A 139,524-nucleotide genomic window follows, 5' to 3' on the forward strand; every position below is an offset into this window, starting at 1 on the left:
GTGTGAGGGGAAGCGCCCGCACCTGGCTTTTCCTGCGGCTGGAGCCGAGCCTGGCCGCTTTCTGGAGCGCCGCCGCCACTGTGGTTGGCCGAGCTGCCGGGGCCGCTTTTGCCTGCCTGTGCGGGTTCTGGATGCTCTGACTCTCTTGTACTTCTCCGCTGCTGCTTCAATTTCCTATACACTCACTTTTTAGTAAAAGTGTGTATTTTGCTGAGTTTTTTTGGTCTTTTCCCCCCTAGGCTGCTTTGGTGTGGTACCTATGCCGCCATCTTAACCAGAAGCCCACCTCATATTTTCTTATTTTTATTTTTTTGACAGAGGAAGGAGAGAGAGAGAATGGGTGCACCAGGGCCTTCAGCCACTGCAAAAGAACTCCAGATGTGTGTGCCCCCTTGTGCATCTGGCTTATGTGGGTCCTGGGGAATTCAACCTGGGTCCTTTGGCTTTGCAGGCAAATGACTTAACTGCTAAGCCATCCCTCCAGGCCCTCTTCATACTTTTGATTTTGAGACAGGGTCTTGCTAACTTGTGTACTCTGGCCTTGAACTCACACTGTAGCCTAAGCAGGCCTTGAACATAGAATACTCCTGCCTCAGTCTTCTATGTGTCTGCAACTACAGGCCAGTATCATTTAAAATTTAACTTGTTCATTCTCTGGAACAAAATCTGCAGTTAAGCAGCACCCATTTGGGTAGATTCTGGGGCATTACGTGGGAAAGACTCTTCAAGAGAAATATTTCCTGCTAGTTCTCCTTCCCAGTTGTCAGTTACAAAGCTCCGGGTTTCATCTGCAGTCCCTCTGGGAACGACCCCTGTCTTTCCAGGGCTGTTTTTGCAATACCCAGAGTTCCCTTCTCTGGCCCCTCCTGGCCCCTGTTCCTGAAGCCCACAGCCTGATTCTAACTTGTTTCTCTATTTCCTTACGTATTTAGCGTGCCTGCGTGCACACATGCACTTGTGATCACGTGTGTGGGTGTGGCGCATGTGTGGAGGTCAGAGGGCAACCTCAGGTGTCAGTCCTCACTCTGCACCTTGCTTGAGGCAGGATCTCCCTGGGAGATCCTTCTGTCTCTGCCTCACAGCTTGTGGAGGCAGAGAGGAAAGACGCTCGCTACTGCATCCGGCCATTTGTGGTTCTGGGGATCTGAACTAGGGTCTTCACACTTGTGCAGCAGGGACTTTAGCTACTGAGCCGTCTCTCCAGGCCTTGTTCTTTTTTGTTTGTTTGTTTTGTTGTTTTTCGAGGTAGAATCTTGCTCTAGCCCAGGTTGACCTGGAATTCACTATGTAGTCTCTTGTCTTAGGGTGGTCTTGAACTCACAGTGATCCTCCTACCTTTGCCTCCCGAGTACTGGGATTAAATGCATGTGCCACCATGTCCGGCTAAGGCCTTGGTTTTAACTTTCATTTTATGATTTATTTATTTGAGAAAGAAGCAGATAAAGAATGGGCATGCCAGGTCCTCCAGCCACTGCAGATGAACTCCAGATGTGTGTACCACCTTGTACATCAGGCTCACATGGATCCTGGGGAATCAAACCCGGTTCCTTTGGCTTTGCAGGCAAGCACCTTAACCGCTAAGCCATCTCTGCAGGCCTTGCTTTTATTTTTAATACTAAACATGACCTATATCCATCACAAACTCACCAAAAAAAAAAAAAAAAAAACCAAAAAAAAACCAAAGCTGGAAATCAGGTCCTGATTCCTTCCTCCCACTTACCCACTCTTCCAGGGACTCCATGGACACTGGGGTGACTTTGGGAAAGCGAGGAAATGCTAATCAGCTGCTAAGCCATCCTTCAGTGGAGGCCAGAAGAGCCAGCCCAAGCTCCCAGGGAGAAGTAGCTCAGTTCCGCTGGGTGTGGAGGCGGTGCAGGGCAAGTGGGAGGCAGGAAGGAAAGGTGGCTAGGCAGGGAGGGAGAGCGAGCTGCTTGACCTCCCCCATCGCCCCCACAGCTGGGCTTTCTTCTTATCTGCCCCCAGACTCAGTGGCAGTTGACAGATAAAAGACCTTGGTCTTATCTAGGCCATGGGCTTGCAGGGCTAGGCCAACCATGGGGGTGGGGGGCTTAGGGAGCCAGGACCCATTGCCCCAGCCAGGGCCAGTGCCCAGGTGGTTAGGCCACTGCAGATAGACATAGCCCTAAGTTTCTGGTTCTTCTGAGGTCTGAGCTATAGGAGACTCTGGTAGTGTGTGTGTGTGTTCATTGAGGTCTGCCGCAAACTTTCCAATAGACATGACCGACATCTATTGGAAACCCTTCTGAGGGTGTGGGGGGCACCACCAAGGCCAGACTACCCCTCCCCTGCTTGCCTGCCAGGGGAGGACAGAAGCTGCCCATCATGGCTGCAATTTCTTCCTGCATGGCAGCATTGAGGGTGTCAAGATCTCCACACATGCAGGAAGGAAGACACTGAGGGCAAATGGAGGTGGGACCAGTGAGGGCTCTTCTGGGGGAGCGAGGGATGGCTCCAGGGATCAGGAATGAAAGAATCTGGATGGATCAAGGTTCCCTCCCTTTCTCACTGGATGGCATCAGTTCAGGCTCCTGAGGAGTGGGGTGGCCTGGCGGGGACGCTAGCCTCCTAGCCACCTGCTTGTGCTGAGCTGGCCTGGCTCCACTTTGTCAGCAGCTCCTCCCAGCTGTGTGCCACCTTGAGGGAGTCGGGATGGGCCCTGCCCATCGCACAAGGTGGGCTGATGGCACCTTCTTAGTCACCAGGTCAAAAGGTTTAGTGTGCAGTTTCAGCTGCAGGACAAGGGCTGGCATGCATGCCCCGTGATGCCACATCCAAGAGGAGGATCATATAACTTTCCCTGCCTTGGATTCCTCACACCTAAGAAGGGATCTCTGCCCTAGAGAACTCAGTGGGGCCTTCTGACCCTGGCCTGAGATTGGAGGTGAGCAAAGTCCCAGGCTCTGGCCCTGCCCCCCAGTCAGCTGGTCACCAGACTCCATGTGATAGGAAGGCCTCAGACTTAGCTCCTCTGACCTGTGGTAGAGTCAGAGGACCTCGGGGTGGTGGTGAAGACAGGGCCATCCAGGAGGATAAGGTCACAGAGACTTGGGCTATCCCCCCAGCCTCGGGCAGGGCCTCCATGTGGGCCCCCAAAGACTGGGGTACCAGAGGCCAGGCTTGTGGATGATTGAGGGGTGTCCTTGAGCCATTCATCTGCTGCCTGGGCCACAACCACCCCATGTGGGCAGTGAGACGAGGTGTGGCCGTCAGTGGAGCACCTCCTCCTCCCATCCTCGTGCAGCAGCTGGGAGGCCAATCCCCACCCTCCTCATGCCAGCAGCAGGCCCAGGTGCCGTCCCTGCTGTGGGCAGACACCATGGCTCTGCAGCCCAGTGGCCTCCTGCTGTTGCTGGCTGTTCCTGGTTGGTGAGCTGGCCTGGGGTGGTGAGGTGGTCTCTAGTTCTTGCCCTGGGCTGGGGTAGCCGTGATGTGTCTCTGGGCCTAACCCTCGGTTCCAATGTCTTTTCTACCAACCACAGAGTTGGAACTCTGGGGGACACACCCAGCCCCTAGGGTCCAGGAGTGGGGTGCCTTGGGATCTGGGCTAAGGGGAGAAATGCCCCATCTCCCGATGGCGGACCTTATGATGTGCTGCATAGGTAGGTGGCCCAGCAGCTGGTGCTCAGGAGAGAGGCATATAATGGGTGTGTGTGTGTGAGGTTAACTGTAGCCCCAGATCCTGGACCCAGGTGAAACCATCCTCTAAGGGCACCTGGAGATTGTCCGAGGCTGAGGCTGAAGTCAAGCTCAGTGCCTCCCAGCTGCTGTTTATGGCTGCTAGTTTCTGGTTCCACCCAGTTCTGGGCTTGGCATGACAGCTGTTCATCCCCACCCACCTGGCTAGGTTCTGGCTTCAGCTGTTCAGGATAGGTGGTGGGGTGTCACTCCCTGGGACCTGGTGGACATTGCTTAGGCTTTTGGGGCCAAAGTCCTCCCCTGTGCAGTGTCCCCTCATTCTAAGCCACGCTTCTGTTTCCACCCCTCAGGTGTCTTCCGTGAGGCTCTGCAGCCGGGTATGTCCCTACAGAAGACCCAGGGTTAGAAAGAAGGCCTGGCAGGAGGACCCCATAAGGGTTGGTGTCCATTGCGGTGGGGCGTGACCTAGAGGTTCAGGGAAACCACCGGCTCATCACAGAAGCCTCCTCTTGGGAATCCCAGCGGAAGGGGCCCAGGCCAGCCTCCCTTGGCAAGCTGTGCCTGTCTACCAGTTGTTTGCACCTCTGGGAGCTACTTAGAAGTCTCCCAAGTACCCTATTAACCCTCATGAGCACATCCCTTCCTTCCACTAAAGGGTCTTGTCCGAACCAAGCGCCACCGTGCTCCCGCCCTAGGGACACCCGCAGCATCCCGCTGCTCTCGCCCTAGAGACACCCACAGCATCCTGCTGCTCTTGCCCTAGGGACACCCGCAGCATCCCGCTGCCCTCGCCCTAGGGACAGCCGCAGCATCCTGCTGCCCTCGCCCTAGGGACACCCACAGCATCCCTCCTTAGGACTTAGCTGGTGTTCTGTGGCGAGGGGATGGATGCCCTTGCCTAGTTTGATCTCTTTTATTAGTGTGGACTCAATTCCCTGTTTCATTCTGGTGTGTGTGTATATATATATATATGTGTGTGTGTGTGTATATATATATATATATATATATATTAATGACATCGAGCGTGAGAATTGGTGTTCCAGGGCCTCCAGCCACTGTAATCAAATTGTCTGTAAACAGACACAGGCGCCAACTTGTGCACGTGTGACCTTGCATGCCTGCATCACCATGTGCATCTGGCTTATGGGGGACCTGGAGAGTCGAACAGGGGTCCTTAGGCTTGGCAGGCGAGCGCCTTACCTGTATCTTTGTTTAGAAATAAATTTATTGAGGTTAAAATTTACATGATAGAATGGAGCAGGTGGCATTTAATACATTTGCAGTGTTGTATGACGCCACTTCCACCTAGTTCCAAACGTTCATCACCCTGAAACAAAGCCTTGCTCCTACAAAGCCGTCACTTCCCACACATCACTTGGAGCCCCTTCCTCACCCAACTCCTTGGAGACGAGGAGCCTTGCTGCATCCTGCGGGGCATGGTGTGGACACTAAGGCCCACCAGCTCGTTCCTGGGGTGTCTTTTTTTTTTCCTGCCCTCACAGTGCTTCCGGCGAGGGTCCAGCAAGTGGGAGGCTGATACAGGGAACTCCCCAGAGAATCTGGGACAGGGCTTCCTCGAGGGATACTGAGCAGAAATCCAGCCTCTGAAATCCCCAGCTAACTGCCATTCCTCTGGCTCAGTGTGTGGCTGGCCCCAGATTCCATACACAGGGGGCCGAATTGTGGGAGGTCACGCTGCCCTAGCTGGTGCATGGCCGTGGCAGGCAAGCATCCGCTTGCGGAAGGTGCACGTGTGTGGAGGCTCCCTGCTCAACCCGGAATGGGTGCTCACAGCTGCTCACTGCTTCTCCGGGTGAGTGACCAGGTAAGGCCTGACTGCCAGGCCTGTGGGGCAGTGGAAACCAGCAGCACTGTGCTGGGCGTTCACTTGGGAACCCTTTGGTGAAAAGGGAAGATGATGTTAGTCTGCCCACTTGTGGCCAGCTGCAGCTTCAAGGGCAGCTTGGGTCCTCCTCCAGCCAGCACAGGACTGGACACTCTAAGGTCACCTGGGCCTGAAGGTGTTCCCGGCCACCAGACCACCCCATACTGGGAGTTCCCTAAGCTCAGCCAGTCCAAAGCTGCCACCCGGTGTCCTGGACACCTGATCAGTCCCTCTGAGTGCCCGGATGGTGCTAGGTTAGTGTCAGACAGCATGCCGTTCCTGGGCCCTGGAGTGGGGTGCTACCAGGTTCAGGCTCCAGGTGTACAGCTGTTACTCTGATACCTGAAGCTGAGGAGTGTCGTTGGGTGTTGGAACCCAGCAAAGGTGGAGGCTGGGTGGGCCAGATTTGGTCTGAGTGCTAACCCTCACACACCATACCCTGCCTTCCCAGGTCCCTAAACTCCTCTGACTACGAGGTACACCTGGGAGCATTGACAATCACCCTGTCCCCCCATTTCTCCACGGTGAGGCACATTGTCCTGTACGCTAGCTCCCCGGGACCCCCGGGGTCCAGCGGCGACATAGCTCTGGTGCAGCTGGGTGCCCCAGTGTCCTTCTCCAGACAGGTCCAACCCGTGTGCCTCCCCGAGGCCTCAGCTGACTTCCACGCTGGAACGCGGTGCTGGGTGACAGGCTGGGGCTACACGCGGGAGGGAGGTGAGAAGCCCCTTCCCTTGTAACTACCCTATGGGGAGAAAAAGCAAGGACCATTGGGAAAGACGGGGCCCTCTGGTGCCACCACAGGCTCCTAGTGGCCATTACAGCTGGTCTCCACAAAGGTCCACATTTGTCCTGCAGACTGGGGGATTGCACTAAGCTACTGTGGTGGGTGACTTGTACCTGTGAAGGGACATCCCTGTCCCCCCCCACCAGGGCAGGGCTGGTATCTCGAGTTCCCCTGAGCCCGACCCTTCCCCAGAGCCCCTGCGGCCCCCATACAAGCTACAAGAGGCAGAAGTCTCTGTGGTGGATACGCAGACGTGCAGCCAGGCTTACGCCAGCCCCAACGGCAGCAGAATTCAGCCAGACATGCTGTGTGCCCAAGGCCCTGGGGACGCCTGTCAGGTGAGCCGGCTAGGCACAAGGGGGCATGGCAGATGCTAGAGCCCAGCAAGGGGCTGCCCAAGTACTTGGGTGTCCTCTGCTCTCTGATCTGCCCTTAGGATGATTCCGGGGGACCACTGGTCTGCCAGGTGGCTGGGACCTGGCTTCAGGCTGGTGTGGTAAGCTGGGGCGAGGGCTGTGGCCGCCCTGATCGGCCCGGGGTGTACACACGAGTCCCTGCCTACGTAAACTGGATCCGCCACCATGTCCCGGAACTAACAGGACCAGGAATGAGGGCGCTCCACTGGCTCCTGCTGCTGGCTAGCCTCTTCCTGCCAGTCCTCCTCCTGCTGCTTGTCTCGGCGGTGCTGGTGGCCAAGTGCTGGCTGGGACCTCCCTCCCCCAGGACCACAGACCCCTGACTCTGATATGCAAAGTGCACTCCTTAAATATTTGCTCTGCTCTGTCCGCCCCCCCCCCCCAACCTTGACTTCGGAAGCCGAGTTTTCTACATCAAATTATTGCAACATTTAACCTGAATTTATAAAACAAACAAAATGAAACAAACATGTCAAGTGAATCTTGAGGCCAACAGGCGGAGGATGGACGGGAGGCCCCATGAGGGTGGGACCTGGACATCTTATTGCGCTGCTCCCAACTCCTTGGTGAGGTGGCCATTCCCAGCGTCACTGGGATGTTTCTTAAACATCCAAGCGGATGGACTGGGGCGAGGTGAGTGCTGTGGGCAGAGGGGATGCTGGGGGTGACAGACAAAAAACTCAAGACTGTGAGTGAAGGGACCGTTGGTCGTGGTGGCTGTGGGGACCAAGCATCTGCTGAGGAGGGCACAAGAGGCCTAAGCGTGTGCTCCCTATAAAAATACGTGGACTGTGTGGACAGGGTGGCAGTGCCCTCCCACTCGGGAGATGCAGCCTCTCATTCTGGGACTGCTGACTTGGTCCTGGCATGACTTCAGGTGGCGGTGGTAAAACCCAGGAAAACCCAAACCTGAACCACCACGGAGGCTCGCGGGGCCAGAGGCCACTCCTGCGTTGTGGCATGAGCACCAAACGCCTTGCTGCCTCGCCCCAGGCTGACATCTTCCCTGGGCCCCTTTGCTTTTTCAGTGGGGGGCCTGAGTGAGGTGTCCACTCATGGCCTTGCCCAGGGCTAGTACCCTGCCAGGAGCCACCAACCCCAGTGCCAAAGCCCTGTGAACATAGAGCCCAGCCCTAGCTACACGGGCTCATCTGCACTGTCACCTGGAGTAGGGGTGGCCAGGGGGGATCCAGGTTTCTTCAAGTGGGTCTGGGGCACTGTGAGATACAGTCCCCGCCCCTTCTCTGGGGGTTCACCAGAGGGTACGGAAGGTTCTGTTTCATGGTGTCCCAGAGGCACTATGGCCCCCAAGGAGGAAGCTCTGGGTTCTGGGGTCACACTGTGGCCACCGTCCATGAAAATATCTCCACTAGGGTCCCCCACATCCAGTGGCTCAAAGGCAAAGTTGGGAACAGTCAGGTGCTCTGCCCGGCAGGAGGCCTGGCCCCAACGCTCACCCTTGGCTACAGGGTCCCCTCCTGTGCCAAGGCCCTCTGCTGGCTCTGGGCAGTCCCTGTGTGGGGCAGCCTCACAAGACGGGGTTCGACGCCGAAGGGTGGTGTTGCTGCCCTCCACTGTGGGGGGCCGAGCCGAGCCCTCCTCCTCAGCGGGGGGTTCCACAGAGATGCAGGGGGGACTCATCTTCTTCTTCCTGCGTGCCCCGAGGGCTGGCTCAAGCTCCGAAACCCGAGCCCGCGCCTCCCCAGACTCTGAGTGGCTGTCCCCACCATCCAGTTCCGAGGACCACCTCTGTGCATCCACCCGACCTGGCATGTCTAGGAAGCCCTGGGCGTCCACACTGCAGAACCTGCGCGGATCCCGCCCACTGCCCAGTGTCCCTCCTCGCACTGCCGGGGATGGCGTGGGGGGAGTCTCGGGGCCACAGGGCTCGGTAGCTGGCCAGGAGTGCGCTGAGCTCGTGATGTGGCTGACCTCTTCATCTGCCAGGTCGGCTGCTTCGGCCTCATCTCCACCAAGGGCAGGAGGGCGGCCAGAGGCGCAGTGCTGCCCAGAAGTGTGCCTGCGAGTGCGGACACTAGCCGGTCGTGGAGAGCGGGCAGGGGACCGCAGGGTGCCCAGGGACACCTGTCTCCCGGGGGGCTCCTCGGCAGGCGCTGCAGGGTCTGGGATGTTGTCTCCAGGGCCATCAACCTGCCCTTCCAGGGACTCGGGGTGCACGGCCTCCTGCAAGCACACAGGAGGAACAAAGGCTCTGTCCAGTACCCAGCAGCCTAGGTACTTCTGCCCATCTGGTTCTGGGGAACTCAGAGTGGGCAGCACTCTGGGGTGGTTCCTCACCCTTCAGTCTGGGGACCCAGGATAAGACAGGGCCAGGAGCTGTTGGTGTGGACGTCCCGGACCCTGGCCTCCCCTGCTGACTTATGAGGTCCCACTGGCACTTAAGTCCCACACTGCGGGTACATAGAAGGGAGGTCGCTGGGTGTGTGTGGGTGTGTCTGAGTTCCTGTGGGTAGAGCCTGCTGAGGATGCAAGAGACGTCAAGGGGCCCAGGCCGCCTCATTTCTCCGGTGTCACAGCCCAGCTTGGTACTCAGAGGTTAGGGTGTTGCCACATGGTGAGGGGCTGTGGGGAGGAGGGACATGCAGAGGCTGTGGGCCGGGACAGGTGCTCTAGGTTCAGGAAGGGCCCAAGAACGGGTGTGCTGGCTACTGTGGGATTGATGCTGCTGTTCAAGAAAGGAACTTGGTGCTCTGTGGGGAGCTGGTCTGCTGAGCATCCTGGTCGAGGACCAAAGATGCACAAGGTGGAGGATGGCAAACTCTGAGCCCCAAGGATGCAGCTCGTCCTTATCAAGCTGCATCTTGCTCTCCCTCCAAATGGGGAGAAGAAACCCTGTGTGGCCTCCCCAGGCCTGTGGAGAGGGGGCTTCCCTTACCTGTCTGCACAGCATCCGAGCGAGGCTTGGGGAGTGGGGTGCACCCTGCAGGGACAGGGTGTGTAGGGGGTCGCTGCCCCTGGACGGGGAGGATGCGGTCGACGGGACCTGGAGGGAGGCACAGGGCTCCAGGGGTGGCGAGTGAGCAGAAGTGGCCGGGCCTGGGGCAGGGAGGCGTCTGAACTGTGTGGCCTGCAGCCTGGCCCTGGTCCTCCCTCCCACCCTTTTGTGCCCAACCCCGACTCTGACCACTTTCCTGCCCGCCCGGCCTCCCTCCTGCCCGGTCTTATTTTCCTGCTACTCCCACCAGGGTCCATACCCGAGTGGGGGCCACTCATGTAGGCCTCCATCTCCACCTCCTGAAGCAGGTTAGGGTGGGGGGCCACAGCGGGGGCCACAGGCCGGAACATGTAGCTGTCATTAGGCAGTGAGAGCATCCTGGACACGGACACTTTGCGCGCTGCCGGGAGGTCTGGAGTGCCTGGCCCGGTGCCGGGGCTCTCCTGCAGGGAGAGGAGGCCACTGGTGTTAGCTCAGGGGCGGTGAGGAACGCCCAGGACCCTTCCCATGACTCCCGGCAGGCCTCACCCGTGCTGCGTGGGGAGACTGGGCCGGGGGCCCCTGCGCCATCTCCAGCTCGAGCTCGGCGTCCATCTCGGCATCTTCGCGGGCCTCCTTGTTGCTCTCCTCCAGGTGCTTCATGAGCACGGCCACTACCACGTTGACCAGCACAAACTGGGCCACCAGCACAAAGGTGACGAAGTAGACGGGAGAGAGGGCTGGCAGGTAGCTGAGGCAGTTTTTGTCCTCGCGGGAGCACTCGCGCAGCGTGTCCTGGGGCAGGGGGCAGGGTTACGGCTCGGCCCCCCTCCCAGCCAGGGCCCAGGGGAGCAGCCCTGCGGGTACCTTCATGATTCCATTCCAGTTGTCCCCAGTGGACACACGGAAGAGCGTGAGGAAGGCCATTCCAAAGTTGGTAAAGGTGGCATGCCTGCTCAGGCCCTCACAAGGATTGTCCTCGCTGCATTCTGCATTGGGAGACCCCGCTCAGTCAGCAACACCCCTGCCTCCACTGCCACCAAGCAGCCAGACCCCCAGACCCAGCCTTGGCTGGGGGCGGGTGGCTCCCCGAAGCTGCATGCTCAGACCGATGGATGCATGTTTGGTCGCCTGTACCCCCAGCATCCATGAGGCCTCCGTGAGGTACAAGGTGCCCTGGCTGCTAAATGTGGTTCAGGAGTCATCAGACCTAACTTGGGGGACTTGAGAGGTCAGGAAGGAGGCCGAAGCCTCTGTCCTCCGTGACTGTGTGCAATGACCAAGTGGGAGCCGCAGCAGTGGGAGCCCTCTTGGTGGGAATACAACAGGCATGAAAACTAACATGGCCACCTTCCAGCTAGCAGGTGGGCAAGCTACTTGCCTGAGGAGAATCCCCAGCTGTCCTGACTTAGACAGGGGAGGGTCTCTGATTAGGATCTTAAATGACAACCCGGAAGGACATGCTGGGGACAATCTATCTCCAGAGATGATGTGAAGCTTCAGGGTGAGGCAAAGGCAGGGCCAGCGTGCGCTAATGTGTGAACACCCAGTCATCCTGCAATGCGGCCCTGCCTCCGCTTGGCTTGGGTGGGCATGTGTGCAAGTGTGTCTGAGCATCACAATCTGGTGTGTGCCTCTGTGTGCACATGTGTGTGCACACACAGGGGTGTGCTGGTCTGATGAGATGAAGGGGGATGGAGGCAAGCTGGGGACACACACCGGAGGCTCAGAGCCTGCCTGGGACAGGCCAGTGCCCTGTACTGCCCATGGGCCTGTGTGTACGGGTAGCCATGGGGGCTGCTTTCCCGGGGTTAAGTGCCAACTTGTGGAAAGGGGACAGTGTGGTCACACTCACCTAGCCTCCCAAACAGCTCCACTCCCAGGGCAGCGTAGATAAAAAACAGGAGCATGAAAAGAAGACCAAGGTTCCCTACCTACACGAGAGAAGCGGGACGAGTCAGGCCTGCTGTGCCCCTGTGAGGCCAGGCCCAGCTCTACCGTGTTCAGGTACTCCCCACCCAGGGAAGGGAGACATCGCCCCAGAAACCTACTGCTCCACTTTAAAGCCTGTGTCCCTCCTAGCCCTGGAACTTCCTGGCCTGGCCTGCAGTTCAGGGCCCCTCTCCAGCTTGCCTGAGGCAGCTTCACGCTTCTAAGTCCATCTTCTGCCCCTCCATGGTGCATCACACCCACCCTGTTCATCTGACACCCTTGAAAGCTTGATCCCAAAGCCTGAAGGGACTCCCTGGGGCTTAAGCCCACCCTGTGCAGGGACACCTTAACCCCAGAGTCCCCACAGTGGGGACAGGTGCACGGGTAGGGCCATTATTCAGCCTGCCCCGAGAATCTGCACACACCATTCCCTCCAGCCTACTCCAACCTCCAAGGGCATCACCCAGGCCTCCCTCTCTTTCCCTCTGGATAGCTGAGCAAGGTGCCCAGAGCATGTGTCAGGCCCGACAGAGGTGGGCAGGTGCAGAGGGCTGGTGGATGGGCATACATTAGACAGAGGAAGTGGACGGGTGCTGGGCTGGGGACCTATCAGCTGGAGCAGGAGCATGGGTGCCAGGGAGGACAGCCGGCAGGCTGGGCTGTGGACAGTGCTGTACAGGAGCTACAAACTGTGTAGATAGGGAAACCCAACACATATTCCACAGTTTAGGATTAAAAAAAAAAAAAAAGATCAAGGCAGGGCTGGACGCACAGGAAGTCAGGGTTGGTGTGTGTTGGCTCCAAGGCCATCACTGGAGTCCTCTGCCCACAAGCAAGCCCACCTGGGCTCTGCTGGCCTTGGTGATTCCCACCCCTGATTTGCTGTGTCTCCTTGCCTCCCAAGGGCATCACTGGGCAGGCACCAGTCACCGCTCTTGCCCGGAGCCTGAAGCCAAGACAGGCTGCTGTTTCCACCTCCTCCAGATCAGCCGGGCTGCACACAGAGCGGGACCCCGGGCCACGAAGACAGAGTGGGTGAGCAGGTGAGGGACGTGCGCCTCGCCCTCCCTGCAGCCTGTCCCCTGAGGGCTTGTGGTGTCCCTCAGGGGTGCTGGGCCCCGACCTACCTGGGGCAGGGCTTGAACCACCGTGTCCAGCAGGGCCCGCATGCCTGTGGCCATCTTCAGTAGCTTCAGCACTAGGGTAGGACTTGAGTGTTAGCAGCGCCATGCTGCCCTGGGCATACGGGACCCTAGACTCCTGTCTCCTCCACTTCTTGTCTAGATACCATAGCCCCTCTGGTTGCAGACATTCGAGTCCAACCCACCCACCTGGGCATGGGGTCTCCTACTCTCGGCCTGCGTGGCGGGGGGGGGACTGCGTGAGGCACATGGGCACTGCCTACCGCGGGCGATGCGAAGCACACGCATGATCCGGATGATGGTGGGGTTGATGGGCAGGGCGGCGTTCATCTCAATCTCCTCCAGTGCGATGCCCATGATGGACAGGAGGACGATGGCCAAGTCCAGCTGGTTCCACCTGGCCAGGTGCAGACAGGGCTCAGCACAGCCACAGCTAGGGGTGGCCATGACTCAGCCAGAGCCCACCACACAGCCCCATGGCATGTCCTAGGCACCTCTTGCCCCCTGCCCTGTCTCTGACACCTCGCACCTGTCCTTGAAGAACCTCCGGAACCCAAAGGCCACCAGCTTCAGGACAGCTTCGAAGACGAAGACGGCAGTGAAGACGTAGTTGCAGTACTTGAGGGCCTCGTCCAGTGACTGGGGACAGAGGGGAGCTGAGGTTGGCTGAGGGGCCTTGGGGCTCCCAGCTGCCCTCCTGCCTCCTCATGCCCGGTGACCCCACAGCACACCAAGGACAACCCTGTTCCCAACTTTGCCCAAATGGCTTTTTCTGAGATCAAACTCATTTCCAGTAAAAGACCCTGCTTTTCTTAAGTCCCACACTTCCACTGGGAGTAGAAACAGCAGCTCTTCAGCACACACGTGGAAGGGAATGAAAGGGACAAGGGCCCCTCAGGCCCGCCAGTCTCTGACCGGCCTGCTTTTGGGCATCTGCACCCACAGCCCCATCTCTGGTAAGCTTCAGCCCTTTTAAAGGCCTCACTTGAACGAAGGTAGCCCATTCCCCATAACCCTGCAGGAGCATTCAGCTGTCTGGGTGGGTGCCCCACTCCTGGCCACCTTGGGCTGGTTGTAGTGCTCCATGGACATGGTGATGACGTTGAGGCAGATGATGAAGGTGATGAAGAGGTCCAGGTAGTGGCTGGTGCACAGCGAGTGGATGGAGCGGCGTGCGTGCGAATAGTCTGCGTAGTAGGGCCGGCGCTGGGCCTCTGTGGGGAGGAGGACCACTGAGTCGCCTGGGGGCGGGGTGGGGTGGGCTGACTGTACCCTTCCCAGCAGGATCCTGGAAGTTCCAACCTTCCAAGAGGCCCAGCAACGAGGGGGCAGCTCAGGAAGAGCCCTAGCTCAATGTAGGGGAGGGAGATTGTTCCTGGATGAGCCCCAGTTCTTCCCAGAAAGGGGTTTTCTGGGAGTCTGTGGTGCCCCACAGAGCATACGGAAGTGGCCATGGCCTCGGTGCCATCTACTTGAGTCCCTGCCTGGACCCCATTTCCTGGGACTGAGAATGGGATGCAGAAAGGCTTGGCTGCTTGTACCCCCCGTGCCCCCTCCTCCCCTGGCCCTGGGCCGATGAGGCTGGGAGACCATTCTCCCATCTCCCAGCCAGGTCCCTACAAACCTCACTTGGGTAGTCCACCTGAGGCACCCAAGCTAAGTCCCCCCTGTCTCTGGGGGCCTGTGTGGCCTAGGCTGACTGATGGGAAGACAGAAGCCCTCCTTGGCTGTCCCACCCTGTGTGGTTTGTCTGCGCTGAACACTGTGCCTGTAGCAGCCCCATATGGGACCCCAATTAAGGGTTAAGCAGTCTCATGGGTCAGGGAATGGGCCACCCTGTACCTCAGGACCAACAGTGACCACAGAACCACACTCAAGGGCTAAAGACCAGGGCCTGAGAGAGCAGGGGCTGAGGGCGACCACCCCACCCGGACGCGCATGCTCCTCAATCCGGCATGCGGCCACTAGCAAACTCAGCTCAACCCAGGCGGCCAAAGGGACTGGCAGCCAGCAGAGACAACGGGGAGCAGCCACAGACAACTGGAGCCAGGGTAGGGTGGCTTTTTGTCCCCTGGAGCACGGTAGAAGCGCGCATACATGCCAGCCATGAGGGGGGACTTGCAGGGGTGGGGAAAACAGCAGCCTGGACATCGAGAGACAAGCCACAGCCCTGTCTCCCACCCACTCGGGCCTGTCACCCCAACGAGGCCCCCAGGAAGCCTGTGACACCCGCCTCCCCCTGCAGCAGCAGCAACAGCAGCAGCAGAAGCAGGCCAAGCATGCGGGGCAGGGCAGGTACCTGGGTTGGGGAAAGTGCCTGGAAAAACAAGGACACGTCTGAGCAGCTGCAGTGGGACCCTGGGACCTGTGCAGGAAGCCCTCCCTGCCCCAAGCCGGCTGGCCTGTGCCTTTAGCTCAGACGGGTGGCCCATCTACCTCCTGCCGTGGGGGGGACCCCTGCTGCCTGTTCCTGTTGGCCGCGCCTCTGAGGACCCGTCCCCATGCAAGGCGGCCGGCGCATGCATGCAGGGCCATCCAGGCTGGGGGCCGCAGGCTGGGGAGCGGGCACCGCGGGGTGCTCGCAGGTACCGACCCGCCACCACGGGGGCCTCCTTACTCCTGCGTCTCCTCTCCAGGCGCCGCAGCCGCTTCTCCTCGCGCCGCCGCGCCTCCTCGGCCTCTTGGTGCTGCCGACACTTGTGGAAGTTCTCCACCACCACCCCCACAAACATGTTGAGCACGAAGAAGCTGACGATGAGCAGGAAGGAGATGAAGTAGAGCAGCATCCAGGGGTTGTGGTTCTGCACAGGCTGCGGCACACAAGGCAGCGGGGGTCCCTGACTGTCCACCTTCCCGGCTGGGGCACCCAGGAGCAGCCACGCAGCGGTGGCGAGATGTGCTGAGGAGGTTCCTGATGTGACCCGCCTGAGCCCCAGGGGCAAACGCTGGGTTTCATTGGGGTCGCCCGCGGCACCCGCTCCAGCCCCGCTCACCTGCTGGTCGATGCCCACTGCATCGAGACCATCGTACATGATGTTCACCCAGCCGTCCTTGGACGACAGCACAAACAGGGACATCAGCGCCTGTGTAGTGAGGTAAGGGTCGGTGGCAGAGTGGGGCTGGGGCCGCGCCCATCATGTCCCTAAGTCAGCCACACAGCCAACCGACACACGGCTCTGCACCCACCTGACCCAGGTTGTCGAAGTTGTACTTGCGTCGCACCCAGCGGTAGTGGGCGGCCCGGCACTCAGCCTTGGTGGAGATGTTCCTGGTGTCCGCACCGTCACAGTAGTAGAACTTGCCCTTGAAGAGCTGGCCAGGAGGAGCCATCACCCCAGGTTGCCTGGACCAGTCACTAGCCCACAGACCTTCCCACTCCAGGCCTCTTGGCCAACCCCCCCCAAGCCTGGCCTGGGCTGGCACTTTCAGCCCGGCTGCGTGTCAGCTCACAGCCTACCCGGGAAGACAGGCGCCAGGTCACTGTGAGGGACTCACGGCCGGGGTGGGATGCAGGATGGGTCCCTGGTGAGCAGGGCTCACGCACCTGCACCCCGAGAATGCCAAAGATGATGAAGAAGGCACAGCAGATGAGGACGATGTTCCCGATGGGTCTCAGCGAGGAGATCAGGGTCTCTACCACCAGCTTGAGGCCCGGAGCTCGACTGATGACCCTGGGCCCAGGCACAGGGGACAAGGCATTAGACTCACCCACAACCGCAACCGCAACCACCACCAGGTGGAAGACCCAGCCTGGGCTAAGGCCCGGGGTGAAGCGCACAGGTAGTCTGGGCCACTCAAGTGGGCAGAGGCTGGCCCGGGCTTTTGGGTCCTTTCTAGAGGTGTACGGCGGGGTGGGGGGCGGCTTCCTCCCCCTTCTGCTCCCACCTCAGAGGCCGCAGGGTCCTTAGTAGGCGCAGCACACGCAGGACGCCCAGGATCTTGGCACCACCAGCTGAGGCCATGGCCACAACGATGTCGACCAAGGACACTAGGACAAGCAGCCCGTCCAGGACGTTCCAGCTGCTCTGCAGGTAGGCATGCTCGCCCCACAGCAGGCCCAAGGCCACTACCTGGACGGGGGTTGGGAGAGAGCACAGGCTTGGCAGAGGGTCTGGGAAGGGGCAGGGCAGTGTGGCTGAGGACCTGAGGGCGAGGGGCCACAAGGCTACCTTCACTGTCATCTCGACCACGAAGATGGCTGTGAAGATGTAGTTGGAAACACTGAGGAAGGCCCGCTCCTGCAGGGAGAGACTGCTGGGAGGGCATGTCCACCCCATTCTGCCCCACCCTGGGTGTCCACCACCTGGGACTCACGGTGCTGCCTGGGTCGATGTCCGGCCTCTCCAGGGCGATGGTGATGCAGTTGAGGAAGATGAATACAAGAACCACGTGGTCGAACATCTTGTGTGCAATCACCTTCTGGCAGGAGACGCGCAGCCTGGCAAGGTGGCCGGGGTGAGCGTGGCCCAGAGACCCCGCGGCCTCCAAGGCAAAGCGCTTCCCATGATCCGAGCTCACGCTGCCCTCCCAGGGGGGCGACAGGCGCGTGCTCCCTTACCTGCTCTGTGGCGGGAAGAGGTAGAGCGCCCAGGACTCGCGGCTGCGGCACCACTGAGGGGTGTAGGGCTCCAGGACCTTGTGCAGGCGGAAGCAGCAGCTCTGGGGACACAAGGAAGCGTTTTGTAAGCCTTTGTGCCTCCCCCCGCCACCTCCCACCTTAGCCTGGCCTCTTCCTTGCGCCACTCCCGGACCCTTTCACCTTACCTTCCCTATCTGGGCAACAGGAGGGTGGCCTTGCTGGGAGGCCACAGGGACAAGTAAATGGATCAGGTATGGGGAACTGTCTTCTTGCCAATAGGAGCTTCCCTACATAGTGACTGCCTCCCTTCCTCACCCACACAAGCAGCTCCTAGCAGGTGGCTGACCACAAGGACCCAGCACCCAGGGCCGCTGGGTCTGCTCTCTCCCTCTCTCTTGAGTCCCCTTGGACAATGCACTGAGTCCCTGCCTCTGGCTCTGCTTTGGGGAAGCAGCTCTGAGGCAGAGGGGAGGAGTATGGTTGGGGAGTGGGGGTGCTACCTCACATCGCCCCACTCACATCCTCCACATCGTCGTCAAACTCCGTCGAGTCCTCCTTGTGGCTGTCGATCCGCAAGAAGAACTCACTGGGCAGGGCCACCATCTGCCCGTTGCAATCGTGGAACCTGGCAGGCAGGAGGGCCGCAGGTCTCGGGGGCCGCAGGTCCAGCGTGCTGCGATGGTCCAGCGACTCAGCCCGCCGCAGTGGGGTGGTGCGGGGCCCAGGTGAGGCCTCTGGCCGCGTCCCTGCGCCTGGCCTGCTGTCCTCAGCCTCGTCGTCCGTGCTGCCCTTGCCCTCGCCAGACAGCAGGGACTCCCGCTCCCCGCACTGGGTGCGGCGCTTGAGGCTGGGTGCGCGGCCCAGGCTGTTCCAGCTCGAGCGCCTGCTGCTCCCGGCGCTGTTAGGGCCCCATGGGGTGCAGGGAGAGCTGCGGAGGCTGGTCTAGGGTGTAAGAGGCAGGGAGCAGGTTGGAGCCGGTCCGGGGCTCCCAATACACCTCAGGCTCCCCACACAGCTGAGGGGCCTTTCCCAGGGTACAGCTGTCAATGGCCATTATGTACATCTACGGCATACCTGCTGTATGTCTGGCCATGTTTGGTCATCCCACCTGCAAAGACCCTACCCAGCGACACTACAAATACTGCATCTTCAACACCTAACTTGGCTGGATGTGGGTCACAGCAAGAACTAAGGCCCAGCCATGGCCACAGTGACATCCTCCAGTCAGCCTTCAGATTCGCAGAGAGGCCTGGTTGCTGTCATATGTGGGCATAAAATGGGCCCAGGCCCGGGGCTTCTCTGGTGCCCTGCACTGCTCAGGCACTCTGTATAGCGTCATCATCCTTGCCTCTGGAGGCTCACAGGAGTGGAGATTTATTTTCTGCTAGCCCATTCCTGTGCACCTCTCAGGGACACCTGGAGCTTGGCTGTGACATGCTGTGCCAACGATGTGGTCTGGCCCTGGGGCCTCCTTGGCTCCTTCATGTAGATGTAATCTCTCATCCCCACTCTCCCCTCACTGGCTCCCTGCCCTTGATCTTTTCTGGTGTCCCTCTGTGCACGTTGGCCACCATCTCTACCCACCCTTCCCTGGGCCTTTCTCAGGGTCTCAGGAGCCATGGGTGGCCACATGCATGAGGAGTGGCTTTTCCTGAACACAAGATATCTGGCTGTGAACAAAACTGAGCTACAGGGCTGGAGGGATGGCTCAGCAGTTAAGGCATTTGCCTGTGAAGCCGGAGGACCAGGGTTCAATTCCCCAGAGCCCATGTAAGGCCAGATGCATGAGATGGCACATGCGTCTGGAGTTTGTCTACGGTGGCTGAAGGCCCTGGTGTGCTCGTTGTATCAATCTGCCTTTCTCTCAAATAAAAACAAAATGAAAATCTGAAGTGTAATTGTTATTCTTTGAAATACAAAAACAAGACAAAAAAAAAAAAAAAAAAACCTGACCCGCCTTGTTCGTGCGACCCACAGGCCCTCGGCCTGCCCTGTCACCGCTTTCCCAAGCTGCTCTGAAGTGTCTTAGGCAACCCGTTTCCCGCTGATGCCTGGCCAGCTCCTGTCACACTTGGGAAGGTCCAGGGCTGCGGCCAGCAAGGGTCAGTCACAGGGTCATACACGTGCTCCTATGTGCACAACCGTGCCTCCTCGGGGTCTCAGATGGGGTTGGGGGCTATCATGTTAGAGCCAGGGACGGCACCTACCACAGACTTCTGGTCTCCCAGCTGGGGGTCCACAGAGCTGCTGCTACTGCGCCTCGAGTCCAGGAGGGCATGGGCCGTGTCCAGGTGTGGCGAGCTCTTGGGGGTGGGCATGGGTGTGGCTGCTGTGTGTGTGATAAGGGGAGGAGGCAGGCTGCCTCTGCCCTCCAGGTGTCCATTGGGAGTCATGGCCAGTGAGTACATCTTCATCTCTGGGGGGAGGGTGAGGGGGTGACCTGAGGCTCTAGGGACCCGATCCACCAGGCCTCTGTCTCACCATCCCTGTGCACACCTGTGGCTCGCAGGTCTCTGAGCTTGTCAAAATCCTCCTCCAAGCGGGCAGATGTCTTGTCCTCATCAGTGTCGGATCTGTTGGCATCACCCTGTACCCGTGTGGCACAAGGCAGGAGGTGACTGCAGTGTGACCCTCCACGCCCAGCATGCGAAGGCTGCCACTTGGATGCAGGGTACATGGATGGGCCCAGAGGGTGCTGCTCGAGGCAGGGATGGGGTGTGGGGTGTCTGCCAGTCCGGGACTCTGCCCCCCCTCCGCCCAGGCTCTGTTCTCCCCACTCCTTACCTCTGCCTGGAAGCCCTCCACCAGGATGGCCACCAGCAGGTTGAAGAGAACGTAGTTCCCGAAGGTCATCAGAGCCACGAAGTACAGGGCGGCCCAGGAGGAGGTGGAGGCCATGCCGTTGTAGAGGACCACATTCCAATCCTCCTGGGTCAGGATCTGCGGAGGCATGCCACTGCGGCTGGAGGTGGCTCTCACACAAAGAGACCCTCTCCCGTCTGCGGATGAATCCAGGTGTCCTCCTCGCCCCTGGCCCCTCAGGGCTCTAGCTTCGGCTGCCATGGAGGACCTCATTTAGCACACAGATCCCCCCAACACCAGAAGGAAGCCATACCTGAAACACAGTGACGATGGCCCACAGCAGGGAGTCGAAGTTCTTCCGGTCGGGGACGGTGTCTCCCGTGTCTGTCTTCAGGCTGAACTTGCAGCCAAAGAGGTGCATGCCCAGGATGCTGAGGGGAGTGGGCACTGAGCAGAAGGGGCACAGCAACCCCTCCAGCCAAGTTGAGCATGTTTGCTGGCCCCTCCCCAGCCCGGGGTGGTTTTTTCAGGCTCAGTTCTACAGTTGAAAAGGAGACTACTCTAGCTCTGTGGATCCAGGACACTTGTCTAAGCCCCACTGGTCAAGAAGTGACCTTTGTGGGTTGCTTGCCCTCCCAGTCCCTCACCAGGTGGCCCAGGCTGGCACGTAGTAGGCACTCAGCAAACCCCACCGTGCACTATCTCCAAGTGCCCGCCTCATTTGCCTGGAGAGGGGCCTCATCCCTCCATCTCCCCACCTGTGAGCCCCACAGGGAAGAACTGGGACAGTAGGCAGCAGGTGCCCAGTCCGCACTGTCTGAGGGGTGGTTGGACACGTAGGCGTCTGCTCTGGGCCGGGCCCCGCTCACCTGAAGATGAAGATGAAGAGCATGAGCAGCATGCAGAAGGTGGCCACGTTGTCCATGGTCCTCATGAGCACCACGAGCTGCCGCCGCAGCGCCGGCAGGAAGCGCACGAGCTTCAGCACGCGTAGCAGCCGGAACGTGCGCAGCACGGACAGACCGCCGTCCGCCTGGCCCACGATCTCCCAGACGCTGTGGGTGAGGGTCCCAGGAGCAAGAATCAGCACACGGTGTCTCTGGACACTGGGCCTTCCATGTCTGGGAGGCGAGTCTGACAGTCTGGAGCCACAGTGGCCTCTACTCAATGCCATAGCTGGGATCGGGTCTGGCTGCAAGGAGGGTGCAGGAGGGGCCAAGGAGGCACCAGAGCAGTAGCCTCATTAGCCAGGACCCCCAGACTTCTGAGAAGCCCTGGCTTCAGCCAGTAGGCAAGCTTACTAACCCAAGGTTTCTCCTGCCCCAACCTACCGAAGGTGCTTTGTGCACGCCTTCAGCCCTCCTTGCCAGAAACAAGGGCGGGGTCACCTTAAGTTTCTCGCGTCATATTCTGTTCACATTCTGCCGACTCTGCTGCAGCAAATGCCACCCCCACCCCTGCCAGAGCAAACGCCTCTAAGCTCACCCTCAGGCTAAGCCATCATGTTCCCATAGGAGACAGATGGCCCCATCAGATTCCAGAAACACCTGTGACTGTGCTGCCGGAAGGGTGAGGCTGCAGGGTGTCCCCACCATCTCTCAGGCACCTGGCCAGAGTCCCCAACACCCCCTTACCCTGGCCCACCATGAATGCTGTTATCAGCCTTCCACCCATGGCTGGGCCTCGCTCTGTCCAGTGACTGCTGAGTGGGGCACTCCGGGCCCCTTGGCTAGACAGGGACGGTCCCCACCTGATGACCACAACAATGCCGTCAAAGATGTTGTAGGGGTTCCGGATGTAGCCCAGTGGGCCACAGGCCAGCAGCTTCAGCAGCATCTCCAGGACAAACATGCTGGTGAACACAACGTTGCTGATCTCCAGGGCACTGGTCAGCTCGTCGGGCTGTGGGGCCAGAGCGGGCTGTGAGACCTTGCTGCAGCTCCTGCCCCTGCAGGCACGGACCCGGCAGTGTGTTTACTGCGTCAGGGATGCAGGAGGCTGAGGACTGCCAGGCCCTCAGGAAGACAAGCAGCTGCCACCTCGAGGGGGACACTGGGACCCCAGGACCCCAGGACCTCCCCTCCAGACAGACGCTTGGCCTGCCTGGCCCTCCTCACCCCCATCATGCCAGTCTGATCTTTTACTGTCAGAGCTGGACAGAGGGACTGTCAAGAGCCACCAGGGATGCCCCTCTGTGGATCCTGAAGGACAGGGCTAAGGTGTGATGCTGAGGTAAGGGCCAGGGAGGGACCATGGGTAGTGCCTGCACAGCAGCTCTGACCACCCCTCCACAAGTTCATCCAGTTTCCTCTGCAGAGACCCTGAATAATCCTTCTCATGGACCTGCCTCTCCTCCTGCCTGTGTGGGAGTATGTGTGCACGTATGCTTGTCACATGAGAGTGACCTCCATTGTGCATTCCTGCATGTATGGGGCAGGGAGGGGTGTGTGTGTGTACTCCAGTGTGACCTGTATTGTGCATCCCTGCATGTATGAGGTAGGGGTGTGTGTGTGTGTGTGTGTGTGTGTGTGTGCGCACGCACTCCAGTGTGACCTGTAGTGTACATCCCTGCATGTATGAGGTAGGGGTGTGTGTGTGTGTGTGTGCGCGCGCACGCGCGCACTCCAGTGTGACCTGTATTGTACATCCCTGCATGTATGGGGTAGGGTTTTGTGTGTGTGTGTGTGTACTCCAGTGTGACCTGTATTGTGCATTCCTGAATGTATGAGGTGGGAGTGTGTGCACGTGTGTGTACTCCAGTGTGACCTGTACTGTACATCCCTGCATGTATGGGGTAGGGTTGTGTATGTGTGTGTGTACTCCAGTGTGACCTGTATTGTGCATTCCTGAATGTATGAGGTGGGAGTGTGTGCACGTGTGTGTACTCCAGTGTGACCTGTACTGTACATCCCTGCATGTATGGGGTAAGGGTGTGTGTGTCTACAGCACTGTACATCTGATGGGTACATAATTGGCCACAGATGTATGCTTGTGTCCATGTGTAGCTGTCTTGCATGTGTGTTATCTCATCCTTCCCTCCACAACATAACGTGTGCATGTGTACATGCCACATTTGCACACATGTATGTGCATGGAGAGGATCTTCCAAATGGTGGTGCCCTGCCCAGTTCTCTCTCTCAACAGACGGCCACCTTGTCCAGCTTCCTCGAGGCTCACAGCAGGTGGGTTCCTCTAACTTCCTTCAGGGTTAGAGAAAGCTGCTGGAAAAGCCCAGATTGAAGACAGGAAACCACACTGTTCACTCAAAGCAGATTTAGCATCGGGAGCCGCCTGGTTCCCAGAAGTGCCTGTTCTCCTGGGCTACCCTTGGCTGTCTCTGTGGGTACAGAATGACCTGCAGCATCCAGGCAAGTGAAGGGTGCCAGGCACCGCACCATGCCCCCTACCCAATTTATCTTCCTGGGCAGGAGTCCTCACAGGACCAGTCCATGATGCGGAGTGTTTCTAGCTTCCCTGGAACCCGTAGGGCATAGCCAGTTGACTGGGGAGTGGTGGGGGTCCTTCTCCAGGCAGTCCTTGGAAAAGCCTGCTCCGCAGGCTGAGGTAGTATGGTGTATGCCTGTATATTGTCCCCAGGTCCCCTCACTGGTGGTTGCATGACACCCCACACCCATCGCAGCCTGAGCGAACTGTTCAGTGGGATTGGAGATGCCTGTGTTCACTGATCAGCAGAGCACCTGCCCAAGGAATCCTATATAAAAGTGCCCACATCAGACCTCCCCGGCTCCGGTGCCTAGCCAGCCACCATGTGCCCTGGGGGTCCACAAAAGTTTGTGACTCTTGAGGAAGACACAGGGACCTGCTTCCTGCTGGTCACATGGTAGCTTGTCATCCCACAAGCTCTACCCTGCTTTCTCTGGGGGTGGGTGGGGGAGGACACCCACCTGTTCATGATACTCGACACCCATGCTCAGTGTGTTGACGAGGATGGCCGCCATGATGCCCCGGATGAAGTACTTGCTCTCCACGATGCGCCGCAGCTTGCTGCTGAAGGAGGCCCAGAGGCGGCCTAGGCCTCTTGGCTGGCCGGGGGCTGCCTGCCTTGGCGGCCCCCGCCGCCCGCTCCCCTGGCCTGGCACGTCTGCTGTCGGCGGTGGCTGCATGGGATCCCTGCAGTCGCCATGTTGCACGTCCTGCGTGAACTCATAGACCCCATGGACATCTGAGTCTCCGCTCTCCGAGCCACTGAATTCAAACTCGGGGTCCTCCAGGGCGCTAGCGCAATACGGGCAGCTCTTCAGCTCACAGGTCAGCGTGCCCGGCGGGGGGCTAGGCAGTGGGCAGGGCACACTCAGGCCCGACAGGTGGCTCGAGGCCCGGCCGAGTCCTGAGGAGAAAGGCAACGATCAGGTCCAGCATCCACAGTAGCATCTAGGACCTCACACCAGGACTCTGGGAGACTATGACCTTCACTTTCCCCTTTGTACCACCCCAGCCTCAGTTTCTCCACTGAGAAAGCAGAAGCCTCTGTGTGTCCACTAAGGGCTCTACAAGTCTACCAGGGATGTGGCCTACCCATAGACATGGACATATGGTCCCTCTTGAGGCCAGGCAGAGGACATGCAACATGAGACCAAGGACATTTAGGACCCAGGACACACTCTTGTCAGGTACCACCCACCTCCTGTGCAGGGTAAGGCTGGGTGTCCACTTCCTGAGTGGAATTTGGCTGGCCCCCCACATCCTGAAAAGGGTGTAGCAGGGTCCTCACCTCCTCCAGAGGGTGTGGCCAGGTCCTTACCCTGTTCCCCAACCACATGCTGAATCTTTTCGTAAGGGCTGGGGCCACCCAGGCTCAGAGGATTGTGTCCTGCAGACCCCGGGGTTCCAACTGTTCTCGTCCTCTTGGGCCGGGGGCTGGTACCACTTTTGCTATTGATGGTTCCTGAAGGCAGGATGGTGGGGTAGTTCATGGTACCCAGTCCCGAGGCCAGTTTGAGGCCTGCAGCGGTGGCGGCTGCAGCATGGGCCACCCGTGCCCTCTCCTGCGGCCCCTCCACGTGGCAGTCAGCATGGTAGATGCTATGAACAGACTCTGAGTCTGGCGGCCCGTGGTTTGGGGATGGTGGTGAGGGTGGCCGGCAGGCCCGGACCAGCCTGGTGTCGCCACCACCAGGCTCAGGGCTGGGCCTGTGTGGACTGCCATGGCTGAAGTGGTAATGGTGATGGTGGTGGTGATGGTGGTGGTAGACCAGGTGGTGCACAGAGGCTGTGCGTCTGCCCGCCCGCCGTGGCCGCTGCCCCAGGCTCTGGCCGTGCAGGGTGCTCCTGGGGTCCGCCTTCTTTTGCCAGCGACTTTGCCAGCGGGCATAGAGGCGCAGACTGCGGCGCTTGACTTTGCGGAAGATATGGCCCACGTACTTGAGCAGCTCCTCGTAACAGCTGCCGGGCTCCGAGAAGCTGGCCAGTGTGCTGTCGTTGGACAGATAGCGGGCCCGCTGCTCCCGCATCAGCTGGTTCTCTCGCTGCTTTGTCTCCGAGAACTGCGTGGCGATGACCACCAGGCACAAGTTGATCATGAAGAAGGAGCCCACCTGCAGCAGGGCGGGCGTGACCACGAGACATGCCACGTCTGGCCTGCCCTTGGGCCAGCAGCCAGCTATGGTGGCATGGGCGGCAATGTCCCATGGGATGGCACGCCACAGGTGCTTAGTTTTGTACCTGTGTGTGGGACAATGGGACAGGGACCTCCCTTGGGGTCCAGTGTGGCCGTCCCTCCTTGTCAGTTTCTTCCAAACACAACCACCCACTGTGGCCATGTTGTTCCCCTGTGGGGTGTCCCCACCCCCTGAAGCCAGTCTCTCCTGGAACAAGCTACTGTTGGTCCACCTGGGCATCTGTCATGTGGGCTTACTAAGGACATGGTAGAACAACATCCCTTTCCCTGCTGAGTCCCTTCAGGTAGCTGAACAAATACTGTCTCGATTGGGGACCAAACAGACATAGACCCAAGAGAGGACCAGCTCTAGGACATGCACCGTGTGTGGAGGGTGGTGCTACAGGGACATATATGTTGTGGGGGACTGTATAGTGTCAAGGATGTTGCAGAGGGGGTCAAGTGTACTGTGGAGGGGTTGTGGAGCTCAGGAACACTGTGGGGGCTGTGCAGGGGTTCCCGTTTGCTAGGGGGGTTGTACCAGCCTCTTCCATGCTATCCTACTGGAGGCTGGACAGAAATCCTTCCTACCCCACCCCGGCCTGCAGTCCAGTGGCCCCATCTCTGTGCCACAAGCATTGCCAAATTCATGGACTGCAGGAGGTCCAGAAAAAAAGTGTGAGGCTGCGACAGGACACAGTCCCCCTCCCGCCCACACACCACAGCCACACTCACGATGATGAGGAGGATGAAGTAGATGAAATTGTAGAACGAGTGGGCATCCATGACGTAGTACATGATGTCCACCCAGCCCTCCAGCGTGATGACCTGGGGAGGCAGGGGGCTGGACTCGGGCCCATACCTTCCAGCCCCGGGGCTGTGCATGGCAGCATGCGCCGTCCTCGGAGGCCACCTGCCCTGGCACACACCTGGAAGATGGCAATCCAGGCGTAGCCGATGTTGTCGAAGTTGATGGCCCCGTTGTGGGGGTTGGAGTCTCCCGAGCGGCACACGTTGTAGTACTGGTTCCAGTTGATGCAGGCGTTGCGGCCGGCGCCCCCGAGCTCGGCCTGCAGCTGTCCGTAGGCCTCCCAGCCCAGCGTGCACTGCACGCGCAGCTCCCGGCGGCTGGGAATGTGCGAGCATGTCTGCACGCCGCTGTCCCGGCGGGAGGAGCAGATGAAGGGGTTCTCCTCGCCCTCTTCTGTCTCGTAGTACGGCCTCAGGAAGGTCAGGTTGTTGTTCCTAGAGCGTGGACGGCCAGGGCATGGCCCAGGGTTCCCGGGCTGCACATGCTCCTCCCTCCGCTGCTGACCTCAGTGTGCCATGGTGCCTCCCAGGAAGGGACCTTGGAGAGTGACTGCTGATTCCTGTCCCCCACACCAGAGGCTCTAACGTGTCCCCACTTACTCTGACCCATATGGAGCAGGGCTGGGCATCCCAGGACCTTGGCAGAAGGCAGGACCCAGGTCTACAGGATGGCTATTCCAGGCAGGGGTGGGGAGGGGGCTTAGAAAATCCCTTAGGGGGTGTGGTTTCTAGACTGGGAGGGATTCACATCAGGAGTGGGAGTTGAAGGGCTGGGTCCTGGGAGGGGGAGCCCTGAAGAGGAGCCATGTGCCAGGTAGGTTAAGCCCTATGGGCATGGCTGGGCCTCCTAATGGGGCAGGCCCTGCTGAGTGGGAAAATCTTCAGAGTCTGAATGGGAGGGTCTTAAGGAGGAAGCAACCTCGCAGGGGAGATGGCTCAGGCATAAGTGTGCTGAGCTCCATCCTCAGCACACATGAAACAAAAGCAGGGCCACTCGGGCCGGCCACTCCAGCGTTGGCAGGGCGCGTGTGCGTGCGTGTGCGGAAGGACAGTTCTGTGAGGCTAAAGGGACTAAGGCAGGAGAAAGGACAGCTGACATGCTCCCTGGCCTCTGCATGTGCACACAGGGCACACATATCTGTACACCCAGGTGCGTGCAACATGCACACAAAGAAGGGAGTCCCCCGGGTGTGCGGCCTGCCCACCTGACGAAGGCGCTGTCGAGGAAGCAGCGGTTCCGCAGCAGGCCGGCCCAGAGCTGGACACCGACGATGCCGAAGATGAAGAAGACGAAGAAGCAGAGCAGGAGGACATTCCCCAGCATGGGCAGCGTGTCCAGCAGCAGGGTCACCAGGATCCGCATGCCTGGGGAAGGGCTGGTATTCAGCAGAGCTGCACTCTCCTGGAGGCTCCCTCTGGGAGTCCCCTGCCCACTGTTCACTAGCTGGCCCTCTGCGTGCTGAGGCAGGGACAGGTGAGGCCCAAGGGACTCCCAGAGGGGAGCCCGCTGCAGCCCGTCCCTGCTCTTCCTCTCATAGCATCTCCGGGCCTTGAGTTAACCAGCCAGAAGGCCAGACGCTGTTTGAAGCTGCACCAGGAAACAGCAGCCTTGAAGACCCCAGGCCCTTGAGCGCTGCCATGGGACTTTTTTTATTCCCAGAAGGCATCTTTGGGTCAGAGCTCCGGGGCCCGGTATGGAGGAGGAAGAGGAAGGGTACTGTGGGCTGTATAAGTGTGGAAAAAAATATCTAAGAAGTGGGTCAGCAGAGGCCCAGACATTCTTGTTTCATCCTGGGTCTGCCGGTCTCAGACCTCAGGAAAAATAATTCCATTCCTCAAGGCCTACACAGGGCCAGCCTAGGCTGCAGGCAGAGGCCTGGGCCAAAGAGCTGGGAAGGTGTTGCTAGGATCTTGAGCCCTGGGGGTGGTGACAGAAAGGGTCCCTGGATCATGAGGCAGGGGTCTAAATTGGGAGGGCCACCAAGAACTAAAATGGAGAGGAAGAGTCTCCACAGAGGGCAGACAGCTACAGACATGAGGGTCATGTGTGACAAGGGTCAGAGTAGACCCAAGTCAGACAGCAAGATGCAGTCTTGAAGGTGTGCCACAATTGTTATGAGGAGTATGTGATCCTGCTGGGGAGACGTAATTTGAACAGCAAGCACCAGAGGCATTGCTGAGCTCTGTTGCATGTCTGCTCCAACAGTAGGCCAGGCAGAGAGGCCACAGGCTTTCCTGTGTATTCTGAGCACAGAGGGGATGAGGCAGAGTGCCAAGAGCCACGGGTGCATCTGCATCCCCTCACTTCATGCCCACTGCCGCTCCTGATATTTGAGCCCCTTCTGACCCTGGAAGTTAGGGCCAGGCAGGGTGGTGGAAGTTTGGCTCAGGGTAACAAGGGCACAACGCTGACGGCCTACACTTGGGTAGAGCTGGTAAACCCACAGAAAGTACACGTGCCCTGGAGACTGCCGGGTAAGGCTGGGTGCTGAGGCCACGAATCCTAGGTTAGACATCTGAAAAAGTGGTGTGTATACTCATGTGGACCCCCAAGGCATATCTGTACATAGGTGTGTACACACCTTGCACAACCCCATGAGCACTGCACCTCTCACTACAAAACTGAGCCATACAATTGTCATCAAATAAAATCCCAAGCTGTCACCAGATGCAAGCAGATGACCAGATCACATTCCAAACCCAGAACCACGTGGTTTCCTGCAAGCTCTTTCTCCATATGCAAGCTCGGGTGGTTGGCGGGTCCCTCCTTACTCTCCAGCCCAAGCTTGGGGACCATCTGGGAGGAGCGGGAAGCAGGCTACGGAGTCCTCAGCAAAGCCCAGCCACTTCCGTGTGTCTCCACCTGCCTCAGGCCCTGCTGTGATGACGGGGACACTACTGGGGATCTTCTCAGCCCCCAGCCTCACCCAGATGAGGAGGCAAAGGTTCAGAGTGGCCCCCACCACTCACACTGGAAGCCCCGTCACTACCCAGCCTAGATCTCTGTAGAAAGACCGAGTCCTCTGGGATCCATGTGGCAGAGCCAGAAGAACACAGGTCTGTCTAGCCTGGCTGGGCGTGGCACTTACTGGGCACACGGTTGATGGCACGGAGGGGCCGCAGCACACGCACGGTGCGGATGGCTGAGAGGCTCACGTTGTGTCCGTCCAGTGAGTACTCCATCATGCTGGGAGGGAGGAGCAGGGCCACTCAGGAAGGAGAACTGCCCCAGAGCCCAGACCCAGAAGCGGCAGGCCCACCAAAGGCTCAGACCTCCAAGGTCATCTCTCCTGACCCTATTGCCCCACAGGGACCACCAGCACATGCATTCCACCGGCAAGGGTGGGATGCGCATGAACCCCTGCCTCTCCCAGGCCTGTGCTTCCCCTGGCTGCCCAGCCCCAGGGCTCCGAGTACAGGGGGCAAGGTCACCTACCCAGCCATGACAATGAAGAAGTCCAGTCTGTTCCAGGTGTCGCCCAGGTAGCACTTCTGCCCAAACAGCCCCAGAGCCACCATCTTGATGACCATCTCCACCGCGAAGAAGGCAAAGATGAAGTCGTCAAAGGCCTGGTGAGAGGGGAGGTCAGGATGGGGGAGTGAGGCCCCCAGGGTCCGCCCAGCCCTCCTCTCTGGCCTGTGGCGTCCACCTCCAGGATGCTGCAGCGCTCTGAGCGGCACTCGACGTCTTCACAGGGCCGGAACATGCCCAGGGTCACGCAGTTTAGCATGATGACCAGCATGCTGATGTGCTCGAACCACCTGCGGGCCTCGTGTTAAGGGCCACATGCAACAGACAGGTCCCCCCTCCCCAGGCCCTGCCCCACCAGGACCCCCCTTTCATGCCCAGTCAGTTGGTTTTGCCTTTCTCCCTGGGAATGGGAATGCCTATTGATTCAGAACATGACCACCAGGTGGCGGCGCTGTGGCACCATGCTGGCTCCCATTGCTGGCCCAAGACCAAGTTCTTCGAAGAAAGCCACTAGCCTCTGCGGGGGCCCCTGCCCTGTCTCACATCCTCAGATGGCCTAAGAAATCCTGCATTGAGACAGTGGATCACCTGAGTTCCAGCTGGGGGCATCTCAGAGGTATTCAGCATCCAGCAGCCTCAACAGGGACTAAACTTTGCCAAAGCTGCACACAGAGGTCTTGGTCACAGTGGGGAGGACTCAGGGGTGGGGACACTGTACGTCTGCAACACCAAGAATCCCCATTCCACCCTACCTGCAGGTCCGCCCACTAAGTCCTGGGGTGGTTTTTCATGGCTGGTCAACTCCTGCCCACACTGAGGGCACCAGTAGGGTGGGGGGGGGGGTGACGAACATAGGGATGTCCACCATCAGCAAGGTAGGCTTTGGATTCTAGTTTCCTGTCAGGGGCTGCAAAGATGGCTCAGCAGTTAAGGCACATGCCTGAAAAGCTTAAGGATCTGGGTTCATTTCCCCAGTACCCACGTAAAGCCTGATGCACAAGGTGGCACATGTGTCTAGAGTTCATTTGCAATGGCTAGAGGCCCTGGCACACACATGTGCTCTCTCTCTTTTGAACAAATAAATAATATATTTTAAATAATTTCACGGCAGATGGCGTTCAGCAGACCACTTGCCTCTGAGCCTCAGTGGGCCCTACGCACTAACAAAATGCCCTTGAAGACAAGAGCAGGGAGCCCTGTACACCACATGGCCACACCCCTAGCAGGAGAGCTCCTAGCCCATGGTGTGGGACACAAGTTGAGATCTGTGTGGCCTGGCAAAGACCATGGGTCCAACCCCTGGAGGCGGTACAAGCCAGAGCTGTATAGCAGGGACAGGATGAGCCTAGGAGGCCTCCTTAGGCGGGAGAAGGCTAGGCTGCCCTATTCGCAAGGCCTGGCTTGATACTGAGGCAGGGGGAAGGCTAGGTCACCCATCTGAGGGCCTGTCTGCACAGACCTGACCCTGACCTCTCTCCCTTCTACACAGCCAAGCCCCCATCCAATAGCAGCACCGTGCACCGTGGCTCCCAGCCACCAATGTAATTACATGCTCCCACCGAGAGCGTCATAATTACACTTAATGGGTTCAGCAGTAACAGGCGCCTCTGCTGTAATGGGGCTGTGGAAAACAGAAATCAGCCTCCCGCTAGCTAGCCCAGCATAGGCCTCAGCCGCTTCTGGAGTGCAGGCACTCCTGGGTCACAGGACTGCAGAGCCCCACCCCACCCTGGTGCCCATCCCCACCTGGCCAGGGCACAGTGGCCCCAAGTAGCTCCCACACACTCCACACACCCGCCAGTGCTCAGCTTCCTAAAAATCCTGCTCATCTGTACCATTCGTGCCCCTGGACACAGAGGTGGCAGGGCTGGGCTGGGCTCACAGAGAGCCCTGGGCACCTTGGCCTCCAGCCCTTGTAGTAACTCTGGCCCAGAGAGCTGTTCTACATTCCTCCCCGAGGCACCTTCAGCACTTAACTGCTACAGTCAGCAGCCAGTGGAGGGAGCCCCGGCAGGCAGCATCTGAGTGCATCCGTGTGGGGCTCTGTGGTATGCTGTACTTTCCATAGGTAGGGGTGCTCCTCTGGGTTAAAAAGAGGTGCACAAAGCTGTGGGGAGATAAGCCTTGCTAATTCACTGTGGAGGGCCACAAGGCAAGCTCCAACAGGGAAGATGGTCATACCAGGAAGAGGCAATGGCTCCCAGACCTGACTGGATCCTGTGTACAGGTGGAAGACCCTCTTTCCATGCCTGTCTGTCACCAGTGTGTGTGTGTGGGGGGGAATGTCCTGCCCTGCTACTCTGACCCACGCTTTGAGCCCTGTCCTGCCCACTTCCCAGCAGAGGCTGTGTCGGTGGAGGTGAACTTTCTACTTCACCTTGGCTGTCCTCAGCCCTCAGACATCAGGACCCAGGACTTGGGCCTGCCCAGGACTGAAGCCCCTTTTGATTCCTTCCCCTGTCGGCTGGTTTCCATTGGGCCTGCCCACATTCACCCACTCCCAGACTCCTTTGGAAACCCCTGGAAAAAGTCTATGGCGGAGTTGAGTGTCCTCCGCTGCTGTGCGGATGTCTTTGCAGCTGGCTTGCCACAGTGTCTATTACCCTGAGGGGCCTACTGCATACCTGGTGCTCTCTCCCCACACAGCCACCTCAAGGCTTATACTAACACTGGAGCACGAACTCCTGAGCCTCTGGACCCCAGTCAAGACCCTGAGGAAAAGCACCACGTCAGTGGAAGGGGAAGACACAGGTATCTCTGGAGTAAGGGAGGCTTATAGGGGTGGAATGAACTAGGTCCAGAGCCCAGGGCTGCTGCTCTGTGTCAGGCACAGACCTGGGCATTGTCTGGATAAGAGTCCCTCAGCCTACTACACCAGTGAAGACACCCCTCACATGTCACATGACCCCCCCATTATGTTCAGTGGGCAGGTGAGGGCAGGTGGAGAGAACCAGTCACACCATGTGGAGCCGGGTAACTTTCAGAGGCTTAATTACAACCATTGGATTTCCTGTGTTTAATTAAAATTCCTGTGGGCTTTGAAATGACTTCTACAAATTAGAATCAATTTCCGCAGGGGGTCAGAGGAAACCAGACAAAAGTGTAGACAAGAGTACAGCTTGGGCCTGGCCACTAAAGGAATCACCAGGGGACATGGCCAGACAGGGGCATAGACGGAGACCAGCCAGGTGGGCTAAACCAGTCTCTCCCAGGCAGTCTCACTCAGACAGCAAGGTTTACATCTGGCCCTGAGGCACACAAGCAGAAAAGAACTGAGAAGCCCAGAGGGAGGCTAGCCAAGGGGGAGGGAGCCTCTAGACAGCTGATTACTGTGGTCTGAGACCCTCAACCATAGGACCACTCTGCTAACCCCACCCTCCAAACTCCCACCCTCTCCCCGTCCACCTCTTCAGACCTATTCACCTTGGAGGGGCTTGGCTGCCTCCCGCACTTCACCATAAGGCCAGGACCCTTCCCCTAAGCCAGCACCAAGCAAAGGAAAGGTCCTGCTGGTGGGCTTCAGGACACTGGCCCTCTGACACTCTGGGGAAGCCTTCTCTCAGACTACCACGTTTCTTGCTATGGACCAGTGCCAAGGGAGGGCGTGGGCTCAAGTCCACAGGAGGGTTTTAAGGCCACAGCTGGGTGCTCTCCAAAGGGTCTGGCTTCGTTGCACCCTAAACAAATGACCCAAACACAACCCCACGTGAAGTAGGAGCAGGGTAACATTGGATGGAAGGCGACAACGGCCGCTATCCATGGTGCTGAAGCAGTCATCATTCCACCTAATGCTTTTCCAAGGCAAGCAAGTGGCTTGGCCAGTGGGGCTGGGGAAAGGGCACATGCAGGAGGGGCCGCTGGACCCCTCACTGGAGGAGCAGGGCAGCTCTCTGAGAAAGTGCTTCACAGATCTGCTCTTCCCCACTCATGCAGAGCCACGGGGAAGACACACAGTGACTGCTTCTCCCTGACCATCTGCTGAGCAAGGTGGCAATAGCTATGGTTCCTTGTCTTGGCCCAGGTATCCAGCTTGTGTGGAGGGGAGCGAAGTCACCCTTAACCCTATCCTCTTGCTGGGAGGAGTGACCACCGACACCTCCAGGAAGTCACTGAGGTCTGCAGTTGTTAACATACAGGTTTCCTAAAGCTGAGGTTCTGGCTGGGCCTCACAAGGCACCATATAGCAAAGGCAGGATGATGTGGCCTGAAGTGGTCTTGGGCACGAGGGCCTCAGTCTTCCTTAACATGCTGCTAGACATAGCCCTCAGGTTTCCTGGCTCATGGTCCCCAGGTTGAGTCTCCCTCAACTCTACCTCAAGTGACTGAACTAAAGTGGGGGGATGAGGGCATGCCCTGCCCCTCACCCTCCCTGGGCCTCAGTTTCCCCATCAGTTACAACATCTTGGTTCATGCAGATCCCTGATGGCAGAGACTTAAGTCCTTCTTGAGAATGGCTTGGGCACAGAAAGGCCCTCAACGTCACCTTTCCACTACACGGGTCTTCAGAAGGCAGACCAGGGCAGGACATTGCCACAGAAGCACAAAGCAGGGTGCTCAGATCCCCAAGCCAGCAAGGTGGCCCAGGCCACAGAGCCCCATGCTGGCCTCAGCTCTCCCTCATTCCCACGGGAGTGTGACCCTACTATCTGGGGTGGTCAGAGGTCTCCAGGTGTGGCTGCTGCCTATCCCCCATCACGGGCAAGAGTAGCCCCCAGGCAAGACACAGTTATGGCATCCCAGGCAGAGTTCCCTGTTGGGCAGGGCATGAGATCCGAGGATTAGAAGCTTTTAGCTGCCCCAGCCCCACCCGCCAGCCCCCAGAGCAATCTGCACAGCCAGCTAAGCTCCATTAGGCCAGATCCAGAACAGCTTGGCATGCGAGTGAGCCTGGTGGGAGGGAGGGGTAGGGATGGGGCAGGGTGGAGGTGGACGGCTCACAGCAGGAGGCCAGAGCCGCACTCATGGCATACCACCAGCCATGCTGCCTGTCTTGGGGGGGGGGGCTGGAATTCCTCTCTCTGCACAAACCCCTAGTCACACAAAGCCCTCTCTGCCTGGGAGGCCATTTCTCCTTGCTGTGTAGCAGCCCAGAGCTGGCGCATCATCCTTGCCACTGCCCCTACCTGCTGTGGCGTCCTCAGGAGCTGTCAACCTGACTTTCTCAATTTGCTCAAGGAGAAAAGCCCAGGTTTATTCATGACAAAGGCCCATCCTGCACGTGGGACAGCCTGGCCCAGTGAGGAGGTGCTGGTGAACCTGTGTGTGTTTCACAGGAGCCAGCTGCCTCTGCTGGAGGGATAACAAGGCTTTGGGCTATGCCCTGAATAACCCACTCATGGCAGGTGGTGAAGGAGACTCCAAGAAGCAACCCATCTCCCCAGCTGAGCTTTCCTGAGCCTCCACCCTCCTGGCCTCTCTATCACACTGGGACTAAGGTAGCCCAGTCACCCTGAAGACTGTCCATCGAAAGTCGTCAGGGAGGACTAATGGTGCTGGCCCAAGTGCCAAGGCCCACTGTGCTAAAGAAAGGTTCAAATGGTAAAAGCTATGATGGGTACACATGACCTGCCATGACATTGTGGTGCTGCCAGCCAAAGAAGGTGTGGCACTGTCTGAATTTTTTTGTTGTTGTTAAGGTCTCACTCTAGCCCAGGCTGACCTGCAATTCACTTTGTGGTCTCAGGGTGGCCTCAAACTCATGGCGATCCTCCTACCTCTGCCTCCTGAGTTCTGGGATTAAAGACATACACACCACACCTGGCTTTTACTGTCTGAGTTTTGATACTATGATATAGGGGATGGGGAGGGAGTAGGAACAGTGAGCTATGGAAGGCACACAATTCCATCTGGAAAATGCTGCAATCAAAATTGTTCCACAAGGGTGTGTTCCCCAAGACTTGGGTGTGGAACCCAAGACTAGAAGATCTGCACATCCGTGAGCATACGAGGAAGGCATGAGGTGGGGACAGAGGGATGTGTAAAGTCTTGAGTCACTCTTTTTGATTTCTGCTTCCTCACCCCACTACCATTCCATCTTTGGACTTTTTGAATGGTAGAAATTCCATGTTGGAAAGCCCAGGCCTGTGTGGCCAAGTGGTTGTCAGTTTCTAGCCCTTGGGGCTCTTGACCTCTGGCTTCCGGCTACTCACTTGTGTAAGGAAACCTCTTGGCTCAGCCCAGGAGAGCCCTGTAGGAGTTCTTGACTTCCCAGAGCACAGGCTGTGGGTCCCCAACTTTCTGCCCTTCACATGACACAGGTGACCTGTCCCACAAATCTGCCATGGCAACACACACACACAGCCTAGAATACCTTGGCTCTGGTTTATAAGTAGCCCAGTCATGACCCTCACAACACACTAGAAACAAAGTGTCCCCTCGACCAGCTTGAGGACCCTACACAGAGGCCCAAGTCCATGGCCCAGCCCAAGACCCACAATCCTTTGTTCCTGGCCCAGTCATATAGACTCCTCCTTCCTGAGTGCCTCCAGGGAGTCACCCAGGAAAGGTAGGTCAGGTCAGGCCCAAGATGCCCAGCAGGCCCCTGTGGCAATTTCATTTTCTCCAAACTAAAACAGGGGAGAGGCTCATAAGACTCTGGCAGTAAATGTAATTTACAAATCTCAGGAAGCAAATTGAACTTACAAGGCTCAGGATGCTGCTGAAGTAAGATCCACGAGGTCTCTCCTCACAGGATGAGCAGCAGCAACTGCTGGAGGAAGGAAACTCTCCCATGGGGCCAGCAGCTTCTTTCAGTCCCCAAGCTCGTGTAAGTAACCCCAATAAACTCACTGGCTCATAAGCTGGACTTGGGTGGACTTTGGTCTGCCATTGGTGCAAACAGACATTTGTTCCTGTCTGCCCAGAAAAAGAAAGTCATATAACAGGTGCAAAATGCCAGTACCTGGGCCTGGGGTGCTAGAAGGTTAGACACTGGCTGTGATTCTAGCATCCACTGCGGCAGGTCATCCTTGTTTAGAGTGGTGAGGAGATCGTAAGGGGGTGCCCATAGCCTGGCGGTTCCTCAAAGTCCCAGAGGTGTCCCATGTGACTCATTGATGACGCTCCTGGGCACACAGCAAAGCTGATGAGAAATCAGTCCTTCCCCAAGTACGCGTTCACATATCCAATCAGTCACAATACAAGAAAGGAGAAACAGCCTGGACGCCTCCCAGCAGATGAACGGATGCACAGCACGTGGCCTGCACACACGAGGAAATGTTACCCTGCTATAGAAAAGGGGGCAGCCTGACATGCGCACCGTTGCAGACAACCTGAGGACATGGAGCAAGAAAGAAGCGCATGCGTGACTCTACCTATGTGACGCGTCCAGGAGGGTTTGGGGAGAGATGACAGGGCCAGGGGCGGGAGTGCTGATGAGCACGGCTCAGCCTCCTGGGGCGCTGGAGATGGTTGGGGCTGGAGGGCACACGGCCCTGTGAATGCTCAAGACACTGCTGAAACTTGCTTTAATTTCATGGTCTGTGAACCACACTTCAGCGATCGCCATGTTAAGGCACTGAGCTTTTTCTTTTGAACTACAGCTCTGCCTTGCTGGAGCCAATCATCACCTCTCCCCTAGTGCCGTCTGGCCTGACAATTAGTGACCCAGCTCCTGGGCAGGCCCAGATGGTGTCTCCTTGCCATCTCCACGTGGCTTCCCCCTGGGGTACATTCAGCCCCCTGACTGTCACGCAAGTCACGTGTCAGGCCAATGTGCCCCTAAGTCCTCCCCACAGCCACTGTGTGCTGTAACAGCTGCCCAGTGACGCCACTGCTGATGTTGCTGATGGTGGGCCGGCTGGCAGATGGCTCCTTCCGAGAGCTCATGGACCAGGGGGAGGTGCTGAGATGAAATGTGCCTGGGCCTAAACCAGGGCAAGGAGGCGGTGGTCCCCTGAAACTGGGGCCCATGACTACCTTCAGAGGGAGGACAGTCACTACACAAGGGTGCAGAGGTACACCTTCCCTGAGCCAGTTAACCCAATTCATGAGGGGCTTTGCACCCAGGTGGAGTGAGGGGTCCCAGGTTCCAACCCCATGCTTAGCAAACTCCACAGGTCCTCACACCACCCCTGCCTCCAGTGGGGTCTGCTTTTGGTCTCATAGTTCTGGCCCCACCATCAGAGCACTCCAAGCACCTTGGGGTACACAGGGGGCAGGAATGGGAGGCCTGCGCGAGCTTGCCTGTGCTCTGTGGGAGTTTGTGTGCCGTCTCCCCATCAGTACCCTCCTTGTGGTCAATGGGGTCCATGGTGCCAGGCCCAGCCCAGGAAGCCCTGACTCTCCCGTGTTCGCCTATGCAGGAGTATGCAACACCACGGCCCAGAAGCCCCAGAAGCGGAGGTAATCAGCCAAAGCTGCTCAGTGGCAGTGGACCTAACTAGAGCAGGATGTCTGTGGCGGTTTGACTCAAGTGTACCCCGTTAACTTAGGTGTTCCCAGCTGATGGCGTTTTGGGGATTAATGCCTCCTGGAGGTGGTGTATTGTTAGGGGTGGGTTTATGGGTGTTATAGCCAGTTTCCCCATGCCAGTGTTTGGCACACTCTCCTGTTGCTATAGTCCACCTTATATTGGTCAGGAGGTGATGTCCACCCTCTGCTCATGTCGTTTTCCCTGCCATTGTGGAGCTTCCCCCTCAAGCCTGTAAGCCAAAACAAATCTTTTTGTCCCCACAAGCTGCTCTTGGTTGGGCGATTTCTACCAGCAATGTGAACCTGACTGCAACAATGTCTGTGGATTTTCGGGTCTCGAACAGAGACAGGAGACACCCACTGGGGATGGTACACCCCAGGACAACGTACACACACGTGCCCTGCTCAATACACTCACCCTGTCAACAACTACAACGCTGGAGGCTCAGACACTCCTGTCTCCTCCCTTCTCCTTCTTGGGCTATCCCTCGACCCCAGCAACTGCTCAGCTCACCCTCCGTGCCCCGGGAGCATGCTCATCCCCATGCCCTCTGCCTCTGCCCATTCCTCGGGACTCCGGCCCCAGCCCCAGGCTCTTGGGCAGAGACTGCCATCACAGTGCCATCATGTGCCAGAGATAACCCAGAAGTCCCAGCTCTGTTCTGGCTCCTGCCACGCCCCCCTTCAGGCATCTGAGCTGTTTCTGAAACAAAGCACTGCCCAAGGCCTGACCCGAAACACCCTGCAGGGAGCCGGGGAGATGGCTCATGGATACAGCGCTCAGCGCAGGCACAGGGACCTGGGCTTGGAACTCCAACGCCTGCACAGATGCTGGCGTGTGCGGTGTGCCCACCTCGGAGGCGGAGGCATGATGGGATCTGTGGAGCCAGCTGGATAGCTGAGACTTAGCTGAACTGGTGAGCTCTGGGTTCAGGTGAGAGGACTTGAGTCAGTGAATACGTTGGAGCTCAATGGAGAAAGACATCTGCTTCAACTTCCAGCCTCCACACACAGTGCACCCACGCATGCACACTCACACCCAGTCCCTCGTGCCCTGGACACACAACCCTGGACACACAATCCTAAGCAAGGCCTTGTGTGATCTGACCCCTCCCCAGCCCTGGCTGTTCGGGGACCTTCTGCTATTTCCTGCCTCCCCAGCCTGCGGGTTGCCCTCCCCCACAGGCCTGAGGTCATCATGGGCGGGCTGGAGCAAGTGAATGCAGAAACTGCCATGGGGTGTATAGGGTACACCATGCTGGGCACCTGGGGGGTCCCTAACAACCACTCAGGTCAGGGAGGCTCTCAGAAGAGGCTGTGAAGGGCAGGCCGTCTGCCTCCAGATGGAGCAGAGCTGGTGGAACGCTGGCTAGGGGCTGGCCTAGGAAAAAACAAAAAAAGCAGGCATCTTTCTGGCAGAGGCTGAGTGGGCTCCCTCATTTCCACACTCCTTCGTAACAAGGTGACCCAGCTGTGGACTGTCTCCAGGAGATGGGTAGGATGGAGCCATGTAACTCTGACCAGAGAGCTTCAACCCTCAAAGGAGCTTCCGAGCTGGCCCAGATGCCCCAGCCTCCTTCCAGATCAGGCTGGGTTGCCATTACCCCTTCCCAGGACAGCTTGAAACACAAGTGGCCAGCAGGGATTGGGTGTGGCCATGACCCCCAGCCTGGCACTGCTACCCCTGGCTCTGGTGCCTAGCATGCGCTGCCACCTCAGCCCCAGGGGGAGTGACGGAAATCCCAGAGCTGGGTGGCCTTCTGGGTACTCATCTGGGTTTCCTGTGAGGCCTGGGGGCAGGCCACTCACTCGGCAGGATTATAGATTGAAGGAGGTTTCTCTTCCTTCTCTGGAGGCTGTTGCCATGACGACAAGCTGCTGACAAGGTGAGGAAGAACCTGCAGGCCCATTAGGGCAGAGGCAGAGGGGATCCCCAGCCAAGCTCTGTCTCCATCACTCACTGCCAAAGGCCTCGACGCAAGGATCGCAGCCTGGCGCTCAGGACTCAAGGGTCCATTTGCATTTGGGATTTGGAGGGAAGACAGCTGACGGGAGGGTATGGGTACAAAATGGCCCTGTTGGGATCATCGGAGTGACTCCACATGGAGATCTCACTGGCAGGTGTGGCGACTTCCTTTCCCAATGGCTCCCTCCTTGGGGGACACCATGTGCGCCAATCATCCTCATACAGCCTGACCTAGAACATCCTGCAAGCAGACCACCTACCATCATGTGTAGATCCATCTTTGACACCATGGGACCTAGCTGGACCTCCACCCAGCACCTTTCTATTTCGGGGGAGAGGGGAGACAGCTACCGAGGTCTTGTGAGTCTGGGTTCCCGGGGCCTGCCTCCCATCAGCCCAGAAGGCTGATGCATCCAGGGGTCTTAACAGGCAGGTTCACCTACGCCCCTTCCCCAAATGCTCCTCAGGCCAAGCTGCACTCAGGGTACAGCAATGCCAGCCGTCATGTGTGGTAGTTGCGGGGAGGGGGCACAGGCGCCAGCAGGCTCAGGGCTTGTCCAGAGTACAAGGCTGAAGAGAGGCAGGTGAAGTAGCTCTGCTCCCCCTCTTCTGTCTAGGACTCGGGGTCTTGGGCTGTGGAATCCTGGCCCTGTCCTGGTCCTCCTTGCTTCTGGCACTCATTCTGAGCCACCCCCTACCCTCCACCCGCCCCCTCCACCCCTGCTACACACATACTATGGCCTGGCCCAGGGAGCACGGCCTGAGAGCCTCAGCTTAGGCCTGTGTGACTCACAGCAACGGCTGGCCTGGGCCGGGGCCTGGGCCGGGCCGGGCCGGGGGTGGGGAGCAAGAGGAGCCGACCAAACATGGAGCTGTTTGTTCTCTTAACTGCCTGCTCTGCTCAGGGTCACACAGGCAAAGGGGTGGCGGCTGGATTTGTCTGTGAGTGAGTTTCTCCCCATGAAGCCAGGGTGTGGAAGCCATTCCCTAGTACAGCCCCTCACTATGGGGAGTGGGAAACAGGTCACTCCATAAGTGCTCTGATTGCTGGAACCTTCTATGTCATGCTCAGCTTCATGGATCTCTGGGCTTTCCTAGCCCTTCTGCTAGCAGCAACTGCAGTAGGCTGACCCCTTCCTCCCCTGTGGCCTGAGCAGCATGTACCCATCCATCCTCTGTAGTACCAAGCTAAGCCAGGCAGCTTGCTGTTCTCCCTTCCTGGCTGAGGTGTGCATCCAAACGTCATGGGGCAAGGCAGGCAGCCCCTCCACTTTAGCGGGGGGTGGGCAGCCATGGGCAGGGGACATCCAGACCCAGGCATGGACATGGTATGCATGCCTGCATGTACCCATGTGTAAGCTGCCTGCTCCAATGAGCCATGCATGCCCACACATGGTGACAAGTGTGTGTGTGTGTGTGAATGCGTACACATTCTTGAAGGCCTTGAGAGGAGGGAGGAACCTGGCTCCTCCCAGGCAGGCTAAGCCCCTCCATCCCTGAGGACTGACACCACAGAGCCTGACTGAGCTCATGCCAACTGCTCCCTCTAATTGTGCCCAACTTCTAAAACCATGCTAATTAGAAAGTGTGCTGATGTCTCTGCTGAGCTCTTAATACCTTGATTTGGGACTTTTCAGGGGAAAATTGAGTGCAGAAGTGCCTGATCCCACCTCTCCAGTCACTGTGCCCACAGGAAGGCAGGCCGTGTAGGTGAGAAGTGACTCCAGACCCTGCCAGCCACTTGGTGACAGAGAACAACCCCTGCAAGCACCACAGGGAGCCCGCAGCCCCCCGGGAAGGATCTCGCTTGGAATGGGAGCCACCCTGGCCTGTCTCTCTCCCACGTCTCCACTCATGAGCACTCTCTGGCCTGGCGCCAACGGGTGTGGTAACTGGGAGCTGCTTCTGGGACAGGCGTCCCCCCCCCACCTCAGGTCAGCTTCGTGCTGGGTTGCAGGAGGTGGGAGGGTGTGGGCTCAGGGCTCCTTCCCAGCTACACCTGTGCCCAGCTGTGTCCCCACAGAGGCTCTGTGCACCTCCACCCACAGGAAACAGAATGAAAAGCCAGGAAGACAGAGGGAGCAGAGCCAGGTGACCCTGGGGGAAGATGACCACTGGCTTACGTGGATGGGCTTTCAGAGTCTGCTCTACTGGAATTCTCCGGGCCAGAAATAACTGCCTGAGCATCACTGCACAGCTGCCCATGCCTAAATTAGCGACCCCAGAGGACCAGACGCTCCTTCCGTGGGAACATGGTCTGGTGCCCCTCCACCCTCTCCCCCCCTCCCCCCGCCTCACCCTGGGCTAGCTCCTTCCTGCAGCAGACCTGGAGCGAGCCATCTGGATGTGGCTCCCAGGCAGCATCTGTTCTCCACAGCTGCACAGTGGGGGTGGGGAGCTTCCCTGGGGAGACCCTACGGGGACCCAAGGCATCTGGGCCCAGAGGCCAAGGGGGCTGCCAAGTGGTCCAGCCAAGAGGGAGGACAGGGGCACAGGGCATATGCTCATTCCTATTCTGACCTCAGTCTCTCCAATATGCAGCTCCACCCCATGCTTCCCACCACCCTCGTCCAGGACCCCACCTCAATCCTGCGCCCCTGTTGCCTCCGTTCCACTCCACATGATAGCCACCGAGGAACCTGTACCAGGAGGGGGCACTACCAGCTGCTACACTTCAGTGAGCAAGGGGGCTGAGGAGGGCTCTATGCCTTCACCACCCGCTCGGCGCACAGATTGTCCTTTGTGCCCGCCAGGGATCAGGAGGTCTTGTCTGTGCTTCAGAAGATGGGTGGGCCCTGAGGCTAGGTGCTCAGCTCCCCTGCCCATGTGGCCTGAGCCCCTCTCCCTCTACACACTGTGGGTGATGTCCTGATCTCCACCTCGGGGTAAAAACCCAGCTCACACGTGGGACCCACAGCATCCTGCGTGTGAACTAATACCGTGTGTGAACACTAGTCTGTGTCTATGGGGGAGCCCAGTTCACCTAACATACAGGCACACAGAGGGGGGACACACATGCAGGATACCTGGTGACAGGGCTGTTCAGCATCCACAGGAAGCCAGGAGCCCTGTGGCAAGCCATGTCCTTGGGCCTCTGCCCCCCACTGTCCATTCCTGCAAAGCCTGGCTTTCCCCACCCGTGTTGCCTGGCAACTGAGTGCTTATTAAAAAGGGAGACCTCACAGCAGCGGCCAGCCGGCTCTCCCTTGCCTCTCAGCGCCAACCCCCACACCATCAGGGATGAGCTGCATTGACTGGTCCTGGGCCTCTGGTCCAGCATGCCCACACAGAGCCACCCAGTAACCCTCCCTGCCATTCTGGGAGCACCGAGGGACAAGTTTCGGTGATTTACCGCCCAGGCAGGACAGAGATAAGCCAGGCTCACAGGTCCTGCCAGGCCCAAGGGCCTCCTCGGCCTAGTTGCCTTGGTGGCTAATTCTAATCACACCCCCGGTGTGAGGTGGGGCAGGGCCTCCCTAAGTGCCAGGCTATAATAAACTCCTTACTGAGACTAAGGTGTGGAGCCTGAGGTCATCTAGAACCTTCTAGAATAATTCCTGGGCAATGGTACTAAAGTTGACACCCATCTTCCTAAGGCACTCCAGGCCCAGTTGATGACTGGAAGATATTGGCCCATGCCCAACACAGAACCTTGGAAACCCCATGATACCCACACTTCACGCTCTCTGCCCATCAGTTCTGGGTTCAGATCTGGCTGATGTAAACACCATCTGTCTGCACAAGGGACTGCCAGACAGTTCCACCTCCCAGACGGACACATGGACGCCTGAGGGGAAAGGGCCTGTGGGCTCACTGAATTGTCCTTGGGCAGTCCCTCCCCAGCCCTTAAGGGAAGCCTTCCTTGAGAAGACTTTACCTATGCTGAACCCCACTGCAGCCCCGAAGCCCTTTGGTCCACAGAGGATGTCCCTTGCTCCTCCCCAGTACCTGGTCTATAGGCTGCTCAGGTTATGGATGAGCTAAGTGGCCTTGGCCATGCCCTCCCCCACCCACCAACAGCCATGTTATTAATAGCAGTGACATTTAGAAAAGATAGCACAGACCCCTGGAAAGTCTGATTTTACAGCGAAGCTAGTGACCTTGGTTCCCTGAGGCCACTGTCCCTCCAAGGCCAGAACCTCCCCCCACCTAGGCCTTAACCCCGAGCTGACATTTACACACGGAGTCATGTCTTCAGAGGCTCTGCCTGAAGTTCAGGGCTGCAGGTCCTGCTCCAGCCATGCTCTGCGCAGCACAGCACAGACACCCATAGGAGGCCCACAGCCCCAGTCCATGCCTGAGGTATGAGGCTCACCTTCGGACTTGGTGACTGGCAGGGTGTGCTTTGGAGGAGTCCTAGATGTGGGTGTGCCATGTCCTAGGCTGGTGCAGGACAGATGGGAAAGGCAAGCCAGGTGGCCTGCTATGCCATGATCAGAGAGCTGTGGGCTCTCCTACAAATACCTCATCTCTCAAGTCTGGAGGCCACAAGCTGAGATCGGGTGCTGACGGGTAGGTTCTAGGGAGTGGATAGCTAACTCTCATGTCTGCATGTGGCTGGAGATTTCCTCAGTGGCTGGTGTGGGCCTCACAACCTCTTCCGATCTCTACTACCAGCAAGGGCCCCACCTTCCCTAATACCACAGATGGAGACAGTTTCAGTGTCTCAATATGGGAGTCACAGCATTTCGGTCAGAACAGGTGGTTGCCTCCTGCTCAGGCTCAGTCAGTCCTGGTGGACAGTGCCCCCTTATTTAGACTCTTCCAGTTTTCTATTATAAGCTGAGCTGGGCTCACCAAGTTCCTAAATTGAAGCCTAATCTCCAAGACCTAGAATGTGAGATGTGGTCATAAAGGGTAAATCCTCAGAGGAGATTAAAGCAAAATGAGGCTCCAAAACAGGGCCCTTGTCCAGCCTGACTGGACGTCCTGTGCAAAGATTAGGGAACAGACCCACAAGGGATGACCACACAAGGACACAGGCAGGAGACACCTTCCATAGGAGCAGATATCTTCCAGAGCTGAGAGACGACGACTCGCTGAAACTGAAATAAGGGTATTTCTACAGCAGACCTCACACAGGTTAGTTAACACATCCCCCGGCTCAAAGGGCCATGACAGCTTCTGGGGCTCTGTCCCTGTGCCCTGGTTAGGTCCTCACACACTCCCATATTGGGAGATGCTGAGGTCAAGAGCCAGCTCTCAAGCTGGAGGTGGCAAGAAGAGACCCAGGGAAGACTCAACTGAGTAGGCAGGTAAGACCATCAGACCATGCAACACCCACTCACAGCACTGCCAATGTCCTGGTAGGTAAACTGAGGCTCAGAGTATTCCACCTGCCAGGTCACAGAGAACTGGGCCTAGGGATGGAGAGATGGCTCAGCAGTTAAGGCACTTATGTCAGCCAATCTGCAGAGGAAGTGGGAAGCACTGTTATTTGAAGCCTTATGCAGCCCATAAAGCCTAATGACCAGAGTTTGAGTCCCCAGTAGCCACGTAAAGTCAGACACACAAAGTGGCGCATGCTTTTGGATTTTCTGTGGCTACAGGCCACACCCTGGCATGCCTATTCATATTCATTTTCTCTTTGCCAGGCATGGTGGTGCACGCCTTTAGCCTCAGCACTCGGGAAGCTGAGGTGGGAGGATCACCCTAAGTTCATGGTCAACCTAAGACTACATAGTGAATTTCAGGTCAGCCTGGGCTAGAGCGAGACCCTACCTCAAAAAAAAATAAAAAATAAAGAAAAATTGGGCCTAGTTAGCCCAAGACGCCATCAGTCACTCCCCTGCCCACTGTCTTAGAGAACTGAGTCATGCTCAGACAGGCTTGTATCTCAGAGCATACACGCTAGCCCCATCCTGAAAGGACAGGTCCTCTCAGACCTAGTTGGACCCATGAGCTATGCCGGACAACAGAGAAACATCCCAGCGGCACCTGGCACACCCCCCAAGATGACAGAGGATCCCCATCAGGGGCTAATTAGAGCTCCACACAGCTCTCACAGAACAGTCAGGGAGGCTCCAGCCCGAATATTTCAAAGCGCACGGTATTTGTGTTTAATGGGTTGAAATTCTTTAAGCCTAGAACCCAGCTGAGCCATTATGTCAGCCAATTTGCAGAGAAGTGGGAAGCACTGTGCCTGGAGCCTTACGTGGCCCATTCTCGTGACTGGAGAGGGAGAAGAGTTGGCTGAGCACAGCCTTCCTCTTGGCCCTGCTGGGCCAACCCCACCTTGGTCTGGGCATGTCACAGACTCTGGCTAAGTAAGAAAGATCCAGCAGAGCTCTAGGATAGGTATACTGGGAGGCCTAGGGACCCACGTCCTACCTGACATGGTGACAACCACCATGCCCTGTTGATGTGACCTCAAAGTAGAGCCAGTACCCCTGGCGACACCCAACTCCCTTTCTGCTTTGGGAAGCCCCTCTCGGCCCCAAAGGCACCCCAGGGATCCCTCCCTGGAAAGGAAGCTGGGGCTCCTCCATTGCCAGCCCTTCCCTGAGTACCTACTTAATTCAGTTGGGGAGGCTTCAGGCCATGAGGCTGACGGGCTGGCCTTCATCAGACTGGACCAGGAGACAGTGAGGAACAAACATGGGATAAGCGAGCGGATGCAGGACAAGCAGTGAAGGGCGAGAGCCTCAAGGGCACTGAAAGACATTGCCATCGGCCACGGCCCCACAGTGGGAGCCATGGGGAGCCACGCAGGCCCAGATCATCATCCCACACAGGGTCCTTGTGGTGCAAACACACTAACAGACCCCCTAGGGACTCAGAGCACCCCCCCACTTCCTCCCAGAAGGGGGTGGACACTCAAGGGATCCTGTTCGTAGTAGGGCTGTGCACACAAACGTAGTAGGCCCTCCATCTAAATGGATCAGCATACTAGGCCCCCCTGCAAGTTTGTGTGTGTGGTGCGCACAGTACACAGCAGACCCCAGCGCAAACACCAGCAACCCTGCCAGCTTTGTGCTCTCTTGTGGCCATCAGGAGCCAGTGGCCAGGCCAAGCTGGGTGCCTCCCACTGGCCAGCTGCCTGCCCACCAGCCTGCTGACCGCAGACCTGGGCCCTGGGGAGTCTCCTGGCTAGTGCCCCGCTGATTTGCTGGGCCTGGCTCCCCTCCAGCTGCTTGTGTCTCTATCGATCCCCTATCAACTTGATCCATTAGGTCAGAGCTGGATTCTTGGAAACCAGCAGGAAAAGGAAGCTCTGTGAATTGTCTGAGTCATTTTTTTTTTAAACTAACAATGGAGCGCCTCTTCCCTCCCCAGCACAGCAGCTATCCACGCACTGCTGCAGTGTTCTGGAAGGTGCTGTTTCTGAAGGTGCTGGACTGTCCCTGCCAGGGTAAGAGGCAGAGACAGAGTAGGGTCTTTCCTCTCTCCCTGCCCCCAGGCTGGCACTGTCCCAGTTTCCAGCCCCTCAAGCCCAGCTGTGCCTGTGGCTCTGGCTGCCCACAGCTGAGGAATCCTGGTCCTCCTGCCCCACTGCCCCAGGCAGTTCAGGGGCGGCTTCGCCCCTAGTCCAAAGATAAGTTCCATCTACATTTGGCCTTGGGATGTGTTTCTCCCATCTCCCGTGCTCTTCACAGGAGGGTTACATGCCTCCACACCCAGTGCCCAACGAGGGGATTGGGGGCAGTGTCCAGCTAGTAACATGGCGGTAATGTCAGAGCTGCCCAGGCAGTGGGACCAGCAGAGGGGGGGTGCAGACAACATGATCATGGGAGGGAGGGGCTCAGTCCCCAAGATCTGTAAATCAAATGCCCCAGACATCACAACTGCCTACGAGGAGGTATGCTGCCCAGAGAATTATTTTGCTGTCTGCCAGGGGCACCCGCTATTGTAGGTCTATGGTTCTCCATGTGACAGGATGAACCCCCTTCCTCATCCCCGGCTGCACGCTGGCTCCTCCACAGGCCTCAGTCCCCCACCAAATCAGATGGTTGAGACTCCAAAGGCTAACAGGTAAGGGCCCTGCTCCTGCTCAAACGGAGAGCCCAGCCACTTTTTATAAAAGAATGTGCTAGCACATAAAGTATTTATTATTGGTGTTTTTTAAAAGTATTACATTATTTATTTGACAGAGAGAAAGAGGGAGAGAGAGAAAGAGAATGGGTACACCAGGGTTCCAACTATTGCAAACAAACTCCAGATGCATGCGCCCCTGTGCATCTGGCTTATGTAGGTCCTGGGGAATTCAAACAGGGTCCTTTGGCTTTGCAGGCAAACACCTTAACCATTAAGCCATCTCTCCAGCCCTGTTATTGGTGTTTTTAAATAAATTGTTCAGAGAGAGGTTTTTTTTTTTTTTTTAATTTCCCAGTTTTAAATACTTTCAGGGTGAATGAGGCTAGGATCTCAGCCCAGTCACTTGCAAGACTCCATTCACTTGCACTTCCCGACAGGACCATTGTTTCAAGGGCTGGCCAGCAAGCTGAGCCTTGCTGTGGAAGCACACTCTCAGGGCCGAGTGGCCTCATCATAGCAGGGATCTGGCACATCCCAGCCACATACTGGCCCCCTGAACACTCCACCTTGCACCAATAAAGCCCACAAACTGACTCTGCACTCATCCTCAGGCCCAGATCCTGAGCACAGTAACTACCCCAGCTTGACTGAGGGTCCTTATGTTGCTCCTGGAAGGCACTGATCTCCAGGATGTCCCTGGGGATCGCTCTGACACATTACAGGTCTGTGGCTGAGGGAGCCACTTCAGGGAAGGCCAGACTGACCCCTGGATCCCACCTGACCTCAGGAACTATGCTAGCAAGTCTCATAGACACCCACTGGGCTCCAAGGTGACCATGTGGAGACACAGAGCACCCCCTCAGGGCTGCTGGCAATCTATACAAGCTGAGCAATTCCAAATGAGGGTGTTGGGCTACATGCCACCTACCAGTAGCCCCATGTGGGATGCCTGTGGGCTGTCCCTGCGGCTGCAGGAAGTTGGATCCGAGGAAGAGTGCTGCTTTAATAATAAATTGCTTAATTAGGGAATCCCCCGGCTCCCGTGATGAATGGCTCAGCGTGGAATGCGGGCTTGAGGGTTACCTGCTGTTCCCACGTCTTGGGGTGGGGATTCCCCCCCTTTCCCCGGCCCCACCAAGAATCTGGTGCTATACAGCTCAGCACACACTGCAGATGTATTTACTTGGATGCCATGGGCAGAGGCGACTCGGGTCCCAGGGCAGGGGCTACCCTAGTGGGAGGGAAGCTGGGAGGATGACTTGGAGGGGCACTCGCAGGAACCCCCACCCCAGCTCCAGATGAGTTTCTAGGCTCCGTAGACAAGACGGATGAGGGAATGCCTGGCAGAGGTACGTGAACCCTTTCACCTCTGCTTTGCTGCCGAGACAGCCCCACTCACCCTAGCGTGACCACAGTGACATCTCCAGCAACACGAGATGCAGGACCTAAACCAGCTGAGCCAAGGGGGCTGTGCCAGTGACTGGGAACTACCTTCTCTCCCCACCTCTGCCGCCTCCAGGCCCCTTGATCCCTGACCATTCAAGCCCAGCCTCACTCAACCTGGGAAGCTCCCACAGGTGTGGATGCTGTCCCGTCCAGCTCCCCAGATCTGCATCCCTAGTGGGAACGGGGGGGGGGACATGCTTGACAAATGGAGGCTAGGTGGTGGTGGGGAATGTCACAGAGAACAAGAACCCTCCCAGAGGAAGATTTGGGGCTGAGGAGGGACAAGCAGACACCTAGGACACCCTATAAGGCAGGTAGAGTTGGAGGTGCTGTGGAAGGGAATATAAACCTGGCCTATGGTGCGGTGGGGCTGGGGAGCGTCTGCCCTGAGTGGGTCTGTGGGGCCAGTGGACACTTCAGGGGTGGAGAGCAGAGCTGGGTGTGGGGATCACCCAGCCAGGCTGCTCACCAGTGTCTCTCCCTCTCATGGTTCCATCTACTCAGGGTCAGGTTTAAGGACCCCTAAGCCATGGTACTTGGTCTGCCAGGCAGTGTCAGAGTTTCCAGGCAAGGTCCCTCTGGACTCCCCTCAACAAGTCCTGGTCACAAAATGAAACTGAACACCTGTGTACACAGGTGGGAAGGCTAGAGGCCTTGTCCTGTAGGGGAGGGTCAGGTTGAAGGTCCCACCTACACTGGTCCTTGCCATCTCCCTGCAGGCCTCCTAACAAGCTTGGGTGGCTGGGCTCAATGTAAGCTCTCCCAGTCCGATAAGTGGCCAACCAGGAAGCCAGCCCAAGCCTCCCCCACCTGATCAGTCCTTGCAGACAAAATGTATTTTCTAGTTAAAGCTGGACAGTCAACACTGACCCTTAGGCAATCATCACCACTCAGTGGTCAGGGAGAGTCTTCCTGCTGCCCATCTCTGTTTCCCTCTCCCTGGGCAACAGCTGGACCTGTCCAGCACCGAGGCCACTCTACTCCCATCCTGTGGCTCAACCCTCGTGGGCCTGCTGGAAGGACTGCCTGGCCACAGCATGACCTCGGATTCCCTTCCCAGAGAAGCCTGGACTGTGGGGAGGGTCTGACTCTCACAAAGAGGGCTCTGTGGTGGGAGCTGGGTGGGTGGTGCCAGCTGGTCTGGGGGCCCTTGCAGGGCTGCAGAAGATGCCCAGGGCTGGCTGAGACGAGAACCAGGCTCTGTCCCAGTAGCCCCCGCCCCCAACCCGGGGGAACCTGCACCCACCAGGCAGCTGGAAGCTTGGGGCACCAAGGAGGGAGGTGCGGGGAGGGGCGGATGGAGACTCCAGCCTAGCACATAAACAGTCTAAATTAGGAATTAAAACATCCCGTGGCTGATCCCAACCACCACGGTAGGGCAGGCCATATTTCAAACAAGTGAGCAAACACCCCACCATGAACCCCGAACTTCCCACTATGATCCCAGCATAGTGACCAAGAATACCTGTGTATGTCCTGCATACATAGGTCCTGCGTGGACGCAGTCCTGAAAGCACATGGACAGCTCACCCTGGGGCTGGGGCTGGCAAAGGCTCCCTAGGGACAGACTAGGCAGGGCTGTCCTAACCCACCCCCCACACCCACAGCAGGCCACCCGGTGGCCTCCCGCCAACTCCCATCCCCAGCCACGGCTCAGCCTGGCTCCTGCTTTCCAGGGGAGGAAGCCTCAGAGCCTGGGAACCAGGCTGGGACACTCCCCCATGGCCTTGTGACTGGGGCCAGTAGCTCTAACTTGGCTCCTCCAGGGAGAGGCAGGGGCGAGCGGCAGGCATGCGAAGCCTGGAGCAGGCACTGGGAACCAGCTTCCTCCTCACTGAGCTGTGGTCTTTGCACCCGGGGTCCAAAGGCCTGAGTTCAAGGGTGGCCGGCTGGGTTCTCAGTAGGTATCTGACAGGCTTCCCACATTCCTCAGCCTCTGGCCCCCTCCTGTGCCCTGTCTTCCCTCCCTATACACCTGTTCCTATGGGATACAGGGCTGGGGGTGTGGTCCATAGCAGGGGACAGCCCCTGGAAGGGAGGAAGCTCTGTGGCAGAGCTGGCAGGGTGCCCAAGATCCAGATTAGGGTGCATGGGCTCTATCAAGAGGATGACCCCAGACCAGCAGGGTGGACAGGCATATTGAAGCAAGTGCTAAGACACCATCTGCTCTGGGGGTCTGGGGAGAGGCCAAGGCCATTCCGGAACTTAAGGCTTCCCTGCCTACTCCGTGGAGTGGAGATGCTGGGGGGGGGGGTTCTGCTGGCCCGAGGCTGCCTAGAGTGAGGGGTTGGGCAGGCCCTTGCTCCAACTCCTTCACACATACTCATGGAGACTCTTAGCAGTGCCCCTTCTCCCATGGAGCACATCATGTCAGGTGACAGTGACCCACAGGCTTGGCCTTTGCTTATACACCCCCTCTCTATCATTCCTCCAACACCAACAAAGCCAGAAGCCCAAGTCCGTGCCTATCAGAACACCCAGCTCAGCCACACGGCCTGGCCACAGGGACTTGGGCTGACAGGGATGGACAGCTGCTGACCCTCAGATAACCAAAGGACCTGGCACCTGGCCCCAACACTGTCAGCTGTCTCCACAGCCACTGATGCCAAATCCACTGATACATGAAGAGGCTGGAAGGCCACTGTATGGACATCATAGCCACAGCAGTCACTGGTGTGCCTCTGCTATATCCGAGTGGACTTTGGCCATACATGTTAAGTCCAGACAGGAATACAATGGGTCAGGCACTGAGTTGTGGGGTGCTGGACCCCTGACTGTCCTCCAGCTTCAGGTTGGTTCAGCCCCCTGCACCCATCCACCCAGCTCTGTAAAAAGTCTCACAGAACCACCAAGCCTGGCATTAACCTTCTAGGCTCAGCAACTCAGGTTATGGGCGGGAGCTGGGGCCAGCAAAGACCTTCCTGGGGTCCCTGGAGGGAATGCTGGGACAGAAGTGGTGACGGTGCTAGGCCTCCCTGGGAGCAGAGCCACACAGATCTGCAGAGGGCTTGTCAACTCAACTAGACTGAGGAGTGCCAAGACTGGTAAAGCATGCCCCTCTCTGAGAGTGTTCTCAGGGAATCCCTTGAATGGGGGAAGTACATCCCATAGACTGGGGACCTAAATGCAAAAAGTGGGAAGAGCCAGGCATGATGGCTCACACTTCCAATCCCAACACTCGGGAGGCAGAGGTAGGATTGCTGTGAGTTCAAGGCCACCCTGAAACTATGTAGTGAATTCCAAGTCATCCTGGACTAGAGTGAAACCCTACCTTGAAAAACCACCACACGTGGGAAGAGGAGGAGGAGGAGGAGGAAGGCTGCTAATGCACAAGCTTCTCTCTGCTTCCTGGCCACTAAGAGGCGAGTAGCCTCCTCCTGCATGCACTCCTGCCACCAAGCTGCTCTGCCTCCCCATGGACATAAAGTGATGAAACTGGCTGACCAACGGCTGAAGCTCTAAAATCACAAGCTAAAAAGTAAATCCATCCTCCTCCTAAATTCTCTCATACACCACCGTGAAGATAAACTGACTCACACAGTGGGACACAAATGCCACTGAGCACAGGGGTCCTAAGTTGCTTCCTGGAGGTTGGCTGGAGCTCCTGAAACAACCAGGGGCAGCACAGGACCCAGAGATATGTGCAGACAAGTTGCCCATGCTGGCTTTGCGCAAGGGTGCCTGCCTGGCCCTTCCTACCACACCATCTCCCTCCATCTTCTACAAGTGAACTGAGGCTGGAAGAGGCCTGTCTGCAGCTGTGCAGCACCCACCTCAGACTTGTGTGCATAACTTCCTTCCCCACAACTTCCTGGGATGTCCCTTTAGAAGTCCCTACAGGAACCCCCCAAGGTCATAGGCTGCTAAGAGCCAAGTGCCAGCAGCTGATCCAATGGCTGACCTGGGCTGGCACGGTCAGGTTGTGAAAGTGAGCTCAAGGCTTGCACCTAGGGTGTGTGCCAAGGGCTCTGCTATATAGAACCTTCCCTCTGCCCTCTTGCAGCCCCTAGACAGGCTGCTTTCTGAGCACCAAGACCTTGAACTCAAGACCCTTTAGTATTGCCCAAGACTCAGCGATAGGTAGGCTGACTCTGGTGTCAGACCCTGAGGCCCTGGCCTTGGCCTATGGGTGGACACCAGGCTTCAAGACAGCCTATGGTCTTCCTGAGGCTTACAGGCCGTACCAGTGTGGCTGTGTACCAGGTGGATAGTGACTACGGGCGAGTGCCACCTTATGAACCCTATTTTAGATCCAGGCTGGATGCCTGCTTGCTGGGGGATATCTCAGAGTAGGCACTCTGGCCCACCAGACTCTTGTGGAGACTTCTTTCAAAGCCCTGAAGTCCCCACCCTGTACGGCCCAGGAGGAATGATGGAAGTCCCAAGGAGCCTGGTGGGGCTGGGACCTGCCAAGAACCCAGTAAGGAGCTTCACGGAAGCGGGCAACAAGCTCTGGGGCCAGGCCAGTAAACCAGAAGCTGACTGGGAATTAGTGACATGTGTTGCCACGGCAACCCAGGGAAGGGAAACATGCCTGGCCTGAGCACGGTGCGCAGCCTTGCACCAGCTCTGCAAAGGTAAGAGGAAACCCCAGAGATTCATTAGCAACAGGTTCCCATGGCAACCTCACCAAGCTCATTAATAATTTTTTTAAAAAATTTCCAAGTGTGGGTGTTAAAATCCTCCCGAGAACGGAGGGAGGGACGGATGCAGAGCAAACACACGCGCCAGCTACTCCCACCCACGGCCCAGGAGCCGCCGGAGGCCAGCAGCACCTGTCCCCACCCAACCCAGGAACCAGGGCCTAGAGGTTCCTTATGGCAGGGGCGTGGCCATCCAGGGAGCTCTGTCAGCTGCCTAGGGACCACAGTGAAGACCCAGGGGATTCCACATGTCTTGCTGAAGCAGGACAGTGGCCTGAACACCCAGGCAAGGGGCTCAGAGGTCAATAAGTGGAGGCTGTTTTACCAGACAGCCTGGCAGGACCAAACGCTGTTCCTATGTGGCCCAGCAATTCCATCCCAGGTATCCGCCTGGAGCTCACCGCCTGCCCATTCAGAGCCGCAGTGATTTCTGCCACTGTCACGGTGTGGAACTGCCCAGATGCCTGCCGGCAGATGAGCACAAAGCCCATCCACACCTTGGATGGTTACTCGATTTAGAAGCACTCACTGCCACCTACTGCAGGGTCACCCCCAAACCAGGAAGTGAAGGATGGGGCTAGGGACGGCTCTTCCCAGGTACAGCCGGAAAGTGGCAGTGTTTAGGGGCACAACAGAGCAAGATCCACAATGTTCATAATGTGTGTACCACTGGGACCTTACTCCCTACCCTCCTAAATGTTCCTGTCAATGAGGCCTGGTGCCCCCTTCCCCCAGTCCTTGCTGACACGAGAAAGCATCAAGTAACAGGAAATCCTTGTGACCAGCTCATCGGAGCCCTTGGTGGGAACCCACAAACAGGCACGCTTTCCCTGTAGCAACAAAGGAATGGAGCAGCAGTGGCGGCAACACAGCAATGTATAATTAAGGACATAAAATGGGGACGTTTGCAGTCTGTGTAGCCATTCACACCCCACACAGTAATAACAGGCCTGCAGGCTGGGCTTCAGAGTGCCAATTATCAATCAGGAGCTGTGCGCCCACCCAGGCATGGACACAAGGTGTGGCCTATTCATTCACAACGTCCCCTCTGACACTCCATGAAAAAAAAAACTGTCAGTATAACAGGTCCAGGAGCTGAGGTCAAGCAACCAGAGCTGTGGTGCCAGTGTGTGCCACGGGAAGGATTCTTGTGCACACTGTGAAGACTTGGAGGGCGTGGGCAGGGATGGGGTGGTCTGCTGCCTTCTCTCTCTGGCTCCCTGTGCCCCTAAGGCTGATGCTCCAGTACCAGGGTGCTAGGCTTCCCTTCTGCTCACAAGCTCTTCTGGACCCACCCCTGATGAGCAAAGCTCCACCCCTTCCCAGTGTCTGTCCAGCCTCTTTCCTACCTTGGTGACTCAGATCCCAGGCTACGTAAGGTTCTGCGGTACCAGAGGAGACTGCTGAGAGAGAAATAGCAGCCTGTGCTTCTGACACAAGCACCATAGATCGCCTGGGGTGAACCTCTGTCCCCAGGTCCACTGTGGAACTATTCCCATGGAGAGAGGGGAAAGTTAGTCCCAACTCACTGTGATGGGAACTTGCCACGGGCAGACTAGAGGTAGCACGTGGGGCTCAGAAGAATCACAGACGCCAATGACTTTTCTGTCTGCTTTTCAAACACTGGCACAGGGCTGGACAGATGCCTTAGTGGTTAAGGTGCTTACCTGAAAAACCTAAGGACCTAGATTTGATACCCCAGTACCCACGTAAGCCAGATGCATAAGGTGGCACATGTATTTGGAGTTCGTTTGCAGTGGCTGGAGGCTTTGACATACCCATTCTCTATCTGCCCCTCCCTACCTCTTTCTCTCTCTAAAATAAATAAATAAATAATATTTAAAAACCAGGGGCTTGAGAGATGGCTTAGTGGTTAAGGCGCTTGCATGCAAAGCCAAAGGACCTCGGTTCAGTTCCCCAGGACCCACATAAGCCAGATGTACAAAGTGGCACATGTGTCTGGAGTTTGTTTGCAGTGGCTGGAGGCCCTGGTACATCCATTTTCTCTCCCCCCACCCCACTCCATGTGTCTGCCTCTTTCCCACTCTCGCTCTCTCAAATAAATAGTTTAAAAAATATTTAAAAAAAAAACTGGCACAGCTTTCTTCTGGAGAAGCCACTGCTGTTCCAGGCATCTAGGAGCAGGAACTGCCACTGTCTCACCACTCTCTGCCATCTTTCTTTTGAAAGACAGCTCCCCCACTTGGCAGATGGTAAGTGGAAAGGGGAGTGCTCAGTGGAAACTTTTGAATTCTTGGCGGGCTGACAAGTCGTCTTGATTAGTCCTGTGAATTGCATGACCAACCAGGACCCGCCTATTTCCGTAAGCTCCTGCACTCAGCTACCCGGTGCACAGGTGGGCTAGACTCCAATGCGGGAAGATGCGGCAGGGCAAGGAGCTGCTGCCCGGCCTTGGGCAGACTCACGGCCGAGTCAAAGACTGCACTCGCCTTGGGAGCCCAGCCTTTCCTGCCTCAAGGTCCTTTCCTGCAAGCCTCGTTCTAGCAGGGCTCCCCTTGGTTGGTTGTCCAGAAGCCTGCCAAGGACCTAACACTACAGAAGACCTCCTGACAGGTAGACTGAGGTCTGTCCAGAGCTAAGAGCTGTGCCACTTGCGCCCTCTCAGTTGGCAAACCTGCTGTCACAGAGCTGGCCTTTTCAGACAGCAAACTTGCTGCCACTGACAGTCCAGTTTTTGTCTGAGTTGTTAATCTCCCATGTACATAAATCCTTGTTCTTTCACCCTTTGCTGTCTGTCCACTCCATTCTTCAGCTGGACAGACAAGGACGAGCGTGAGGAACTGTTTCAATGGCACTATGCCCGGCTTCCAGTACATTCCTGGGGATGAGACCCATCTCCCTGTGACCTCATCCATTTGTCTTCTCTGCCACGACACACGGCGACCCGTCCCGGCAGTGGAAGCCTGAAGAGTTCCTTCCTTGCCACCCATGTTAGCACCACTGTCCCTGCACAGTACCGGAGCCTTTCACACCTCAGAATCTCCATGGAACCAAATCACCCTGGGATTCACCACCTAGAGGACATCCTTTTTGTACACACAGTTCAGGAGCAGAGGTAGCCATCCATCAGGCAAGCACTGTGTGACGGCCCTTGGACACCGGGTTAGGAGCCCCATACCTGCTCTGGACACCAGGCTTCTTTGGGTGCAGACCCAGGCAGCACTAACAGCCCAAGCAAACTCCAGAGACGCCAACCAGGCCCCAAAAGTCCCCAGTACCAGGCTCATCTCATGTGGGGTGGGGAGGGTCACACAGCTTCTGGAGACACAAACATTCAAGACCCAGAACCAACCTGGGACCTCTTACAGGATGAGTGTCACCAAGCACCTGGTCCCTCATTAAGACTCCCTCAGAAAATGAGGTGCGGAGGTAGCAGCCAGCCCAACCCTCCAGCCAGGTCTAAAGGTCCCACTGAGGTCAAGTCACTGGCAAGCACAGGACCAGGACGAGGGCCAGAGCTTGGTGGGGGCTGTCCACATGGTGGGGGGGCCTGGCCTGCAGAGGAGCAGAGCGCAGCTCGGGCAGGCAGGAGTGGCAATGTCATATACCCATGCTGCATGTGCCAGCCAGTGAATCCTAATGCCCCATGTAGGTGCCAACCAACATACCACCTTCCCTGGTTCTAGAATATGGAAAGTCAGCCTGAGACACATCCAAAATGTCTGTGCTGACCTTGGCACCAATGATGAGGGTCCCCTTCCCATAGGAAAGACGGTCAGGGATGGCAGCTGGCCATGCCCATGCCAGGAAAGGGCTGAGATGACTGCAAAGATGTCCTCTGTGCTTAGGGTAAGGTCACCTAATTCCTATATTCAAAAACAAGACTTTCAGTTGGGCCTGGATTTCAGATGAAAAGCTGTTTTTACTCTATGTCCCAAATATCCTGCTGGCCACCACAGTCCTGAAGCATCATGTTGTTTGTTGCAAACTAATTTCACAGAGTACTCCGACTTTCTTCTTCACAGGAAGATCCAGGCCCAAGGTCTGCCCCTACACAACCAGCACTGGAAATCTGGGCGTGACTACACCCCACTCCAATCCTGGCCTGGCAAGCAACAGTGAGGCTTTGGTGCCCAAAGCTACTCTCGGGGCACAGGCTCTCGTTTCCTCATCAACCCTGAAGGTGCTAAGAGGCTGTAAGCTACAGGGCAGGGGGGTTCTAAGACCTGGCATGGACTTCGGACAGTTACAGGTCCCATCTAGTCACTGCAGTGACAGAGCAGGCCTGGGCTGTCACCAACTGGGTAAGTACTAGAGAGAGGTGAGATGTCCAGTCAGGACTCTCCCCATCGGATTCCGAGTTCAGCTGGGTCTGAGGCACAGTGAGTATATGCTGGATGCAGCAAGCACCAGTGGTCACAGTGGAACCCTCAGGCACCTTCAGGGGCGCCAGGCTTTTCTGCAGCCCAGGACAAGCCTGTCCATCGTGATGAGGCACTAATTCAGGCTGACTCACCAGAGGACAGCCATGGCTAGACTGGCACCCACGGCCAAAGACAAAGGGACACAAGCAGGGACATTGCCACATGGTCTCCAAGGCCCTTGTTCTGTCCATACTCTCCTGACAAGCAGTGGTCACTCCCTGTCCATCAAATAGGTTTCCCATCCTTGTGGGAGGCCAAGCTGCTGCCCAGGAGACATAACCCAGGCATGGTCAGAACTCCTAGCCTATGGACAGTGGTAGACACCCTCCTGTCCTCTCCTATCACAGGGTCCCTGGTCCCCATCACAGCCAACCAGAAGACACTCAGCGGGGGCCACGCCCTACTCCTTCACACCGTTACTCAGTTACTCTGGGCCCTGCCATGAGGCGAGGGGGTGCCTCTTGGCTTCTCGGGATACAGGGACGCGTGCAGGCCCTCAACCTGCAGGTTACCTCACCTCTCTGAGCACAGAACAAAGAGGTTGTGGAGACCTTCGAAGGCCCAGATGGGCAGAGGAGCACACAACCAACCCAGGACAGCTCCATGGTGGCCACAGGGCCACAGTCCATCTGCCACCTCACCTGGCCACAACTGCTCTATCCACATCCCCGTACCTTCACACCACTGCTTGATCAACCATTCCTCCAGCCTGACCACTCCCATACAGGAGGACTGATGGCTGCCCCTGACAGAAAGGAGCCTGAGTAGCCCCATGGCCATTCAGTGTAGCCCCTAGATCCCTTATCAGAGCCCAGGAATCCCAGAACAGGCCTCATGGGCCATGAGATGCTCTCGCCAGCCCTCTCTGAGCCAGGGCCAGAGCAAAGGTAGCTTCAGAGTAGAGTCAGCTCCTCCCCAGACGCCTATAGTCAGCACCCTTCTTTTTTTTTTTTAATTTAATTAATTTATTTGAAAGGAAGCAGTAGAGAGAGAGAATGGGTGTACCAGAACCTCTAGCTACTGCAAATGAACTCCAGACGCATGCACCCCCGTGTACATCTTGCTTATGTGGGTCCTGGGGAACCGAACTGGGGTCCTTTGGCTTCACAGGCAAATGCCTTCACACCCAGCCGGCACCCTTCTTTATGAGCACTAAGAAAACGATGGGCTTGCTCCTCTGGGCACACACAGAGGCGCTAGAGCTCGGAGCCCCCCAAGGCCTTGGACACCATAGCACCAGCACTGGTCAGAGCCAAGCAGGCTCAGCCTCCATTCCCACTGTCTCCCTCAGAGGTGGTGGAAAAGCCCCTGAAGACCACAGGCTAATGGGGCAGGCTCTCTTAGTGAGTGAGGGCCCTGTACTCCTGATAGGACCCTAAGAGCTCCCTCCTGGACGGGGTGCCCGAGGCCTCACATGTGGGGTTGACCCTGGCCGACGACTCGGGGCTGGCTGGGAACAGCACTGGGACCCCCCTGGAGACCCCTCCCACCTCCAGGCACAGACAGGAGCTACCCACTGGATCCTCTGACCACAGCAGGGAGTTCTCCTTGGCTGACCAGGCCATCACAATGACTGGTTTCACAGTTGATTTTCTCCTCACCCCGGGTGGTCCTTATCTAGGATCCTGACATGGTAAGCATCTAATTGATTCTGAGCAGCGCCTCCCTCCCGTTAGCCCCTCATAGGCTCCTGCCCCTGCCACTCTTCTTCCCTCCAGGGGGTCCTGTGCCGCTGGGGGAGTTCAAATAGGCGTATGTGACAGGCACCCATGCTCACAGCCACATGGGATGGCAGGCATGTCACAGCAGCTGGGTTGGCATCCTGGGGCTCCGTAACTAAGCACCACAGGCCAAGAGCTTTAAAATGACTCTCCTAGAGGTCCAGCCCTAAGTCCCCAGGGCAGGGCTCAGCAGGAATATTTGTCTCCAAGCCTCTAGAGAACCACCGTTCCTGGCCTTTTGTAGCTCCTGGTGTCAGTGGTGGCCCTTGACAATCTATGGCTGAGGCCATACTGCTCCAGTCTCTGCTCTGTCACCACGTGACCTGGCCTGTCCTCACAGGGGCACCCATCATTTGATTTGGGGTCATCTAACCCAGCCTATTCTCAACTAGTCACAGCTACCTACAAAAATTCTATTTCTACCTGGGCATGGTGGCACACACCTTTAATTCTAGCACTCAGGAGGCAGAGGTAGGAGGATTGCCATGAGTTCAAGGCCACCCTGAGATGACATAGTGAGTTCCAGGTCAGCCTGAGCTAGAGCGAGACCCTACCTCGAGAGGGGAAAAAAAAAAAAAACCAAGATTCCATTTCTAGCTGGGTATGATGGCACACACATTTAATCCCAGCATTTGGGAGGCAGAGATAAGAGGATCACAGAGAGTTCAAGACCACCCTGAGACTACACAGTGAATTCCAGGTCAGCCAAGGCTACAGAACAAGACCCAATCTTGTAAAACCAAAAAATAAAAAGATTCCATTTCCAATTAGAGCAGTCTCACATTCTGACATTTTGAGGTGGTCACAGATTCTGTAGGGGACAGTGTCCAGCCCAGCCCTGCAACTGACACAAGTTGCTCACTATGGACAGCGTATGGCCTCACTTGCTGCTCAGCTGTGGGCCCACTGCACAAACAAGAAAACTGAGGCCCAGAAGGTGACCTGTCCACAGAGGCACTACAGCTTCTGGGTAGTGACACCCCCTCACCCGCCACCTGGACTGCAGGGGACATCAAGTCTGCTCACCATAAAGGTTCTTCTGCCCTCCAAGAAACTCTACCATCCCGTTACCGTGCACAGTCCTACACTGGCTGTGGTAAGGGGCTGAGGGGGGGGGGGTTGGGTGTAGCTCAGACCCTAGCCCTGGGGGGACAGGAGCTCATCCTGAGCACTCACTGCCCTGGCTGTGTATGCAATGGGCCAGGCCAAGAGCATCTCTTCCTGACCTACATCTGGCCATTGTGCCCTTCCATCCAGGCCTCCCTGAATCCACCCTGATCATGACCAACTAGGACATCTGTGGGTGGTACAGCCAAGGTACATGGGCAGGTTCCATACATGGACTCTGGTCAGTCAACCAGGCTGCTAACACTTTTGTAGCCACAGGACCCAGGACTTTAGCTCCTCAAAGGCAGTCACTCCTGTCTGGATGCAGGAGAAGCCCAAGTACCAGGGTGTGTTCTCTCAGTCCTCAGGGCCTCAACAGGCCCAGAAACGACCCCTCCCACTAGTGCAGCCATCAGTCTGCCCTCCAAGAAACTCACCTTACCAAAAGTGAAGGACCTCACCAAAGTGGGGAGGAAGGGACAAGTAGCTCTGAGATTTCTGCAGCCCCTTCCCTGGACCATTGTTCCTGCTATGCCAGCCTGGTCTGGGGACAGGACGGAGACAGGGCTGGCACAGCCCAGAGGGAGGAAGAGGACAGAGTGAGCAGGCGAGCTGCTATGCCTGCCAAGAGCATCCCTGTGAGCTGCCAGGATTGGGCCATAGTGGACTTCAGCTTTCCCCCAGTTCCATGCGGCACAGGGGTGAGGGGAGGGGGGCTCCCTCCTCCGAGGAGAAGAGCTCACCCTGGTGCTGAGCTCCTTCCCTGCTGCCTGCCTCAGGCCTGGCCTGCCTCCCCTCTGGGGCTGGGGTCCAGTGCCATGTTAACATTCACTCCCCTTCTCTAACACACTCTCAGAACCAGCTTCCTGCCACAGTCACCCCACCTGAACACACACAGAAGCACCCCAGATGTATCAGCAAAGAGTTGGGGAGATCTGCTTGAACACAGCAGAACCAGGGCGTAGCTGGGGTCTCTGTCAGAAGCAAGATGGGACTGCACGGGCCCAGGGATATGTGTGTCTGCATCAAGCCTAGACACCCCAGGTGGTGACACATGCCTCACTGCAAGGGCAATTCTGAACTTTTGGAGCACTGAGGATCTTGCCAGCCCAGCCCCCAATGGCAGCAAAGCCTGGAGCGGGGAGAACCCGGACACCAGCATGTATGTAGTAAGGTCCTCCGGGACTCTGAATTCCTCCCACAACCGAGATCAAACTGTGCTGGGCCTGGCTGACCTCCTCCCACCCCCCACCCCTGCCTGGGGCTCCTCTGCCCAGGGACCCTGGCAGCCAGCAGAAGCTGGCAGCCCCTGCCCAGGGCACCTAATTCAGCGCATTCATTACCAGTTGTCCCTGCTATTTACCCCTGTAGGCCGTGACAGTATCACCACCACCCAACGTCTCCCCGCTGGGCCGTGGTTGCCCTCCTCTTGCCTGCCGCAGGGCTTGCAGTGGGTCCAGAGGCCAGGGACACCAGCTGCAGTGGCCACATGACAGCAGTGGCTCAAGTCTGCTCCATGAGGACCTTCCTGAGGAAACAGGGAGCAGTCTGCGGGCCTGCTACCTTGGGCGGGTACAGCGCTCTGGGGATGGTGTTTGGATCTGCTGCCAACTTTCTTGAGCTGGGCAGGGGGGCCGAGAGCCAGCAGTCTCCTTTGCTATGGCCCTGCCCCCGGAACTGTATCTTGTCTGGGCCCTCGACCACCACTCTAATCAAGGATCTGGTCCTACACCACAACAGTGTCTGTGTGGTTGTCACCATGCCTAGTTTCTGCCCAGGATGGTAGCTGGTCTTTAATCTCAGGCTTGGAAATGCAACCTGGGCCCACGTGATTCAGTTATGTTCCAAGTTATGACAGAACCAACCATCCAGGGGAGCAGAGCGAGCTAAGGGCTCATGAGGGAGAGGAAGAGCATCCCGAGTCTGGTCCCCAGAGCTGCAACCCCTTCTCCAGCAGGCTCAGCTCAGCAACAGGCCAACATCTGCGTAAACAGAGGTGACGGATTTGCATTTGCGCCTGACCTTGACTGCTCAGGGCTGAGGTTTGGACTTGGCCACCAGCCTTGGCTGCTCTGGATTCATCCGTTTGACAGGCTGCCCCATCCCCCGCATTCCTCCACATCCTGACCCTGGACAGATATCTGCCAGCAGCTCTGGGAGCCAGGCCCACTAGGAGGCAAAGGGAGTACCTGGACCACCCCGAGCGCTCTGCAGACCACAGAGGCACCCACAGCCTGTCTGCCACCGTGGCTCCCTTGGCTGGCATGGAGTTGGGTTATCTAACTGGGATGTCTGCTGGAGCCAATCTTCCAATATGGTATGGGCCACCGAGATGTTGGAAGTTCCTCCACTGTCTCCCCATCCCATCTTTGTCCCTGTGATACTCTGCACCTTTCATCCTGGCCTTGCCACACTTTCCCACAAGGCTGCGTTCCACCACTTTTCCCTTCCTAAGGAAGGGCTCCCAAACACCAGCAGAGAGCACACTGCATCCCTTAGCCCCAGGCTAGCTTATCACCCCCCTCTGACACCCCAGTTCTCTACTGCCTCATAGCCCCACTCCTTACAAGCAGGCTCTGGGGGCCCATGGATATATTCCTTACACCACCTCTCCTGAACCCCCCCCCTTCACTTCAGATCAGCTACAATTTCCACCCACCTCAGGATAATGGCACAGGCCTCCCAGCAACCCTCCCCCATAGACCTGATGCCTGGCCCCAGAAGCCTCTAGATCAGCCCATTCCACCCTCCAAAGGGCCCTACCTGCACAGTTCACAGGGTTGGCTGGGCTCTGGGCAGGTACTGTTGGGAGATCTTTGCTAAAGAAAGCAGCCAAGACTGCTGGTGGCAGGAACCCAGCCCCTCATTGCTCCCCCATAACACAAGGGCTCCCAGAATCCATCTAGGGAGGTGCACATGGGAACCCGTGGCAGGGCCTCGCAATGTCCCCAGGTGGCTGATGGGCGGGATCCTCTGTGCGCCTATCAGAAGGGGGCACCAAGGGCTCAGCCCAAGCTGAGGCGATTAGAAACAGGAAGAGGTGAAGCCCAGTGAGCGCCACCACCATCAAGAGTGGTGAGCTTGAGGACACCTGCAGGGTCCTCAGTGTGAGGTGGGCAAGGGCCTCAGCAAGACTCGGATAGTCATTCTATCCCCACCTTACACAGTGATCGTGACCGCTTGCGGCAAATCCTTTTCAAATACGCCACGGCGACGTGGCCGGCCCTGGGCTACAGATGTGGGTCTGGCCTGTCCTAGACTCCAGCTCCCACTGCTGCTTCTCCCTCAGGGGCACTGAGGCCCAGGTACACTGTGCAGCCACTCTTCAGGGTGTGCTCAGCCTTGCTGGCATCTCACCGATTTCAAGGAGGGGACGATGAGATGGGAGAGGTGACATCATGTGGATGTATGGTATTGTCGTCTCCCTGATGTGGGTATGTAAGACTTGAAAAGAATTCCAGACCACCCTGCCCTGAGAGATGCCCACCTAAGTCACTTCCCACCATCCAGAAGGTGTGGGCTGCCTCTGTCACACTTTACAGCTCTTAGTGGAAATACCACCTTCTGATTCTGCCCCAGCCCATTGACTCTAGGGTAAGGCTGCCTCCACTCCTCTAAATGAGCCCCTAAGACAGGGACACTCTGTCCCTCACCATGGCACACAGTGTGAACTAACACACACCCCAGGTCCCTCACTAGGCAAGCAGCCCTCAGAATGCCAAGATGCTGGCCAGTGGCTTCAGTGACCTCAAACTTATCTACACATCCTCTGGCAGTGACCCACATGCTCAGCTCCAGAGACTGTGGGGAAGCTGGCCCTTGGAACACAGGACCAACAAGGGGCCTGCTCCAAGAGAGCACTGTAAGCCAGTTTTTACCTGCTTCCTCATCCCGTATTCTTCTCAGGTGAGAGTGGCGTACTGGTCTGCAATGGAACCTGGTGTTGGTCATGCAAGGAGACAGCTGTGGCCCTGCTGAGCTAACCCAAGCCTCCCATGTCAAGAAAACAGCCAGCCAGAAGGAATCGGAAGAAAACAGGCACAGCAAGGTGCGGGGGAGGTAGGGGACATAGAGGGAGTGTCCCCTTGGGTATAGGGCCTGGGAACCCTTATTAAAGAACCCCCAAGGGGAGCTGTAGAGATGGCTTAGTGGTTATGTGCTTGCCTGTGAAGCCTAAGGACCCCAGTTCGAGGCTCGATTCTCCAGGACCCATGTTAGCCGGATGCACAAGGAGGTGCATGCGTCTGGAGTTCGTTTGCAGTGGCTGGAAGCCCTGGCGTGCTCATTCTCTCTCTCTCTCTCTCTCTCTCTCTCGCTCTGCCTCTTTGTCTGTCTGTCTGTCACTCTAAAATAAATGAACAAAAAAAATTTTTTAAGAACCCCCAAGGGATGGCGAGGTTCCAGAGTCAGGGAGCACCACTGGATCCCACCCTATTACTGTCCCTGGCTCAGAGCTCAGACCCAGGAGCCCGTGACTTCCAGCAACCAACATGATCCTGAAAGCCAGCTTGGATGTCCTAAAACTGCCAAAACGGACAGTCTTGGAGACAGGAAGACTAAAGGATTGACTCTCCCACACCAGTTCCCTGTGCGTCCTCACTGGGGGCAGCACTCATGCCGGCCTTAGGAACCTGAGTGCTCGCAGTCATCACAGAGCAACGTGGCATCTTAAAGCATCGATTTTGAAAGGATGCCACAAGGACCTCAGCACTATCTAGCCAAACAAGCATCCCGTGTGTGAGCTTCTAAGGCGGGCTAGACTCGGCCTAACTCTGACCTTGACATGGGGCTACGGTGCCTAGCTGAGAGAGCTTAAAGGGAATCGTCTGAAAGATCCCCACTCCCTAATGCCCCTGGTCACCTTCTAGACCCTGGACACCACAGCCAGCCTTCCTTGCTCCCATAGGATGGACGGGTCTTCCGGTCTAGTCTGTGCATCCCTGGGGAGCCCCACCCACCCTCCCTGGGACAGGAGCAGCTGCACCGGCAAGCTCCAAGTCAGAAGCCTGGGGGAGCAGGGGCAGAACATAACCCAGCCAAGCGGGCTACAACACACGGGTCCCACCCACCCTCCTCTATAAATAAGCCTGTGTAGGAGAAACAGCGCTCGCCCCGAAAGTTCCATCCCCGATTGTATTTTTAAAGAGCAGGCTAAATCAATAAGGACAAAGAGCGTCCTTGGAGGTTCCTCTGCCACTCGGATGGGAGCCCCCCCTCCAGGCAAGACCGGGATGGGTCACACCTGCGTCTCAGCCATTCACGGTGGGGGAAGGAGGGTTCTAAAAAGGTCCTGGGAGAAGGTCCCAACCTATGTTCTAACAGTCAATGGGAGCCCAGCTCCAGTTGGTGGGCAGCTGCTGGGAATGCCAGCCTGCAGCCACTTCTTGGAATGCGGGTTCCCCAAGCAAATCTTTCTCTCCCTCTGGAGTTTACCCTCTGAAGGAAGAACAAAGAGTCCTACTGGCACTGTGTCCACCTATGATGGCTGTGAAAGAGAACTTTGGCCCCAGGAAACACCCTCTGATCACAAGAACCCCCCAGTCCCTGGCAAAACCCTGGCTACACTAACCACCCATGCCTCATACAGAGCCACCCCTCCCAGCTCCCAGGAATGTGAAGTCTCGGCAAGCCTCAGCCCACACGGGCTTCCCCAGTAAGCCGATCCCTCGCTCGTCCAGGCATGTGGCTTATTTTAGGATCTCCCTGAGGCCCTGGTGCACACCCCACACCAAAGCATGACATCTGTTGGGGGTCAGAACTATCCTCATGTAGCCAGGGTCCTGGTGAGCCCACTCCATGGACAGACAGAACGCATCCACACCGAGCAATTCTGGTGCTCAGGTACTAGGCCAGCTCTCTGCTTTGGGGATACTCAAGAGTCAGTGGGTCTTTTTTTTGGGGGGGGGGAGAGATGGCAGAATCAAACTGTACTGTGCCTTGTGTAGCCACAGCAAGGAAGGTGGTGATATGACAAGGTTCCTGGGGACAGCCAGGAGCACTAAAAGCTATGGCTGCTCCTGAGGGCAGGAGTCTCCCACCTACCGGGACAGACCAGCTTATCTTCTCCAGCTGAGTGGACTCCTCACTTTCCAATCTCCTCTTTCAAGGGTGGCAACACAAGAGTGTCTCCAGGGACTAATAAGGGGATCTTCCCCCTCAGGACCCAAATTTACTGACGAACAACAAGGCTCAGGCCAGGGGGCACTGCCAGCCCCATAACCCTCAATGATGGAAAGCTTGCCTCACCTGTGTGAGCCACTCCCCCCCCCACCTTCCCTGCACTCAGTCACACAAACAACCTTGTAAGAAGTCCTTGGGGGACATGACAGCCCAGATCGCCAGGGTCAGCCTCAGTCTCCTCAAGCTGTGAGGGGACAGCACAGCAAAGCCAGATCTGGCTGTCAGAAGAGCAAGTCCAGACCCACTCAGCTCTTCCCCTAGCTGGTGTGTACAGACCTGGAAATGACAAACTCAGTCACTGGCATGGGGCCAGCCTCCATCCCCTCCCCAGGGTTTATGGCGAAATTGCTGTGGTCCACCCCCCCCCAACTCTCTACCAAAAAGAAGTGGTCCAGTCACTTCCAGTCTGAGTCCTGTTAATGGGACAAACTGACAGCCACCCCGCAAGGTCATCCCACTCCTGCAGAGGGCAAACGGACCCCAAGAATACCCACCACTTGCAGACACCACAGTCACTACAGAAGAGAAAGGTGGCACTGGAGCCCACCCTGGCTCAGAGCAGGCCACAGCTATGACCTGGGGACCACCAGCCTCCTTTACAAGCAGAGAAAAATCTGACTCACCCGGTGTTTGGATTGGAGAGAAGAGAAACACGGGCTTTATTACTTTTTTTGGTACAGATTCCTCTTTTGTATTTAATATTTATACAGTTAAACACACAAGGTAGAGAAACATATACACACATTGCTCATTTTGCCTCTGTCTCCGACTCTGACGGGGAGAGTTTATGGGCCCATGTCAATCCCCCCCCCCCCCCAGGCCCTCCACCTACCCAGAGCCCAGGAAGCAGAACGCAGCTCTCACAGCCCTGCCATCCTGATGCGGGGCTGCTGGAAGGGCCAACCAGCACCAGACACGGTTTTCAGCTTCTTCTAAGAGCCTGTCAGGGCAGTCCCCTAAAGGCACCTGCTGAGGTGCCACTAGCCTCTTTCTGCATCTCAGAAATGCCTCTGGCACTGGCCCAACTCTGTTCTGGAACCTTCTCTGAAAGTCCGTGCCCTGGTAGCCAGAGGGGCAATCCTCCTCTCAGGGCAAGTGGCTGTGGAGAAGGGGGTCCTGTATAGTGCCAGCTGCCTCCCTGCCCCCTTCCCCCAGCTGCGCATGACTTAAAATCAGCCTCGTTACAGAGTTCAGCCTGGAAGAGCGAGTTCTCAACCAACCAACAACGTCACTGCCTCTCCTCTGCCAAGCACCAGGAAACCAGCCCTGCCCATCACACAGCCCCCACGGGAGTGCAAGGCTCAGGTGTAAAACTTTCTCCTTACTCTAGCCCTTCAGGTGTCTCTGGCCCCAGGGAGGGTCGAGCCACAGGCCCAACTTCAGAAACTAAGCAAGGGGATCCCGGTCCTGCCCTCCACCCTAGGGTCAGAGGAGTTATCACCTCTTCCCTTCAAGCCGCCACCGCCACCGCCTCCACCACCAGCAGCAGCAGCAGCAGCCGCCGCCTCGCCCATTCTTCCCATACTGTCCATGTCAAGCCAGCTCTGGATCCCAATCCCCGGGGCAGGTCCCGAAAGGCGTCCCCAACGGACACCTCCCCCCACCCGCAACACCTCTGGGAAGACCGCTGCTCCCGCGGCCCTACCCGGCGGCCCCAGATCCCACAAGCTGGGGCGCACCGTGCGTATGCAGAAGGGGTCCCGCGCCCCCAGCCAGCCCTCCGCGCCCCGCCAGCTCTGGAAGGATATGGGTTACAAACCAACCGGAGGCACCAGCTGCGCGGCCGCGTGGTCTGCCCGAGGCAGAAGAAGACCGTGGCCGCTAGCGCGGGGTACGGGACGGGCTGTTCCTCGTCGGCACCCAGGTCTGCGCCGCGCTCGGCCGCCGGGCTCTCGGGGGGAGACACGCTGGGACCGGATCCCCGCTCCTCCTCGCGTCCCGTCGCCCCAGGACTCGCCGGGGAAACCCTCTCCGCCGCCGCTGCCGCCGGGCCCGAGGGCGAAGCGCCCAGGGGCACCCGGACTTCCTCGGCAGCCTGCGCGCCCTCGGTCATGGTGGTGGTGGGGGGCAACACCTGCGGAGAGAGGACAAGCGGTGACCCGGGCCCAGGAACGACGCCCCCGCCTCCGGCACGGCGGAGCTGCGGGAACAGCCGCCGCCGCCGGGATGTCTTTGTCTCTCCTTATTAGAGACAAATGCGCCCCCCGCCCCCGCCCGTCCCCTCCCTCCCGCCCGCCCGCCCTCCGGCGGATGCTGGCAGCCCCACCCCCACGACCCAGGCGAAGGGCTGCGGGGGCCCCGAGGGGTGTCCACGCCCGGGGTGTCCAAGTTGACAGGGTCCCGGGCGCGCGTCCTCGTCCGCGTCTCACCTCGCTCCAGCGGCCCCCACGGGCATCGCCCGGGCGGCGAGGTCACCGCGGACCCAGCCCAGCGTCCGGCTTCGGGTCAGCGCCGCCACTCCTGCCTGCGCCCCCAGCCCACCCGGCGCCGGCTCCCGCCCCGGCTCCGGCCCCGGCACGCCCGACAGTGGCCACGGCGTCCCGGGCGCGGGGAACCGCTGAATGCACGGTGGGGGGCGGGTGCGGACCCGGGGCGCGGGCCGGGACGGGGGAGGGGGGCGCGGGCTCGGACCGGCGAGGGAGCGGGGAGCAAGCCAGGCGCCCGTCCGCGAGCAGCGCTGGAAACTTCGGAGTGAGCGGCGCAGGGGGGCGGGGCGCTGGGGGCGGCCGGCGGGGCGGGGCCGGGGCGGGCCGGGGGGCGGGGCCGAGACGGGCGTGCGGGGGGCGGGGGCGACCTGCGGGGACTTGAGGGAGGAGGTGGGGGTCACCAGCACGCGCACTCTCCGAAGATGCCCGCCTCCGCTGTGCCCCACCTGTCCCAGATGCAGGGCTGGGTGTATGAGGTCCGCGCGTTCCCCCCATCAGCTCCGGCCGGTCCTCAGCGCCGTGGCAAGGGCGGGCGTAGCACCAGGGGGCGCTCGCGCCGAGGCTCGGGCGGGGGGCGGGGGCAGCGGCGCCAACGTCCTTACCCGCCCCCACTGCGGGGGCGCGGAGCTGGCGGAGAACCCCCCCTTTCCTAGCGTGCCGCCTTCCCTCCATCCACCCAGAGGGTCGGCTGGCTGGCTGGGTGGGGGCGGGGCCGGCAGCGTGGGAGGCGCGCCGTGGCCGTGACCGCGCGGCTCGTGCCCTTCCCCCGCCGCGTGTGTGTGTGTGTGCGTGTGTGTGTGTGTGCGCGCGTGCCCTGGGTGTGCCCCGGCGCGCGCGCGCGTGTGTGTGTGTGTGTGCGGTGGCGGTGCAGGGCGCGGGTGTCCTGGGGCACCCCCCACACCCCACCCCTCTTGCGCACAGACCGGGCAGTTTCTGCAAACTTACCGGCGCCCTTCCCCCTCCCTGGTGGAGTCGGATGCACGAAGGGGTCCTCGATGGACGATTGCAGACAGAACGGGCGGGGGAGGGGCTGGGACCTGCTGGCCCACAAAGGGTCCCCACCCAGAGCACATCGCTGAGTAGGGAAGGGGATCTCGCCTTCAGACACCAGAGGTTCTTGGGATCCACGTCCCATGGGGGCATGAGAGGAGGAGCGAATGCCCAGGCTCCCATCGGGGCTTGACCATCCTGTTTGATCTGGGTTTTGGACTTCTCGCGACGTCCACTTTGAGGTCATGAAATTTCAGCTCCCAGGTGTACATCTGCCCAAATTCTAGCTGTCGTGGGCGACTCCCCACACCCCACTGCAGGCAAGCAGGCCCTGGTGAAGGCAGACACCCTCATGCCCTAGACAAAGAGTCCCTCTGCTGCAGCCCTGGGAGCGGTAGTGACCTGGACAAGCCCCTGGAAGGGCCAGTGCCGCTTCCCCCTGAAGGGCAACCCGCACAGGTTGGTCTTCCTTTGTGGGGCACAGGGCACAGCTGGATCTGGGAGGGATGGGGGAAGGTGCTGGAAGACAGGAACCATGGCCTCCGTGCGCAGGTCCAGCAGGGCAGGCCCCTCAGCTTAGCAGCACCTCATCTTGTATATGTGAACTTTTCAACGAAAGGAAAACATTTATGCTATTTTAATGCCCCTACTTAGCAGTGAATGGCTGCAGCTGTAATTAAGGTCCTCAAAGAGCAATTAAGGCCCCAGCCACCCAGGAGAGGGACAACAGGAGCTCCCAGAGCCTTGAACTCCGCACAGCTCTCAGGTGCTGAAGCAGAGTTCTGGACAGGATCACCCAGAACCTGACGCTTTCCTCAGAACCCCTTGGGGAAGGTGAAGATGAAGAAGAGGAAGATTCAGTGACTTGCTTGAAGAACAGTACTTGAAGGCTGACAGCATGGCAGGCCCTGGTGGAGCTGGAGGGACAGTCTCACAGACCACTATGCCCTGTCCTTGTCCCCAGCAGCTTCATTCCAGGAGGCAAGCCATGAGCAAGTCTAGGGATAGAGGAAGCGAACGTCCGCCCATAGTGCGTCAGGCAAGACAGACCTCACCAAAGCCTAGGGAGAATGCGGAAGATCCTCCCAGCAGCAAGCACCCCTTACCCATGCTGAGCTCGGTGGCAAGCAGGAGAGTGCTGGGGAGTGGCAAGACCCAGACAGAGCCTGGGGCACCAATATAAAGGGGAGGGAGGGCAAGAGCAGGCTGGGTTCATGCATGGCCCCATGGAGCCTGCGGGCAGCTGCGTGGTATTCTAAAAGGCTGTCAACCAACCTCTGTCACACACATTTGGTTGTCCAAATTTCTGCAGAAGGGAAAGAGTCGGGGAATTTTCAGCCATTATTTTAAAGAAGGCTGTGATCTGACACTGTGCATGGCTGGGAAGGCATCTCATGGCCCATTTATGGACCCACAGAACCAGGCAGACACTTAGAGGGGTGTTTTGCACCTCAGAGCTTTGGAGAACCTATACCCCTACACCCCCTTTTTCTGTCACAAGCCCTCTGAGGTTCTGCTGCATAGTCCTTACAGGACCTCATGTCCCTGAGCTGTCACTCTGTGTGGTCACTGTCCTGTCGCATGGACATCTGTGGTTGCCAGCCACACCTGAGCGCTCATCAGCCCAGCATAATTTGGTTCCCTAAACTGCAGGGGGCGACCACCTCCACATGACACAACTCACCATGGGGAGAGGAAATGAAAAGCAGATACTACATGGATATGAGATGAGAAAATTGCATTCAAAAACAATGAAAGCATAATACGTTCACGTGGCTAGAAAGGAATGAGAGAGAGAGACAAGCATAGGACAACTTGGAAGCTGGCGTTAAAATTGTTTAATTAAACCGTACAGAGTGTTCAGATGCATTTTAAATCCTCCCAAGCCTCTGGAAAATTTGGTTCTGCTTTTTGCTATTTCCTTTTTCCTTTTTTCTTTCTTTTTTTTTTTTCAAGGGCAGACCTGCTGCTGCTGCTGCTGCTGCTGCTGCTGCTGCTTGACAAAAAGCTGGGAGTTGGAAGGGGAACAAATGGACTGGCCTGGGAGTGTAGCCAGTGGGAGCCTCGGCGCACACAGTTGGGATCCTGGGTAATAGCAGCCCCTCCACCTGGCAGTCAGTAGCCAGCAGGAAACAGGCCCATCTGTGGAACTGTGGACAGGACAGACAGCCTCATTACAGCCTGAGAGGACCTGTCCAGTTCAGAAGGCATCCTTAGCACCTGTCATCTACCTTGAAGACAAGAGGCCCTCAAAATCCCCCACTCTGCCTTCATGTGTCTTTCTCCCTCCCACTCCCCTCTGCACACCCATGTCCCTCCCCCGGCTTCCAGGGCTCTCCTTGCTATGCGGGTCAGGTCTGAGCTTTCAGTCCTGCCCTTACCTGCTTGGAGAACTGGTGGGAACTCACTTCCAGGTACTTCCTCCAGCCTGTCCTTTCCAGTTGTCCCCTTCAGACAACACATACCCTCCTCTCATGATACTGGCCTTGCCAGTCCTCCAGCCCTGTCCCACCTGCAGTTAGTAGTCAAGTCTCTCCAACTCAGTGGGTCTTGGGGCATTCTCGTACCCCCACCTCCTCCCATGGCTTCTTTCAACCTGGCCTTGCAGGCCTTACCTTGTTGTTTGCTACTCCTCGTTTGTCTGCAGGTTCTGCATGGCTTTCCATGCAAGCCACCTGGTTACCTGTCCCCAGGGGGGTGGACAAGAAGCACTTACCTGTGTGAATGGGTGATAATACCCTTGGGGCTCGGAGAGGTGAATAGGGTCTACCAGCAAACCAGCGAGCAGCTGTGGGCTATCAGGCAGGAGTAGAGTTGGAGGTCTAGGTCTCCCTCTTAGCCCCTTTCCTTAGGGATGCTGACAGTTTTGCAGGCCCCATACTCCACTGGCAGGTGCAGGCCTCAAAGGTGAGGGCTGGGCTTGTCTGAGTTGCCATGGGTTCCAGTTTCCTTTAGTTATTTTAGTTTTTTATTATTTATTTATTTATTTTGGGTTTTTGAGGTAGGGTCTCACTGTAGCTCAGGCTGACCTGGAATTTACTCTGCATTTTCACAGTGGCCTCGAACTCATGGTGATCCTCCTATCTCTGCCTCCCAAGTGCTGGGATTAAAGGCATGTGCCACCACACCCGGCTAGGTATTTTATTTATTTGAGAGAGAGAAAATGAGAATATGGGTGCACCAGGTCCTCTTGCTGCTACAAACTCACTCCAGAGTCATGTGCCATTTTGTGTGTCTAGCTTTATGTGAGTATTAGGAAATTGAACCCAGGCTGGCAGGCTTTACAAGCAGGCATCTTTAACCACTGAGCAAGCGCCCCAGCCCTGGACTCCAGTTTCCTTGCTCATTTCTCACTGTCTGCCTGGAGTGGTGTGGTTGAATGTGCTATCACGACGGATATCATTTCCCCAGTGACCCTGAGCCAGCCCACTGTCCCTGCTAGCTGGTCTGCATGAGCTGGATGGACCTAGAATGGCATCAGGCATGCCTATAGACTAGGCCACCAGTCCCATCCTTGCTGGGCACCAGCAGGGCCCCTTCTCCTTGCTGGCTGTGGCCTCCTTGCTGCCCCTTGTAGGCAGGTGGATAGCTTCTTCAGGCCACTGTCACCAAAGAGCTGTCCCATCTTATAGCCACCTGGAAACCCGATCCAATGTTGCCTTCCTTTATGTGCAGGGGCTAGAGGCCACCTGTGGTTTTCCTACAGGAAGGGGCCTCCCTGGGCAGGAGGCAGGCTATGGTCTATCTCTGGCCTGGAAACTTGCCTGGCTAGGGTGCCTGACAAAGGTCACTTAAGACTTCAGGCTGTTCACAGTAGGTGCCAATCAACTTGGACAGTAGCAGCCCTGCCAATTCTCTCTCATAGACCCCAGCGCAAAGCGAAAAGCTGTAGTCTTTCTTTTCCCAAACTGTCGGGTGGACAGGGTTTGTGGGACAGATGGCCATCTCTGGTTAGTTTTCTGCACTTCTCTTTAATGACATCCCTGCAAGATGAATGCTCTGCCCTGGCCTCATCCACAGGCCCTTCTATGCTCATGTCCCCTCCTCCAGCTTGGTCAGGTTCCTCAGCCTCCTGTCCCCAAGGGTGGTGCAGGACCAGAGCCAGAAAAGGGCTGGGCCCAGCTTGGCCTCCCCGAGTCTCTGGCTGCAGAAGGGTTCCATCGCACTTCACTTGCCCATGCCTGGTGTGAGATATCAGGGTTAGCAGGTGAAAATACAGGCCGCCTTGACCAGGTGTGGCGGCTCTCACCAGTGACACCAGCACTTGGGAGGCTGAGGCTGAGGTTGTGCATTCTAGGACATCCTGGGATACAAGGCAAGACCATCCCAAAAGAATAAAACAAAATGCAGGTTGCTCAGTTAACTGGAACTTTCAGACAATGAAGAGTTTCTAGCTTTAAGTATGGGCATCATTAGGTGGGGGCCTGGAGGGGTTTTGTTTGCATGTGAAGGAACCTGGAAAATCACTTATTTTATTTTACTTTATTTATTCATTTGATTGAGAAAGAAGGAGGGAGAGAAAGAGAGAGAATGGGCATGCCAGGGCCTCCAGCCACTGCAAACAAACTCCAGACACACGCGCCCCCTTGTGCATCTGGCTGATGTGGGTCCTGGGGAATCGAACCTGCATTCTTTGGCTTTGCAGGCAAACCCCTTAACCAGTAAACCATCCCTCCAACCCCGAAACTCACTTCTTCAAGTTGCACAGGGAAGAGGGTGATCTTGTGTGTGGGGGTAGGGTGATTGGACATCAAGTGGGTGCTCTTCCTGGGGCACCATGCCCGGGCGCTGGGGTAATTCATCTAGGAGCCTAAACTGGCAATGCTAATTTTAAGTTTCCTGGTAAATGACAGACCTGTGACAGTACCGAGTGGAAGTTGCCCCGTTATTGCAGCCAGTTTTTAGTGATATCTGGATTATTACTGCTGCTTTAGCAGGAATGTCCTTTTCTCACCTTAAGCCTGGGTAACAGCGCCCCTCCTGTCACTCCCCCCAGGTGTGGTCACCAAGAAAGCCGCAGGAAGTGAGGCTCCGGGTCTTTCTTGGGCTTTCATGTGCAGACACATGGCCTGGGTTAGGATCCCAGCTCCATCACTTCCTGCCATGTGGCCAAAGAATTAAATTTCCTTTTCTGGAAAGTATTGTTTGCATCAAATGAAAAGTTAGGGTAATGTGGCAGTTCCTGGAACAATTAACCATGAACCTATGGATGGGACTGAGCCCAGAGAAGGGGAAATCATTCAGCGGCACCAGTCAGGGGAGCCCAAAGGTGGAGACAGTCCACTTGGTCAACAGGTGTAGCCATAGGCCGAATGTGGCTCACTGGCGCAGCTGGCTGTCGTTCTGTAAGGAGGTTGGAGCCCTGGTGCAGGTGGGCAGACCTTGAAGGTGCTCTGCTACGAAAAAAGAAGCCAGGCACAGCAAATGTGTATGAAATTTCCAGAACCTGTAAATCTAGAGACACAACACAAGCTATGCCTGGGAAGAGAAAGAGGTCACTGTCATGGGTTAGGGGGATGCTTTGGGGGTGATGAGGTGGTCTGAAGGGATGGTCAACAACTGCACACACTGAAGGCCACAGTTTGCTTGCCGGAATGAATCATTTGTTTGTGGTGGTGATATTCAAGTGCAGGGTGGGAGGGGAGTTGGATTTGAATACTCCCAGGACACATCAGAGCCTCTGGGGTTCCACCTTGGTGCGGGGAGGGGGGTGGGCGGAGTAGCTACTGCCTCAGGTGGAGACTCCAGACTGCCCCATGTATCCATGGGGTCTTATGGGCCCTGGAGGCCGGGAGCTGAGCTGTGGCAACATCTGGCTGGCCAGGCAAGGGGTGGGCACAGGGGAGTTCAGCTCAGGCTGGGAGCTTGTGGGAAAGCGTAGGCAGATAACCAGGTCTTCCTGCTTGTCTAGGCCCTACACAGCCCCTCTGCAGCCCGAAGAGCAAGCTGAGACCTTGCAGACCCACTGAGTCACAGAGCTCATTCCAGCCTTGGTAACCCTTCTCACAGAGAGGTGCCTGGAGGTCAATGTAGCAGGTCCCCAGTCACAGGCTGGAAAGATTGCTGAACTTGCCTGAGGATCCTGGACCCAGGATAGAAAGGACACCATATCCCCCAACACCAGCTCAGGCATCCCCCATACTGGGGACAGCTCTCAAATAGTGGTAAGGTCACATCCTTCAGATGCTTAAACCAGCAGGGACTCTTGGGCCAGTTATGGCCACTTGGACCATGAGAGAATAGGGGAGAGGTCTTAACCAGGAAGTACCACCATGTCTGTGACATCTGAGGGACAGTTGGGGCTATTGTAAATGGAAGGGATGGTGTCCTAGAGAACCATAGTACAAAGACTGGGGGGCACCAAGTGGTGAGGAGTCGGGCTCAGGCTCCTGATACATGCACCGGGAATAGACCCTGCTTCATCGCTTGGCTTTGTTGTAGAGACAGCAAGGATTGCCAGTGACGTGGCTGAGCCCCACATAATGCAAGTGAGTGGTCAATGGTCAGCAGGACCTAGGGCTACAAAGACCATTTGCACGCAGCTGGGAGACTAGGCCACCTCTCATGTTTCTTTCATACGATTCCTCCTGCCTCTCCCCCCCCACCATGATTTTTATCTTTACAGTTAACTGGGTTAAGTCATCAACTGCCAAATATTTGAACAGCACCTCCCCAGGGATGCCCCCTCCCAGCTGTGACAAAGGTAGGCACCTGGAGCCCCCCCTTCAGTGTCGGTGGTGGAAGATGCATGTACCCACCAGATCACCACTGTAGCATGCTCCTTGGGCTCGCTCGAGGACTATGACAGTATTCACATAATTTATTGTAAATCATTTGTGCTTTGTTTAATGTTCTGTTGATTCCACTTAATACTGGTTTCCTCCACTGGCCGGCTTGGGCAAGATGTGGCTGGCTCAGGGAAAATTCAGGCAGTAGATGGCCATATCCAGTTGAAAGAACCATCCTGGACAGCATGGACATGAACATGGACAGTCATGGCAGACACAGTGGTCATCTGGAGTGCTATGGTGGGCCGACCTCTGGAAAGGCTCCCATTGGTGGTCCGTGGTCAGCTGCATCAGGAGCCTGTGGTGACCCTCGTATGGCCAGCACTGTTGTCCTGCCTGCCCTTCTCCACCACGCGGGTAAGGCTGGCAGGAGTTCCAGAGCCCAGAAGCCACCCTGGGGGTTTGTTCCCAACAGGGCCATGGTACACGGGGTGCAAGGACACTCAGGGCGAGCAGAGAGCGGCTACAATTCAAGTAAAAAAGATAAAAGCCTGAGAATTGTCAAAGGACCAGAAGACACGTTATCAAAGCTACAATAGCGAATAAGTGATGAAAGCGCCTTGTGTGGCTAGTCTCAGGGCATGAAACACTGAGACCAAACCCCACTTGAGGCTATGTGAAGGACAACAGCTAAAAGACTGGTTAGGGGCATGGAGGATGGGTCAGTGTGTAAGGGCACTTGCATAAGGGCTCGAGACAGCCTGGGTTTGGTCCCCAAATTAGGCATGGCACACTGGGCATGTAATCCCAGCACTGCAGAGGCAGAGGTAGGAAGATCGCTGTGAGTTCAAGGCCACCCTGAGACTACATAGTGAATTCTAGGTCAGCCTGGGCTAGAGCAAGACTCTGCCTCGAAAAACAAACAACAACAACAAAAGACAAAGGGTGTGGTCACTCATGCCTGTAATCCTAGTCCTGTGGAGAGCAGAGACTTGAGAATCATTGGGGATCCCTAGTCAGCATGTGTGACCCAAAGCAACTCCAAGTTTAGTGAGTCTCCATCTCAAAAGATAAGACAGTAAGACGATAGAGGACACCTGCTGCCTTTTGCAGACACTGTATATACACACCCACCACCTCATAGACACCAAAAGGGAAGACTGGTGGTACTGGTTCTGGAGGCTCTGGGTCCACACGCTGCACATGGGATTATGGTTCAATATGAGATGCCTCACAAAGGTACAGTGTTGAAGGCTTGGTCCTCAGCGCGGCAACGTTCAGCGAAGGTGATTGGATCCTGAGTGCTATGATGTCATCCGTTCCTCCATGGACTCATGGTCTAAAGGCATCATTGGGAGGTGGTTAGAATGAGGCAGTGGGACCTCGTTGGAGGAAGTGGGGTCATGGGCAGCACACCCCAGAAAGATATATCTTTCTTCCTCCCCTTTCCCGTTTCAGTGTGTGTGTGTGTGTGTGTGTATGTGTGTGTGCACGTGCGCGTGTGTGCTTATGTGCCATGGAGCACACACGCCACAGTGCGTGTGTGGAAGCCAAGAGAACAGCTTGCAGGTGTCAGTCCTTGCCTGCCATCTCTTTGAAGATAGGGTCTCTCATTTGTCAGGAGAGTTGGAAACTCTCTTGATCCCTCTTCCCACCTCATCATAGACATGCTAGAATCACCAAAACCCAACATAACTTATGACTTTTTAAAAATTTCTCTTTTTTTTCCTCAGAGAGAGAGAGAATTGGCACACCAGGGCCTCAGCCACTGAAATCGAATTCTAGATGCTTGCACCACCTAGTGTGCATATGTGACCTTGCACTTGCATCACCTCTGTGCTTCTGGCTTACATGGAATCTGGAGAGAGATCGAACATGGGTCCTTAGGCTTTGCAGCAAGTGCCTTAACCACTAAGCCATCTCTCCAGCCCTCATGGGCATTTTGCTTTTGTTTTTCAAGGTAGGGTCTCACTCTAGCCCAGGATGACATGGAATTCACTATGCAATCTCAGGGTGGCCTTGAACTCACAGTGATCCTCCTACCTCTGCCTCCCAAGTGCTGGGATTAAAGGCGTGTGCCACCATGCCTGGCTTTTGGGTGTTTTTTTTAGGTAGGGTCTCACTCCAGCCCAGGCTAACCTGGAACACACTCTGTGGTCCCAGGCTGGTCTTGGACTCACGGCGATCCTCCTACCTCTGCCTCCCGAGTGTTGGGACTAATGGCATGCACCACCACACCTGGCAACTTCTGACTTTTTATGTGGGATCTGGACATCTGAACTAACCACCTTGAGTGGTAAGCATTTTACCCACTGAGACATCTCCCCAGCCTCCTTGTCTGTCAGTCTTTCTTTCCTTTCTTCTTGGCCACCATTAGCTAAGAAGCTCTGTTCTGCCATGCCTTCTCACCATGACGCTGTGCCTCACTTCGGTTCCAGCAACAAGGGACCAGCAAGCCATGGACTGAAACCATAAGCCAAAGTCAATCTTTCCTCCTTTAAACTGTTTCTGTCAGGTATTTGTCACACAATCAGAAAACCTAACACAGGTGTGTTTTGTGAAATGGGAAGTCATGAGGTGTGACAGTGTCTTAGGCTGGGAAAGGCACACTCACCACAAGAGTCTCCATCACATGAAGACTTGTCTAAACGTTCAGAATGGCACCGCCCCCCTCCACCAACACACACAGAAGACAATACCTGCTTCTTTCGCAGGTGCCCCAATAAGCCATGGCTCTGTGGCACAGGTTGGGATCCAGCATACAAGGGACTAAGTGTTCTGTTGTCACAAAACAGGTGACACCCAAAGGCATTGTGCTGAGTGAAAAAGGCCAGACAAAAACAAGTATAGGCTGTGTGCTTTACTTAAATGTAATTCTAGAAAATGCAAATTGATCCTCAGGGACAGGAGGCAGGTGGACATCACCTGGGGTGAGGGGGTCACAGCCGCAGAGTGACTGACCTTTCACTGCCTTGACTGGGGTGATGGTTTAGCAGGCCTATGTTTGTGTCAGATTTTAAATATGTTCACTGTATTGGGTGTTAAAAAATCTCATCAATGCACATGTGCTTGAAAAATAGCCTCTTCCTGGTCTGGAGAAATGGTTTAGCAGTTAAGGCGCTTGCCTACAAAAACTAAAGACCCATGTTCAACTCTCCAGATCCCACATAAGCCAAACACACAAAGGTGAGGCAAGCACAGGGTTACACATGCCCACTAGGTGGCACAAGTGTCTGGAGTTCGATTTCAGGGAGGCCCTAGCCTGTCAGTTCTCTGTCTCTCTTGCTGTTTCTAAAATACTGAAATAAAATCAAAAACAAAGACAAGATAAATGAAATCACTTCAGAGGTTTGGGTGCCAGGATGGGGAAATGGCTTAGCAGTTAAGGCACTTGCCTGAGAAGCTTAAGGACCCCGGTTCGATTTCCCAGGACCCACATAAGCCAGATGCACAAGGAGTCACATGTGTCTGGAGTTCGTTTGCAGTGGCTGGAGGCTCTAATGCCCCCATTCTCTCTATATGCTTCTCTCTCTCTCTCTCTCTCTCTGAAATAAATAAATAAAATACTAAAAAAAAAATTTTAGGTGCCTTTAGTAATGCACTTGTCTGTATGTGACGTTTCCTCAATGCTAAGGAGAGTCCAAAGAGGATCTACCCAGGGCTGAAGCCTGGGAGAGATGCCTGTACAGTTGCAGGGAGCAGGCTGACCGCTGCTATCGGCCCCATGTCTCCCACGGCCCATTCTGGCGGCCCTGCTGGGGCCCGGGGCCTGAGTGCTGAGGCCCCCTTGGCAGTGGATTCTGAATCGGCACAGCGAGTTCTCGGAGATGTTTTCACTGCAGACCACACACAGCCTCTCACTGCACCGTGTCATTCGTCTTCCTGGATCGGAGCCTTCTGCTGCTGGTGGACTCAAGACTCCTCCTGTGCTGGGCCGGGGCAGAGCTATGCAGAACTCCAGAACTCGTGATCCATGATTCTTAGGGCAGGGGCTCTGAGCCCTCTGGCCCAGTGGGCCATGTGGTCTCTGGGCACACTTCTGTGGTTTAGACTTTTAGGAAGCCAGGTCACAGTGTGTGCCACCAAAGCATGTCCTCACTGCCTGTCACACCCCGGATGCTACTGCAGATAAAACTGAGCAACGACTAAGACCTCACCTCTCCCTTCCGTGCACCCCAGCTTTCTCAGGGCGCTGTGCTAAGCCAACTCCATTTCTCTCGCCGGGTAGCTGAAAGCAGGAAGACCTGTGTTCTGTTGTTCTCCCCCAGGGCTTAGGAGGGAAGGTCTGAGACCACCCAAGTCCTTTAAACCCAGTGAGGGTATAGATGGCAGACAAAGGGAATGTGTTCAAGGGAGACACCAAGGCAATGCCCGCTCTACACAGGGGCCCTGGCTCCACAGTCAGGGAAGGCGGATGGTGAGGAGCCTGTCCCCTTCCTCCCTGAGGGTTCTCCCTCCTGCTGCTGGCCAGCAGAGCTGGTGTCTCATCCTCAGCAAGCTGACCTTGCTTCTTCAGACAAACACTCCCCCAACATGAAAGTATGTGATTCCCTTCCCACTTGGTGGTAGGATCCGCACATTCCTTAGGGCGAGGGGGCCAAGAGGCCCAGCTCAGGACTCAGTTCCAGCGTCCAGGGGCAAGGTGTTGCATTTTCCACTCCACAACATGGGGACAAGTCACTCCCCTCAGGGTTGCGTGAACACTGAGGATCTGATAACACAAAACAAACAGTTATCACCTCAAAGGGAGTAAGGGGCAGTTTATTCTCAAAGGATCGTAGCCACAGAACACAGATGTAGGGTTACCCCAAAGTCCACATTCCAAAGTATTAACAAGTTCAAGGGTTTTGATTTCTTAAAAAAACATTTTTTTTTTGAAGCAGGGTCTCACTGTAGCCCAGGCTCACAGTGCTCCTCCTACCTCAGCTTCCAGAGTGCTGTGAGTAAAGGCATGTGCCATTATGCCCGTCCCTTTAATTATTATTATTTTTTTTATGAGCCAAGCTCTCATTCTAGCTCAACCTGATCTGGAATCTATGCTGTAGCCCAGGCTGTCTTGAAACTCATGGAAGTTCCTCTGTCTCAGCCTCCCAAGTGCTGAAATTAAAGGAGTCAGCCACCGTACCTGGCAAATTTCATGATGTTTTTATAGTAACAACACAAAGGAAGTCATTAATCAAGGCACCTTTCAAGTACACTGGTGGAGACATCAGGTAGGCTGGTTAGCGGAGAGGGGTAGAATCTCTGCTCTGAACTTTAGGTGCTACCTTGATAGGCTATTCTTCTCATCTTTGGGGTTGGTAGAAGCTAGGGGTGTGTCTATATATCCAAAGGATTGGGGCTGGAGAGATGGCTTAAGGCTTGTCTGCAAAGCCAAAGGACCCAGGTTCAATTCCCCAGGACCCATGTAAGCCAGATGCACAAGGTGGCGCATGTATCTGGAGTGGGTTTGCAGTGGCTTGAGATCCTGGCGCACCCATTCTCTCTCTTTCTCTGTCTGTCTGCCTCTTTCCCTCTCTCCTTTCTCTCTTTCAAATAAATAAGTAAATAAATAAACAAAAAATTAAAACAACATTCCAACTCCCAACCACTGACGTTCTAATCAGACATGAATGTTCATGCCTGTGGCTTCTTTCTGGGAACCTTGGCTCACAGACCCCATGGCGAAGGGCTGAAGACAACACTCCATGTCCATATTCTCCATGGCGCTGCCAGGGCCCTTCTGCGTCAGTGTCCTGTGGCTAGAATGGCAGAGAAAGCTTTCTTGAGGCTCCAGTGGAAGGACCCTTCCTGCCCCTCCAGGTTTGGGTATGGCTGGCCATCCTGGGCCATTCTGGCTTGTGGCTGCATGGCTCTGACCTCTGCCTCCCTCCCTTGGTATCTGGCCTTTCCTTTATGTTAAGGACCCATCTAGGTAAGCCCAGATAACCGCACCCCAAGAGCTTTAGCTTAATTACACGGGCCAAAACCCTTTATCCAACAGGGCAGTGCTCATAGGCCGCAGGGGTAGGATGTAGGCATATTTCTCAGGGAATACCATTCATCCCAGGGTCGCCCCCAGGCTCAGGACAGTCCCTGGGGTTCTTGCCAGCCAGGCCCCTGTCTGCAGTGGCAGTTCACCTCCCTGGCCATCAGGAAGTGGCTCCGAGTTCAGCCCGGGGTCTCCTCCTCTGCCCACGTCTTCCACGGAGACCTGGCCCTATTCAGTGTTGTTCACAAGCTGGTGCACAAAGCCTCGTTTGTAGCCTCAGGAAGGGCCTGGAGCTGCACAGGAGTCCCCAGGGAATGCTCTCTGCTCAATGTATAGATCGCCTTTGTTGCCACTTCCTTACAGCTGTATCAAGCAGCATCGAGCAGCAGTGCGGCCACCTGGCGGGTAACCTCCTTGTATTGCCAGAACTGGAGTCTTCTCCCCCTCTTTTATTTTGTCTTAGCTGGAACACGGACAGCAGCCTCATCAATGTTTAATGTTTCTGCCAGGACAAGCTTGGAGCTCACTCCGCATCCCCAGGGCACGCACTTGGCCACAGGGGGCCTGCCTCTGCTGGCAACCGTGGATTCCTGGAACCTGTAGGTCTGCGCTGGGAATTCCAGTCAGAGCTGGGGCCTAAAGGTTGGGGTTTAGGGTTTAGGGAGGGTTATACACAAATGGGTCCAGGAGTTCTTGGGGCCACAGCTATCACAGGAAAAGGTTAACCTGAAAATCCACCCAAAAACTTGCAGAAACATCAGAAATGGTGGGTAAACATGTAAATGTTACTGCAAATTTGGGCTGGGCTCACCAGAAAGGAACGGCAATCTTCTCCAGGTATGAATAAAAGGGGCACCCATCCAGATACGAACTAGAGGCTTGGATGGAAGTGGGGTGTAGATGAACATGAGGATAGCGATTAGGGGCCAGAATTAGGGCTCCCAGAGGAGGTCCACTCTTGGGCTGTGCTTGACTTCTTTGGGTAGGAGAGAATGGGGCCTTTGAGAAACTGTTAGCTGGGCTCCAGGTAGGTTTGCAATTATACACATGGAGGGCTAAATCCTCTACTGAGAAAACCATGGGGAAATTGAGGCCATGGCAACTGTGTTATCATAGCTTCTCAAAGGGATAACCCTCCAGGCCCACAGGAACTCACATGGAAGCCATGCACCAAGAATGAGAGCCAGCTGGACTGGGAGTCCCAGTACATGAAGAGATACAACGTTAGAAGAAAAGTGTTAGGAAAGGAGCAAGTTGAAAATTAGTAAAAACGAGAAATTAAAATCCTAAGGGAAGGGATAAGATGACACAGGAGAGGAGTAACACTTACAGATATTTGAAAAGTAAAATAATTGCTTTTCACACATGAGGGCTAACATCAGGTGGACAACAGCAGCAAGAGAGTGTGCCAAATTCTGGCAAGGGGAAGCTGGCTGTAATACCCATAAGCCCAAGAGGCTCCAATTCCCAGATTGCCACCAGCTGGGGACCTAGCATTCAGAACACATTATGTTTATAGGGGACATCTGAATCAAACCTCCACAGCAGCTGAGGAATAATGCCCTTCACATATGCACGAACACACACACACACACACACACACACACACACACACACACACACACAGACAAACAGATGAGTTAACCAGCTAATGGGGTACAACTGATGAGAGAACTAAAGAATTGAAAGATAAAGTGGGACAAGTCACTGGATGCCACACAGAATGGTGCGGGGCCAGAAGAGAGGAAGGCAAGGAGAGCTGGAGCCTGAGGACGGGGTCCAACACGCCTCCAGAGCAGAGATCCGAGAGGACAGTGGGCCTGCCATGTGCTTTTGTAAACAGCACTTGGCTAGGACAGCTTCTCTCTGTCCATATGTTCCCGCTCACATGACACGCCACAGTTTTCACACACGTGAAAAGTAGTAACAGAGGCCATCTGGCCCACACTGACTGAGGGCTTCCCTGTCTCACCTTCTCCAGCAAAAGTGGGTCTTGCTCTAGAGGACCCAGGAGGCTACTGAAGAACACGCAGAGACAGTAGCTAAAATGAAGGGTGGGAATTTTCCAGAATCAGTGAATGCTATAAGTCCTTAGGTGTGAGAAATGCAACAAACTCCAGACAGCATAAATATGTCAATTTACATGCAGGATGAACAAGGTGGGGCTATCAGACCCCGAGAGAAGACAGAACCTGGATGTTAAATATGAAACAAAAACTGTTAGAGCTGATAAAAACCTACAGCCATGTAGGATACAAAATAAATACACAGAAATCAGTAGCCTTCATATATGCTAACAACAAACACACAGTAAGTTAAAAAGGAGATGTAAAGGGATGAGAAAAGAAGGGAGGAGGGTACTTAATAGGTTAGTATTCTATATATGTAAGTACAATGATTGAGATGGGGAGGTAATATGATGGAGAATGGAATTTCAAAGGGGAAAGTGTGGGGAGGGGAGGGAGGGTATTACCATGGGATATTTTTTATAATCATGGAAAATGTTAATAAAAATTGTGAAAAGAAAAAAATAAAAAGAAACAAAAATAAAATAAAATATTAAAACAAACAAACAAAAAAATATGAAGCAAGCCATGGGCCTCAAGACAACAGATGGAGCCACCCTAGTGGCAAAGCCCTGTCCTCCCAGCTCACCAGGAGGATGAGGCAGGAGGATTGTGACCTCCAGAATTGCCTGGACTAAAGTGAGTTCAAGGTCAGCCTGGGCAACTCAGTAAGACCCTATCACAAAATAAAAAATAAAGTAAATTGGGCTAGGACATGTGGCTTAGTGGTAGGGCACTTGCCTACCACTAAGAGAGAGCCTGTGCTTGTTACTGACACCACCACAGACCCACAAGGCCCAGCAGCTCCACACAGCTGGCCCCAGACCTGTCTCCCAGCCGGACTACAAGGACTGCTTATACAGACAGAGGAAATATTCTTCAAAGACACAGAAGACTGACGATGTGGACAGCCAGGACTCTCATGGACACAAGGCCTTGAAGACCATGAGGACGACAGCTGTCCCCCAAGTTAATCTACACATTCGATGCGATTTCCATCAAAACCCTGGCAGATGTTCCCTGGATGCTGACAATGTAACCTCACGTGTTATCTGTTTGAATACAGAGCCAAGAGCAGCCAAGCTGATTTCAAGAAGAAAAAAATAATAATAATAACAGGGAAAGTCCCTCTACCACATTTCAAGGCTCACAGTCAAAGTTAGGTTGATAAAACCTCCAGGGCCAGAAAGAAGGAATCAGAACCAACAGGCAGAGAGAGAGAGAGGGTGGGGGGGGGGGGACCTCCATGTGGCCTGAGTAAAGTCACCCTGTGGTCAGGGCAATGGAGGTAGCCACCCCAGCAGGTGTCTGCACAGTGATGCAGCCTGTGTGGGAGCCCTGGGTAACCTTCAAGAAATCTGTGAGCTTCTTGTTAAACACAGTCACTACTAAGCATTAAGTCACACAAACTTACAATTAGTGAAGTCAAAAGAGGCTCCCGTTTGAAGAATGTCATTTGTGGCAGGGTGAGAACAAGTTGAACGGTGGATCATATCTTGGGTTAGTGAACAGGTTCCTGTTGGGAAAAGAGTCAGCGCAATGGGGTGCAGTAGTTTGAATGTTTGGCCCTGTAGATGTAGTCATTTAAAAAAATTTTATTTATATATTTATCTATTTATTTGAAAGAGCAAGAGAGGGAAAGAGGCAGACAGAAAGAGAGAGAGAATGAGAGAGAGAATGGGCATGCCAGGGCCTCTAGCCACTGGAAACAAACTCCAGACGCATGCACTCCCATGTGCATCTGGCTTACAGGGGTCCTGGGGAATCAAACCGAGGTCCTTTAGCTTTGCAGGCAAATGCCTTAACTGCTATGCCATCTTTCCAGCCCCCATTTTTTTTTTTTTTTATTAAACTTCCCTACTTGAGCCCCTAGCAGGCAGATTCCTGCTACTGGAGGCAAGCCACTAGGGGAGGACCTGATTACTGCCCAAAGGGGTGTGCAGCTGGGCTCTTGTTGTGCTGTCTGAGGTTTTGTTGCTGCGGGCTATTGATGGCATCTCTCAGCTCGGATCTATGAAAGGGAGCTAGCTCCTTCCACCATTGATGGCGTTCTCCTGGATTCTTTAAGCCTGAAGTAAATCGGCTCCTCCCACAAGCCGTAGCTGATTGGATATTTGGCCCAGAAGAGTAGAACTGACTACAATGTGGGGTGTGAATCCAATCAGGGTCACACGGTAGCCTTCAGATACAGTAGTTGGGCAAAAGTCAAAGGAGGCGTTACGAGACTCTGTTGGCCATTTGGGACTTAGAGCATCCCATCTCTTGTGACTGTCTCTACATTGCTCATCACACACAGTTTATCTCAGTTGTGGTGCGGGTACAGATGTATTGCTGGGTGACATTTACACATAGAGCAAAGTGGCAACTGGTAAAGGCCTCGTTTCTATAAATTTACAAATACTCAAAGCCACAGGATATAGTGTTGACAGGAAGGAGGTGATGGCAAGGTGTCATTTCCCTGCTTTTCAGTATATATAAAGTTATGTCAGCAATTTGGAAGGCCAGTTTTTTTTTTTTTTGGGGGGGAGCGGTTTCAAGTTAGGTCTCACTCTAGCCCAGGCTGACCTGAAATTCACTTGGTAGTCTCATGGTGGCCTTGAACTCATGGCGATCCTCCAACTTCTGCTGCTCAAGTGCTGTGATTAAAGGCTTATGCCACCATGCCTGGCTTTTAAAAAAATATTTTATTTTTCTAATATTTTGTTTTTATTTATTTATTTGACAGAGAAAAAGGGAGAGAGAGGAAGAAAGAAAGAGAGAATAGGTGCACCAGGACCTCTAGCCATTGCAAACGAACTCCAGACGCATGTGTTCCTTGTGCACCTGGCTAATGTGGGTCCTGGGGAATTGAACCTGGGTCCTTTGGCTTTGCAGGCAAATGACTTAACCACTAAGCCATCCCTTTTTTATTGACAATTTTCATATATATACATAGTATATTTTGATTATAAATCATTCTTTTTCTTATCTTTTGGGTTTTCAAGGTAGGGTCTCACTCTAGCCCAGGCTGACCTGCAATTCGCTATGTAGTCTCAGGATGGCCTCGAACTCATGGTGATCCTCCTACCTCTGCCTCCTGAGTGCTGGGATTAAAGGTGTGCACCACCATGCCCTGCTCATAAACCACTCTTGATCCCTTCTATTGTTCCCTTTCCTCCTCCCCCTTCCACTGAACCTCTTATTTCCAACTACTTCCTCTTCTACTTTAATGTCTTTTTCCCCTCCACTCTTCATGATGGGATGTTGATGGCCCTGTACTGCCCAGGTCTGGTGCAGGTAACAACTGTCACTGTGAGTCTTGGCGGCAGCAGACTCCACAACTGGAAGATAGCGTTCTACACACTCCTACCCGTCCCTTGCTCTTACATTCTTTCCGCCCCCATCGGGAGCCAGTTTTTAAAGAGAAATAAGTCTAGCATACAGGGTGCTATCCTGTGGCTTCCATGAGACTCCATGTCTTCAGACAGAACCAATAAAAAGGGAACAGTGAGGTGCTATGTGGGTAGGATGGGTGCCTGTTGCGAGACTAGAACTTCTGTTCTCGCCATTGGGCTTCTTGGGGACCAGAGGGGACCTCTGCCTCCTGCCTAGTCTAGTCTGCACAGGGTCTCCACTGGAAGAAACCAGAAAAAACTTCAGTTTCCAGGCCCTGTCCTCATCCAGGACCCTCTGGTGACCCCTCCCTGATCTCTAGCCCCAGTTTCAACCCTCAAAGATAGACCCCTCTCCTAGATGCCTCCTCTGCTCCCTATAGGCTCCTCCCTAACCCAGGCCTCTCCCGAACTAATCTCTATCCTCTGCCCTAGCCCCAGGGCATGGGGGAGGAGAAGGGAGTGGAGCGCCATTCTTGCCTGCACAGCCACCAAGGAGCATCGATCCCAATGTAATTGGGACTTGGAAGAAGTTTAATATTTAACTGGATTAAATATTTAAACAAGACAAGCTGACAGCAAGTGTGTCAGCCTAGGAGGTGCTGGGACAGGTCCTGAGGATGGAGACACCTCTTCCCTCAAGGACACTTGGGTCATGGCTTCCAGGTATTTAAGCAGGAACTCAAAGGTTCTTTTCACAGGGGTGATTTAGCCCTGAGCCTGGAGCCCTGGAGTTTAGCCTGGGTCTCTGAATGCAGGTGGGCTAGTTGCCCCTCAGTCCACAATCACACCTGTCAGTTTTGGGACTCAGTCCACAGATGACCTGAGGTGGTGGCCCTTAGTTTGGAGCCAGGAGCCCTGGTAGGCTTGGGTGTCTTTCTGTGATGAGTCTAGACCTTGATCAGATCACTCAAGATTGTCCTTAAGACAAGGATGAACCCCAGACCTCATCATTACCTCCACCCTTCTTTTTTCCAGGTAGAGAAACTTTTGGTCTTTGGCCCCTGGTGGATTTGAGAGGACAGCTGGATGAGGCTAGGTGGGCACCTAGGCCCTACAGCCTCCTGCCTCCATAGTCCCCTTATGGCCAGTGGTGACCTCACACTGTAGTGTTCAATCTCCCCTTATGGGAAAATAGCTGTCACATATCCAATATCCCTGTGGGGCCTCAGCCATTTCTGTTGGGGCAGCTCCTTGTGAGCTGATGTCTCACTCCCTGATGCCTAGGGGCCAGGGTCCCTATGGGGCCCTGTGGTGTGTGCTCTGGGTACCCCAGCAACAACCTCTGCAGAGAGTACCTCACTTGGACTGTTGGCTCTGTGAGGAAAATATGAGCAAGCAGGTGCCTCTCTTGGTGTCTTGCAGACCCCAAGAATCCAAGGAGACAAAACCTACATGCTAGGCCCCCACACAGCCACGTCGTAAGGCTTCCCTGAACTTGGGGATCCTGAGCATGGAGAGCCAGGCAGGGAAGGGAGAAACCCATGGACGCCAGGTCTCTGGAGAGTGAATCTTGGGTGGGACATCAGATGGACTGCTTGGCTGTAGGGTCTGGGCAGGAGGCTTTTACCACCAAGCCACAATTTCCTCCCCTGTAAATGGGCTCAATAATTGCCATTGGCACGGGGTAGCCAAGCTTTGTTCATCTTCACAGGGTCTCCTGCTGAGGAAAAGACAGATGGACAGACAGAGGGAAGCGAGGCAGAGCCAGAGCTGGCAGAGACTTGGCTGTGGAGGGGTCTCCTGTGACATGCTTCGCAGCTGCCTGGAAGGGACGCTGCAGCTGGGAGAAGGGCGTGAGCCACATTCCTGGTCCTGTGTGCTCCGAACTCTGAGCCTTCCATGGAGTGCCTGTCCTCGGCCTGGGCTCTGACGCCCTTGGGGTCTTGCCCTGGGTCTGCTCAGAAGCTACAGGAAGTGAGGGGAGGGGGATTGGAGTCAGACACAGGCAGGTGGGAAGAAGGCCAGGAGAAGGCTTCAGGCCTCATGGGGGCATTCTAAAAACCTGGGCTTGGCTCTCTTTGTCAACTCACTGGGCAGTCGGCCATCTTGCAGGCCTGGGGATGGATCTTGTCCCCTAGGGACTTCACCCAGAGGCCAAGATGGGACACTGGCCAGGCTGTGGGGGACTGAGGTTTATGCAGAATATCTGCTGAGGTTGGTGGGGAAACTGAGGCAGGTCCCTTAGGTACAGCCAACATGGTGAACAGGATTGGAGCCCAGATAGCCTCTGAGGGACTGGACCTCAACCTACCCAGGGACAGGCCTGGCTACATTTTCTCTGTCTGGCCCGGTTGGAAAGCATAGGATGCCATCTAAAGTAGGTGGATAGAAATATGTATGAATGGGGAGGGTTGGAGGATGAGAACATGTGTGGATGAATGGATGGATGGATGATGGACAGGCGGGTGGACGGATGATGGCGGAATGGTGGGTTGGTGGGTATGAATGACGGTGGATGGGCAGGTTGATGGCACCAGTGCACCACCCAGTTGGTGGTACCTGTAGACAACCAGATAATGGCCAGAGAGTGGTGGAACAGGTGTGGGGGTGGTGCACGTGAGCGTGGTGGTATGGTTTGTGGGGTTCCTCCTCTCTGCTCTGGGGTCTGCTTCCTACAGAGCTGGCCCTCCCCCAGTCAATCTGGCAAGGGATGAAGCTGAGAGGCAGGTAACACCAGACTTATAGTTCAGACTTTCTTATGTTTTTTAAATTTAATTTTTATTTATTTGAGAGAGAGAAAGAAAGAAGCAGATAGAGAAAGAGAAAGAATGAGCACTCCAGGGCCTTCAGCCATTAAAAATGAACTCCAGATTCATGCGCCACCTTGTGCATCTGGTTAACGTTGGTCCTGGGAAATTGAACCTGGGCCCTTTGGCTTTGCAGGCAAGTGCCTTAACTTTCCATCCCCTTGTGTTTTCTAAGGAAAATAAAAGCCCAGATAGGCCAGAACTCAGAGTCTAACCCAAGCTACAAGCCAGCTACTGAACCTTACAGCAAGCTCTGGCCTGGTCAGGAGCAGAATCCCTGGACTAACCTGCCACTGACAGCTTGCTTTGAGCTATGGCCCCGAGGGGTGTCATAGGTCACCAGGACACAGAGTGGAACTAATAACCAGTTGAGCTGCAATTTGGTTCTGTCTAGACAGACCCTGGTCACAGTGGACATACAGAGTTGGTAGGGAGAGATTGTGATATTCCACTGGCCCACAGAGGGATGAAGAGGAGCCACAAGTTCTTAGTGTGCTGGTATAGCACAAGCTGAGTCCATGGAATGTGCTAGAAGGTGCTCATTTTATGCAGTCCATACTCCGTGGATATGTGAGTGCTGTGACCCTACACGTGCATGTGACCCATGCCAAGGCCCCCACACCAGGCCTACAGTGGTGCTACTGGCATTGGAAGCTCGTCGGGCAGCTTCCTAATGGGCGATTTCCTCTCACACCCTGTGCGTAGATGAGGAAACTGCCCGAGAATGAAGTTGGTGGTGCAGACACTCCACATCCCTCCTCGCCACTCATAGTAGGTAGGAAGTGAGAGAGTGTGAGGTGGGTCCAGGGTGGCCAAGGGCTCTGCTCTGTAAGATCCCTAGGCTGGCTGAGGCTGGAGTTTCTTTTCACATGACAGGATGCAGCTACTGAAGTGCTGAGAATATATATATATATATATATTTTTTTTTTTTTTTCAGTTTGTGAGATGGACTGCATGGGGTAGATGTGGAGGTTGAGAGAATCCATAGATGTGGAGATTTTTTTTTTTTTTTTTGAGGTAGGGTCTCACTCTAGCCCAGGCTGACCTGGAATTTATGATGTAGTCTCAGGCTGGCCTCGAACTCATAGTGATCCACCTACCTCTGTCTCCCGAGTTTTGGGATTAAAGGTGTGTGCCACCATGCCCAGCTGCTGTGGAGATCTTTAAAGGCTGGAGATGAACATGTCAGAACCAGGTGGGTGGCCTCAGCTCATGACCACTCAGTGCTGAGGTTTATAATTCTTTTTTTAATATTTTATTTATGTATTTGAGAGAAAGAGGCATATATATATATAGAGAGAGAATGGGTGCACCAGGGTCTCCAGCCACTGCAAATGAACTCCAGATGTATGCGCCACCTTGTGCATCTGGATTATATGGGTACTGGGGAATTGAACCTGGGTCCTTAGGATTCGCAGGCAAGCACCTTAACCACTAAGCCATCTGTCCAGCCCTGTACTGAGGATTAGACACCTTGTCCCCAAACATTAGACACCTGTAGAATGTCCCCAAGCCTACCAAGTGTTCCTGAGTGGACAGACACAGCCAGAGCCCTGGGACAGGATGGCCATGGTGGCCCATTCCTCAAATTGACCCCACCAACCTCCACTACTCCCAGGGGAGCCTTGGTCCCTCTCTACAGACAGGCAGGGTTGACCCAGGGTTAGGGCCACGACCGTTTCTCTGTCCCTGAGTGGAATTCAGGTTGGTGTGGCTTCTGTAACAAATGGCCAGGAACACCTGCTGTCCCTATCCCTGGAGGTCAGAGGTCTGATATAGGTGCAGCAGGATTTCTAGCTCCATAGGTACTGGGGGGAGGGGCCTTCTTGCAGCTCTGTGGTCACATGGCTCTGTCTCTCCTTTGTTGCCACACACTGTCATCCCTGTGCCTGTGTCCTCCTGTCTCTTAGAAGGACACTGTCACTGGACTTGGGGGCCCTCAGATAATCCTCACGATGATCCAGGATGATCCTGGTTTAGGAGCCTCAGTTTAATGACATCCGCAGAAACCCTTTCTTATAAGGTCACATTGTCCGGTCCCAGGGTGAAATGTGTATGTGGTTTTTGGGAGCTGCCGTTCTGCCTTCCCCAGCATTTCTCGTGAAGGTGCAGGACATAAGGTCGCTGGCACCACCAGAGACAGCCAGCACTTTTCCATCCGCATCATGTCAGGTGAGTGGTGACCAAGTGCAGTCATCCCCAAGCACTGTGACCAGCATTACCCGGGCAGAGGAGTGGACTTGGGGAATTTTCAGTTTTTACTCAGGAACCATGGGTAAATCCCCAGCCCTCTCATTTCTAAAGCACAATGAACGCTTGGGGTGCTTCTTAGTGTTCAGACACTGTCTCTCACAGCACCATGAACTGGTGGCCACGAGACAGACGTGAATTCAGCCCGACCTCCCTGCTGGTGACTCTAGCAAGGATAGTTCTCTTCCTCCTGTCTACCGAACTCTCAATCAATCTTTCAGCTCCCAAGAGATCTGTACTCATAAAATTTGGCTTTTCACTGCACATAGTTATTCCTGCATTGAGTGAGGACCCTGGAGAGAAGTTACTGGGAGGAAAGTGGCCCCTGGGCTTTTGTGGAGGCTGAGTGAAGCTGCCCAGTGTTAGCCTCAGGGAGAGGGACTTGCAGATGGCTCTGAGTCGGACTTTGCCTTGCTGCTCCAGGGGTCTGGGCTGAGGTTGAGGTTCGGCTTGGCCTAAGATGAGGTCCTGCTTTACCGCTTCCCCTGCTGCTCCTTGGGATCCCAGCTGGGTTCTGAGTTGGATTTAGAAGTGGCCAGCTCCATCACACCCCTGGACAGAGAGGACTTGGTCACTGTGCTGATGTGTGAGACGCTGACCAGACTCCTGCCTGGCATGGAGACGGCCCTGCCGCTCCCCGTGGAGTGAGTGTCTCACCGGAGCTCTCCTGTGGACATGTCAGGTCTGAGTGGCCTCTCTGGGGACGTCTCCCCGGAAATAGCCACAGTGACCAGCTTGTGAGTGGCTGTACCCAGAGCCTTATGACTCTGGCCAAAGGCAGCAATCCAGCTGGGAGTCAGGCACCAGGCCTGGCAGGGAGGCCAGAGGCAGCAGGCAGTGCCCCTCCACTCACAGCCTTTGACCCCCAGCCCAGAGGTCCTGCCTGGCAGACGATTGTTCCTGCGGCAGCCCAAGCCTAGTGCTGCAGGGGTCCACCCAGAAGGCTCCCGAGTGCTGTGTCAGCAGGTGGAGACCCCAGGTGGGGAGGTGCTGCTCCATGTAACACCCCCCCCCCGCCCGCCGCCAACAGCATGACCTAAAGAAGGTTCCATAGACCCAGGTTTGTCCTAATTAGCCTGCAGGTCATGGTCACCCATGGCCTTTCCAACACTTGATGTCGTACTGGGGAGCATTTCCTCCCAAGGACAGGGTCTTTGAAGCTTAATGACAGAGCATCACACATGTGGGGAGGAACTGGATGATGGGGGATCACAAGGGTTGGGAGAAGTTGTGCAGTGAAACATCATGCAAGTGGGGAGGAGAAAACATATCCGGTTTCCTTCAGTTCTCACAGTTGGGGTGACAACACAGGAGATAGAACATCCCAGCCTCAGGAGTCCCCCAAGTCCTGTCTACTCCCCTCCCACCTCATCCACATCTCCCAGTGATGCTGACGAGGAAGGACAACTCCTTAGTAGCTCACAGCCTCCAGGGTGATGCCTGGCATGACTGAAATAGCCTGTGCTGGTGGCCAAGGGCCAAGGGTGCCAAAGCCTTGGGTACAGATCCCTGCCTATGCAAGGTACCGGAGCATCCAGAGGTTCCGTCCTGGCCACGCCACTTCTCTGGCTAGTCAGAAGGTCCCCAACTCCCTCTCGCAGAGGTAGTGGATACATGAATGTGAGGTGGCCTTTTCCTCCTTCAAAGGACCATGAGGGGGCTGTCCCAGGCCACAGTTTCAGCTGGCATTGCCAGGCCTGTGAAGAAACCTCCTGCTGACCCAGACCTAGCCTCCACCTTGGGCTCTCCATGGGTAAGAAGGGAAGAGCTGTGGCTATCACGAGCCATGAACCACCTCTGGTTAGGCTACCTGAACTCAGGGGCTTACAGGACCCATGAGTGCCCCTAGCCACATGACTCACATAAACAAAAGGACCTGGGTTGTCTCGTGTCCCAGGGAGTGGGCAAAGCTGGCCTCTAAGGTAGAGGCCAGCCCACAGACGAAGGGTAGCTGGGACGCACCACCAGACTTTCCTCAGGGTATAAGCAGGGCTAGTGTGGCCCTTAGTGAGCATCTACAACATGCGAGGATGGGAAGACTTGGGGGTTTCCAGCGTGCAGACAGGGACTCCAGGCTGTGGGATATAGACATGAGGCTTCTGGAATCTTCCATTGTTCCACAACTAAACTCCTTGGGGCTCAAAGGGTGAGAGGCTCCTCAGGGATATCCACTTGCTGTCCTCCAAGTGCTGGCTGCTGAATCATGGCCCCTTCACGATGGCTGGACCCTGACACGGAAGCGCAGGTTGAGTCAGATGCAGGGTTCAAGGTCACATTTCCAACCCAGCCGTTCCTCTAGGGGTCATGTCTTCTTAGAGTAGAAGAACCCTGATGACTGAACAGATAACCCAGCCTGGGGATGGGGGTGACACCAGCTCCCTCTCAGACGGGCAGGAGGCGTTGCTTGGCCTGGCACAGCCTGAGCACAGAACACAGTGTTTGGTTTCTAGGGCTGCAGGCCTGGCAAGACAAGTGTTGGTTGTGTTTCCAACACTAGCATTCTGCCTGGAGGAGCTCCGAAGCCCTGGAGATGGGCATGCGCTTTCTGTGAGCCAGCTGCAGGGCAGGGCAGGGATCCCGCTCCCCACCCCAGCAGTCACCCCTGACCCCAGTGTGGTGTTACAGATGAGAAACTGGTCACATCCAGGGAGCCTGGCGGGAAGGGTTGTCCCCGAGTGGGTCAGCATGAATCCCCTGAGCTCTGCCCAAGAACCCTCCATTTCCCAACCTAGGTCATGGAGAAGGTAGCTACCATCCCAGAGTCTGGACAAAGGGGGGCACCTGAGGCCTCGCCCCATCCCAGATCCCCCAGTCAAGGACCAGATCACGGCCTCGGCTTGGCTCTGGTCCCCTTGGACACTAAGGCTGGGGCATAGCAGGGCAGGAACCGGGAAAGGCTGCTGGATAGATGTGGCTATAGCACTCTGACTGTGCAAGTGGGCTGCAGTGAGCCCCCTCCACACCCCTACCCCCCTGCCTAAGTCCTCCAAAAGCCCGAGCATGGGAAGCGGGGGTGCAGGGTGAGATCGGAGCAGGTATTGGAGTACAGAGGCCTCAAAGACTCTTTACCCCATCACCTTTGGCATCCCCATCACAAGTATGGAGGTTGCCCCCATCCTCGTAGGGAGAAGCCTCAGTCACCCTCGCATGTTGTAGATGCTCATGCTCACTAAGGGCCACCTGCAGCCTGGGGGTGTAGACACAGCCAAGAGGGAGTCCTCTGGTGCCCCCAGCACCATGTCCTGCCAGTGTTTCCTCCTCTGGAGAGCTTCCCCACGACCTGCAGAGGCCATGGTGCTCTGGGCCAGACCCAGTTAATGACATTTGGAGGGGACTAGATGAGCATTGATCCTCAGAGGCTCAGACCTATTGCTGAGGGTGCTGGGAGAAGGGCCCAGAGCATTCCAGCACCCCCTACTGTGCAATCTGTAGGGAAGAGGGAGTTGGTCCCTTCTACCCCCAGCCTTGTAGGACCTACTTTCCTCTGGCTAGCGGTCCCAATCCCTGTCCAGCTATGAAGAGACTTCCAGATGTGCAGTGGGAGCTGGGATCCATCCACCCCCTGCCTCTGCTCAGGGTCAGCAGGGGATGCCTAAGATACACAACTGAGCAAGCTGCCTGAAGTCTGGAGGCCTAGGGGAGCATGTGTCTCCCTTTGGGAGAGTCGGCCAGGCAGTGGCACTCCTCTCTTGCCATCCAGCATATTAGCCAGTCTGTAGCCCCAGGAGGGCAGGGCCAGAGGCCTCACTTGGAAGGAGACATGAGGGGCCTCTGTACCTAGGCTGGGTTGCTTTGAGTGACCTTCATTTGTTTGGGTCCAAGAGGGGGAAAGACTAGGCTATAGCCATCCTGCTTCCAGACCAAGAGTAGAAAGGGGGGGGGGGTAAAGGTAGGGTTATAAGAGGGGAGGGGCTGGAGAGATTGCTTAGTGGTTAAGGCACTTGCCTCTGAAGCCTAAGGACCCAGGTTCTACTCCCCAGAACCCATCTAAGCCAGATGTACATGGTGGTGCATATGTCTGGAGTTCATTTGCAATGGCTGGAGGCCCTGTCCATTCTCTCTATCTGCCTTTCCCTCTTTCTCTCTCCCTCTCTTTCTCCCTCTCAGGTAAATAAATTAAATATTTTTTTAGAAAGAGTGGAGCCCCTGGGTGATTTCTGTAGGGCTCTGGCAATTCTGTTGGAGGCATGCCACCCAGAGTTTGGCGCTGAGCAGAGCAAAGGGATGGGGCTTGGAGCTTCTCTTTCCCTTCCGGCCTTCTCTGTCTATAGCGGAGCCTAGCAGTTGCTTCCAGAGGCCAGACTGAGCTCACTGGGGCCCTTCCTCAGGAACCCAGGCCAGCCTCTCCTGGGTTCCCTTCAAACCCAAAGCCATTTATGAGGATGGATGAGGCCTCTGCCTGCTGGTCTCTCTCACACACCCACGTGGGAAGCTCAGGCTACTCCCGTGTCTTGGCAGCTGCCATCCCTCCCGACAGCAAAGCCTCTACTTCCAGTCTCCGTGACCTTCCATCCCCTGCCACCATGCCCAGGGTTTCACTGGCATCTTAGGAACAGGACTCCTGATGGTCCCTCACAAGAGAAGGGACTTCCTGCATGTTCTGAGTCCATGGTATCTCGGGTCATGGGATGGAGATGGGAGGCTGGGTAAGTGAGTTTCCCAGGACAGGGGCTGCTGGGATCTGAAGCCCCAGGGGGTGGCTTCTTGCAGAAGGGGGTGTTTTGCCTCCAGAGTTCTTCCATGGGTTACACGTGTCATGCTGGGGTCCCAGTTCTGGCTGTGGCCTAGTAGGGTTCTTAGAGTGCAGGTAATTGAGTGCTGTACCCCCAAACTGTCTTTAATTGGGTGCCTCACACTCATCTGGTGATCCTTACATTATCACACAGAGGAGGGCATCTTACCTACCCCTGGTTTAACCACTGCTCAGAAAAGCTGGGCAGTCTCCAATCAGAGGCAAAAGCTGAATGACACTGGACTAACACTATCTTTATGTGCCTCAGTTTCCTCACCTGAGGATGGCAGAGGCCTGAGCTCCAGGGGTCACTGAGAGGTTTGAGTAAGGCCAGGGTGCTGGGACCCTCAGGCGCTTGATGGGGTGCCTGGGAAGGCTGACCAGTTGATGTGCCTTCCTACCCAGACTGACTCACCTGGGTCTCCCCACCCCTCCTCCACCAGTGCCTGCAGCCCAGAGCCCACCCCAAGAGATAGAGACCTGGGTCTGACCAGTGGAAAGCTGGGGTGATTTCTTCCCATTGCCCCCTCAGGGCCTGGCCAGCTGGGCCCATGGGCAGGAGTACTGAGCGGAGGCAGGGATGGCTGCGTGGGCGCAGGCAATCGGTTGCCAGGCAACTGCCACGCGCATCCTGCCTGTCTCTTGCACTGAGGGGAAGATGAGCCCAGATTCCAACCAAATGCATGTGCTTGTTGGCTGGCGGAGGCTCTGCTTTGCTCTGGACAGCAGGGGTGAGGGGATGCCTGGCAGCCCTTTTTGATGTTCAGGAGCCCTCTCTCTTCCTGAGTCAGAGGGATTGCCAGGGCCCTGCTGTCCTCACTGGCCCCCGCAAGCTCTCAGAGGAAGGGGCCAAGTTTCCAAACAGATGCATGGCTCAGAGCTGGGAGCCAAGACACAATGGTGTGACTCCAGGTCCCCCACTGCCAGCCCTGGTGGGGCAGAGAGTCTCCTGCGGAACCTAGGACGACACCAGAGACTGGTTTGGAAAGAGAGCCAGCTGGGACCTGGCCCATCTGTGGCAAAGATCAGCCTCCATGGGTGGCCTCCAGTTCTGAGCTTAGCTCTGCATTGAGGAGACAAGGGTGGGGCTTAGGTTTCAGTTTCCAAAGTGTACCAGGTGTCTTGGGGGATGATCTACAGCCCAGAGTCCCAGAAGGTGGGAGGACTAGGGACTCTCCCCCAACCCTGGGCTCCAAAAGAGGAATCAGGCATGGAACGGTGGGCTTGGGTGACTCATGTTGTGGGGCACTACACCTGAGGCCTTCTGTTGGAAGGGCCATTTTGTGGGGGTGGGCTCCAAATGGGTGTTATGGGAGTCACAGCGTGCAGCCAGCAACTCCAACCTGGACCATTTAGCGAGACCCAGGACAGGTAGTCTGGTCTGTGTGCCTTCGGTGGCCCATTCACTGCCCACACCATGCCGGTCTCGTGACCCTGTGAGAAATGTTCGGGGCAGACGCTCGACCCCTCGTGTGGAGATTAGGGCTGTGGCCCATGCCTTTCCTAGAGACTGCCTCACCCACCACCTCCCACCTTCCAGGCAATGCTGAGCCTCTGTCTCCCCATTCATCTCGAAGGCCCGATGTCCTCTGCATGGCTGTGTGGAAGTTCCCAGCCTCAGCTCCTGGGGAAGCTTCCAGCCCCTCCCTGTCTGCTGGCTGCCTACCTGTGTGTTTCACCCACTCTCATACTCTCTGCAGACCAGGCTGCCAGCCACCAATGAGTGCCACCGAGCAGGGCTGATCGTGGCAGTATCCACCCCCCGTTGTGTGCTAGTCTAACTGAATCACAGTCCCTGTCCACGCCAGCCAGCCGTCGTCTCAGCCTGGGAGCTCAACAGAGGCAGAAGCAGAGGAAAATGGCAGGTTCCAGTGGAAGTGGGTATGAAACGCAGGCGCAAGGGGCTTCCTGAAGGAGCTGGCCTTGAAGAGTCAGTGCACGAGGATCCCTGACCCCTGCGGGACCCTGGTTACTAGGATGAGCTCATGAGAATGTGGGGCATCCCCAGGTCCCCGACACTGGCCCTGGTCAGCAGGCACTGCCTGCTCCCTGCTCCCTAGCGAATGAGCAGCCGTGACCAGCGATTCTCCATGAACTGGGGTTAGTTCCCTTCTCCCCCAATGCCAGAGCTTCTCCTCTCTACCTCTCCTCACCCCCAGCTGCTCTGTTTCAATCTCATGGCTCCAGAGCCAAGCTCTGTCCCCAGTCTTTTAGCCTCTAGCCCAGGAGCTTGAACTTGAACTTGACCTCAGCACTGGCCCAGGAGGGATCTGCACAGCAGCCCCAGATCTTGTGTAGCCACAGTTTGGCCTGACCCTTATTGGACACCAGGATCCTGGTGAGAGAGAGCTCTCTTGGAGAGCCAGGCCAGAGCAGGGAGGGGTTTTCACAGTAGCTCAGATGTCTCTGCTGTGTTGGTGTCTGAAAAGGGAGAGGGCTCTTATCACCCCTGAGAACCAGGTGGCCAGGGTCACTCTTTGGGGCCACAATATCTTCTTGGCTGCCACATCTGTTGGCAGGACCTCTGGGGCTCAGGTATGTGCTAGTGATGTGTTCCTTAGTGGGGTGTGGATCAGCCCATCTCTGTTTCCAAGGGTCCTGGGGTCATAGTCCCTCCCCTGCTAGTTCAGGGTGGTAGCTGAGAGCCTTGGCACTGGCACCAAGGCCTCCTTGAGAGTTGTGGGGTTTCTAAGGATGGGACTGATGTCTTAGGAGCAGGCCCAGCCTGTGTAATGTGCAGACTAACACACCAGGAAGCAGAGATGTCCCTGTCACTGGGCATAAGACCCATGGATAAGATTCTCAGCCTCACCTATATGTAGGCCTGTCCTCTCCTGTGTACCCTCAAAAATGGAACATAGTTCCCTAGCTGGCCCCAAGTCCAGGGCCTATGCACTCCTTAGGACCCTATCCCTGAGCCATCCATCCTGAATCGAGGGAAGATGTTCCCTAATGCCTAGGGCTCTGCAGCCCACATCCTCAAGCCTGCGGCAGCAGGAGCTAGGTGCCCACCATCCCAGACCTCTTCCAGGAGGTGATCATGAAATGACCCGGGCCATCTGACACACAGCCTGCCAGACTCCCAGAACCTCAACCACAAGTCTTTGCAGGGACCCCTCGAGGTCTGTCTACTGAGCCCAACAACTGTGCCCTTCCAGAATCAATTTCACTGGCTACTTTGCCTGAGGTATTCCAGGTTTGGCCTGGCTATGAGGACAGATGGACAGCGGGGCCTGAGAAGGGAGCCGGATGGCAGCCACTTCACTGAACCTTGACTTTCCTATTGATTGGGGACAATTATCCAGTAGAAAACCCCATTAGATTTCTCATGCACCATTAAAGAGTTTAAAAATAATTTATCATGGTTCCTGTGGGCCGAAGTTCAGGACAGGCATTAACCAAGCATCAACTTGGTCTCAAACAAGGCTCCCCTTTGGCCAAGGCTGATGAGTTGCCCAAGGTGAGAACATTCACCTCCCCCCAGTGGAGGTCAGACTCTCCCCTCCTTGGGACCCCTGGGGACTCCTTGCATTGTGGGGCCCAGAGACTCCAGGAAACTTTCTTTGATGCTCCTGATATATGGGAGGGCCTGGTCCCTCGCTTCTATCCTTTGCATTTTTTTTTCTTCATTTGGTTCATCAAGGTTTTTCTCTGGGCCTTGGGCAGGCTTTGGGGCCCCAGAGGGCAGGGGTTCAGCTTCCCACAGCCCACTGCTGTGTGTGGGGAGAGAAAAATGTGGGGGGACAAGGGCACAATTGAGGGCCTGCTGAGGTCTGGGTGACTGGTGGTCAGATCTGGATTCTGAGGAAGGTGCTTATGTCCCGGGTGGCCCTCGAGTCTCCAAGGCAGGTAGAAGAGGGCAGCGCCAGGGGGCCATGTGGAGATGTGGAGGGCATGAGTAGGCCTCCTGGTGCATGGGCCCCGGGGAAGCCCAGGTAGGCAGGGGTGGCACTTAGCAGAAAGCTCAAGACTTGATTCTCACTCCCAAGGCCTGGTGAGCAGTTCTCTGCTAAGACGGAAATGGAGGTGGCTCTATTGTCTTAGAATCCAGCCACATTCCCAGAATGCACCACAGCCATCTGGGTCCCCCCTCACTGGCTTGGGGCTTGGGCTGGAGGAGAGGCAGTCTCTCTTCCTAAGTTTGTTAATAGGACATATAAGGTCAGTTCCTGTTGGCACTTCTGTCCCACTTGCGCCAGCAAGTAGGAGACACTCCTTAGGTCTCTGTCATGCTGGCTACCATGCTAAGCCACCATCAGCCCCAGCTGGCCAGTGGACTCAGTGAGTCCACCCCAGGTCAGGACACGTGTTAGCCACAAGCCAATTGGAAGCCCTTAGGAGCAGAAGGGAGAAGGTGGGGGGTATCCTCCCCTCCTGTCATCACAGGGGGCACCCTGCACTGCCCTGCCACACCCCAAGGTCACATGTGTAGTCCCCAGAACTTTGGAGAATCAATTCCTGCTTCAAGCTACAAGGCCTGTCTGGCTGGGTTAAGACGGCCTGCGTGCCACCTTAGTGATCTTTAATGTGGTCAGCTAGCATGTAGCATGGGAGGCTTCAGAAGCAAAGGTTTACCCAGCGCGGGCGGGATGGCACGCGGGCACTGGAGGCCTGGAGAAGCGGGGCTGGCTCACCTCCAGCAGTGGTTCCAGGCGGTTCCTAAAGATAGAGAGAGGGAGGGAGGGAGGGAGGGAGGGAGAAGAAAGACTCCAGGAGGACAGCCTGGGGTCAGAATAAGGAAGGGGGACTTAAACTGAGGCCAAGCAGAGTGGGGGAAGGAGAGCTGTGGATGACCCAGAGGCTGACAGCATCCCAGGAAAGCATCCCTTGTTCATCTGGAGCCGTGCCTGCTTCCTGCTGAGAGGGCTCTCGAGGTTAGCCTCCCAGAGCACCCCCACTCTCGCTCAGAAAGGCTCCATTTACAATAATGCACATGCATTAGAGCTGCAGGGAGGGGTCTGCTCACACCCCGCCGTCCTGGCGTCTTCATAGGCCCTTTGTGTCGGCTGCTGCCTGGGCTAACGTCTATTTCAAGCCTGACCTGGGGCCTCAAGGGGGGAGGTGCCATTAATAGGGAGCTGAGGAGGCCACCCTCCCATGCTCCCTCCCAGCTCCACCCTGGCCCTGCACGGGTAGTGGGAGGCCCTCCCTGCCCTGTCTTGCTGCTCACTGACTCCACATCTGTGTGCAAAGAGGTCTTGAGTCCCAGAAGCCTCCCTGCTTTTGTGAGGGTGACCACTATCCTGGTCCCTGGTCAATGGCCGAAGGGCACAACGAGCTGGAAGAGATGTCGAGCATGGGGCTGAGGGTCACACAGCTGCCTTGAATTTTGGGGCCCAACCTAGGGTGCATTTTGTCCATGAACTAGCCCATGATAGCTCTGGCCCTGGCTCTAGGGGACTCCCTGTCAGAATGCATGGGGCTCCCTCCTGCTCCACGTCCCTCTCCCTTTGAGCAGAGTGAAGGAGGCCACAGGAGGACTCTTCAGGCCCCAGTCAGCGAGATGTGCCATCCCACTCTTGTGTAACTGTGTCCCTCCTGTCCCAGGCTAGCTTCTGTCCCACATCCCAGCGTAATCATGTCCGACCTAGTCTTGAGTCTAGGGGTGACCAGAGCCTGAGCAGGGAGCTGGGTGAGAGAGGCCTGGGGGCCACAGCTGGCACTGTGGGAAGAAAAGGGTGCAAGGCAGGCTCTCTTGAATGGAGGCCATGGCTGGAAGGTGTCTGGAAGCCGGAGTGGGAGCAGGGGGCTGGTGAGGCTGGGAATGGCCAGCTGAGCAGCATGGACAGGTGGGCGGGGAATGTGGAAGCTGGACCTCCAACACTTAACGGGTGGTTTGCCCCTCCTGGTGGAGAGGTGAACTTTGAGTGCTGTGTTCATCAGCTAAGTGGTCCAGGCCATGTCCATGGCTCCCAAGAGGACCTTCTGGGGCACAGCACGTGCATCCAACCGTCTTCCTCTGAGTCTATTTTCGGGAGTTCTATGGACTAAGTGCTGGGTGGAGCCCAGACCCTCCCATCTATTTCTGTCCCCTTGTAGCACGGGGTGAGGGTGGGCAGTTAGGGTCCTGATGGGGCTCCTGCCACACCATCCATGGGCCTGACCAGCCTAGATGCACTGGAGGTGGCTTTGGCAGGGCTTCTTCAGGTGCCCTGACTGCAGGACAGCACTGTGTGCCCTTCATCCCCTCCCCATGGGGCAGGATGATGGGAGGGTGTGGGGTGATGTGAGGAGAACCTCCCCCCCTAGCCTGCTCTCAGCATCTGCCCTCCAAATGACCCTTGAGTCCTTATCGCGTGCCGGCACAGCCAGCCCTAATCGGTTCTGCTGTGACAGCATCTTGTGGAAGATGTGGGGCCTCTAACGTTGCTGGTACTGAGATTTCCCAGCGCTGCCCCACTCCCATCATCAGCTAGGACACCCAAGGTCACAGGGCTACTGATGATGTGGGAACCCAGAGGCAGAGCCAGCCAGTGTGACAACCCAAGGCCCGCCAGACCAGGGGAGGCCCGAACCAGGGTATCTCCATAACCCCCGCTGTCACGACAGAAGGTTAAGGGGAGCCAGGGTGGGGCCAGAAGTCAAGCTTGCCACCTTGGCAACCAGACATGAGACAGAGGTAACCCTCACTTGCCCAGTCCTCTCCAGGGACGTTGGTCCTTTGGGCAGGGTGCGCTAGGGGAAGCTGGGAGCTGAGAACCAATTCCTGCCCCTGACGCAGTGGTGGGGTAGACGTGCAGTACAGGTTGGTGGTCCGTGCCCCCTTAAGTCCAGAGGCTGTAGGGCTGGGACCTCCCACCACGTTCCAGGCTCAGCACCTCCTCACCCCTGCTGGCCACAGTCCACTGTTAGTGTCTGTCCTGGGCAGGTGCCATGAGCTGCCGGGTCCCATCTTGTTGGGTCAGTCAGCCCTTCGGTCCTGGTGATCTTGGCCCTGCTGTCTGGGCCATGTTTTACAGCTCTGGGAGCTTGCCCAGACTCCTGGGGGTCTGCAGTCCAGGGAGGCTTAGATGGCCCCACGGGGCTGTCTGGCAGGGAGAGGCTGCTCTGACCTTCTCAGCATGGGAATTTCTTTCTCGGTGTGCCCTTGACTCTAAAGTTAGGTCTTCTGGAGGCTTCAAGGGCTCCACCAGCTCCTCTTGGTCCAGAGCCATCCTGTATGTGTGTGGAAGTGGGGAGGAAGGGGCTCAGCAGCCGAGGTTAAAGCACCCCTGGGAGAAGTGAGTCCTTAGAGAAAATCCTTTATCCAGCCGCTGAGGGCAACTCACCTCCCCATCCCACCCAGGACCCTCCCAACGTGGGTCCACTGATGGGTGGACTTGAATCCAGTGCTCAGGGGCATGAGGAGGTGGGCAGAAAGAACAGCCTGCACAGCTGCCATCTATTCCTTGCCCGCTTCATAGTCCTGGTGCCCAGGGCCTGGGCTGAGGAGCGCAGGGGTACCCAGGCCCCCTCACTCTCAGACCCCTGGACCTTCGTGGCAAACTGAGGCCCTGAGGGGTCCTTAGGAGCCAGCAGGAACTCACAGGGCACCCACTGCCCCACTGTCTCCTGTCTGCACAGGGGCTTCCTCAGAAGCCATGAGGGGGGGCTGAGACCAACAGAAAGTGTCCGTATCCTCCCCACCCCCAGTGGTCCCTCCCTACCTGGGTCCTCACCATCTGAGTGACCGAGTGACATGGGCCTCTGTTCTGGGACTCAGAGACCAGGGTGAGGTCCTAGGGCATCTTGGGGGTAGGGTGGCTGAGCTGCTAGCCTGAAAGCCTGGGTAAGAAGTAGAGGCAAGGCCAGGGGTGGTGGATGTGGACCTGCAGGCCACTGTGGCCACTCCTGCCCCCCTTCCCCCAGCTGATAAATCTTGGCGGATCCCTGGCTGTAGCCCTTATCTGCCACCATCCTTCAGCCAGGACAAATCATCCCAGCGGGACCCAGAGGGCAAGGCTCCGTGTCGGCAGAGACGCTGCCGTGAAGCATGCTGCACAGTTGGTCAGCATTCATGCACATCTCAGTGGGAGGAGGCCCACAGGACGGGGCTTCCCTCACTGGACATCAGCTACTGGTCACTGGTGTCCGCCCTGCCCTCCAACCCCATGAGACAGGGTCCTGGGGTTCCTATGCTAGAGGCTGGTAAGAGAGCAGGGCAGAGGGTCCTGTAGCCTCCAGCAAGGGAGTTTCTTGAAACCCAGAAAGCCTATCTTTCCTTAGCTGCTTTGCTACTGGGCCTGGGTCCCTGGAAGAAGGATGAACCCTCAGGCACACTGGCCACACCTGAGGGCATCTAAGCACGTGGTCCCAAGTAAGCTAATGGTGCCACCTCTCTGAGCCTCACTTTCCCCATCTTGGCAGTCTGTAGTTACCTCTACTGCCAGCCACAGAGTCTGCAGGGCCAAAGGGGCAGGCTGGAGTTGGATCGGCAGCAACCCCCCAACACCCACCCCCACCCCCTCCCCAGCAAGCAGCCCGTCCTGGCCCTGCCCGGGCAGATCCAGAATCTCTGCTAAATCCTCTATTTAATTTTCTTCTCAGGGAATTGTAGGAGGTTTGCAGATAAAACTGAGCTGATAAAACAGGGATTTGGCTGTGTTCAAAGGTGGCAGGCCCGGCAACCCTCCCCCATGGGCCTGGTGGCTCTTCACTTCTCTACAGGGACAGCTCCCAGGCCTGAGGAGGGTCCCTTGGAGGGCACAGGAGGACGAGACCAAGGCCCTGTAGGACTGTGGGATGTTTCAGCGTATTTCCCAAGCAACCCTGGCTGGCTGGGCAGTGGGTATCCGGGGCCAGTCAGGGTGGCGTTCCATCATTTACTTGCGAGTGTGTCTGTCCTGTCCCAAGCTGGCTTCTCTCCTACGTCCCAGTGCAGCTGCCTGGGCTTCACTGGTGACAGGCTCCTTCCCTGAAGGGAGCTCAGCTTATAACCACCTCACCATTAAGTCAAGCGCAGGCAGCTCCCTGCCCACCTCTTGGCACACATCTGTTGCACACACATGTTTCTGTGCGTCTCACATCCGTGTCTCGGATCCCAGCTGCCCTTCAACTGCGGGCTGGGCCTCTGTTCGCTTTCTTCTGCTACGTGTCATGGGGGAGGAAGCTTGCTTTCACTGGCTGCTCCTTGTCTTTTTTTTTTTTTTTTTAGTTCCTCATTTGTAATCAGTTTCCACAGCTGGAGTTATAGCTTTGCATCATCTGGGCAGACGCGGCACCCAGCCGCTGGGAGGTGCCCACAGATCTTTCCTAGAGAGCTGGATGCACTGTGAGACCCATGCCCAGTTCCACCCACACTGGGTTTTGAGATTTTGATGTTTTCTCATTTTGGTGGGTGTGGTGGTAGTTGCTTAGATTTTTATTATTTTTAATGTTCCACACACAGACCCTCCCCAAACTGCCATGAACCATTTTGCTCTGTTTACCACTAGCTGTATGGCAGTAAGGGGGGGCTGAACCCAGGGCCTCTGAGAACGCTAAACAAGTGCTCTCCTGCTCTACCAGTGAGCTACAGCCCCGGTGGCCCTTGGTGTAGTCTTCCTTTTGAGACAGGGTCTCACCAAGCTTCCCAGGGAGCTTGTCCAGTGAGACTGACGGCAAGCCTTGGACTTGTGATCCCGCCTGCCTCAGCCTTCTTTGTAGCTGAGACTACTGGCCTATGTGACCTGACCTGGTAACAGTTTCATCCCCATGTTTTCAATAGAAGACATATAAATATAATATTGATTAAATATAGTAAGCATATATAAATATAATAAATATTAAAGGTGGGCCCCACCTTGTGCCCTCTATCTGGGGGTGCAGGTGGGAATGTAGAAGAGGGAGAGTTAGCCCTCCAGCCTCCTGGGCTACCTTGCCTGCCAAGTGGAGAGGCTCAGGCATGGTTCCTTCCAGCAGCCAGGACATTGGGCTCCGCCCCCTGCCAGCGCTCTGCCCACCCATGTCCTTTCACCTTGTCCCACCCTCTGGGGGCTGATGCCCCTGCAGGAGATGGGGCTTCCAGAGTAGATCTTAGAGCCACCAGGGAGATGGCATCCTCAAAGCCCACTTCTTCTCCACCCCTGTGAAGAAACTTCCTCCTGGAAGTGCTCAGCCCCTTGCTTCCCACCCCTGCCTGTGGCAGTCCTGGCTCAGGGATGTCCAGGTCGTTGTTAAATGCTCCCTTACCCTGGCTTGTGTGGCCTGCAGTCCCGCCCCCTGCAATGAGCCCTGCAGGTGGGCCTGCCCAGGCCAGGAGAGCTGTGTGTGCCGTCATTCCAGGCAGAAGTGAGTGGGGAGGCTGGCAAGGGTAGGAGGCAGCCAGATGGCTGCATCTCTCCTCTGCCGGCCGTCACATCCATGCGACCTTGGGCCATCTCAGCCCGGGCCTCCTGGGATGTGCTTGTCAGGAATGGAAGCTGTGGGTCTGTGTGGAGGTGACAAGCTCCTCTCCCCAGCTGGTATCTTGCAGGCTGGAGACAGAACTAAGGGGAGGGGCCTTTGGCCTTGGAAGGTTACTAGCTGATATAGCAGGAGGGGTTGCTCCCAGCCAGACCCCTGCTAACAAAGGTGCCTATGGGGACAGACATGCTTGCTGAATTCCAGGGTGACCACTATTCCTGGGAGGAACTGGAGGTCCAAGATTTGCAGGCCAAGGTCATTGGTCTAGGGTCGATCAGGATGCAGTACAGATGCTTCTCAGGACCCCCCAAAACCAGGGTCAGGGTCAAGATGCCCTTCTGTAGCCAGGACCAGTGGGTCTGTAGCCACCTCTGAGCTAGCAGGACAGAGACAAGGGTGCGGGCAGGGCAGGGCTGGGGAACCTCCTCGGCTCTTAGTCATTTCTCTCTCAGGGGCACTGCATCCACTCGGGATGACCTTAGTCCAGGCAGGGGGGACAGAGTGGGGGTCTGAGATGAGGGTGAGCAGGATGTGTGTGTGCCCACTGCCCCCAGTGGGAAGGGCAGGCAGGGGGCATCCACTATAGTTTCCTGTACAGCTTTTTCCTGGGTAGAGGCCCCGGTCCCTGGGGGCCGTGGACAGAGTATGGATGGGACCACACCCTCCTGACCCCCCCAAGGTCTCCAAAGCTACTGGAGAGGAGTCTGGGGGCTTTGCCCATGGGGACCTCCATGTGTCTTCATACTCCATTTTCCCACTGTGAATCCAATTTGAAAACAAATGTAGCATACCAGAGCACCCTAGTTCTATGCCCCACTGTGACTGTGCCTATCCCATCTGCCTCATGATAACCTTGTGCAGTGGCTAGTGTCCTTTGTGGGGGAAACAGGCTGGAGGGGCCCTGCTTGGCCACACACTGGCACCTTCACCCTACAATGTCTCTTACCTCTGCACTGAGGGCCACACTTGGGGTTACAGCTGATGAGGACAAAGGTTCATCCCATCCCAGCAGGAGGCCAGTCCTCTGGGGCCTGGGGACCTGAGCCCTTCCTTGGGACTATCCTGACACAGGGCAGCCTGTGTGACTTGACTTTCCCCATTAGTCTATAAGTCCCATGAGAAAATAATCACCTAGATTTGGAGGCTGAGGGAGTGACTGATTTGGGGCCGGAGTCTTCCCTGGCAGTGCCCTGGGTCCACAGGGCAGGGATGAGCCCTACCTGTGAGAAAATATGTCATCTAAAATGCAAGCTGGCTGGGCATGGTGGCACAGGCCTTTAATTCCAGCTCTTGGGAGGAGAAGTAGAAGGATCACCGAGTGTTCGAGGCCACCCTGAGACTACAGAGTTAATTTCAGGTCAGCCTGGACCAGAGAGAGACCCTACCTCAAAAAACCAAAATAAATAAAATAAATAAAACACAAGCAGGCTCCTTCTGGTGGAGTTAGGGATGGTCCTTCCGCTGCTACTATCAGGGGAAATAGGGTCACAGAGGAGCTCTAGGGGTTCCACATTAGCCCCTAAGGACCTTTGACCTCTTGCTCTTTAAGTACAACAGAAATCCTTGCTTGGGCTGAGCTGGGAAAGTCTCAGGGCTGCGTTTGTCCCCGTAGCTCACATTGACAAAACCCTAGTGACCCTCCTGGCATAAACACCATGGCCCACCTTTGGGAGATTGTCAGCCAGCATGAAGTAAGGTGCCAGAAGCTTCAGGTTCAATGGCAGAGAAGGATGGCAGAAGGGCACAGCTTGGGCAATGGCCTGCGGGTGAGACCGGGCTGGTGGGCCAAGGAGCCACCTGGAATCACCGTGGCTGGAACAGGAGACAGATCAACCATAGATGAGGCAGGAGAGAGGCAGAGGGGGCGGGGGCTGGGCTCCTGTGTTGGGTAGGATGGTGCATTTCCTGCTAAGAGGGCCAAGTGTGTGTCTGTCTCCAGGGAAGGCTAAGTGGGAGAGGCGATGAGGCCATCAAGAACGGACCAATTTGAAAATAGAGAAATAGGTGACTGGCAGCATTTCACGGCCCATGGTGACCTCTGCTGGCCATGTTGGTTACTGCATGGGCTGTTTTTAAAAAATTTATTTATTTATTTATTTATTTATTTATTTATTTATTTATTTATTTGAGAGAGAGACAGACAGACAGACGGAGAGAGAAAGTATGATTGGTGGTCACACATTTCGAGTCCCTCTGGTAGCCTGGGACAAGACCTCTTTCCTGCCTCTGAAGAACAGCTGAGGGCTCAATTCAACCTCCTAGGTCACCCTTGTAATGAGTTCCAGCTGGGACACTGAAGGGCAGGAGAGGGTTCCGGCCCTCAGGCAGAGTGGCCTGGGAGCAGATGTGACCAAAACTAAGCCCCCAAGAAAGTCTTGGTGACTCAGGTAGAAGAAGGCCTGGTCCCTCATACCACAGCATGAGCAATGGGACTGGGCTGTAGGTCCCAAGGTGGCTTGGGGGAATCTATGGTGCTGGGGACTCCTGGGCAGGGAGGGAAGCCTCTGGGGCTGAGGAATAAGTCAGCACCCTAAAGTCTGAGGCCTGAGGCCCACACACTAGGTCCAGCTCCTCCATTGCAAAGGGCTCATCCAGTGGATGAACCTCCTCCGATCTGCTCCAACTGAGCAGAGCTGTGTTCAGGACATGGCGCCAATGAGAGGAATGAAGGGCAGAAGAGTGCAGGAAGGGGGACAGGGTACTAGGGGCTTCAGCCCCGAGGACAGGGACACAGAGGCCTAGGAGTGGCCCCAGGACTCTCTAGTGAACATGCATCCCGAGCCTCTGCTGCTTGGGCCATGAAGGGGTGGAGAGGGTTGAGGCTGGTCTGGCCCTTTAAGAGGGCAGTTCTGCCCCTCTCCAGAGTGCACCTGTTGCCGAGCAACAGGGGGCCCTTGGTGTATACAATATCTCTGAATCTACCAAGAGTTCTGTTCAGGACGGAGTGGCTAGTATTGCCCTGCTGCTTGTACCTGGACGATTGACCAGTGACCCTCCCTTCACTCCCACTCCTACCCAAGTGACCCTCTCCTTTCTCCCCACTCCTGCCTGGCCCTGGGTGGCCAGCAGCATGGCACAGACAGATGTGCTTCTGACCAAGGAGCCTGCCCCACAGTCAATACCGGTCTGCGAGTTGCCTTGCAAGAAGCATGATGTGGCCTGCAACACTGGCGCCTACACATCCTCCGGCCTGGCCACCGCCGGCTTCCGCACTGCCAAGTACCTAGTGAACGAGTGGTTCCAGAACTGCTATGCCCGCTACCACCAGGCCTTCGCAGACCGGGACCACTCGGAACGCCAGCGGCATGAGAGCCAGCAGCTGGCGGCCGAGACAGAGGCGCTGGCCCAGCGCACGCAGCAGGACTCCACGCTCAAGGTGGGCCAGCGCCTGGAGGACATGCACTGCTGGAAGTCGGAGCTGCAGAGGGAAGTGGACCAGCTCACCAGCGAGACCGACCTGCTGCTGGCGCAGAAGCAGCGGCTGGAGCGTGCCCTGGATGCCACCGCGGTGCCTTTCTCCATCGCCATGGACAACCTGCAGTGCCGCGAGCGCCGCCAGCACCCGGACCTCGTGCGCGACTACGTGGAGGTGGAGCTGTTCAAGGTGCGGCCCGTGTGTCCCATGGCTGCAGTTGGGACACGCAGGGCCTTTTGCCCATGTTGGACCTCTGGTCTCTCGGCCTTGGGACTTTTGCCCTTGGGCCCCTGACTTCCAAGCAACTATCTGTTTTTTGGAACCCCTCCCCATCTCCAGCCCACCAGGGTCCAAGGACATCAAGTCTGACCCTGAGCTCTTTGAGGCTGCCCTGTCCCTTGGCTCTCACGGTAGAAATCCAGGCCAGGCCGGCGCTGCAGGCATGGAGCGGTAGACAGGGTCATAGCTCTTGTCCGTCCCTCCCAGTGTGCCAGTCTCAAAGAGCCTCGCCTAGCCTGGAATAGCCCAGAAATTGGGAGACCAAGGTAGAAGGATTGCAAGTTCCCTGGCCATCCTGGACTGTTTAGTGAGACCACGTTCACAAAGCAAAACCACCCTGCCCTTCCTTCCTCAGGTCTCTCCTTCAAATCCAGCACAACTTGTCCTTGGGTGTTCAGAAAGGATAGGGGGTTACCCAGTCTGGGCATTGCTCCTGGTTCCACAGAACTCTGAAGGGTTCAGAGATGAGGCTTCCCGTGGTGGGCCCCAGACCCAGACCTCTTTCAGCCACCTCGGCACAGGGAGAGACCCAGCCCACAGGGCTTTGCACATGAGGGGATTTTTGGTACCCAGAAAATAAAATTGTCAGAGGTAAAAGGAAATCCAGGGTTTCCCTCCTATTTTTTACGAGAGTTCTGGCTCCTTGGGCTTTGGGGTCCTTAGAGATGGTCTAGGGCCTGAGAAAATACCAGTGGGCATTGCGGGAGAGGGGTCCCTTTGAGGATGACCCTAGAGACAGGGGGAACTGTCATGGTGACTACTAGCTGCCCAAGTACCTACTTACAACATACCTAAAACATGGTCAAACACCCGGAATGAACCCAGTATGCTCTCACCCATTTCTTGAAGAAAAAACCAAAACAACTAAGGTGAAGGTCCCTGAGGGGGTTGGGCCCACACTTCAGCTCCTCCTGCTGTCAGAGTCCCTCACCCAGAGGAGCGTGGGGAACTGCTGCTCAGGCGAGCGTCCTCCTCCCAGGAAGCGGAGCTCATCAGAAACATCCAGGACCTCCTGAAAAGAACCATCCTGCAAGCCGTGACCCAGATACGGTGGGTCATAGTGACCCCTTGGGGCTGAGGGACAGCCCTTGACCCCCCCCCCCAATCAGGCTGGCCATGGGGCAGATCACCTTGCACCATGACCCTGTCACTCAGAGAGGGCGGAGCACAGCAGGGGCACAGGGCTGGGAGGGGGCACTGCTGGGCTGGGCAGGCACAGGCAGGTTCCACATCTGTTCTGTAGCCTGGACGCTGCTGACCAGCAAAGGGCCCAGGAGCCATGAGGGCTACAGCTGAGCAGGAAGTGGACTCCTGCCTGCTTTTGGGAGGGGTCTCCAGCTAGCGCGCTGCCTTCTAGGGTACCCTGGCCTATGGCCCGTCCTGAACCCCATTCCCAGGGAGAATCGGGAACAGAAGGAGACCTGTGAGATGGACTGGTCAGACAAAGTGGAAGCCTACAACATCGATGACACCTGCGCCCACTACCACAACCAAAGCACCCAGGTTCAGTTCCACCCACACTCCAGCAAGTTCGAGGAGAGGTAGGTAGGAGCCTGGACACACCTGCCCTGTCCCCCCAACCAGCTGTGCCTGACAAATCTGAGGGACTCCTGCCCTTAGACTCCTGACCCCAGATTCCCTCACCTCCCAGCCTACTAGGACACCTCTGTCTGCCCCTGGGATAGTCGAGTGGGAAGACCTCTCCGAGAGCCCAAGGGCCCAGCACCCGCCATACAGCAAGTGGGCGGGCAGCTCCCGTTGTGCTTCCACTCGCGGCCGGCAGAGGGCGCGCGGCGTCCGGCGGAGGCGCAGGGGCGGAGCGGGAGGACCGCGAGGGGACGCCAGGGGGACACCGGGCCCGGGGTGGGGGCTGCGGCCGGGCGGGCCGGGCCGGGCCGGGGCCGGCGACACTGACACACCCCACCCGCAGCGCCTCCACGCCCGAGACTTGGACCAAGTTCACCCAGGACAACCTGCTCCGTGCGGAGCGTGAGCGCCTGGCTTCGGCGAACCTGAGAGCGCTCATCGACTGCATCCTGCGGGACACGGCCGAGGACCTGCGGCTGCAGTGCGACGCCGTCAACCAGGCCTTCTCCCGCCGCTGCGAGGAGCTGGAGGACGCGCGCTACAAGCTGCAATATCACCTGAACAAGGTGGGGCCACGGGACACACTCCTTCCCCGGACACGCCCACACCTACCGGAGAGCTGCCCCTGCGAGGCATAGCCTATTTGTGCCTCGGGTCGTGCCCACCCACTCTGGGACACATTCACCACAACACACACACACACGCACACCCCACCCGGGACACGATCACCTCAGCACATGCCCACTATATGGCCTGCCCACCTGCTCCAGGTGTGCTCATCCACACCTAGGTCAGGCCCATCCGACCGGGGACACGCCCACTATAGGACACACCTCTCCCCCTCCACCCACCAGGACACTTCTACCCAAGTCCAGAACGCCCCAGCCAGCAGGCCTACCCCTGTTTGGACGCACACCCCTTCATATCTGTACCTATTGCACTCCCGCAGGTGCCCAGCCACCTCCAGAGGCAGAACGGGGAGTACTGCAATGGGGGCTGGGGGAGACTTGTCCATCCCACACCTAGGGCCTGTAGGAAGTGGCATGGTTCCCATGGGGATGGAAGGAGATGTTTTATGTGGTTAACAGAGAGGCTCAGGCTAGTTGCCTTCTGTGCTGTTATGATCTGGTCAGCAGGCTCCTCTGCGCTGCTCACCCTGATGGACCCCGGAAGCAAACATCCACACACCTTTGTGGACTTCCTGAGCTAGTTACACTTGGGAGTGGTCCGCTGGAATGGCCACCAAGTGACTGACCAGCAAGGTGTTCAGCTGCGGGAGCAGCACCCAGGGTGGACAAGCAGGAAGGGAGGAAGCCCAACATGCCTCACCAGCCCTGGAAGCCAGCAGGGTTCTGCTTTTGGTTTTCAGTGTGGCTTTTGCTGCCTCCAAGTCCCTGGGGATCTTGGTCAGGGACAGGGGGCAACAGGCGGCTGCCCTGGCCCAGATCCCTCTGGGTCCCTTGGCTCAGTGTCTCTAGCCGGGGCCTGGATGAGGGAGCTAGGAGGATGGGGGAATGGGGAAGGAGCTGACCTGGTCTGTCCCTTCGCACGTTCTGGGGCTGGGGACCCTGGCACCCTGTTTGTCCCAGGCTCATAACGCTCCTCTGCAGACACTACGGGAGATCACAGACCAGGAGCAGCAGGTGGGTGCACTGAAGCAGGCCATCAAAGACAAGGAGGCGCCTCTGCGCGTGGCCCAGACCCGTCTGTACCAGCGCTCACACCGGCCCAATGTGGAGCTCTGCCGGGATGCTGCGCAGTTCAGGTGCCAGCACCACAGAGGCGGTCTTGGGTAGCCAGGGTGCTCTTAAGCCTCTTGACCTTCCTCGGTTGTGGAGGCTCCCACGAATCCTGCCCCATAGGAGCATTCCTCCCACACATGATCAGACCCGGGACACTGGGCGTGGGCCTGGGAGTGGGCTTGAATGTCGGGGATGACAAGGTGCCCCAGGAGCCACCCCAGTGTACTTTGCCTTTTTGGAAAAGCCTGGGGTCTGACAGCCTGGGCTCCTGAGGCCAGACAGGGCCGTTGCCCACCCTGAACTTCTGATGTAACCATGTGACGCACACACTCTGCAGGCATGTAAGAGCATGCCTTTTCTCTTCTCTATCCAGTGTCCAGTTGCCGATCTAAGCATAAGTGTGTCTTCTTCCTTCTTTGCCCCTTAATTTGGCCTAGAATTAGGGTTCAAGGGCGTGTCTTGCACGAGGCTAACTTGTCACTGCTTATCACAGCCACCAGGTGGCACTGTTGCACCAGCTCCCGCTCCAGTGTGGCTGGGGAGGCTCCTCTGAGCTTAGAGGGGGCCACCGTTTTCATTCACACCCCAGTTCCCAGGGGGTCCCGCAATGCTGGAGGGACACTTTGGGTTCCCTGTGGAACGACTGGGGTCCTTTGTGGCTTCTTAGCTTGGACTTCCCACTAGCCCCAGGCAATCTGTCTACTCCTCCCCCGACTCACGCCCCCCGCCCCCCCACAGGCTGATGAGCGAGGTGGAGGAGTTGACCACGTCCCTGGCTGCGCTGAAGGACAAGCTACAGGACGCAGAGCAGGCGCTGCGGAACCTGGAGGACACACGCATGAGCCTGGAGAAGGACATCGCCGTCAAGAGCAACAGCCTCTTCATCGACCGCCAGAAGTGCATGAACCACCGCAACCGCTACCCCAGTGTCTTCCAGCTGGCCGGCTACCAGTGACCCAGGCTGGCACCTGGCCACCCCACCCCAATAAAGAGCACCATAGCTGCCCACCTTGTGTTGCAGGGTGGGGAGACCAGTGCTATCTGTCTAGGTGATCTCTCAGTCCCTTGGACAGCCAGCCTTTGCCCGGGCCTGTCATCGCTCACAGCCCCAGGACATGAGCAGTCCAGGTGAAGACAGGAGGCCCAGCCTGGCCCAGCGCTCCCATTTGGCTGGACTTCTGCCTTCACCAGCAGCCGGCTGGGGGTGGGGGGGCTTTGGACATCTCCCCTGCACTCCCAACCTCACCAATCCTCCACTGGACTCCTTCCTCCACCTGACATCCTTCCTGCTGCTCAGGCCATTCAGAGGGATTCTCCAGACAGAGCCCCACCCTAGCCATACCCCAGTGACCACCCACAGCCCAGCAGCACTCAATTGACCATTATCCCCAGGTGAGGGCCTGTGGGGGCAATTACACCCTGGAAATTTGTGTGGGAGAGGGTCCTGTCCCCCATCCCAGCCTGCAGAGAGCAAGGGAGGGGGAGCAGCTGTCAGCCCCTCACACATGACACTGACCTGGCCTCAGCTCCTGCTGTCCCTCCCGCCCCCCATACGGGCCGACCTGCCGCATCCCCACGTTGACTCCAGGCAGAGACACCTGGAGAGGTCCTCAAGCAAGAGAGCCTTCCAGGAATGGGAGCCCAGAAGAGATTGTATGGCAGCAGCGTGGTAGCAGTTGGGGTCAGCAGGGAGGGCTGCCTGGAGGCATAGCCTGGCTTCCACAAAACAGACTAAGGCACTAGTCTTAGACCAGGTCAGGACCTACATGATGGAACCTGCTTGAGTCCACTTGGGCCAGGCCCCTTAGCAATCTGGATACATTGAATGGTGCCCACTGAGTCACTTCTCTTCCCGCCCAGCTCCATGGGAGTGGGGAGGGCTTCCTGAGGAAAGGCTACGACCCCGACCCCCGAGAGAGGAGCACTTATTCCCGGGTCACAGACAGGAAGCTCACATGGTGACACCCAGCCCAGACACCCTTGCAGGGCGGTCTCTGCCCTTTCTCTGTGGTCTTGCTACCCCGGCCCCTGTAGGCGCGGGTACGAGAGACAGCTAGAGCCTTCTTCCAGCGCAGACTGTTTAAAGAAAATATCTCCTTCCATCCCCATGGGAACCATGCCACTTCCTACAGTTGTGACAGCCACAGCTGTCCTCTTGCATTTCAGGGTGTCATTAACATGTGCCCTGGGTACTAACACCATGAGACCTAGCAGCAGGATGGCCCTTGAGTTCAGAGGCACATAGCACCTGTGGGCACCGTGGGGCCTGTGCCCCCTTGCCTCAGCGGTGGTGGTGCAGTCAGGTTCGTGTTGCTGGCAGAAATCACCCCACCAAGAGCAGCTTGTGGGGGGGAAAGGTTTATTCTGGCTTACAGGCTCAAGGGGGACGCTCCACAATGGCAGGGGGAAACGATGGCATGAGCAGAAGGTGGACATCACCCCCTGGCCAACATCAGGTGGACAACAGCAACAGGAGAGTGTGCCAAACACTGGCGAGGGAAAACTGGCTACAACACCCATAAGCCCGTCCCCAACACTATGCTGGCTCCAGGAGGCGTTAATTCCCAAATCTCCATCAGCTGGGAGCCTAGCATTCAGGACACTGAGTTTATGGGGGACACCTGACTCACCACCACAGGGGGAATGCACTGGAGGCTGTAGAAGCCCTGGTTAGTGGAGCCATTGGGTCCTCCTGCCCACTTAGGGGGTGTGGAGTAGACAAAGGATCTGGGTAGGATCCTGGGTTCATGGGTGGGGCAGCAGTGGCCGGGCACTTCCCTGCAGAGGCGGGTGGCGGTGAGGCTACCTTGCTATGTCTCTCTGTACCTACTCAGCACCCACCTTCAAGAGTCCCCCTCCCATCGTGGCCACTCATCTCCAGCCCTCTGCCAAGGAAGCATCCATGAAGAGGCTCGGGGGTAGGCGCTTCCTTGGTGAGCCTGCCTCTCAGCCCCCGCTGGCACTTCCCACAGAGCCCACCCTATGCGCGCCTGGCCCTCAGAACGGAGACCTTCCCTGAGCGCGGAGGAACAGGCCGGACCCAGGGCTGCTCTGTGCTCGCAGTGCCGGGGCCCAGGGAGGTGCCAACAGGGTGCTCTGCTAAGCACACCACATGTTTAATGCAAGCGCTCTGGTGGCTCTTACCATCTGTGCGTCATGAAGGGAGAGAAATCAAGGCAGGTTGGGTCTCTGCTCCCCCTACCCTGTGCTCACACCTGCATCTGAGGCACCCCCTTCTTTTGGTGGACTCAAAGGCCTGGGCTCCCATGGCAGGTGAACTGGGTCCTCAGGGCCTGGTTTGGGTAGGCGAGGCTGGCAGCCACGAGGTGATGAGGGCAGGGCTGCCAAATGCACTCCATGACTGTCCCTAGGGTCATCTGCATGCAAGCAGGTCCGCTTCCCTTGAAGGCTCTGAAGAACCCCGTAGCTGTTCCAGGAGGGCCTCAGTCCCTGGCCCCTTGGTCCCTGGCAGGAGGGTGGTCGGCAAGGGTTCAGGCCTCCACAGCAGACAGAGGGGGCATACTCAGCCCCACTGCTGCATTATATAGTTTTTAGTTAATATATCAAGTATATGATGGTGTTAACATACATCAAATAGATAATAGGGTTTTTTTTTTTAATGTAGGGTCTCACTGTACCCCAGGCTGACCTGGAATTCACTATGTACTCTCAGGGTGGCCTCGAACTCACAGTAATCCTCCTACCTCTACCTCACAAGTGCTGGGATTAAAGGCATGCACCAGTGCTCGCTTCGGCAGCACATATACTAAAGGCATACACCACCACACCCAGCTCTTAAATAGATAAGTTTTTTTTTTTAACTATTATAACTTCTCTATTTATTTATTTATTTATTTATTTATGAGAGAAAGAGAGAATGGGCACACCAGGGCCTCCAGCCACTGCAAACGAACTCCAGATGCATGTGCCACCTTGTACATCTGGCTTATGTGGGTTTTGGGGACTTGAACCTGGGTCCTTAGGCTTTGCAGGCAAGCACCTTAACTTCTAGGCCATCTCTCCAGCCCAAGTATTATAACTTTTCCTAAGGAGATGTAAAGAACTGTATATTCACCCCAGATAGAGCAGGTACCAACACACCAAAGAAAGGATTCTGTCCAAGTCCAGCTTGGTGACCCAGTGAGTTTATTGGAGTCACTTCAGGAGCAGCGGTCACTCAAAGGCAAGCTACACCAGCATCAAGTAGCTTGGTCAACCTACAGACAGTTACACCACCAACGAATGCCACTTGCAACACAGACAGCAGGAAAAGCTGTGTCAGAGAGGAGTCCCGTCCCCATTCCCCAGCTTCAGTCAACCTCCTCCTCTGATATAAACCCAGGGTAGGAGGAGCCTCATGAGGAAGGCCGCTCTTCTGTGAGCTCTGCTGCCTCCAGGAGGCCATTTTCATAGGCTCAGTCTCAGAGGGTCTCATGCTAGTGACCACAGCTGCTCTAATTCAAGACAGCATTAATCATGTCCAACCCAGGGATACAGCCACAGAACACCCCCTGCTCCTCATACTGGGCCCGCCAGTTAGAAGTAGAAAGAGGAAACGCAGGGGGCTCTCTTTGGTGCTTCATGCCAAGTTGGGGATCTGAGCACCTTTGGCTGGTACTGACACTATCAGATTGGGGTGCAGAGGGGAGGTCACTCCCAGCTTCAGCAGGCCATCCACCCCCAGCTTCCTAGGAGCTGCGTCATCAACAGGGACCTCCATGCTCTGGAGTCCATCTGGCGCTCCATGCCCAGTATTGATAACTAAGGCTGGATGTTGGATGCAGTGACTTCCCTGGTTCACCCTTGGCTTCCTCCCAAGTACCAAGATCTCTTGGACTACCCAGGTCACATGGTCACTCATACAGGCAGCAAGGGCTGACTTTAGTGCCCTGGCCATAGTGCCGTCATGCACCCTTCAACAGGCATTGACACAATCCTGCTGCCCATCCAGCCCTCCTGCCATCCTAGTTGCCTATGGTGGTTTGAATTAGGTACCCCACCCAAAAAAAACCTCATGTGTTATGAATGCTTGGTCCCCCACTGGTAGAAGTTTGGGAGGTAGAGCCTTGCTGGAGGAAAGTGTCACTGAGGGTGGACCTTGAGGTTGATTAACCCCAGATTTCCAGTGTTAGTGTGGTGGTTTGATTCAGGTGTCCCACATAAACTTAGGTGTTTTGAATGCTAGGTTCCCAGCTGATGGAGATTTGGGAATTAATGCCTCCTGGAGGGAGTATATTGTTAGGGGTGGGCTTATGGGATTTATAGCCTATTTCCCCATGCCAGTGTTTGGCACACCTTCCTGTTGCTGTGGTTCACCTTCTGTTGGCCAGGGGATGATGTCCACCCTCTGTTCATGCCATCGTTTTCCCCTGTCATTGTGGAGTTTCCCCTCGAGCCTGTAAGCCAAAATAAATCTCTTTTTTCCCAGAAGCTGCTCTGGGTTGGGTGATTTCTACCAGCAATGCGAACCAGACTGCAACAGTTTAGCTCACTCCCCTGCTGCTGTTTCCACCTGCTGTGGCAGAGGTGGTGTCCAGCCTCTGCTCATGCCATGCTGTCCCCGGCCATCATGGTGTTTTCCCTTGAGACTATAAGCCAGAATAAAAGAAGAGGAGGAAGAAGAGGAGGAGGAGGAAGAAATTCTCCCATCAGCTGCTTTTGGTCAGGTGCTTTGTCTTAGAAATGAGAACTACAACACTGGCCAAACACCTTTTCAGGATACTGATAGCTGGTCACTAGAAGGGCCAAACAACTGGGATGTAGAGGTGCCAAGCTCCCGGGCTTAGCACCCAATGTGCCACTGGCACAAGCTCCCAGTTACACAGGGTGACATATGGCACCTTCCAGGCTCCTGGAGGTGGGGCAGCTAGGGGCGCACAAAGCTCCCCATGGCACCGCAGGATGTCCACCAATGGGGACCCACTACACCCAGACTCAATCTCTGTTGTCACAGAGATGCTGGTGGTTGCTGTGAGCCAGGGCTATTTTTGTCCTGACACTCGCCATCTCACTCGCTGAGTCACCCTCTGGGTGCTGACCCCTCGGCTCAGAACCCAGTGGGGAGTATGCCACCCCGCCAGCTCCTGGCCCAGACAGACCCAGGAAGTCTACCACCCTGATCTCTGGGAGGGTACCAGTTGGCCCAGAAGAGGGTGCATCTCCCTCAGAGAACACTGAGGAGCCACAGTGGAAGAGGGACTCTGCGGTTGGGAGCTTTCCGAGACCACGTCTTCCAATGACTGCCCTCTGTGTCTCGCTCAACTGTAAAGGACATTTTGGTCTCCACCAAGCTGCCACCAGTGTCCATTTCACAGAAGGAGACCGAGGCTCAGACCCAAAGGATCCGTCTTTCTCTGGGAGCTCAGAGGTCCAGAGGGCAACGCCGGGTACTACAGAGGAGCCCTGGCCCACTCACCTACCTCCTGCAAGGTCAAGGTGGCGAGGCCTCAGAGCCAGCCTTGCCACCCTCATCAGCTGTGCTGAAATCCTCAAGGGGTGGGGGGGGGAATGCATGGGTCTCTGGGATGCTGTCTTCACACTCCCACATCTATGTCATCACAGTCAGCAGTGAGTGAAGACGGCTGTCCCCAGAAGGCCCACCAGGTCTGCTAGGTGTTGAGCTCTGTGTGAACTGCCATCTGAAGTTAGCCACCCTGAAAGTCTGCAGCCATCTCAAAAGAGGTCTGGCACCCCACAATGGGCACCATTGGCTTCCCCTCACCGTCTACTCTCCCCCCCTCCCTGGTCATCAAAGTGGACAGCCGAGGATCAGACCATGGGAGGTGTTAGGAAGGGGAGACTCCAGCCAAGCAAGTCAGTGGCCATGTCCTATCCTTCCCCTAACAGGCAACATGGCTCAGGAGAAACCAGCCCCTGAGGCTTCTGGGGGCTATGCTCAGGAGCTGAGCAAGAATGAGGGTGCCCTGAGTGGGTCTGAACTTGGGAGACACAATTAGCTACTTTAGGTAGGGGTGGCTCAGGAGCCCAAACCTATCCCGAGAGACTGGGACTAGAGTTGGTATGTGAGGAGAACGCCTGGCCGGATGTCACTTTCAGGGCTTTAGGTCAGTAGTCCAGCTCACTGGACGTAGCCTGGACCTCATTAGTTCCCTCTCTAGGCCCCACATGGGCTAGTCTTGCCATCAAGTGCAGCAAGCTCAGCTTCTGGGAGCAGAGAAGAAGCTATAACCTGAGGCTCTATCCCCCACTCAGGTTGAGTAGAGAGTTCACAGGCCCCAGAGCCAGGCATAGACTCAAGGGACACACAGGAGGCCCTGGCACCCCAAAGCGAGCTGGGAAGACCTTGGGGCAGGTGGTCAAGGACATGCTGGGTGGTGGATGGAGGGCTCTGCTGGCTTTCTGCCTCCAGGCTCTGTGAAGTCAGCCCTTGGCCTGTTGGTCTTGGGCAGCATGAAAGAGCTTTGTCAGACTGTTGGGGACAGCTCCACTCCAGTATCTGGCTGGGCAGCAGTGCTGTGAGGTGGTGACAGGGCAATGAAGACTGGAGGTCTTCGCACCAGCCCGGACAGGCCGGGCTCTCCTTACCCAGCAGCCAGGAGGTTCCGTCTGTAGAGCATCTGCTGGTTGGGGTCAGGCACAGGGACATCAGGGACTGACTTCCAGGGGTACGTTATCTCTCTCTCTCTCTCTCTTAATTTATTTATTTGAGAGAGAGAGAAAGAGGGAGAGAGAGAGACTGGCATGCCAGGACATTCAGCCAATGCAAATAAATCCAGATACATGCACCCTCTTGTGCATTGGGTTTACGTGGGTCCTGGGGAATCAAACCTGGATCCTTTGGCTTTGCAGGCAAATGCCTTAACCACTAAGCAATCTCTCCAGCCCCAGTACATTGTCTCTCTGTGGGGCCATTCCCTGGACACGTCCTTGAGACCCCAGGACGCTGAGTGCACTGAAGCCTGGGGCCTACTGCGATCTTGAGGATGGCAGAGGAGGACCCTCAGCCCGTCTGGATGGTTCCCTGTCCACATAAGAGGCAGGAGCTTGCGCTGAGCTGCATTCCCTAGGGGCTTCCTAGAGGAGGGATCTTGGGTCCTTGCCCAGCAGAGCTGAATGCAGGGGAGACTCATGCCCCGGCCTTCCCTACAGGCCCTAGATAGGCCTCCAGATGCACCTGTGTGGGTTCCGGCAGGGCCCACTTGCTCAGAAGGACCCAGGATCATCGATGGCCACTGTCCTGCCCACCACACTCCAGGCAGGCTTTGCTGGGGAGGGAGGAGGCCCAGGACTGGGGACCACAGAGAGTCCCCACCCCTGCAGACATGGGGTGGAGGCTGCAGGGCCATGTCCTGTGCAAGGAGGCCCTTCGGTGACTGATCAGGATGCATGGGCAGTCTTGTCAGTCAGGTGCATGTGGCCTATTCCATGGCAGTCCACAGCCTGCTCCCGGGGCCAGACTCCACCCTACGGTGGCTCTCTACCATCTATCCGCAGCTGGGTCTCCAGATTCCCCAGCTCCAGCAGAACAGGAAGGCCACAGGAGGGTGGCCTGTGCAGACAGTGTGTCCCCTGACTGTCCACTGCGGCAGACACCTCCTGCTCTATCTGCTATCCCCCAGACCAGGCCTCAGCTGGGGCTACCCAGGCCTTGGGAGTCTGGGAGAGCTTCTTCTCAGACTGCCTCCCCCCAGCAGACCTGGCTGTCCAGGCCTTACTGCTCCTGCCTGTGGGGACTGTCCTGATGGCCTTATCTACACTGCTGCTACCCAGCATGGACTTCTGGCCTTTGGCCCTACACCCAGGTGAATTAGGGAAACCTGTGGGTGAGCTGCCTCGTGTGCAACCCACCACCACTCTCCTCAACAGCGAGTGTTCAGCCAAGCATTGCCCGCATCTGAACTAAGCAAAGTGTTGAGGACCTTAGGGACAGAAGGGAATGGGGTCCCAGACTCTAAAGCCCCTTACAAATGAGAAGCACCCATGGTCTGAGTCCCGTCAACAGAGGCTAAACTGCCCCAAGAGTGAACTGCAGGTGGCGCTTAGGGTAAGCTTGGGTAAGGACGCCCCTGCTTTCTTGTCTACACAGCCCAGCCCAGTCCCTTCCCCCACACCTGCCCTGACCTTCTGTGGTGGCGGTTTGATTCAGGTGTCTCCCATCAGCTTAGGTGTTCTGAATACTAGGTTCCCAGCTGTTGGCAATTTGGGAATTAACGCCTCCTGGAGGCAGTGTATTGTTGGGGGCGGGATTATGGGTGTTATAACCAGCTTCCTCTTGCCAGTGTTTGCCACACTCTCCTGTTGCTGTTGTCCACTTGATGTTGGCCAGGGGGCTGATGTCCTCCTTCTGCTCATGCCATCATTTTCCCCTGCCATCATGGAGCTTCCCCTCGAGTCTATAAGCCAAAATAAACCTTTTCCCCACAAGCTGCTCTTGGTCAGGTGTTTGCCAGCAATGCGAACCTGACTGCAACGCTTCCCAATGTCCCAACCCTTCCCACAGTGACAGTCTTTGCTTAGAGAAGCCATAACGTCTCACTGCCCACGTGGGGGACAGTTAGCCTTCATCTTACAGATGGGGAAGCTGAGGCTGGGGAGAGGCGAGGTCACCTGGAGACCCTGGAGTCTCAGAAAGTGACCTGAGCGTATTTGCCTGGAAGAGGCGGGGAGGCCAGAGTCCCTAGCTCCTTGCAGATGAACAGGCGAGGGAAGGGTCTGAGGTCACTCAGGAAGAAGCTGGAAGGGGGCAGCAGTATAGCCAAGGAACACGATCTTTCCATCTGGCTGCAGCTGCCACTTGCCTGAACTTGCACGCCACACCTCTACTGACCGGATGTGTGTCCACATGAGGCTGGGCTGGCAGCAGGCAGCCATGTCACCTGCACAGCCCAGCCAGTGCAGCCCACTGTGGAAAGCTGCCCTTTGAGGGTAACACAGCTCTTGTCCTTCTGGACCGTCAGCAGCTGACATTACCTGAGGGGCCCCTTAGTTCCCCATCGTGGAAGTGGGACTCCTGCGGCCACGCCTCCTCCCCGGGTTTCTAGGCAGTAACCAGTGCCCTGGGAGAGATGCTGCCCCAGCGGTGGAGCTGCCCGTGCTCCAGTGGGTAGCCCTCATTCAGCTAGACTGGGGTAGAACTGTTTCTTTGGTCTGTTGTTGGTGCCCTGTCTGGAGTGAGAGATCTTTGCTATCTCCCCAGGAAGGGTTCACACAGCAATGGCATCTTTTTCTATTTATTTATTTGACAGAGAAAGAGGGAGAGAGAGAGACCGAGAATGGACATGCCAGGGCCTCCAGCCACTGCAAACGAACCCCAGACGCGTGCGCCCCCCTGTGCATCTGGCTAACGTGGGCCCTGGGGAATCAAACCTGGGTCCTTTTGGCTTTGCAGGCAAATGCCTTACCCGCTAAACCATCCCCCAAGCCCAGCAGTGACTAGAAGCCAGGTTCCATCTGGGTGCCTACCTGCCTTCTGCCTGGCCTCCAAAAGGGCTGCTTCAGGATGCTTTTGTGTAGCCTGAGCATCTTGTTGAGTTGTCCAAGTTGCTGCATGGGCATGGGGGAGGTCAGAGGAGCCCTGGAGGTGACAAGGCTGGGATGGGGGGCATTGGCCTGGAGGGGGAGTCAGTCTCACTTTTGGAGTGAACACATGACCAAGTGCTGGAGGATTGGGTGGTGGAAGAAGACTGGACTATGTGCTCCAGTCAGGGGTCATTTGCCAGGGGGTCACCTCATACTTAGACACAGTGGAAGGTCAGGGACATAGGGGCCCGGCTAGGCTTTTCTTTCTATCCCCTTGCCCGGGACCTCAGTGGCATCCCTTCCATGAGTCTCGTCTGTTTTCTGGTTGAAGCCTAGCCACTCTCTGTCCCCCCTAACCCTGTTGTTTGGCCTCCAGGGCCCCCTCTCCTCATCCCCCCTCCATCTGTTATACCATCAGGGTGTCCCCACCCTCACGGTGTGTTCTGTGGCAAGAGTGGCACCTGTGACCTCAGGCCTGGCAAAGCTGGTGAGATCCTAGGCAGGCCCACCCAGACGCAGGCCCAGGGCCAGGGAGCTGGACATGCCTGTGGGTGCACCAGGACCATGGATCCTGGTCAGTCATGGGACTCAAGGTGCCCATGGCTCCCCACACCTTATACTTCCTGGAGGCCCCTAGCCCACGAACTCTGTGCTCTCCAGGGTCAGGACCGCACCCCTCCCCATGTCCCAGGCTTATCAGAGGGACAGATGGTGCTCACCACAGGGTAGCTCAGGGCTATGGCCAGGTGATATGGTAGGCAGTGGGGATGGCATGGCTCTCTTGTGTCCTCCCCTGGGAATGCAGTGACACTCTAGGTCACTCTGGATCAGTGAGTGTAGATACCTCATATCCCTCAGGGCCATCACCCTATGCCAAAGTTGGCACAGCCAAGAGACCACTCCACCACGCCTGACACAACAGGCCTCAGGCGGGGCTGGTGGGCAAAGGGAGTGGAGGGGGGGAGGGCAGGGCACCCATGAATGGGACCCAATCCATGGCCCATGTGATACTGCTTCCCCGTGGAGACTGACTGCCCCAGCTTGACTCCCAGGAAGCCCTCACTTCCTTATGGAGAGACATCTGCTTCGAGTGCACACTGGGCGCCTTGCCCTCAGCAGGAAAGCTACTGGAACCCAACCAGGCAAGCAGAACACCTAAACATGGATAGTTCTAGAACGCCTTAGGCTCAGTGGGTGAGGCAAGTACCCAGACCAACACGCTGTATCTTCAGCCCGTGGAAGCAGTCCCACTCAGGACATGGAAGCAGGTAAAGCTCCATCTCCCTTTTGGCCCTCAGCCTGTGTCCACTTCGATCTGGAATACCTGGACACATTCAGGGTGCTGGGCCACCAGCAGGCGTGTCAGGAGCCACTTCTGAGCATTGGTGGGGAGTGTGTACTATGGAAGGTCCCCTGTGAAGATAAGACCCCACAGGAGGAGAGAGGCTGAATGGAGGTTCTCCCAGGTTCTGGTCTCCCCTCCCCTCCCAGATGCTGGAGACCCAGGCTGGCAAGGAGAGAGCGCACAGAGAAGCGGCGCTGGGACCCAGCTGAGGATCCTCAGGCCTATGGCCTGACCTCTCTGAAACCCCAGAGTGAATGGTTGGTGCTCACAGGAGCCGCTGAGCTCTGATGCTGGACTCAGTGGCCACCCAGCCTCATTCCTAGGTGACAGGGCCAACCTGGCCACTCCACACAAGCCTGCATTGTCCTGCTCCTGTGTGCAGTGGGTACAGAGGCCTCTGTCAAGGCCCCCAAAGCCTCACATACCCAGAGCCCCCCACAGCCCCACTGCCAGTCTCGGAGCGTGAATGCAGCTGTTCCACAAGGCTCCCGAGTGATCTGGATGACTCAGACTGACAGAAGAATAAGCACCTTAAAGGGGGTATGGCCGCTGGGATGAGAGCTGGGCCCCCCAGGGTATGGAGGATGTCTGCTCTCCCAGGCTGCTGTCCTGACAGGCTCCAGACAGGGGATCCCAGGAATCGCAGACAGCAGGGCCCTCCCGCAACCTGGACCAGACACGGCCTCCATGGTGCCACCGTGTGAGCTGCTGGAGAAAGTCCTCCCCCCATGAAGTCAAGAAGATACCCACTGCCAGGCTGACGAGGGTCCAACTAGTACTGGAGCCAGGTTGCCCATTTAGAGGGACAGGGCTCAGCCTCATGGGGAGATGCCACCACAGTCCAGGGGCAGCCACATGGGCTGCTATGACCACTGCGGTTGTGTGGTCAGGGTGCAGGAGAGAGACAATAACTCTCAGAAGGTAGGAGAAAAAAAAAAACAAAAACCCAAGTTCTTAGCAACGCAACCTGGAGGGCACCTGGCTAAGAGTCCCAATGCACTCATGGGATGTGCCAGGACCCAGTGCCCCAGCATGGTGATGGCCCCTTCCAGATCATTTATCTTGAAAGATGAGTGAGAGAGCTGGAAAAGGACAAAGGACATGATAAAGTCAGGACTCAATTCTCTGCTCAGATAAAAGCACAGCTGAGCCTGGCTGGAGTGATAAGCACTCCCTGTGAAGAGGCCTGAGATGGAAAATCAATGACACCCTGGTCACTGCCCTGAGCAATTAGAGATGGGAGGAGAAGATCAATCTTGATGGCTCCCAGGCCACCAGCTGTGCAGCCCTCCATTTAATCAGGAATGCACCCACTGCAGAAGAAAACTAAGAAAAACCCATGGACATGCTGATGGCCTGGGACATTGGAATAAGCCTTGTCCTACCAGGAAGGTTTGTCCCAGATACAATTTCTATCTGAGTGGATTTCAATAAAAACTCAATCCTAGGGCTGAAGAGATTGCTTAGTGGTTAGGGCATTTGCCTGCAAAGCCAAAGGTCCAAAGTTTGATTCCCTAGGACCCATGTAAGCCAGATGCACAAGATGACACTTATGTCTGGAGTTCATTTGCAGTGGCTGGAGGCCCTGGCATGCCCATTCTCCATCTCTCTGTCTCTCTCTCTCTCAAATAAATAAAGAAAAATAAGATAAACATTTAAAACACCCCAACCCTCTATCATTAGTTTAAAACATGGAAGTTTCCAAAGGGGGGTTGAACAGCCATCTGACATTTAGATTGCTTAGCAGTTAAAGTTCTTGCCTGCAAAGCCTAAGGGCCCACATTCTATTCTCCAGATCCCATGTAAGCCAGATGCACAAAGGTGAGACAAGCGCAAGGTTGCACATGCCCACTAGATGGCTCAAGTGCCTGGAGTTCTGTTACAGTGGCTGAGGCCCTGGTGTGCCAATTCTCTCTCTCTTGCTGTCACTCTTGGTCTCCCTCTCTAAAATAAATTTTAAAAAAGAAACATGACAGTGTCCTTTCTTCCTTTACCCCTCCCATCCTCCCTCCTCTCCTTCCTCTCCTCTATTCTTCCCTCACTCCTTTATCTCCTTCTGTAGCCCAGGATGGCCTGGAAATTGCAATCCTCCTGCCTCAGCTTCCCATGTGATGGATTCATAGGCCTGTGCCACCCACTTCTGACTTGTAAATTATCAACAACAGATGGCAGACACATTCCACAGGTCCACTGGTGAATGTGGTCCTAGATGCAATGGAATGTTGAGGAGACGCGGACTGGTTGCAGAGAGCGCCATGTGATTGCCAGTGATGGGAAGAGAAACGGTGCTGCTCTGGGCCGGGGGAGGGGAGCGTAGCTAGATGGGTAGCAGAAGCAGTGAGTCGTCACAGGTCCCTTGCCTGCTCCAGGGACCCTGGAGTGACCTCTCAGGGCTGAGTTCGAAGCAATGGGGCAGGTTTTTGAGGGCACAGACCTGGCCAATAGCTCCTTCCCAAAGCACCAGGCCCCATGGGAAGGAGGAGGACCAGACCTTGATACACAAGGCAGCTGCTGGGTAACCCCTCCTTAGACTGGGTGCCCATCACAGCAGCAAGCAGGGTGGAGGGCCAGGGATCTCCAATTGGCCTCTCCCTAATCTAGATCTTCCCACTGCCCTGCACCGGCCCTCATGGACAGATCCCAACACAGCTCTCAGCTGTGCCTGGCCATGGGGTGTCCAGCCGGGTGTGCAAAAGCAGCAGCTACTGTCCCCGCGTCTCTGGCTGGAAGTTTCTGCTCCCTCGACGAACTCTGCCTGGCCTTCCACATCAGGCTTTGAGGACACGGCCCTTGCCCTCCATCCTAGCATAGACAAGCTTTCACCCAGGCCACTAAGTACCACAAGGGATTGACAGACCATGCCCAGCCCTGCCCCACTCAGCCTGCACCTTGTAGTCCCAGCTGGTGGGAAGCAATGATGTCTCCAGGAATCTGGGCCTGTGGTGGCCTGACAGCCTCACCTACCTGCCAGTCCTCCCTCCCCAGGACACCTGAGAGGGCTAGCTGGTGGAGACCACACTCTTCACCCTTCCACAAGACCCATCCCAGACACCCCAACATTGCTCCTGGCTGTCAGCCCGGCCTCCCTCAGCATCCACTGTCCTGGAGGAACCCCACCACTCTCCAATGCTGATGGAACTGTCTCACCTTCATCCTTCCCAGGCTGCACCCCACCCTGCCGGGCAAATAGATACCTCCTGTCCCCATCCCCTGTCCTGTCACATAAGCAGGATTTCCTGGGCAAGGACACTCAGAGTCGCTGGAGCCCGGTGGCCAATAAAACTCACTGATGTGGATGAAGAGCCATAAAGCAGATCACTGCTGCGGCCCTCGGTGTTTGCTCTGCACCACCCCCACCCCACGGCTGCTGGCGGCACAGGAAGACATCCCCACTCCCGTGACTGTTTGGGGCTCGTGATTCCCCTCGGATATCCGTTAGGCTTTTTTCCCCTTCTTTCTTTTCTTTTATTTTTTTTGTTTTTTGAGGTAGGGTCTCACTGTATCCCAGGCTGACCTGGAGCTCACTTTGGTAACCCCAGGCTGGCCTTGAACTCACAGCAATCCTCCTACCTCAGGCTCCCAAGTGTTGGGATTAAAGGTGTGCACCACCACACCTCTCTCTCCATCAGGCATTTTTTTTAAAGCGAATTTCTCTTATTTGAGAGAGAGAGAAAGGGGCAGCTAAAAAGAGAAGATGGGCACACCAGGTCCTCTAGCCACTACAAGTGAACTCCAGATGCATGTGCCACCTTGTGTATCTGGCTTACGTGGGATCTGGAGAATCAAACCTGGGTCCTTAGGCATTGCAGGCAAGTGCCTTAACTGCTAAGCCATCTCTTCAGCCCATCCATTAGGCTTTTAACGCAGGTTTTAGAGGTGTCTATGTCCTTGTCTCCTACTTCATCTTTCCTGACTGTCCATGCCAGCCAGTCACACTCCCACAACACAGGAGGTACATAGAACCTCCTGGAATATTCCACTGGTTCCTCAGACCTGGGTCTTACTCTAAGTGCCCAACCAGGAACCAGCCTGGAGCCGCTGCCCCCAGCCCTTTCTTGGGACAATGTTTTGTCCCCTGGCACCTTTGGAAAACCACTTCCCATCCACTCCACCTTGATCCAGGTTGCCTGCCCTTCTCCTGGTAGCTTGGCCTCCGCACACTGCTCATGCTGTGCCTCTTTGCTCCTCGCCTCCTTCCCAACGTTACTCAGCCACTTTGGTTCATCCTTACATGCTGATAGATAGTGAGCAGGACAGGACTGGGGCTGCCCCAAACTATCCTCTGCACCCCTCCCATATTAAGGCTAGAGGACTCAAGCCTGCATGCTTTGACCTGAGCTTTCACATATGCTGGTCCCTCTTTTGGAAAGCCCTTCCAGCTCAACTTTTTTTTTTTTTTTTGCATGTGTGGTCTGCATGCATGTTCATATACATGTGGGTACATGGATGTGGGCATGTGTGCATCTGGAGACCAGAGGTAGATATCTGGTGTCTTCCTCAGTCACCCTCATTTCTGAAACAGGATTCACTGAAACTGGAGTTTACTAGCTAGCCAGTTTGCCCCAAGGATCCTCCTGTTTCTGCCTCCCCAGAGTCACGATTATAGGGCTATTCCATCGTACTTGGCATGTTATGCGAGTACTGGCAATCCAAGCTCAGATCCCTATGCTTGCATGGCAAACGCCTTACCCACAGAGACATCTCTCCAGCCCTCCAGCTCAATTTTGGATCCCCACAGACATACCCACTGTGGACTAAAGGGCATGATACAAGCTCAGCTTACTGTCCCCTCGTGGGATCAGCATGGCTGAAACCAACAGAAAATCGAGAAGGTAGCCACGTAGTTCTCAGGATGGTGTGCCCCTGACCAGGACGGGGCCAGAACAGGAGGTGCACCCCAGTGCAGTGCCACTGCAGTGCAGTCACACGAGCTGCAAGGCTGGATGTGGGACAAAGGGAGGGGGCTGGGATCTACATGATGCCATTGGTCACGCAGGGCTTCGGCCAGCCAGGTGGGGAGCAGGATGTTCAGAGGTACAGGGGAAACAGTTGGGATCAAGAGTTCTCTGAGCGTCATCGAGCTCTGGATGACCCCATTCCCTCTAAGAGAGTGCTGGCTGCCTCTCCATTTAATGGGACATGTGCACACATGTGCACATCTCCATGGCTGGGAAGGATACATGCACATGGTGTGTGCACACACTGAAAAGATGCTATGTGAAACCCATTGGCATCTGACCTGAGCAGAAATCTCAGAGCCTTCTACTCACTCCGGAGCCATTGGGAGTAAGATGTCCCTTATGGTCCAATCCCAAAGGGTCTGATTGTGACAGGGGATTCAAGGTGAGCTGCCTTTGGTTTTCTCCAGGCACACCTCTCTCTGGGATGCTGGCCCCGGTGGCAGGAGTAGGTTTTGACACCAGAGCTCTGTAAGACCCACATGAAGATTGCCACCCATACCCCAAAAGAGTTGCCACTGAGAACAAGGCACAAGGCCAGCTGGCTCCCCACTCATCCTGCCTTTTCCGGGGGGCCTGGCAGCATTGCATAGGGCACTCTGGTCCACACTGCCTTCACTTGGATCCAGGGCCAGTATGTGCTTTGGGAAAGAATCAGACACTTATTCTTTAATTTATTCAGGAGGCAGGTTGTTGAACACAAGTGTCTTCATGAGACAGAAGGTGTTTCCAGCCTTCACATCTGTCTGAGGGTGCATCTGAGACTCAGCAGCTTCCACAACCTTTCCCCTGCCCAGTCCTGCTGCCTTGACCCCTGACCCTTCCTGAAGAGCCAGGCTTTGCCAGGCAGGGCTACCGAGAGCAGCAGTGTGGTGGGATTGGACCCCAGCGAAGTGTGGACATGAGGTTCCTGGGGACAGAGACACCACGGGAGTGGCGGTGGAACTCGGCCTCAGCCATACAGCACTGCATGAATTTTCCCAGCTGTGCTGTCTCTGCTGCTTCTCCGGACATGGAGTCCCCAGGTGTCTGTCAAAGCACAGAAAGGCTGTGGTGTTCCTTGGGTGTCCTCAGTCTCTGAACCTCAGGGACACCTCCAGCAGAGCCTCTTCTGTCCATCACAGCCACCCTTGCAGAAACAATCCAAGCCACCCCTGCTTCCCCCACTTCCCCTCACTATGGGATGGCATAACAAGAAGATGGCGTACGGGCCAAGGTGGAGGGTGGCAGGCAGGTAGGGCCCTGAGGATGGTGCCTGCTCAGTTCCATGGCCAGCGTGGTCTTGCCTCCATCACCCCAAAGTCAATGCAACTGCAGGGCAGGGAGGCCTGGGAGCCATGGGGAGCAGAGGCAGGAGCCAAGCACATTTGGGGTGCCTCTCATTCTGCACAGCAGCAGCACTTAGATGCTGTCAAGCACGTGGAGCTCACACGAGTGGCGAATGCAGTCCATGGGGACCAGGCAGCCCATCATGGACTCGGGACGGGCAGTCGCCAACACACACTGCTGGTACTCAAGAGCACCACCCCAAGCTGGCCTTCTGAAAGATCACTTCCCGGCCAGGGAGGCTGGCAAGAACTGTGCTGTAGTGAGGGTAGTGGGGGCTGGGCATTTTGGTGACAGAGCTGAGCTCCCTCCCACTGCCAGCCTGTCACATGCTCCCCCAAGCCCTCAGACCACAGCCTGACCCCCAAAGAGGGCCCGACTTTCAGGCTGGGTCCAGAGGCACCTCAGCCAATGCCCACATCCCAGAGGATGACATCAGGAGACCTGGGTATCAACGGAGCCTTTCACAACCTGCTGGTCTGCATGAGTCCGTTGGCCTCACAGCTGCGCGTGGGAAGCGTGGCCTCCTGCGGCCGCCCACTCTTGTCGGCCCGTGGCTCCGTAGTGTCTGCCACCTCTGCCCCGTAGCTCCTGCGCAGACACAGAACCTTCCGGAAGCTCTGACGGAAGTTGTCAGAGAGAAAGCCGTAGAGCAGGGGGTTGGCGCAGCTGTTAGCGTAGGACAGGACCACCACGAAGAAGTAGAGGCCAGCAGAGATGGGCTCCTCGGGCAGCGTGAAGGCCAGGTTGACGATGTTGACGATGAAGAAGGGCAGCCAGCAGCCCACGAACACCAGCACCACCACCACCACCATGCGAGTCACCTTGCGCTCGGAGCGCCGGCGGCGTGACGAGCCCACGCGCACGCCCGCAGCTTTCACCTTCACCACGATGAGCAGGTAGCACAGGCAGATGACCAGCAGGGGCCCGAAGAAGCCCAGCACGGACGTGTAGGCGATGAAGGCCGCGCCCCACAGCCCCACGGGCTCCGGCCAGCTGAGGTTGCAGGTGCCCCAGCCCTCCTGGACATCTGCAAAGACCAGGAGAGGTAGGGACATGAGCAGCGAGAAGGCCCAGACGGTGGCGCTGGCCAACTTGGCCACCCGTGGACGGCGCCACCGGGCGGAGCGAAGTGGGTGGACGACAGCCAGGTAGCGGTCGACGCTCATGACGGTGAGGCAGAAAATGCTGGTAAACTGGTTGATGCCATCCAGCGTCATGACCAGACGGCACAGGAAGGGGCCAAAGGGCCAGTAGGAGACGGCATTCTGCGTGGCCAAGAAGGGCAGCCCCAGCATGAGCAGCACGTCGGCCACCGCCAGGTTGAGGATGTACACGTTGGTGACCGTCTTCATCTTGGCATGCCGCAGCACCACATAAATGACCAGCGTGTTTCCACCCAGCCCCACAGCACATACCAGTAGATAGAGCACGGGCACCAGAACTGCCCGGGCTCCCCCCAGGGGCACTGGCACCATCAGTGTCCTATTGTGATCACCTCCAGAGGCAACTGAGGAGGTATTCCAGCTGGGGATGGAGGCTGGGAACAAAGGTTCCATGGCAGCGGCTCCAGGCCCAGCACCACCTGTGTGTGTCCCTGTAAGAGAAGGGGACAGAGTGAGTGGCACATTCAGGCATTCTTTCCTCTAGATATGCCCAGCCCGCCTTGCCCAGCAGTAGTGGATAAACACCATTAGTCATGTTCAACTCAGCCGGGAATCACATTAAGCAAATTGTTTGGAAAACAAGCCAGAGAGGAAGGAGCAGCCATCGTGAGGACAGCAGGCAGGTGGCTTGATGAGCCAAGAGGGGCGTTGTCTGTCGATAGTGAGAACATGGTGGCTCCCTGTGACCTCCACGCCCATGCCTCTCTGAGAATGGCCTCAGTCACTGAGCGCCCACACCCCGCCCCCCAAAGCCTCTCCGAGCCCCCGGCGGGGGGGCAGCAGTATTGCAGGAAAGTGATGGAGGCTCAATAAGCACTACCTTCCCCGCCCCTGCAGACAAGGAGAGGCGATTGAGACGAACAGCTTAGGCAAACCCATCACACTACGCATGTGTGGCACCCCGGTGCTGCTATGTGGGTGAGTCCAACGCTGCACTCCCTCAGGGCTGAGGCCTTCCCTCCACAGGAGGCTCTGCTAGCATCCACCTGGCTCTAGGGACCAATGGCTGTGGTGAGCACTGTCCACCCCTAGCAGGGCCTGTCTGTGAAGCAGCGATGTCCCTGGACCTGGGCAGTGGCTGGCCTGCCTCCCACCCTAAGACAGATGCTGCCTGAGCTAAAGGAAGCCGCTTGGCCAAGGCAGTGTGCAGTCCTGACCACAGCAATGACAGATCGCTCCTAAGCCCCAGGCAGAGGACATGGGGTGGAACCGATGAGTGCCAGCCCGCCCCACACTGCAGAGAGGCAAGGGAACAAGCAGACACCTGAGGTACACAGAGCAGGGATAGCCGGGGCCGCAGGAAACGCTGGAGTGAGGGGTGCACAGCCTGGGAGAGGAAGTGGCCTGGCACCCTATCAGGGGAACCATGGTGGGGCACAACTGCGGCCCTGCAGCCAGGAGGAGGGCAGCAGGGCACGCACATGGGCTTCATGGAGAGAACTGATGGACGGTGTGGGAGGACAGTGCCGGAAGACGAGTGGTGAGTGCGCACACTCATTCACTGGCTTGTGCTTTCCTGTACGTCGGAGTCTTCACAAGACAGACAACCATCGCTAAGGAGAATGGTGCTGGAGCCAGGGGCTGGGCAGCCAGCAAGGAACCTGAGCTCTAGGTAGGGTAGACACAGGTGAGCGATGGGCCTGAACCCTTGGCCTGAGCCTGACTGTTGATCGGCTATGCTGCCCCAGAGACCCGAGCATGCTCAACTGACCTGAAGTAGCCTAAGTCACATCACACAGGGGACATCCCAACAGCTACCAGGGCAAGACCTAGTCCCACAGACACCAGGGCCAGCTACAGATCACCACAATCTGAAGTTCAAAGGCAGGTGGGGGGGCTGAAAGCCTGAAACAAGTAGCAGCAGCAATAACAACAACAGGCTGGAGAGATGGCTCAGCAGCTAAGGCGCTCGCCTGCAAAGCCTAAGGACCCAGGTTCGACTCTTCAGGTGACACAAGTGTGCAAGGTCACACATGGACACTAGGTGGTACATCCATCTGGAGTTCAATTACAGAGGCTGGAGGCCCTGGTGCACCAATTCTCTCTCTCTTACATACACACATTTAAAAATCTTTTTTTAATTTATTTTTTATTTATTTGAGAGCGACAGACACAGAGAGAAAGACAGGTAGAGGGAGAGAGAGAGAATGGGCCCGCCAGGGCTTCCAGCCTCTGCAAACCGCTGAGCCATCTCTCCAGCCCCATACACACATTTTAAAAAAGGCCAGTCTTGGGCTAGAGGGATGGCTTAGCAGTTAAGGCATTTGCCTCCAAAGCCAAAGGACCCAGGTTCAATTCCCCAGGACCCATATTAGCCAGATGCACAAAGGGGCACACACATCTGGAGTTCATTAGCAGTGGCTAGAAGCCCTGGCATGCCCATTCTCTCTCTCCCCCCCCCTTTTCTGTCAAATAAATAAATAAATAAAAATAAAAAATATTTTTTTAAAAAGGCCAGTCTGTTGGGCTTGCCTCAAAAATAAAAATAAATAACTCCCGTTCCCAAAACTAACAAGACAAAATATCCAAGTTTTCAAGGCACATAGATGCTAAGGAATTATGACCTAGAAAATCAGAAGGAGAACCAGTAGATTCATTCAATTGAAATAAAAGTAATACAGCTTAGGGGCAGGCGATGTCAGCCAGCTGCTAGAGTGCTTACCTAGCATCACGAAGCCCTCAGAATGCAGAAGCAAGAGAATCAGTGTTAGCTTCTGCTAGACAGAGAGTTCAAGGCTAGCCTGGGCTACATGAGACCCTGTCTCAAAAAAGAAATGCAAAACAATACAACTTGACTAGTAATCCTGGAACATATTTCAGTATGTGCAAGTAAGATTCTTGAGTAAGGCATGGATAAAATATTATGAAATAGGCCAGCATGGTGGTGCATGCCTTTAATCCCAGCACTTGGGACAGGCAGAGATAGGAGGACCGCTGTGAGTTCAAGGCCACCCTGAGACTACATAGTGAATTCCAGGTCAGCTTGTGATAATTCAAGATCCTGCCTTGAAAAAATTTATATTTATATATATGTAATAAGTTTGGCTTTGAAGGAGCAAAATGAACAGATGTATTGAAAAATATAGTCATTTAAGGGATGGAGAGATGGCTTAGCGATTAAGCACTTGCCTGTGAAGCCTAAGGACCCCAGTTCAAGGCTCGATTCCCCAGGACCCACGTTAGCCAGATGCACAAGGGGACGCACTTGTCTGGAGCTCGTTTGCAGTGGCTGGAGGCCCTAGTGCGCCCATTCTTTCTCTCTCTCTCTGCATCCTTCTCTCTGTTGCTCTCAAATAAATAAATAAATAAATAAAAAAGAAAAATACAGTCATTTAAGTAAACAAAATTTCCAAGCCCACTAAAGCCAGGACCAACTTCAGGAGGGATAGAACAGAAGAGAGAATCTGTGAGGTGGAAGACACAGAATGATCCGCAAATGGCAGACAACAAGCAGGGGTCATGAGACCAAGCCGGCAAGGCAGGCCCTGGTAACCCTCCAGCAGGAAGGAAAAGGACACATCCATTGCCAAACTTCTTACCGTGGGTGCAGAATGCTGCTTCCAGGTCTTAGGACCCCTTGCAAGGTGTGTTATAGACCCTATTTAATAAAAAGGCCAAGGACAAGGGTTGGAAGGTGACTGTAGTCACATCAGTGCCCGAATCCCTCTGCTGGCACTCTGGTTTGGAAGGGTATAGGGTATCCCTGGGTTGGG

General features: G+C 56.3%; 4 protein-coding genes across 6 annotated transcripts in view; 2 read left to right on the forward strand and 2 right to left on the reverse strand.

Moving 5' to 3' along the window:
* The first annotated feature begins 3,199 nt into the window (after window positions 1-3,199).
* Window positions 3,200-7,068, forward strand: Tpsg1 (tryptase gamma 1). Its single transcript, XM_045161311.1, has 6 exons — window positions 3,200-3,383; window positions 4,008-4,034; window positions 5,299-5,470; window positions 5,994-6,259; window positions 6,522-6,667; window positions 6,766-7,068. Exons 1-6 carry the CDS (start codon window positions 3,200-3,202, stop codon window positions 7,066-7,068), a joined length of 1,098 nt encoding a protein of 365 aa, XP_045017246.1.
* On the reverse strand, window positions 4,865-69,936 carry Cacna1h (calcium voltage-gated channel subunit alpha1 H). 3 transcript variants are annotated; one of them, XM_045161317.1, is made up of 35 exons: window positions 69,617-69,936; window positions 30,213-30,324; window positions 29,999-30,132; window positions 29,652-29,749; window positions 27,768-27,927; window positions 26,682-26,997; window positions 26,488-26,580; window positions 24,898-25,690; window positions 24,041-24,483; window positions 21,886-22,037; window positions 21,005-21,190; window positions 20,449-20,566; window positions 20,118-20,273; window positions 19,830-19,920; window positions 19,541-19,749; window positions 17,853-18,275; window positions 17,313-17,413; window positions 17,069-17,192; window positions 16,924-16,992; window positions 16,640-16,824; window positions 16,299-16,425; window positions 15,941-16,066; window positions 15,748-15,837; window positions 15,372-15,564; window positions 15,054-15,071; window positions 13,817-13,968; window positions 13,284-13,393; window positions 13,018-13,151; window positions 12,740-12,810; window positions 11,536-11,614; window positions 10,548-10,669; window positions 10,230-10,475; window positions 9,961-10,144; window positions 9,642-9,802; window positions 4,865-8,929 (listed from the first exon to the last, which is right to left on the reverse strand). In XM_045161317.1, exons 1-35 carry the CDS (start codon window positions 69,919-69,921, stop codon window positions 7,883-7,885), a joined length of 7,128 nt encoding a protein of 2,375 aa, XP_045017252.1. In that variant the 5' UTR covers window positions 69,922-69,936; the 3' UTR covers window positions 4,865-7,882. The 3 variants fall into 3 exon arrangements, with proteins under 3 accessions (XP_045017252.1, XP_045017253.1, XP_045017255.1); XM_045161318.1 differs by lacking the exon at window positions 15,054-15,071; XM_045161320.1 differs by lacking the exon at window positions 15,054-15,071 and having other exon boundaries at window positions 8,759-8,929; window positions 9,642-9,749; window positions 9,976-10,144.
* A 42,530-nt stretch (window positions 69,937-112,466) lies between these two features.
* On the forward strand, window positions 112,467-117,585 carry Tekt4 (tektin 4). The gene is made up of 6 exons (XM_004652139.2): window positions 112,467-113,118; window positions 114,188-114,262; window positions 114,610-114,749; window positions 115,139-115,361; window positions 116,406-116,560; window positions 117,276-117,585. The coding sequence occupies exons 1-6, from the start codon at window positions 112,585-112,587 to the stop codon at window positions 117,490-117,492; spliced, it is 1,344 nt and encodes a 447-aa protein (XP_004652196.2). The 5' UTR covers window positions 112,467-112,584; the 3' UTR covers window positions 117,493-117,585.
* A 17,524-nt stretch (window positions 117,586-135,109) lies between these two features.
* The window catches only part of Sstr5 (somatostatin receptor 5), a 6,811-nt gene continuing 2,396 nt past the window's right edge, over window positions 135,110-139,524 (reverse strand). Inside the window, exon 2 of the mRNA XM_004652138.2 lies at window positions 135,110-136,242. Within this exon, the coding sequence (XP_004652195.2) occupies window positions 135,110-136,204 (1,095 nt within the window). The 5' untranslated portion in view covers window positions 136,205-136,242. The remainder of the gene's footprint in view (window positions 136,243-139,524) is intronic.

Source organism: Jaculus jaculus, chromosome 11 (assembly GCF_020740685.1).
Source record: "Jaculus jaculus isolate mJacJac1 chromosome 11, mJacJac1.mat.Y.cur, whole genome shotgun sequence".
Classification (NCBI taxonomy): Eukaryota; Metazoa; Chordata; class Mammalia; order Rodentia; family Dipodidae; genus Jaculus; species Jaculus jaculus.

What these genes read in the sequence shown, in the direction of transcription:
- Tpsg1 (XM_045161311.1), top strand. Translation starts at nt 3,200, where the DNA reads ATGTGGGCAGTGAGACGAGGTGTGGCCGTCAGTGGAGCACCTCCTCCT. An exon ending in GCTGCTCACTGCTTCTCCGG is followed by an intron (nt 5,471 to 5,993) that starts GTGAGTGACCAG and finishes CTGCCTTCCCAG; the next exon opens with GTCCCTAAACTCCTCTGACT. An exon ending in GCCCTGGGGACGCCTGTCAG is followed by an intron (nt 6,668 to 6,765) that starts GTGAGCCGGCTA and finishes ATCTGCCCTTAG; the next exon opens with GATGATTCCGGGGGACCACT.
- Cacna1h (XM_045161317.1), bottom strand. Translation starts at nt 69,921, where the DNA reads ATGACCGAGGGCGCGCAGGCTGCCGAGGAAGTCCGGGTGCCCCTGGGC. An exon ending in CAGAGACCTGCGAGCCACAG is followed by an intron (nt 19,750 to 19,829) that starts GTGTGCACAGGG and finishes CCCTCCCCCCAG; the next exon opens with AGATGAAGATGTACTCACTG. An exon ending in TTGGCATTCTCGGGGTGCAG is followed by an intron (nt 16,067 to 16,298) that starts GTGCGTGAGCCC and finishes CCTCCTGGCCAG; the next exon opens with CTCTTCAAGGGCAAGTTCTA.
- Tekt4 (XM_004652139.2), top strand. Translation starts at nt 112,585, where the DNA reads ATGGCACAGACAGATGTGCTTCTGACCAAGGAGCCTGCCCCACAGTCA. An exon ending in TGGAGGTGGAGCTGTTCAAG is followed by an intron (nt 113,119 to 114,187) that starts GTGCGGCCCGTG and finishes TCCTCCTCCCAG; the next exon opens with GAAGCGGAGCTCATCAGAAA. An exon ending in TCCAGCAAGTTCGAGGAGAG is followed by an intron (nt 114,750 to 115,138) that starts GTAGGTAGGAGC and finishes CCCCACCCGCAG; the next exon opens with CGCCTCCACGCCCGAGACTT.